This window comes from Eupeodes corollae, chromosome 3, assembly GCF_945859685.1.
Source record: "Eupeodes corollae chromosome 3, idEupCoro1.1, whole genome shotgun sequence".
In the NCBI taxonomy this organism is placed as follows: domain Eukaryota; kingdom Metazoa; phylum Arthropoda; class Insecta; order Diptera; family Syrphidae; genus Eupeodes; species Eupeodes corollae.
Genome location: NC_079149.1, coordinates 46,522,361 through 46,666,539, shown reverse-complemented (window position 1 = coordinate 46,666,539; position 144,179 = coordinate 46,522,361). Strand labels below are relative to the sequence as shown.

At 33.2% G+C, this 144,179-nt stretch overlaps 4 protein-coding genes across 4 annotated transcripts; 2 read left to right on the top strand and 2 right to left on the bottom strand.

Annotated features, from left to right (window-relative positions):
- The first annotated feature begins 23,832 nt into the window (after positions 1-23,832).
- LOC129950901 (pituitary homeobox 3) lies at positions 23,833-43,944 on the top strand. The gene is made up of 3 exons (XM_056062841.1): positions 23,833-24,222; positions 42,738-42,886; positions 42,959-43,944. The coding sequence occupies exons 1-3, from the start codon at positions 23,949-23,951 to the stop codon at positions 43,724-43,726; spliced, it is 1,191 nt and encodes a 396-aa protein (XP_055918816.1). The 5' UTR covers positions 23,833-23,948; the 3' UTR covers positions 43,727-43,944.
- A 1,442-nt stretch (positions 43,945-45,386) lies between these two features.
- Positions 45,387-56,756, bottom strand: LOC129950906 (alpha-1,3-mannosyl-glycoprotein 2-beta-N-acetylglucosaminyltransferase). The gene is made up of 7 exons (XM_056062845.1): positions 55,679-56,756; positions 55,337-55,617; positions 55,132-55,281; positions 49,997-50,101; positions 49,835-49,925; positions 49,597-49,767; positions 45,387-49,536 (listed from the first exon to the last, which is right to left on the bottom strand). Exons 1-7 carry the CDS (start codon positions 56,168-56,170, stop codon positions 49,423-49,425), a joined length of 1,404 nt encoding a protein of 467 aa, XP_055918820.1. The 5' UTR covers positions 56,171-56,756; the 3' UTR covers positions 45,387-49,422.
- A 5,406-nt stretch (positions 56,757-62,162) lies between these two features.
- Positions 62,163-142,599, bottom strand: LOC129952172 (uncharacterized). Its single transcript, XM_056064629.1, has 6 exons — positions 142,017-142,599; positions 65,736-65,959; positions 65,277-65,452; positions 63,405-63,635; positions 63,037-63,323; positions 62,163-62,975 (listed from the first exon to the last, which is right to left on the bottom strand). Exons 1-6 carry the CDS (start codon positions 142,087-142,089, stop codon positions 62,728-62,730), a joined length of 1,239 nt encoding a protein of 412 aa, XP_055920604.1. The 5' UTR covers positions 142,090-142,599; the 3' UTR covers positions 62,163-62,727.
- Positions 100,974-101,683, top strand: LOC129952174 (U-scoloptoxin(05)-Cw1a). Its single transcript, XM_056064632.1, has one exon. The coding sequence runs from the start codon at positions 101,196-101,198 to the stop codon at positions 101,622-101,624; it is 429 nt and encodes a 142-aa protein (XP_055920607.1). The 5' UTR covers positions 100,974-101,195; the 3' UTR covers positions 101,625-101,683.
- Positions 142,600-144,179: the final 1,580 nt, after the last annotated feature.

Sequence of the window (144,179 nt, the reverse complement as noted above, 5' to 3'; positions counted from 1 at the left end):
TGGGAAGATAAGCAAATTTGATTTTATTTTTAATTTAAGCACATAATTTAAAATTTTTAATATCTTGATTTTTTAAAAAGTATTTCATGTAAGTTGTCCCACTGTTTTTTGACGAAGTTGAAGAAAAAGTAGTTGTTGTCAAATAAAGTGTCATAGAGATGATTATGAATCGTGTTCTTGTGACACATGGAACATGCCCAGATGGAGATTGAAATGTCAATTATTGGGCAGTGTTTGAAAGAGCAAAGGAGCATTTATGAATATTAAAATATCCATATGGTCTATGGTAGATACTTTTCATGGTTTTTTTTATTTTATTATAAATAATAGGTGATCATAAATAAAATAGAAAATAAAAATCCTTTAAATGTTCGTTTAATGAGAGAGGTAAATATTTTAAGTAGATTTTGATGATTTTTTTGAATGGATTGAATTATATTTCTTGTTTTCTGTTTTTAAGTAAAATGTTCACATAAGAGTTAATTGGTCTCATAATATTGTCAACATTTTATTTTTCAAATGAGGGGGTTAAATATTTATAACTCATTCATAGTTGGTGTTAATTATAGGGCGGATATACATATGATAAAATGAAATTTTAATATTAAAACTAAAGCTAGCAACTATCCGTTTTTGATAGGTGTTAAGCGAATTTGGAACCACCTTTCATGGCAGTACTGTTTCCTCAATTCGCAGAAAAGGCGCAATATATATTATGCTAAGTCTAGTATCTATCTCACTCTTAAACATTTATTTTAACTATTGAACACCGGAAATAGCCTTATGCATTAATCCACCATTTTTAAAAGAAACAGAATGAAGTAAAGCTTGATAGTTAAACTAAAATATAAGGAAATTGCTTAAAGTAATTAACTAAAAGTTTTTCAATAAACGATTTTGGTCATTTCATCTATTGATATTTGAAAACAATACACTGCCCCAATTATTTCAAATTAAACGATATACGCTTCAAAAACGCGATGAAATTCACTACAAAAGTGTTTGAAATTTATATTATATTATTATATCACATAGTTATAACAAATAGAACACTTTTGAATTGTCCAAATATACCTTCAGCAATTGTGAGACTGGTTTAAAAATATGAACAATTTTGACAAATAAAATGGTGGGAAGAATCGAAACCATTTGTGTCTTTAAAAACAAAAACTGAGAATTTGAGTTGGCGAAAACCCAGTAAACGCAAGAACTGGATTCAGTGTAGTCTTATCTTCACCTTTCCATTGAAATATCATTGATAGGCAGAATTGTCGCATGTCAATTGGTCATGTGCTAAAAGATGAGAAAGCTCTTAGAATCAGAGCTGACGACCTTGAACTTGCATGTGAGATCTATCCAGCAGACTCGGACTCGGACTCAGTTTCATATGCAAAAAAAAACGAGTTCACTCTCTACAGTTGAGTCAGTGAAATGAGAATGATCTCAAAGCTCTTTGTATGCACTTCCACTAGTTAAAACAGTAGTTTCTGTGCGACTGACCGCACTGACCGAGTCAAGAAGGAAAAATGTCTTCTGAAAAGTGAAAGTGTAATTATAAACAATTGTTGTGAATTTTTCCCACCGTAATACCGACCCGACGTGCTGAATATAATTCCGTTTAATTTTAAACAATATTGGATTTTTGAATCCAATATTGTCGAAGATCGAACGCGAATTAAATTCCTTTTTTTAAATTATTTAAAACTAAACAAAATCGAAATTGCACATCGCCGATGTGCCGCGAGAGTTATTATGACACTTTACGAGAAACGTCAGTTGATATGACAAACAGGTGAAGGAATTCACCACAGGTAGCAATAAAAGTATTGCCAGCACGGTAGCTCAGCTTAAGGGGGGGTTTCGATGAGGTGAATATTTTATTAATCAAGGTGATCAATAAAATTGAAATGAAATTGATATCAAAATGATATCGAAATACGAGGTGAACTTCTCTAAGTCGTATTGATTATAGTGGGCGCCAGGAAACTTTTTACTGGAAGTTTACGAAAACTAGTAGCTGAAAAATTTGTCTTCAAAAAAACTCACGAAATAAAAGAAAGGTTTTATTTTCCCGAAAGGAAATTTAAATTATGTTTTATTGCCTGGAAAACCTTAGCCGAAGCCGGGATTAAAAACCAGGATCTTTTATAAGAGAGAAAGATACAAATTGAATTTTTGAGATTGACAAAAGGTCAATTCTCGATAAATGTTTTGCAAAAGAAAATGATGGATATAATAATAAAAACCTATAAAATAAATCACTCGAAGAAAATTATTTCGATAAGAAAAAAAAGTCAAAAAGCGGTAAACGCGTCCCGTAATATCAGGAAATTAATACTTCGACTCGAAGGTCAAAAAGACGAATTTTAAAGAAATAAACACCAGACAAAGCAATATTCTTAGAAACAACAACAACACTATACATAGCTTCTTTTTGACTTCCTCCAACAGCTATCGTAGTCCTTCCTCAACTTTTCTCCAGGGCAGAACAAAACAAAATCTTTAACTCAATAGAAACTTAAAGAAAAACTATCGTAAAAAAAATTACTTTATGTAGGTCTTTAAAAAAAAAAATTCCTTCACACAATTTTTCTTTCGTCAAAAGGCTTTGGGCGCAGTTCAAAAAGTGGCCATCATCATGGCGAGCTTGACCCTTCCGGCTACTTGCCCTCAGGCAATCCCCTCGGACCTTTGTCGTGGTGATCGGTCTGTCTCGGCCAGATATCTTTCATCGCACGCGATCTCTTTAAAGAGGTGATGCGATCACCCAGTAGCTCAATGAGTGAGTTCAGCTCTTCACTTTCGAACCCATTCCAGTCAAGACTTTCTGGAAAAATTGTGTGAAATTCCTAGAATTACCGAGTACCTACACGCGCTAGATTTTGGTTGAGGAAAAACTACTTATGTCGTATTGAAGGAAGTCGGTAGCCAAGCCTATAATTAAAATGAAAGTTATCAAGATATTCTTGGAGTGATTTTTCTATCGGCAATACTTTATGATGGGCTCTCGGCCATACTAAGTTAAAGTTGGTGTGACTTTACTACACACATTGTTGGACGGGTATCGTCTTCATGCCTTGATGATCTTGTTCAACCAATATGTGGGTCAACCGTCGCACAGTTTGTTGGTGTGGAATCCTTTTGCACACTTTGGTGATACCTGTTAAATTTGCTTTCCCAAAATGCTAGGAGAGCAGGTCACTGGCTGATGGTCCAGGTTTCTACTAGGCCCTTCTAGAATTTTTGGGGTTTTACTAGTGAAGTCGCAGTGCTTAAAATCTTAGAAGCATTTAAAACCAAATTTGCCGAGAACATAAGTGAACAAAAAAATGATTAAAAAAGTGTTAAATATGAAGTCCCGCTTAAAAAGCAAAATAGATTTAAAAAAACTGAAAATAAGAAAATAATTCTTAAGTACTGGAAAAAATAATTGCTTATTTTGATAGAGGCTAAAAATTATTTGAAATCCAGGATCTGCTACATAACTCAAAAAAATCCTAATTTTTCTTGATGAGTCAAAGCACCACCGTGTGTTTCCAGGGCACACTTGTTTTAGTAAATCTATACAATTTTCGAAAATATTCACCAATTCGAATTCTTCTATTTTTATAAATACGATTTGTAACAAAATTATTGAGAAACTCGGCCGTTTTGATAGTTGTTTATTAACTGAGCAAGAAAAAATACATCCTCAACAATCGGTAAGATCAATCTCATGCAATCGATCGTTTGCTCATCTTTTTGCATATCAAAACTAGAACTTTCTCACTAAGAGCTTTCGTCGAGAGATCGATCTCAACACTTTGTGTTCGAACTCACAACTACAACTACTTTTACAACTTTTGACCAACTTGGAATTATTTTATTTAAACTCAAAGTTCTTGGTTTTCCACCATTTTTCTTAGATTGGATCCAATCATACTTTGAAAACAGATCCCATGAGGTAAAATTTAGAAATTGTCTTTCAGAACCTTTTGTTGCTCAATTTGGTGTTCCCCAGGGAAGCCATCTTGGCCCTTTTCTGTTCATTCTGTCTATTAACGACGTTTCGTCATGTCTACGCTCAAGTGAAGTTCTCATTTTTGCTGATGACATACAAATTTTTAAGATTATAAAGTCCACCCATGATCGTATTCTTTTACAAGCCGACATTCATAGTTTCACATTTTGGTGTGGGAAAAATAGCCTTGCCCTCAACCCTTTAAAATGCCAGACGATAACTTTTACTAAAAAAACGAATCGTTTGTGTATTTGATTTTTGTATATCCCAGCAAAAACTTTGTCGCGTCTCCACATTTAAGGATTTAGTTGTACATTTGCGTTCCAACTTAGAGTTTACACATCACATTAATTTGATTGTTAATAAGGCAAGTTCTATGCTTGGTTTTATAAAACGCTGGGCAAAGGAGTTCAATGATCCCTATGTTACCCTTTCTTTGTATAATTGCCATGTTCGTCCTCATCTTGAATATGCTTCGCAGGTATGGACTCCCTATTATGAAATTCATAGAAAACGTATTGAATCAATTCAACATAATTTCATTCGGTTTGCAATAAAGGGTTTTCCTTTGGATGATTCTTGTGATCTGCCTCCGTATGAACATCGTATTCTGCTTCTTCAAATGCAATCTCTCTATCAAAGGCGTGTTAATAATGGTTTAATATTTCTTCATCAACTCATTTACGGTGAAATTAATGCACCTTATTTTCTATCTTGTGTACATTTGAATTACCGAGGCGGAACTTATCATCTACGTTCTTTTTATTTTATACATATTGACTTCCATAGAACTAACTATGGGAAAAATGGAGCTTTAAGTCGAATGAGCATTTTATAAAACTTAAACTGTTCATCGATAGATTTAAATTTAAATAAGGTGGAATTAAAATCATTGTTTAGAACCAGTGCTCCACTATCGTAAAAGTATTTATTTTATCTTTTGTTGTTCTGTATTAATTCATGTTAAATGTTAATTTTGTTTTGAATTTTGTGCGTGTGTTAGGCTTTAACTGTATTATTATCTTACTATAACAACTAACACATGCACTTATGATTAGTCTCTACTAACTACTTTCTGAAACTCTGAAGTGTAAAAAAAGAGCTTAAACTCATCTTTTTCCATTTTACCCAACGTGTTTACGAAGTTTAGACTTGAGGCTTAAGCAAAAATATTAATGTGAATGGATTTCACTATCAAGCTATGATTAAAGACATCTTATACATATATATGGATGGAATTAAAATATGTGATCACAATTTTGCTCGAGGATCTAGGGATTCAACACCCTTAACGTGAAGGATAGGGTTTTACCAACGCTCTACATTCGATTCAAAACCTTACGGACTCAAAATTGTGAACTTCTAGAAGACATACAGCTACAAATGATAATATAAGCCATGAACAATTTCAGGACAACGATATGGTGCTTCTTGCTAGTATCGTTTTCAACTTTTGATAGCAAACAGTCATATCAGTAAAATGTACATGTATTAATTTTTAATTTAATTAAATAATTTTTGTTTTCAACTTCCCATAGGAAGTTTTAGTAAATATTCTGATTTATCGATTGATTTTGACATTTATCGAATATTTGTAAATAAAAGATTTTTAAAATAAATAAAGAAAGGACTTTTAAAAAAATTGAGAGGATGGTTTGCTTATTGTTTAAAAAAGTGAACATTTTGGTCGATCCGAAACATCTCTCTGTAACTCTAGAGACTTCATTGTTATGTTGCGTTTTGTAATGCAATGTGATATTAAATACATAAGTATATAATTAACGGATTTTTTATGACTTAAAAAACTGAAAATAAAAATATTAGTCACCTCGAATATAGCATCCAAAATAATTGTAAGCACCAAAGAATAACGTATTTGAAACCTCGTAAAATATTTGGATTAATCGAAGGAACGTTTTTTTTACAAAAAATAAAAACCCTTAAAAACGCATTGAAGGTTGTTAAATGTTCAAACTTATAGAATTTATTGTTTTTACTTTTATTAAAATATCTAGAAAAATCAAACAGTCAGTTTTTTTATCTATACAAAAAATACTAGGGGAGAGTGGGGCACTTTTGAACACTTTTTTCTTTCGCAGCTGCTAGAACCATATATGTATGTTTGATTTATTGATTTGTAAAGCTTACTTACATGAAACAGTGTTCTTGAACTTCTATTTTAAATAATATTTGGTGGATTTATGAACATGTTTTTATTAAATTTTAATTTTAAGCCAAAATACATGCTTAAGTTCAAAAGTGCCCATTCATTGTGGCCGTTTTGAAATTGGAAGGGGCACTTTTGAACAGCAGTATTATTTCGTTTTAGTGATTGAATAACACTTTAAATTTGTACTGTTGTCATTACTTTTATTAGTTAAAGGATAAAAAACTTAAAAAATAAAAATGACATCACATTCAAGGAATAAAAAAGTAACAAAAAAAATAGAGTAGAATAATTTTTCTTCAACCCAACCGGTATTTTGAAAAATCAAATGCAAACGATAAAAATGTGGATGTTTTTGATGTACCTGGGGCATTAATTGGTTCAGGCATAAAATAAAATAAATTGGGTGGCGCAACAGTCCGTTTGAGAACTAGGGCCTTGTGACTGACAACTCTCAATCATTCATGTGTGCGGGTACTGTTGTCAGGGATGGAAGGGACTTACAGTTTGAAACCGAATCCGAACGCGATGAGTGCAATGGGGAGGAAAAGTAACTAGGACTATACAATGATCACGGAAAAAGATAATGGCAGCATTTGTACAATAGCAAAGTAATATTATTTCTGATTTAGTGCATCTTACGGATTTCTGAATACGCTTAAGAACTTTTAATAAAAATTCCTCCAGCCATTCAACCAATCGTTAGAGTATATATTTGGAGATAATTGGAGAATAAGTGAAGGTTTTCACCTCAAAATTATTTCAGTCGATACCAAATTTTGTTGTTTACGTAAAATCAGCAGGTTTTATATAATAAATCCCAGCTTGGAAAAATTGGTTTTCGACTAAAAAGGATTTGAACAAAAACTAATATTGAAATCAAACTTATTGTCATTATGATTGAAAATTTTATTTACAAAATAAAACATATCAAAACTTAAAAAGTGACTAAAGTGTTTTAGCAACAATGAAATATGTATATTGACTTCAAACTTTTTTTATCTTACACAAAATATTGTTATAAATATTTCCTTAAACTCTAAGAAAAATCGACAGAAGGGCACGAATAGTAAGAGTCGCATCCCAGACTCCTTTTCATTTTAATATCTAAATTAAACCTCTTATTAGATAATCCTGTACCTGTATTACAAAAATTATAATTTTCTAGCGTATTCCAGTAGACAAACAAATTACGCCTAGCAGGTTTTCAATTTTTATAAAGTCAATTCACGTTAATTCAACAAAAGAATAGTCCATGTCATTTGGAAAAGAAGACTATGTATAAATGTTTTGAAACAGATAAAAAGTCAAACACATCAGATTGCGTATAGCCTTTCCTTCTTGCATAATACCTTAGTCCAGTAAAGTGTTTGTTTGAACAGACATAATTGACTTATTTTATCATCTTGGGTATCGTATTTCGAGCATATTAATTTGTCAATGACTTCAACCCTACAAGTGACCCGGACACGCACATTTATTTGAGATTCTACTCAAAGCAAACAACAACACAAATCATAGGCACACTGCAGAGTGTGAGAATAGCCATTTATAACCTCAGTTTTTCTAAAGACCAAAAACCAAAATGAAAACAAATTCATCTAAGTGAGGGTAATACCGACAACAGGCGTATCAAAGAAGCCCACGATTACGGAACTTCATGTAATTAAATAGCCCTAGAGGAATGCACTCTCTCGAAATGTAGAAAACCACAAATGGGCGAGTCGGAATACATCTTCTGACATTTCCATTTTTCCTTCGATACGACTTGCGTACCTAAGTGTCCTCTTATAGTCATTTATTTGAGTTTCCATTCTATGAATTGATGCTGGAAGAAGAGAGAAAGAAAGAAGGAATATCAATAGAACCAACTGAAAACCGGAGCTCCCCGGGGAAAGAGTCGAGATCGTTGATCATTTTTCTCATTCGTGGTATATACAAAACCAAACCAAATAAGGGACGACCTAGCGACGACGAGATTTATGAGTGTTTGGTGACAAACACTGAAATGTGATGATTTATAATGAGGACGTATTAATTATTTTGACACTGTTTTGCTCCATTTAAATTGAATTGTTTCGGGGAAGACCGGGCTGGGCTGGGTTGGGTTTGGGACTAGGGACTAGCTGGGTTAGGTTGCAGAGTTGGGCTGAAGCACTGAGCTGGTCGATCTTCATCTTCCCGGTTCAGTGTTCAGCCAGCTATAATTACAATTATTACGACAGAAAGGTGAAAAGATCTCGTTACGTTAAGTGCGTCGTCTTTCGAGTGCCGAGCTGTGCGTCAGTGCTTGGAAAAAACAAGCAAGACTTTCGATAACTGCAAGAGCCTTCTCAATTAAATTCCTCTCAGGAGCGCGATGCGCCGAGCAATTAATTTTAGCAATTATTCAACCTTGTCAAGTTGATGGTAGCAGCGGTACAGGAGCTTCAGCACTGGTGCCGCGATGAAGGGAAATCTGTGGAATTTTCTTTGGTCTGGGTTGAATGGTGGAACGGATGTGGGCTGGGGAGAGGTGGATCGTCTTCTTCAACCAATGCGATACTATTTCTGAGTTTTCTATTTAAATTTCGAACTGCAAAACTCAGGAACGTGTGGCATATAGGATGCACTTGATTTTGAATCTCAAATATGATGATAACACATTTGATCACACAATCGGTTCTTGGAATCAGAAACTAAAAGAGTGAAATGGAAACCGGTGCATGCCGGGAGGAAGTCCCCAGAATCTGTAAGTGATACACTAATTAGGATTATAATCATGTATATTTTGATTTGGCTGATGTTGCACCCCTTTTATAGATACAAACAAAAAAAAGAAAGACGAATACGTTCTTGCAGTTGCATAGTCGAATTAAATGTGATAATTGTGGTGGCAGATTTATAGCCCTGAGTGATGAGCATATGTTTTAATTAATTTCCAGGAAAGTGTACGATTTGATGGTGGAAGAAATACACTTTCTTGCATAAACGAGCATATAAGGATAATATATTCCTTCGTAGACATACTATGTTTGTTTGTAGGAACTTATGGTGCTTAGTTTTTGTTGATGGATGTTTAGTATTCCTATCTAAGACAGAGCGTCTAAGATGCCCTAAATCAGTGAGTGATGAAGCAGTTGTTAACAAGTGTATTTCAATTGCAGCGGTAATTGTGGAACAGTCAATATTTAGCCGTCTTAGGGCTTAAAAAAAGTGATATTCATCAACGCTAATATTCTACTCTCGATGGACTACTCTGCAGACGGTTTATTTGCTTATTTTGTGCATATTAAGATGCAACACCTCGAAAAATACTCCATTTTCAGCCATACATAAAAGTTGTTCCAAGAGATTTAAACACATAGCTCGTTGATTATTGAATTGTTGTTCTTATAAAATGTTTGACACTACTAATTCGATGGTACTTTTCATTAATTGAAAACTCTTTTTCAAAATTGAAGTTAATTCTTCATTTCACTACTCTTTGGTAAGTACTAAATTTTTGTATGCGTATATTATTTTACAATAGCTTTTATTTCAGTAACCATAAACATCAGACCGCTAAGTTCATATAGACTCCCATCCTATACCATCATTTCGTTTCTTTTGGCTTAGTCTTATCCCTCCAAAGTTAAGATATTCCTAATGTTCTTTGTTAAACTTGTCAAAATCCTTGTTAAATATTATTTAATTCTTCATTTCCAAGCTGGTTTATATATTTTTACTTGCGACATATAGGAAGCCGAAAAAAAGTGTGTCCCGTGATTCCGTCCGGTCTGTCCTGTCTGTCTGTCCACGCTCCTACAGTCTAAACCATTGGGGCGTTTGAGTTCAAACTTAGAAGTTAAAGTTTTGAGCAGATTCTCGTTAGGCGTTTTTTTTTTTAATTTTTTTTTTTTGCAAAAAACGAAAATACGAATTTTCTCAAAAACAAACCGATAGATTTTTTTTTAATTTTCTCTAAAGTTTTATTTTTTAACTTCGCTTCTTCAAGTAAGAAAAACGAATTTTTGTATTACTCCGGAAAGGAACAGCTGACTCAGCAACTTTATTTTAATAATTTTTTTTGAATAAGCTCTTATATTGCCTTAACAATATCTGATTACCAAAAAAGCAATTTTTTTTTGTTTGGATTTTTGAAAACATATTGAATTATTTTTTTTCAAAATTCTATATCTCAAAAATGGTTTAATTTTTTTTACGAAATTAAAATGTAGAGCGTATATTAACAATCACTACTAATGAATATAAATATTTTTAAAACAAAATTGAAAAGTTTTATATACATACATATACATAATTATTTAAAAGAAAAACCGCTCAAACGATTTTCGAGAAAAAAATGAAAAATCAATGATTTTTTGATTTATAAAATGGCATTTAAAGTTTTGAAGACAAACTTATTTTTCAGTAAAACTTTAAATCTTAAATTAACCCCTCCCATCTCACTGTGCATGAGCCCGAAAGAGCTCATTATTTTGACAAAATGTTGATTACATTCATGTATTCATACATTCAGTAATGTGATTGGTGCCTTCTACCTATCAATAACATTCCTTCATTATGATCAAAATCATGTCTTTATCTATCTATCTGCATAAAGCTTAAGCTTTAAACATGCATGTTCTGCCTCTTTCTTATCTTCAGATAATTTATTTTCCATCCTGTTTCTTCTTATATGAAATGAAAATAATGCTATCCAAAGGAAAAAGCTTTAAAAGAACAAGTTGAAAAACAAACAATTGTTTTCATTAAGTATGCTTACAAGTATTTTTCATTTCCTTGCTGAGTTGTCCTAGGATAAGTTGTGTCTTGGGATGAAACTAGCTTACCGACAAAAATGGTGTGTATTCGATAAGTTTATTTAAATACACACAAACCATTTCCCTAAATATAATATTTAATAAAAAGTTAAATTTTATCAACAAATTATAAATTAATATTCAATAAAATGCATTTCGAAAATTCTCTTCCTTTTGACACCTTATTTCTTAAAATTAATTCCGTATGAGAGCCGAAAAAGGGAAACATGCTAACGAAATAATATACAATGATGATAATTCGTCCAGACGAAATTTCTATTCAATCACTAAACTGCACTGCATAACAAAAATATTTTTAAGAAGAAATGGAAAATTTTTATTTATAAAAAAATTAATTTAAGTGAAACCGGTCTAACGATTTTCAAACAAAAAAATTGAAAAATGGAGGTTTTTTTGACAAATCAAATGGAATTTATATTTTGGAAGACAAACGTATTTTACAGGTATATTTTTAAATCTTATATAGGTACTTTTTCAAACAGACTCTTTGCATAAAGGAGCAAGTTCGAGCGATCCAGGCAAGCATTTTTTTTTTAGTTTTTGAAAACTTTTCAAAACAAACACTTATAAATTTCAAACTCTTGAAATTTTCACTTTGCATATTACTGAAAAGCTTTTAAAATTCTAAATATAAAAGTTTATTGTTTTTTTAAACAAAAAGAACAAATATTTTGCAAACAAACAATACTTTCACTTTTCAGAAAAAAATTTTTAACTTTGTAAATTTGATTTTGGTGAAACGTATATTGCAAAGTGAAAAGTATTTTATGAAATAGGGACCTTTTTCGATTCGAAAATGAATGTTGAATAGAAACCGTCACTTAGATTTTTCTAAAAATTTTTACCATATATCAAAAACATTGCTTTATGATGCTTACAATTCTTTTGGAAGAACAAATTTTTTTGCAAGAAATGTATTTTTTCAGTTTTTTTGAGTTATGAAAAAAAGTTTGTTGAATTTTTATCGAATGCTAATGTTACAATTTATATTACGAAATTTAATTGGGGTTACTATCGTTATTGGATCGAGAGAAATTTGGGGTCAATCAAACTTTTGTTGTTGTACATTTGTGTCGTACTGCTAATTTTCATAAACTTTTGGTTGATTTTTATATATTTTAAAGAGTTCTATGGCATAGTGTCCGCAGTCATAAACATGAGATGCCCAGTCTACGGAAACGCAAAATAACGGCCATAGACATTGTGCCAAGAAATAACCTCCAATTTCGAAGATAGTGCATAGATGTTATGATCAAATCAAAGTGCAGACGGACCTTATGTATTGTCTGTAAGGTACAATATGTATATATTGTAAATATATGTTTAGTTTAGTGTTTATTTCATCAAACAAAGTTACAATGCTTTAGTGATTACTCGATAATAAAATAATAATAATATACGTACAAAAATCAATAATGAATACAAAACAATAAATAAATAAATAAATATATATTAAACATTTCCACCATTAAGGTTTCTTAAAATAACGAGTAAATTGTTTTTAAATGAAAATCTACCAAGACAAAAGTCGATCATATCGCAAACAGAATTGGATTCTTTTAAGCACCTGGTCAATGGTTCATTAGCAGCATAATTTGTTCTATGGAATGGAATGTTAAATAAATTTTGGTTTCTAAGCATCCTCGCAGGAACATTGAAGTTAATTAAGCTCAAAATTTCCGAACAATCAATATGATTAGTTAAAACATCACGAATAAACATAACTCCAGAAAACTTTCTACGAATATTAAGAGGCAAGATTCCAAATAATTTACACCTTGTTTCATAGGAAGGCATATCAATGCTCCAATGAAGCCTTTTTACTAATACCCTTGTAAAGCGTTTTTGAATTTTCTCAATTCTAAAAGAGTGAACTTCGTACAAAGGGCTCCAAATAGTATTGCAATACTCAAGAGTAGATCTAACAAACGCAAAAAAAAGACATTTCAATGTGTGAGGATCACAGAATTCCTTTGAATTGCGCAAGATAAATCCTAACATAGAATTACCTTTGGCAACTAAAAAGTCTATATGTTTTAAGAAATCAAGTTTTTGATCAAAAATTATCCCTAGATCTTTTTTAAAGGTTACTATAGATAAAAAGATATTATTTATATTATAGGAAAAATTAATTGATGTACGTTTTCGACAAAACGTTATACTTTGACATTTAGCAATATTAAGGTGTAAGGAGTTAATCCAACACCAATTTGATAATTTTTGAAGATCTTCTTGCAGCAATATGCAATCTTGTTCAGATTTTATACACCGAAAGATTTTCAAATCGTCTGCGTACATTAGACATCTAGAATTTAAGAAAACATTGGGAATGTCATTGATAAATAACAAGAAAAAAAGCGGACCGAGATGGCTTCCTTGTGGAACACCCGAGGTAACATTGATAGGCGATGAAAGAAAATTATTAATACGAACAAACTGAATGCGACCCTTTAAATATGTCCGTATCCAGTTCAGCAAATTAGAATGAAAACCAATTTTATTCAACTTCATAAGTAATATATCATGGTTCACCCTATCAAAAGCTTTGGAAAAATCTGTATAAACAACATCGAATTGGAAACCTTTTTCGAGCCCGTTTAAAATGGTGTTTGAAAAAATTGTTAGGTTGGTGCTGGTAGATCTACCAGCGAGAAACCCATGTTGACAGGGAGAGATAACATGTTTTACCATTGAAGTTAATTTTTCATAAACCAATTTTTCAAATATTTTTGGAACGGTAGAGATCTTGCAAATAGGGCGGTAGTTTGAAACATCCTGCCTATTTCCTGATTTATAAATTGGTGTAATGATAGAACGCTTCCACGTACTTAAAAATTCACCACTTTCAAGAGATCGATTAAAAATTATTTGTAAAGGAACAGCAAATACTATTGAACATTTCTGTAAAATAATAGGTGCAATTCCATCTATATCAAGTCTTGTGTCTACTTTGACCGCTGATAAAGCTTTTTCAATTTCCTCAATTGAAAAATGTAAACTTCCAATATTCAGACAACTATCAATACCGTTAAATTGATTATCGAGATTTATATTTGGATTTGGATTACTATCTAAATAAACGGATTGAAAATGTTTACCAAAAAAGTTACAAACTACTTTAAGATCCGAAGATGATATTCCATCGTGACGCATTAGATTAGGAATGCCATTTGATTGTTTTTTCGCATTTATAAATTTCCAAAAACTTTTACTATTAGATTTTAAATCACTTTCAACAGATAAAAGATATTGATTGTAAAGAAATGTATTTAAAGTATCAAAATTCTTTTGCAATAACCGATATTGTTTGTAAAGATCACGGTCATTGTTTGATTTGCGAAAATGCTTATAAACCTTATTTTTTTTATTATTAAGATTTATTAATCTTTTATTAAACCAAACTGGTTTTGAAAAGCTTTTCATTTTAATTTTAGGTGTGTACAATGCAATTGCATCATGCACAATTTTTAAAAAAGAATCGTAGCACTTCTCAAAATTTGCACCAACAAATAATGCATGCCAATCATTTTCATTGAGAAGACTATTGATTGAATCATAATTCGATTTAGCAAAATTATATTTAAATTTAGAACCGAGAGTTTCAGCTGAAAAATACTCATAAAATTCTACATGCAAACTGAATGCGACATGATGAATTGTGTTAGGAAAAAGAGAAACCATACAGTTGTTTATACTAACACACAAATCTGAATCAACGAAAACCAAATCAAGCACATTGTTAAAAGAATTATAAAAATGATTTAGTTGCCTAAGATCAAATTGCGCAAAAGTATCCACAACTTCACAATCATGATTAAATATAACATTAAATGGAACAAGTATTTTATCATCAGGATCAAAAATCCACTTAACATTCGGCAAATTAAAATCACCTACAATAATAACTTTTTGATTTTCTTTTCGGCTTTTTAAAATAAATTTACAATTTTCAATGTGAGCTTTATATAAATCAAATGAGCTACTTGGTGGAATGTAAGAAACAATAAGAAAAAGTTCATTTATACAATTTAATTTAATATTTACTATTAATTGATCGACGTCGAGAGAATTATCAGATGACGGCAACACTACTTCAGTGCAATGAAAAATAGAGCGCACAGCAACAAGAACTCCTCCACCTCTCTCACAACCAAGTAAATCATAATTTCGATCTTTGCGAAAGACAGCATACTGATTATCATTAAACATCTCGGCATCGTGGTGATTGTTATTAAGCCAGGTTTCAGTGAGAGCGATTATGTCGTATTGCGAAGAAGAAGAGAAGAGAAGTATTTGTTGCAGTTTAGTACGAAGTCCACCAGAATTTTGATAATATAATAGAAAATCATTCGAAGAGATTAGATCTGATTTTGATGGTGATGATGGTTGTTTTGATGTTTGTGGGTATGATAAGGCAGAGACAACCTGTTTTTGGGAGAGCGATGCATAGGTTGAGTGCTTTGATGGGGATGGTGGTGAAGAAGATGGTAGTCAATTAGTCGATGGCGGGTGAACTTGTTGCGGAGGTGGGTGTACGACTCGGTGTGTTGCTGATTGTGGTGATGGTGGTGGTGGCGGGGGCGGCGGTGTTGGTGGTGATACTGTTGATGGAAGTGCAGTTGATATTGATATTGTAGGTGGAGGTGCATTTGCATTTATTGTTGTTGGGGTTGGGTTTGGGTTCTCTATTTTTTTATGTGTGATGAATTCTTTTACTTGCACAAAGGAACCCCATACAGACGGGTCAAGAACTAGAGAAAGTTTATGTGTAGGTACACTCAGTTTAAAAGTTATGAATTTAAGAGTCGATAAATTTGCATCTTTTTTAATGAGAGCATAACATTTTAACTCTTCCTTTGGAATATTAGTTTTTTGGGAAATACTGTCAACAATGTCACTAGATTTTGTATTTTTATCGAATCTTGACAAATGAAGCCATTTTATATTTGGGAGAGCACAAAGTGAAGAAGGGTCACTACCAACAATTTTTTTAATTCTTGACACACTTTTGTTGTTTTTTGGTACATTAATGTTGACATATGGAGAAAACTCCTTGATAGGTACAAGAGTAGGTAGAAGGGCACTTGATGGATTTGTTATGGTTGACGATGATGAAGGAGGTAACGACGACGATAGTGATGAAGATGATGATGACGACGATGAAGTTGATGAAGATGATGATGATGGTAATGATGAGGATGTTGATGAAGATGTTGATGAAGATGTTGATGAAGATGTTGATTTATGTAATCGAGCAGCAGCAGCAGCAGAATACGAAAGAGGCAATGTTGGAATTGAGATTGAATCAGTTAATTGAGTATAAGGAACCTCATTGTTTTCAGTTGTTGCACTATGTATATTATATCAAAAATAAAATCTTAATTCTTAATGAAAGTAAATATTGGTTAGAACTGGTCTTATTTCAATTTTAATCCTGAAGAAAGAACTAACCATGATCTAAATGTTTTATGAAAAAAAGACATTTTCATATACCTTCTCATGTCACAAACATATGTTTCTTTTCTATGTACATAATGACTGATTTCAAGAGTGATAACGTCAATGGACATTATGACTGCTTAGAATTGTCATCAGGCCATGGGGGTTTTACCTTAGAAGACAAACATTTATTATTTTAATGTCCGTTTGTCTAAACTAAAGTTTCATAGCCATCTTACTTTTTTGAAAGATAATATAAAACGACAATACTATTTTTGTCATTAACATTATGATCGTTTGTGTAGACCTAGGATCAATGGACCTTATGTCCCAAATTTGTAATTTATCAAATTAGCAATAATGCTATTTCTTTAAAATAGCAATTATGTTATTTCTTTAAAAGAGTCATAGACAGCCTTTACGTTTTGGGCAATATATTTGATGTACCTATTCGCAATGCACCTTCTTAACGTAACTTGGGTTATGACTTTAAAAGTTAGAATGGAAATACTTATAAGGATATAATCTTTAAGTGTCCATTTTGTTCAAACATTTTGATTTGAGGCAACTTTTTAGGGCTTAAATTAAACTCAATTAAAGAACAACCTCCCCGACTATACCGAGTTGTATACACATTTCAACCGTAAATGTATTCTATTTATATTTATAGAAAAATCCATTAATTTAAAATCACCTGCATTTTTCTTCTATACACTAACAAATACCATCGTTAATTGTTCTAAATGATCACCTTTAAACGTTAACGTGCAGTCGTGCTGCACAGAAATTCACTCTGCCAGGAAGTAGACCGCAATTAATGGTTATTCGTTTCAGCATATTATGCTTTAAATAAAAACGAAATAAATCACATTTAAATTTTAGAAGAACAAGAACACAAGAAACGGCTCATCCATATATTCAAAAAGTGCACAGGAAAACACTATGCACCATGCAGTGTATATTCTAAAGGTCCTCAACGTTTCATGTTTTGTTGTATTCCACCACCACACGCTTTTCATTTAGGAACATTTAGCGGCTCTTATACTGCGCCAACAGGCAAGCAAAGTGTGTGACAGTTTCGAAATGCGTTTTTGGTTTTTCTGTTTTTCTAAAGATACACTGCATCATATATGACTTGACATGGTACTACGACTTTTGAGGAGCAATACGAAAATGAAAAGCACTGATACTCACTGCATCCAATGTCATCGTCATCGTAGTCGTTTCTGTCGTTGTCGCTATAGTTCCAAAAAATCCAAGCAAATTTCTGAGAACTCAACGAGAAGGCGTCCCTCATATGGAAGCCCCATAAATTACAACCAATTATCAAATTAGAAAATTACAAAGCGTGTTTAACATGACTCTGTGTCTTTTCTTTTGAACTGAATTGCGTGGAGAAGAAATTAGGCGCATAAATTTAATCGCTCCTGAAATCGTAGAGGGTTGAAGTTAATCTTGGTTGTACATATATCCGAGTAAGTTACTTTAGGCAACATTTATCTATTTGGTTTTGAATTCCTCGTTCCTCTGATTTTAAAAGCAAAACTCTTAAATAAAATATAAATTGGAGTGAAAATGATCGAAAACATTAGTAATGTTATATGTAGCTATATTTCAATACTTACTTATTATGGTGCTGTTGCTGTAAAATAAAACATGGATTCATGTAGAATAAGAAGTGTCATGGGGAAAGAAATGAAATGCTGAATATAAGGTTTAAGAATTTTCTTAAGAAAAAATATGACAATTAAAAAATAGTAACTAATTGTTTTAAACCAAATCGTTTCATTTCTGAAAAAAAGAAATTATATTCAAAAGTCGTTGCGTAAATGTAAGTACAGCAAAGAAATTTCAGAAACTTCAGAAAAAAGTTATGATAGAAAGATGATGACAATTAGTTTAACAAAAAACACATTGGCTTAATGGAGTGACATACCTCTATCCGAAAGTCGATATTTTCAATGTCGCTGAGGCATAATTGAGGTAGAATGTCGTAAATATGCTGAATTATCTCATCCTTTACCTCTTGGCTATTGATGTACATTATTTCTTTTCAATATTTCCAAAGAAAGGAGTTTAACATAGTCAAATCAAAAGATCGTGGCAGCCAATGAACATCGCTACGACCGCGACGGCAAGAGGTAACTGGGTTGGGGTCAAAATGTTGTATGTTTCATGATACTGTAATTAAAAAAATGTATGCCAAAATACCGCATTACATAATTCTACATGAACAAAACTCTGTAGGACAAAATTCTGTATTTCAAAGAATTTTTTTAGGAATAAGTGATAATAACAATTTTGTATTAACCTTACTTTAGCAAAACATTTTAAGAAGATAAATTCTTCGAGTAAACATGCATTTCTGGTGGCTTTAAAATGTTGTTAGTTTTCAAGTTTCATCTATGTATATGTTTTTTTAGATAGTGTTTTTGTATATTTGTATAAATTTAATCACAAAGAACTTGATGTTGAATAATGTTAATCATCTTTTATACGTCATTTTATTAAATTCTGACTTTTGTATCTACAAATTGGTAAAAAAAAAGAACTATCAAAAACACACTTTTTAAAGATACTGTATTTTATGATTAGGAAATCGGAAGAACAGTATTTTTAAATATAGTGTTTTGTTCGTCATTTTGGTTCACAGTGTTTTAAAATACAGAATATAAGACATACAGAATTTTTATCTTACAACATTGTGAAAATAAGTATCTATAGAAAAATCCTATGTTAAACGTCTTGCACTAGCTTTGTTGAAGCCAATTTCAAACAAATACATCCCGATTATGCCGCAAGTACTTATTGCACCAAAAACTTACCATTTGTGGATATTCATCGGCTTGTCCAAAATGTATGTTCGGTTTGTTAATCAATTCACTGAAGTAAAACTGCTTTGATTATTCTTACCCAAAAAAGCATCATTGGTACGAAATACGTTTATATATTTAATAGCTCGTTTTCGTAATTGAATTTCTTAAAGATTGAAACAATGAAATGTCAAAAGAATTACATTTTTTTTGAATTGTTGAAAATTATGCTGGACGGAAAGGGAAATAAAAACACACAAAGCAAAATAAAATGGCCAGAAAGTTAATCACTATTATATTCTGATCTAATTGCTAACACAAATTGTTTAGTTAATTTTTCGATTTCCCAATTATAATGTTTTCTTCAGTTCATTTTGAAAATGCTTTTAGAAATCATTTAAAGATACAAAAACCATAGCAATAGGAAAATAATATCTCCTTAAATATCGAATCATTAATGAATTAATTATTATATACGAGTACACTTAAAATATTAACCTAATTTTCTCAAAACTTGATCTTTGTTCGTAAAAAATAACACATAAATTACAGCTCGAGTAAAAACTGTAAATTAAAAAAGTCCACGAGTCTCAAGAAAATTTCGTATCAAAAAATAACTTATTGTTGTTTTTTACTCTGAAATAGATTTTTTTTAACAATAATGCTCTAAGGTTTTAAAAAAGCGAAAGAAGACCATTTATCGTAAGATAGACATTAAATCTGTGAGTGATTAGATTTGGCCAAAAGAATACAAAATGCTATGGGATGGTGTTAGATTGGAAAACAACGGCAACAATTACCTTCATTATTGTAATAAAACTTTTTTGAAAGCCTGAAACTCATTGTTGTTTTTTTTAAGTTTCTTTTGTCTATAGTGTCAAAAAAATCATTTTAAACCTAATTAAAAACAACAGATGAAACTCAATAGAGCCAAATTTAAAAATACAAATCTTATTCTAGTAGTCCTATTTCTGGACAAAAAGAACCGTTTCCGTAAATCAGGTAGGTTCTTTTTTTGTCTTGGTGTTTATGACATTGGTTAAACATCTCGAGGTTTTAACGCAAGACGTCAAAAATCGACAAACCGTATAAATAGTAGGCTTTTTAGGGTGGTATTGATTTTTCCAGTAATTGGGCTATTATTTTTTGTTAATTTTATTATTTGATACAAGCGTTAATTTATCTTTTCTTTCAAAATGGCAATTTACATAGATATATTTTCGGTTCCTTACTGATGCCAATAACATGTTTGAATACATTGAAAGTTCGTTAAAAAATATACCTGGAAGGAAAAGCTAATAGTAAAAATCTTCACCAATGTTTACATAGGAACTATGGAAGAGATGGAAGTTTTTCTAAACAAGTTATTTGCAGGATCCATTTATTTTACATTAATTGTGTAACAAATTAAATAACAAAATAAATAAATTTAATTCAGTAAAATAAATTCTAGCAATTCTATACAAGTATCATAGTACAATAATCGCTTTATTAATAGTTAAATTATTATTTTTATTTTGATAGAAGTAAATAAATAAAAACAAAATAAATACGTAAATAAATAAACTAGTTAATAAATAACTAGCAACAAGATATTAAATACATAAATAAAAAATACATATATATTAATGAACAAAAAAATAAAAATAAAAGATAACTTCCTATACCGTCTGTCGATTTGTCCTGCTTAAAACTTTACAAAAGGTTTATAACATTATTTTGTTTAGATGAATAATTTGAGGTCAATACATTCATTTATTTACGAGACATAGCGAACATCAATTTTTACCCACTATCTTTCAAATGTCTGTAAATGCACTCAATTTTGTTGAGAGTCCTTTCTGCATCTTTTTGCATTATCATCTGTATAACAACATTTATTTGAAGTCGATATCTCTAGTTCTTGAGATATGGACAACGAAAAAAGCTTCCCGAACAATCGTTTCTCTAAAAAACTTTTTTTTAGCGACCTTCAAACGTCTAAAAAAGTCAAAATTTTCAATTCTTCAAATCGGAGTGATTACAAAAACTTCATATGGGAAGTTAAAAATGTTAAAGCACGAGAGTATATACCTTCGGAAAACAACGGCAACATCTACATTATTGTTATATAATTTATTTAGAGCCAGACACCCACTCTCCATTCTTTTTTAAAGTTACTTTTGTCTAGTCTCAGAAAAAATAATTTTAAATCTGAAAATTAAAACTAACAGACAAATTATTTATACTATTTCTTTTTCAGTCATTAATTGCTGATTAAACTAAAAAAAAACAAATCTACAAATGTATTTCAGTTTTTAAGAAAACTGGAAACAATAATAAACCATTCCATATTTTAGTCTAGTAGTCCTATCTCTGGATAGAAAGGGCAGTTTTCGTAAATCTGGTAGATCCATTATTTTTTCTAGGTGCTTATCGTGATGGTCTTATAAAAAATCCAGGTTTTGAAACCTCGAGGTCTGAACGCAATATGCACAAAAATTGACAAAATTGTCTAAATCATTGATTTTTTAGGTGTTACCGATTTTTACAGTAATGGCCTAGGTTCCTCATCATAAGTTCACTCTACGATTTCAGTCTTATAAATTCTAGGTAGTTATCTTTAAAGAAACTAGAAGCTGTAGATTTTTTTGAAAAACTTTCAAAACGATGATGATTATGGTGTAATGTTTATGTATTAAATAAACAAATTTCATATTTGTTCCCTTTTTATTTCAATTTTAATTTGTGTTATATTGTTGACGGTGTGAAAAAGTTTTCATGTCCATAGCCAACATTTAACGCATAGGGGTGATTCGTTTGATTTTTCATTTTAAGTTTGTGATTTGTTCATACAAAATGTATGTAAGGCTATTTTACTTTCAGAGTTAAATAAATTATGAAATTGAGTTAAACATTTTCAATAGAAGCCTACAAAAAAAGATTAGTTTGTTTTCTTAATTTATTGATTTTATTTATTTTTTTTGTGTCAATAAAAACTACTAGTAGTTAAAAAAATCCTCTAGGTCTACAAAGATTTGTTTTAAATAATTCTGAGCAGTTTGTTGGTCCCTTTTGTGTTTTTTATATACACAAATTTGGGCCTAGATTTTTGTACAACATTTCTATTTATCATATTTATATATAATGACATAAAAAGTGTCCAAAACTATCCCAATGCATTGTCAGCAAAAGCACTGTTATTTATAGAAAAAATTGCAAATATAACATATGTACATAATGTGATTTTAGCGGCAAAAAAATACGATACATTTACAAAGTCGAACAACACTTTAAATTCAAATGTATTTAAACTTTGAGTAAACAAAAATTATAAGAAATATTTTGTTGAGAATGGACTTTGTTACAATTTTGTAACATTAAAACGTCAAACATCAAAACTAAACGACATCTATTAGGACTTCCTTTTTTTATAAAAAAAGCTTAGGATTTTGATTTATTTCATCGACTAATATTTAAGGAAAGTTTTTGTGTTCCATATTTGATAAAAATGTTTTTATATAAAATTTCCCATCAAGACGTTAACCATTATTGAGTTTTTGACCGTTCCCTGAAATGTTTCCTATTTGTTGCATCAGTTGTACAAGTCTCGTTTTTTCCTTATAATTATTACACAATTCGCTCTTGAATACAAAACTATTTGTCTCGAAGTGGATTCAAAAAAAATAGTCGCATAGTCACATCTCAGGGACCAATTTCTTGTTGAACTAAGTTAAAAAACTAGTTTAAAGCAAAACGAATTCAAAAGTTAATGATAGTTACAATTTAAACTTAAAAATGACAAAACAATTTTCCGATACTCCAAAAACTTTGCATCAAGTCAATTTTCTTAGGAAAACAAAAGAGAATAAAAATAGTTTTTATTTCGTCAGAAATTAACACTGAAAAATATTTTATTAAAACATTTTATGACCTGTACAAAAAAAAACAAAAACAATCACTTATTTAATTTTAATTAGTTAAAATAAAATCATGTATGTCTGCACTACCTACATACATATGTACATTTTAAAATATAAAAATAAATTCAAATAAAATTCCACGCGTTTACGAAAGACCACAATTTCAACAATCTTTAACGATAGATACAAATCATTACAAGTCACACATAGCTAATATGCTATTTTTGAAAAACCGACAAAATTAATTACAATTTAATAATAAATTAGGAGCTCAGCTAAATACATTGCATTAATTTATTTGTTATGGTTAATGTTCTCGTTAAAAGCAATGAATTTTTGAGAAATAAAAACAAAACTTACACAAAAAAATACAAAATACAAATTTTGAAAATAAAAAACGAAAAATAAAATAAAATGTCTGCAAATAAGAATGGCACTTTGGAACAACCCACAAATATCAGTGTGTCGTTGTCGTGTGGTGTGAAAATTCCTTAGGCAATTACCACGCCCTCGAAACACATCATAGGCTGTTCAAAAACACCACACATGTTAAAAATAAATAATATTTTCAATCGTTCTTCTCTGGTGTTGTTGTTGGAATCGGAGGAAGATCTTAAAAGATGCGATCTTTGAAAACACCAGCATCTCATTTGATGATTTTTGAAAACCGAATATATTTTCGGTGGGATCAGTTTTTTAAGGAACATTGCGGATGCATGTCGTTGGCGGATCCGAACATATTTTTGAGCATTTCAAAGTGCCGTTTTTTTTGTGTGTTTTTAATTGAAAACTTAAAGTGTTGTTTGGTTTGAATCGAACAAAATGGAAACAAATTCAGTGCGACGTTTTCCAAATAGTTTTTCAATTGAGAATATTTTATCAAAACCCGATAAGCGATTAGATGAAAGTGATCACCTGACTAATTTAAGTGATAATAACAATGATGTGAATAGTAAGATTGTCCGGAACTTTAATATCAATGGGATACCCTCGCCACCAGTTTCGGATAATATTCCGGCCATTTTAAGTCCAGCGTCAAGTTTTACCGAAGAAAATGCTGATGAATGCAGCGAAGCCACTTCGGAGGACAGTAATAGTAAGTTCGCCAAAAATTGAGACCCAGATGTTTCTTTCCATTTGCTTAATATTAACTACATTTTCAAGATACATATATTTCAGAAATTTTTAAAAACTGTTGTTGTGTTAATTTTTGGACAATCTTAATCAGACTAATTTTATTCGAAAACTTCTTTATTTCTTTTATGTTTTTTTAAGAATTTTACGTTTAAGGCTTTTATTAGGTTCATAGGTATGAAGAGCGATGTTATGTACCTTAAAACATAAAATTTAAATTCTATACGTTCTGAATTCTCCACTGAAGAATGTATATCAAACATATAAAACTGCCGCCGCCGCTGTAGTGAAGCGAAAAAGGTTGCTTTTTTGGTTTTAAAACTTTTACCATTTAAAATTTAACATCACTTTTTTAAAGTTGCGATTTTAAACGTTGAAATGTGGAATTTCGACCCAAATAAAAATTTGTTCCAAGTGATAATAAAATATCCTGAGACAATTATGTTTTAAGGGTAGGCAGGATCTTATGTCACTTCATATTTGTTGCATTTTCTCATAATTGAATTTTAAGTTATGACTTAAACTTGGTCAAAATAATATAAATATTGATCGTAAAATTTGTGAAATAGAAAAGATTTGTTTACATGAATCTTATACATGGCCTGCATAAATTGAACTTCAATTATTTGGTTTAGTGTGAAAAGTCTGTAGCAATAATAAATTTTTATTTTGTACAAAAAAGAAAAAGAGAAAGTGACTTTCAAGCCAAATTCAAAAGAAAAAACATACAATTCCCCAATTGTGTTGTAAAAATAAAAAAAAGACATTTTCTTAATCTCAAATTTTGTGCTCAAAGTTTGAATTTTATATTCACACTTTAAATGACTTTAAAATATTCTTTTTAACTTCAAAAATATGAACAGGGTTCACAAATCAGGACTTCAAGTCACAACACAGGAACAATTTTAAACTGCATATTATTGTTTATCAATTTACTAGCTATTCAATATTTGAAACTCTGTAATAATAAAAAAATAAAATAATATCTTGTTTTTCTAAAGAATGCATATTTGAACTCTTCTTATCAGTGACAGTTAATGAATAAAAACAATTCAAACAAACCAAAAATCTGAAGAATTTAACTTTTTATTTAAAATGTCAGAAAAAACGCATATGGATTTAGGAAATTACTAAAAAATAAAATGCCCGTTTTAAATCTTTAAATTTCTCTATGATTTTACTTAAGTTAAAATCACAAAATATCTACTTTAACATTGAGTATTTTGTTAAATTTAAATGACTTTTTAGTTTTTGGAATGTCAAATTAACAAGTCCGTTATAATATTTAGGTTTGTTTGTTTTGTTTATTTTTTTTTGCACAAACTGTCTTTTTTTGGACGTGTTCAGATACACTGTTTCTAATTAAATGAAGGTAGTACTGTACTAACTAGCAAACAATTGCAGTTTTAGAAAAGCTAGAAAATTTCTCATAAGAAAAATGTAATAACCCTTACAATAAGTTGTAAAACTTTTTGCACAAGTTTCATAAAAAAGCTTAAATGTTCCTATTAAAGGTATACACGTAAAAATTTGCAAACAAAATTCTAAAGAAAAACATCAAAAAAGAAATATGAATAAACATTTTCATATCCTTTTGAACAACTATCCATTTCAATGATATGTACGATGTATTTCAAAATAATCTCAATTGACTAGTTTCTAAAAAGGGGGTCAGCAAAACTTTCAAAAATTTTCTGATAATTTTGTAAATGCTTTTGGTTGCTGTTTCTTTTCTTATTTAGAAAATGTGTACAAACAAACTTTTATTTCCGCGGACATTGATCATCATACTATTTTCTTAAGATTTGTATGAAACGTCAGGAAAAATATGTATATAAATATTTCTAATAAACAATGCGATAAGTTTCCGAAAAATATTATAATTGGGCATGCGTAATTGTTTGTGTTAATTTCTTTAAAACGTGAGTATCAATTTCATAATTTCTAAACGATTTATTGTATTTGACGCAAACTGTTATTGTTGTCGATTTTCTATTGTTTCCAATTTTAAGAAAGTTTAATACTTACACAAATACTTATTAGTTTTAGTCGAAAAACAATTTTGCCTTTCTGAAAATTATTAATTACATTTTATTATTTATGCCAATATTTGGAGAAAACATTTTTGCATCAAAATTAGAAGCCAGTTAAAGCTATAATAAGTTTTCATCATTGAAATTTTTTGACAGATCGGATACAGAGATTATCGAAAATTAGTTTCATTGACAAAATTTTCTGATTGAAAATCACCGGACTTTTGTTTTCTGACAAAAATAATTTCCATAGCATTTGATTTATTATGACAAAAAATAATTCCAAATTGGAATTGCATCAGTGGAACGATTTTTTTTGCTCATAATAAATCAGCTGTTCAGGAAATAATTTTCAGTAAATTTTTACCTTGTTTTAGTATTGTTTTTTTTTTAGAGTTTTATTTTTCGTAAAAAACTGTCCATTTGTTTTTTTTCCAAATTTAATCGACTGTTGAAAACAATATTTCTTCTAAGATAAATTAAGTTTGAAGCCTAAATTTCAAGTTTTTGAAAAGATATTTGAATTCATATTCAATTTTTCCAAACTTTGAGTAACATTTTTTTTAGATTTTTATTTTTTATAAAAAAACTGTCAATTCGATTTTTCTTAAAATTTTATCAGTTGTCGAAAAAATTATTCTTCGTTGCACAAAATTGTTTCGGAGATTAAATAATATTTAAGTCGTTAAATTTTGGAGGTGACAAATTTTTTTTTCAGTTTTTTTGATTTATAAAAAAAACCGTTAAATGGATTTCTTTTCAAAAAATACTTCTTTGATATCACGTTACATTTTATTATATAAAATTTAATTCAAGTCTCTAGCGTTTTTTGTTCGTAAGATTTTTAGGGTTAACCAAAATGTTCACCTTTATTTCAAACTGCTATGGTAAAAAAACCACCCACGCAATTTTCTTGAAAGCCCTTTCTGCATCTTTCTGCCTTTTTATCTGTATAACAAAATTTATTTGAAGTCGATATATCTTCTGGCTCTAGAGCTATGGAGGACGAAAAAAACATCGCGAACGTACGGACGTACGAACGTACGTACACACGCACGCACAGACATCTTTCTAAAAATCTTTTATTTCGACTCTAGGGACCTTGAAACGTCGATAAATGTCAAAATTTTCAATTTGACAAATCGGACCCATTACAATAACTTCCTATGGGAAGTTAAAAATAAAATATGTATCTATTCAAAAGTGTGTCCTGATAAACGCCAATGATAATTACAACTGATCCTTAAAATTCTTAAAAAACCCGGTAACGAATATTGCTAATCTGAACTCATACAAGAATGACGAATTTAAAAGTGTATGAAAAAACATAACGAGGTACATTTTGCTGTTTAAAATTTTCCAATATTTTTGATACTTTTCGAGGAATGCAAATAAAAAAAAATCACAAAAATCATTTTTACTTGAACAAAAATATACATATTATGTAGGTATAAAATTTGTCAATTTATATCCACCAAGGGTAATTCGTTCATTGGACTCAAATTTTGATTAACCCTGCCATATATTTCGATGGATATTATCGTTCCAATGAAAACCCCGCTGGCCATCGCAACGGCTTGTTGGCATAAAAAAAAAAAAAAAAAAAAACAATTAATAAAATATATTCCAATAAAAATTAGTCTAGATTCAAAAAATTTTAAATCATATAGTCAAAGCTGTCACCCAGATAAAATAGGAAAGTTTCTCAACAAAAAAAAAAACATACAATTCAGAAAAATGCATAAAATATTAATTTAAATCGATAGTATGGTCCGTATAATTTAATGTTCTAAGATTATTCCATGGAAATTGTGACCTTGACTGCAAATAAAATTGGTCAACCCCTTAGTCCAACATTTCGGCAGGTAGCTCACGAATAAATGCTTTGATGTTGACTTCCAATGCGTCAATTGAAGCGGGCTTGAATGTATAGGTAATACACATGAGCTTTAACATAGCCCCACAAAAAATAGTCTAAAGGCTTTAAACCACACGATCTAGGCGGCCAATCGACCGGTCCCGAAGGTGAAATAAAAAGTTCACCGAACTGGCCTTTAATAAGTCAATTGTTGCGAGTGCTGTCGGGCATGTGGCACCATCTTGTTAAAACCACATGTCATGCAAGTCAAGCTCTTGCATTTTGGGTAAAAAAAAAGGTTGGATATCATCTCAAGGTAGCGCTCACCATTCACAGTTACGTTACAAACTCAATTTTTCGCTAAAAAAGTGGATCTTCAGCCAACTTTCCAAGAACCCATTCACCAAACATTTTACGTTGCAGTAGGTCACTCGGTTTCAATTCTTGCACCAGCTTTATTTTGAAAGACATCACACCTAAATCCTTCCGTAAAATTGTCCACTTTGTTGAGTAACGGCGACAGATCAATAATTGATGGTCATCATTAACACTGGCCGATAAAGCTGCGATATTTTCTTCAGTTCGCACTTTACATAAGCGTGTTGGTAGTTTATCGTCCAACAATGTAAATTTGGTGCGATATTTAGTCACAATAGCCCAAACCTTGACTAGAAACAAAAGTTTGACCAGCTGAAACTTTGTAGTATGGGAATAAAAACAAGATTAAACTAAATTATCTTAGCTATGGAAAAATTCTAGCTTAAAGGTTACGCATAAAAGTATTGAAAGGGAACGTACAAATCATTTTAGTTCCCTTTAGGATTATTTTACCCAAATTTTTTAACTTAACAACATCTTGTTTTAAAAAGAACTGAAATCCAAGTGAACTAAGATATTTAATTAAAATTGAAAAATAAAACGAAAATTTAAATTTTATTAATATTATTTGTTTTATTTTAAAAACAATAAATTTCACAACTTTATTTATTTATTATATAATTTATGACGCGACGCGTTTCGGAAATTGTTCTTCCATCCTCGGGCGTATAATTGACTGACTCTAAGATATCTAAAAAAAATGCATTCAGAGGGGTTCTTGTGTAGCTTTGAAAAGAAGATTATATCCCAAAGATTTCTTAAACTACTCAAAACTTAGCTTCTGCTTAAAAATCGAAGTTTAAATCCATATTTTCAAGATGTTCAACAATTGTCAGGGGTGAAATTGCAAAAGTCGGGGAATTGCATTACCCGAAGCCATTTTGAATAAATAAATAATTCATTGGGTGTCTTCTAAAAAAAAATTTCCTTATAAATGTTCCCCTTTTTTAAAAATTGGGATCATGAACAGTGTTGAAAGTCTTACTTGGAATGGAATTTGCAAGAGAAGTCTTTAATTTTCTTTTTAGCATATAAAATTCAAACTGACAAGAAAAAGTGGAAAAGTAATGAGGTTTTATTCCGAGAGAAATTGTATCGTTGTACATATTTATTCGGATTCTATTTGCAGACAAACTTGGACTAAATAGTGTTAGTTTGAAGGTTCAAATAAGATTGTTCCGGATGGAAGGAATTCAATGTTAAAGAAGAATCTACGCGCTCTAAAACTTATTAATATATTGATCATTACTCGCCTCGAACATATGAACCAATTAGAAAAGTGTATTTCTAAAATTAGACAAACCATTAACCAATAGTTTATCAAATAGGAACTCACTTCTACACTCAAAATTTCCACTAATACTTCTCTACATTTGTACATAATATATTTATAAACATGAATACATATTAGTTTCTAAATCCCAAAATTAAATAACAATATGTGACATTTTAACAAACGAATCGTCCGCTTTTCAAATTGGCCACATTTTTTGGCATTCGAGTCCAACTAATTGTTTCAATTAATTGACAAAGCTGAACAATTCTTATTAATTCGACAGCATTGCTGACAATTAGTCAGGTACGGCAGATTTATTACCACAAAGCAACGACAATGGCGCGGATGCTTGAGAGCTGTCATTTAACGCTACACTACACGCACGAGTTGTTGGGACATTTTAGTTTTCAGTTTTCACGAGCGTTTTGCTAAAGATTTTTGTCTTCTTACTTTTGAAAAAAGAACCTTACGAGTATTTTCTGTGCTGTTCAGTGTTCATACGCTCAAGCGTGTCTTATTTTGCAGAACATTTTGGGTGTCACTTTCGTCTTGGTTGTCGCTTGTCTTAGTCGTCGTCGATAATACATCGACAGACGGCGGCATGTGGCTGCAATTAACATTTCTTAATGCGAGTGCATCTATTTAAAAAACGTTTACGCCCAATTCGTGTCTCATTGAAGAGGCAAATTCCGATGATAAGTTTTCTTTTATTTTGCTACATACTCGAGGAGTAACGTGATGGTGCTTAAAGAATGAAATCGATTGAGACAAATTGCTTTTGATCTAATAATAGAACTTTTCATTTGTATCCTTTGTGTGTTTTTTTTTTTAATTTTTTGAAATAAGACAAATTATTTCCTGCTTAATGTGTCAAATGATAGCAAATTACTTGGTATTGAAAGTTTACAATAATTCACTAATTTTAAGTTAAGCCTTAAAGCTATCAATGCGAAACACTCAGAATGACAACTAAACTTTCGTTTGTCAAACTTCTAAAAATTGTCAGATCTTAAAATAATGTCCAATCAGTCAATTACTACCAATAACTACATGTCTAACAATAGTGTGACATTAGAATTTTAAGGGACAATTTCGCCAAAAATGTAGTTATTAGCCTTCGTCATTGATGTTTGACACCCTCGGATGTCGTTTTTTAAGGCATCTTATAATTTCTTTAATGCCATATAGAATTCTTACTCACAGAAGACAACCATGTGTTATTGATGTAATTTCCTAGTTATAAAGGTTTTTATGATGTTTTAGTATCCTTTCTAAAACTGACTTCAAATTTGACGAATTGTCTTTTTTGTCTAAGCAAGAATAAATTGTAGTTCAATGCGAGTTATGGTTTTCCCGTAATTTATTGTTAGACCCACTTTGGAATTTTTAGCTGGTTTTCGTACTTCTACACATATTTGTCCGTTTATACGGTTGGTTAATTTTAACCAAATATTAGACAATTTTTTGGTAGAAAACCGCCTGACTAACTGATTGCCGAAAACTTTTTATCTTCCATTAATAATTGTCTAATTACACATTTGAAAGACTTTAGAAAATAATTAAATTGTTAGAATCATTGGAGGACAATTTTCTCGACAGATGAAAGAGAATAGGAAAATTTTGTTCAGAAGTGAAAACAACAGGTCACTCAAAAACATTTAAAGAATATAAAATAAAATGAAGCAGGAAATAACTTTTTCTGTACAACTTATTTTTCGTTACTGTGCCAAACGGTGACTTCGGATTTCTTGCGATTTTCGTAGTTTTTAAAATCTTGTAAACATTTAAAGAATATAAAATTAAATGAAGCAGGAAATAACTTTTTTTGTGCAACATATTTGTCGTTACTTTGCCAAACGATGACTTCGAATTTCTTGCGATTTTCGGAGTTTTTAAAATCTTGTAAACTTTTATTGTTTTTTTGCTCATAAATTGTCTGACAATTAAAAATTGGATAATGTTGTTTGTGGACAATCGTTATTATTATTTAAAAATACAAACAATTCGGTGTCTAGACGAATACAAACCATTGCAAGAAGTCGTCCAATTTTTTGATAGAAACTTTGCTCACCATGGACTGAACATTTTGTGTCTGTCACTTTTAACAGATTAAATTGGATGTTTACATGGTTGATAGAAGATTGGTTAACATTTTTCGCTAACATTCTGCCAATATTGGAAGATCTTCCAATTGTCATACATATGCAGTTTAAAACTGACTAGAACAAATCTGCAAACAGTGACACTATGCACGCTCTATGAGTTTAGAATAAAATGACTGAGCTTATTGGGTAAACAAATTAGCATTGCTGACTTAACTTTTTTGAGTTAAAGAACCGAATAAAAATGGATGCAGGCAGGGCGTATTTTGTAAGTCTGTTTTAGAAATAGATCGAAAAGCTCCGTCCAGAGTGCTAAATTGCCTTCGAAAAAACTGAGGAGTAAAATATTTACACCAGGGCCTTGATTTACTAACAATATTTTAGAATTTTCCAAATTGTTGTTCGTATTAATACCTCGTTTAGGCTCCGCGTCAATACAAAAAGTAAGTGTACCTATTAAAAACTATCATTAGTGACTGCTCGCTCGTATAGTATGGTTTACAATATCAATGAAGGATTTATTCTGTGGTCATGCTTAGACACTTATTTTTCTATTAAATCATTATTCTATAATTTTTATTGGAAGTGGGTCGTCCCAATTAAAAGACTTGGTTTGATAGTTAGGGAGAATGGAATGGACAACATAAGGGGCTTCAAAAACGGTGTTAGAACAGTAAGAAATTGTCAAAAAAACGATCCGCGGTAGTCCGGTTTTTATATTTGGAAGTTGATACAATTGAATTTTTGCCAGAATAATTTATCAACAAATTCCAAATCGTGTTAGCTGATTTTTGATACTTGACTTTCAAAATCAAGAAAATACGTCTGTGTAATATGATAGTCGATTTTAAAGTATTATCCAAACAATTTGACATAAAATAAAAACTTCAAGAAGGGGGTTTATTCGTAGACTATACTACATTAACATGTAGTGTTGAAGCGAGCTTGAGGGTGCTGAGCTATTCAGTTTTTTATTGTTTAACACGAATCAAACTATCTCACTTGCACTTCATAAGAAACATCGAAACACTAATTGCATATTAGAAAGTGCTGTCAAACTTAATCATTTTTAGATTTATATAATCTAAACTGAGTTAAACCTTTGGTGGAAACATAGCAAAACTTAACTATCTCTTCTATTGTTTTCTATTACAAAATAAGCCCAGTTAGTCCATTTTCATTAATAATATCAAAAGTAATAATATTTTCCCCCCAATGGAAAACACATGAATCCAAATGCACAACTACTCAACATTTGGGAACGAAATCACATAAGATCCTTTCGAGACTCGTATAAATGTTTAAAACCCGTCCGTAGTGAGATTCTACTTTAACTTTTATCGGTGGTATTTATACTGCAGATATTGTTTCTGTTAATCGTGTAAAATCCTACTACACTATTGATAGATTTTAAAACAAAACAAGGGTAAAGTTAGGCAAGTTTCTAGTATCTGATTGGCCAGCTGCCAAAAAATTTCCTTCCAATTAAAGCAACTATAATAGAAAGTTTACTTAAGTCAAGTCTGTTTCTATTAAAATGACAGGTGATAATAATTTTTATTCAACTAAAAGCTGAACTTTATTATTCTATAATATACATATTTATTTTCCGCACAACTTCATTTAATGCTTTCTGTAAATGAGTTCCTTGTCAATTTAAAAAGAAATACCTAAAATACAAATCCTGATGGGTTTGTAATTTGTTTTGTACTTTTTGTACTATGAACGTAAGATGAATGGGAAAACAAAAAACTCCTGGATAACAAAAGTATTCACTTTTATTCAGATGGATCCAAGACAAATAGGGATTTAGTAGTCCAGTAGCACTCAGAAAAGCTTAATCTAAGCATCTGATTCCGCCTCTCTAATCATTGTAGCGTCTTCCAAGCTGAAATTTTAGCGAGCAAAGAGGTTCTCTCCTGGCTAAGAGAAAACGTGATATCAACTTCTGATATCCGCATCTTCTCCGACAGTCAGGATGCTATTAAATCTCTCGACGGTGTCTTATCCAAATCTCAAACGGCCCTTGATTGTCGATCGTCTCTTATGGAGATGGCGCAGCAATTTAACATTCACATATGTTGGGCGACAGAGACATCACGGGAAATTGTAGAGCCGATGAACTCGCTAAAAATGGAACTGTCATGCCTAGGTATACCGATAGCTACATGTAAACTTATGCTAAAAGAAACAGCTTTTGCAATAGCAAATTCTAGGTGGCACAATTTACACACATGCACAAAACTCATAAGGCCTTGACTGGACCAAAAGCGCTCTAAACACTTGTTATCTCAAAGCAGACTTAATATTAGCTCCCTAATAGGTGTCCTTAAGGAACACTGTCTTATAGGCAGACACGCAATACGACTTGGTGTAAACTCAAATGATTTCTGCAGGAGCTGTATAGAAGAAGAAGAAGAAACAATCTCTCACATTCTCTGCACGTGCCCTGCTCTTTCGCTGAGACGCAAACTTCATCTGGGAGACTACTTGTTTCTTGTGATAATTTTCACAAGCGAAATTAAAATTAAATTAAAGAGACAAGTCCAACTTTATAGGATATTTGATATATATTTAAAGTACTTGCTGCTAATAAAAATACACGTCTGTCTTGTCGTGGCTAGTTCAACGATATCATTTCTTTTTATTTTATTCGACAATCCTTATGTTCAATTTTCGTTAAAATATAAGAGAGACATTCAGCAAAGTTTTAGTGTTGACTATTTAGTTCAATTTAGTATTAATTAAGATTAATTATTTTTTTGATTCATTTTCATTACTTATAGTCTAATACAAATGCATACAATACTTCAAAGATATAAAATTGTGTATAGTAAAATAAATTATAATATAAACATATTATTCGGAGTTCGCAGCTTAAACATCCTGCCCGCCTTGAAGTATCCAAAGGGTATCTTCAATCATCTAGTGGAAGCGGTGCTATCCGATGAATTGACCTTCGAATCACGCCCTTTTTGGTATTGATATCAACAACACGAACCTTCCCATCTGAAGATTGAATCAAATTTGTTATTCGTCCCATTAGCCAGTTTTGTGGAGGTGCATTGTCATCCCCAACGAGAACTAGGCTATTAATTTTGGCATTTTGAGATGAAACAGACCATTTTACTCGTCTTTGTAAGTCTACCAGATATTCCTTCGACCATCGATTCCAAAAATGCTGCTTTATCAACGTCAGCTGTCGCCATCTCTTCAACGCAGACATCTTGTAGTCAGTGACCACTGGTTCGACTATTGCATTTAATGGACCACCAATTAAAAAATGACCAGGAGTAAGGACTTCTTCATCACTCGGGTCATTGGACATCGCATACATTGGACGGGAATTCAATATAGCTTCTATATCAGCCACAACAGTTGACAGTTCTTCAAAGGTAAGGGAAGTTTCCCCGACGGTGCGAACGAGATGTTTTTTGGCTGACTTTACGGCGGCCTCCCATAGCCCACCAAAATGTGGAGTCTTTGGAGGTATATGATGGAACTGAATTCGCTCTGCGGCACACCATTGACTTATTCTTTGTTCCGTTTTCTGGTCAAGAAAACTTCGCCTGAACTCTTCTAACTGGTTACGGGCCCCAACAAAATTCGTTCCATTATCGCAATACAGATCCTTGCATAAACCTCGCCTTGCTACAAATCGTTTAAGTGCTGCAATAAACCCTTCAGTAGTTAAATCTGAGACAACCTCCAGATGGACCGCCTTCACAACGAAACAGACGAAGACGGCTACATAAGATTTTGAAGTTCTTTGCCCTCGCAGCTTGTAAGTCGTTTGGAACGGACCGCAAAAGTCTACACCACTCTTTAAAAATGCTCTTGCAGGCTGCACTCTGTCGGTAGGCAGATTGCCCATAATTTGACCCAACATCTTTGGTCTATATTTAAAACAAGTCCAACAGCTACTAACGACTTTCTTTGCAAGTGTGCGTACATCTAGCACCCAGAACCTCTGCCGCACTATTCCAACTAGAGCTTGGGGACCTGCATGGTAATTTTTATTATGTAAAAAAGTTAAAAGGTTTTTGACAAAAGGATTAGATTTAGGAAGAAGGATGGGATATTTTACAGAATAAGGTATGTCCGCATTCTGCAGACGCCCACCCACTCTAAGGAGTTTAAATGAGTCACCGTCGAGGAAAGGATTGAGATTTTTGACGGGACTCGTAGGGCTAATTATGTCTTCTTTTTTTAATTTATAAATTTCCTCATGGAAGTTCTTTTGTTGAATATTCCAAAGAATTCTGAGCAACGCATTGTCAATCTCATCAGCTCTGATAGGTGAATTATAACGAAGTTCATATTCTTCAAAAACTGTTTTTTCTTCTTTTTGTTCTTTCTCTTCTTTCTTAATTATCATCTTTTTGCGAACTACGATGATCCAGCGAAGTATAAGCGCAAATATTTGACATGTTTTGTCAATGCTTTGAAAACGCAAGTACATATTCTCAAAGTGATCATCTATAATTTTCGCCAAAAGAACTACATTACATTTTCGCATTCCAGGAGTATCTTTTCTTATCATTGACAAATCTTTTTGTTTAGGCCACATATCTTGTGACAATTTAAGGAATTTTGGACCCGAAAACCACATGCTGCCCCTCAACTCACTTGCATAGGCACCCCGAGATACAATGTCTGCAGGATTTTGTTTTGTGTTTACATGCTTCCAAGTAGCTTGGGGCAAATTTGTTTGTATTTTTGATACTCTATTCGCAATAAATACTTCCCAACTCGAAGGATGTGCTGACAACCAACAAAGCACTATTTCGGAATCGGTCCATAAGTAAATATCGTCAACTATATGCGAGAAATTTGGAAGAATCTTTAAAATAATAGAAGCAAGCAATTCCGCTGCACATAATTCTAATCTTGGCAAACTTTGAGTTTTTATAGGCGCTACTCTGGATTTTGCCGTTATCAAGTTGCAAGAAACTACCCCATTTTCGTCAACAGACCTTAAATAAACACAACAGCCATATGCACGTAAAGATGCATCCGAGAATCCATGAATTTGTGTGTTTCTTGACCTCAAGCTTAACACATATCTCGGAACTTTGACCAATTCCAACTCTTTCAAGTGATTTCGAAAAGCTTCCCATTCAGTAAAAATTCGTGCTTGAACTGATTCATCCCAATCAGTCTTTTTTACCCACAAGCTTTGCAACAGAATTTTACCTTTCACAACAACTGGGTTAACTAACCCCAATGGGTCAAATAGAGTAGACAATTCAGATAGAATAATGCGCTTTGTTATTTTCTGGTTTAACTTAATTTCTGGAATCACATACTGGAGCTCGTCTGAAGATGGATTCCATTTGATTCCTAAAGTTTTAATAATGTCTGCATCATTTATTCTAAGTGGTTTCTCTCGTTCTACTTCTGGTACGACATCCAACAAAGTTTTTTCATTCGACCACCACTTACGAAGCTCAAAGCCTGCACTAAGTAAAAGGGTTCTAACTTCTTCATATATACCAAAAATTTCTTCTGGCGAATCTCCCCCACTGATTAGGTCGTCCATATAAAAATCCTCATTTAGAACTTTTGAACCTAATGGAAACATACTTGCACCTTCTTCTGACAATGTCTTTAAACAGCGGATAGCTAAATAAGGCGCCGAAGTTGTTCCATAGGTCACTGTATTTAACTGGTACACCTTTAACGGATCCGTTTGATTAGATCTCCAAAGAATACATTGGTATTTACGATCATTTGGATTCACTACTATTTGGCGGTACATTTTGGAGATGTCAGCTGTAAGTGCGTATTTGTAACAGCGAAAACGTAATATAATTGAGTAAAGATCATCTTGCATTATCGGACCTTTCATTAAAATATCGTTTAAGGATTTACCGGATGAAGTTTTAGCACTACAATCAAAAACTACTCTAAGTTTTGTAGTTGTTGATTCCGGTCTGAGCACGTACTGATGGGGGCAAAAGTACTTCATATTTTTAGTCTCAGCATCACTAACTTCCGACATATGTCCTAGATCCTCATACTCTTTCAAAAAATCTACGTATTGTTCTTTTACAACGATATTCTTCATAAGCCTCCTTTCCAACGACATAAATCTCTTTTTTGCTATTTCAAAGGATTCTCCTAATGCCGATGGATCTTCTTTAAACGGAAAACTCACAACATATCTGCCTTCCCCATTTTTCTCTACTGTATTTTTGAAATGTTCTTCACATTTTTCTTCTTCAGGGTTAAGCAGTTTAGAAGTTATGGGATAGTTTTCTATTTCAAACAACTTTTCAACACGTTCGTGGAGATATTCGTCTTTCGACAACTGCTCCCCTCCTACAAGGCAAACTGTCCTGGCTGATGCATCTGATGAATCATATGATCCCGAAACGACCCATCCAAAAAGGGTCTTTTGAAGAGTAAGCTTCTCTTCCAATTTGATCTGACCAATCGATAAAAGGTCAAAGAAATGGTCTGCGCCTATCAGCATATCAACTTTAGCAGTTTCGTTGAAGTTTGGATCTGCTAGTACAATATTTTTTGGTATTTTCCAACTTTCTACCTCAAATGATTTGCTAGGCTGATGATTAGTAATGTTTTTGATTACAAGAAGCTCTAATTCAGTCTCAAACTCAGAAATCCTGGATCTACAAACCGATTTTGTGGTGTATCGGACATTTGTGACCCCGTTCCCTATTCCACTTATTTGTATATCTGCCTTGGATTTTGATAGTCTAAGTCTTTGCACCATACTTTCAGTTATGAAATTTAATTGCGAGGCCGAGTCTAACAAAACACGCGCAGGTTGAAAATTACCATAACTATCTTTAATTAAGACAACAGCTGTGGCTAGAATAGTTTGATTAGATGACCTGCCAACTAATGAAGCCGAGCTAGACTGGCCCTGGCCTGAGCTATCGTTCGCATTATTGACCGAAAATCTGTGGAGTAGCTTATTATGAGGTAACGAGCAAATGCTGCACTTTGGCTTAGTACAATGTCGCACAGAATGATCCTTTCCCAGACAATTTATACAAAGGATACGCTTTTTAACTTCCAGGAACCTCCTTCCCACTGGCAAGCTATCAAATTCTGGACAAGAATCAATAAAGTGTTGCAAGGACTTACAATATTCACATTGTATGCGCTCCGCGGCTAACGTTGTAGCTTTAAATTTCCTAAACTGCTTTTTTCCACTATTTTGCGAACTTGAATGATCGAATTTCGCCTGACTCTTAGCAGAAGTGCTTGGCTTTGGAATCCTAGCTTCTTTTGCTTCTAAGCTTTTACAACGACGATCTAAAACTTTATTAAATTCATCCCACGTTGGGAGCTTATTATAGTCCATTTCATCCTGCCATTTCGATTGAGTTTCTTCATCCACTCTATCCATAGCTAACGAGATCAAAATCGAGGAAGCTATGTCTTTGTAATTTCCTATTGCAAGCATTGCAGTGAAATGTGTATTAAAACTATCCTCCAAATGACGTAAAGATGAAGCAGATATTTTAGAAAGTTTTGGAAATTCTAACAAACTATTTATGTGCTCTTGAAATAAAAGAGTCTTATTATCAAAGCGGGCCTTTAATCTATCTAGTGCTTTCTGATAATTTGAGCTAACGACATTAAAGTCTCTTACAGCATCCAATGCTGAACCAGAAAGATATCTGAGCAAGTAATTAAACTTTTGCAAAGTGTCAAGGCTTTCGTCTTTGTGAACTAAATTCGTAAATAATCCCATAAAATTAGGATATTCTGAGAATTTACCGGAAAACGTAGGTAGTTTTATTGGTTCTAACTTTGAGCGAGGGCGGGGGTGCTCTGGAAAATATGTTGCATTTAAATGCTCAGCAGCAGTTGTGTTGCCCCTCATGTCCGATAACAATGTCATTATTTTTGTTTTCGCGCAAACATAAATTTCTTCTACCTCTTCACGAAAAGCCTCATTAGTCTTTTCTTCGTCAGGGTTATTAAATCTTTCAATGGACGATTGAACATTCAATATCTGTTTAAAATATGACTCAAGAATCCCTAAACGACATTCTAGTTCGGGTTCTGAAAGCGTACTTCCCTTCTGTATTATAAGGTTCTTCGTTCGACTCAGATTTCCCTTTGATGACGCACGTAATCCTTTCAAGTCAGCCAAAGTCTTCCCTACGCTCTGTTCACTTTGTGATGCCTCATCTTTACTTTGCTTATCGTCAGGCATCGTAGCTATCTAATGCCAACAATTTTCGTTAAATCGAGGATAATCTTTAGCAACAACAAATCTGCACACAACAATTTCCAAATTCGCCAGCAGCAACAACAGCAACTCCAACCGAAGACTTCATAAAAGACCCAACACCACAATAAACTATCTATTAGCAATGGATAATTGCACCAGCAGCAGCAACTCCGACAGTAAGTCCAACAGTAGATTCAAAAAAACCCAAATGCAAGAAATAAGCTATGCAAAATAAATTAGCCTCTCTGAAGATGAAATCAATTTTCTTATCAACGACAACTTATTGTATCCAATTAAGCCTATGCCAAGTTTACTTTTTAAGGAAAATATTCGGTAAATAACTAGCAACAACTATACTTCTAGTTTGTTTACGTTTCCTATCAACATAATTGATAAATGTTGACTTATTAACTCTTCTAGCAACAATGTTTAAATGATTTTTAATTCACCACACTAGATCTTCTAGCAGCAAGTATTTACAAATTTGTTTACCAACAATTTACTTCGCAACAAATTTCTATCAGTAACAACTTTGTATCAGCAACAACGAATAAGTTTCTCAACAAGTTTAATAAGAAATCATATATATAGAATCAAGCTTACTTGTGGTTTCAATCAACTCAATGTTTCAAACGATCCTCGATACAATCCACACTGCAACACCGGGTTAGAGTTCTTTCAGCGTTTGAGTGACGATTTCACACTGCAGACTTGATCAAAGCTATAATCTAATTGCCTGGTTTGATGAAATGTTGGATAACTTTTCTAGGTATGAGTGATAGCTTTTTCTCCATGCGGTTGCAACCTTGCTAAATTTGTATGTCACTGCTCCAAGAAAACGATGACCAAAAAGCTTGATGTACATACATATAGATCGGTGACTCAGAGACTTATATTTCTTCTTCTTTATTCGAATTTATGTACTGCAAATATGAGTAAAGAAATTAAGAACTTTTAGAGTTTACCACGATCGTTTTCCTTCCAACTTTTGTAGGGCAAATTCTGATTAATTGCCAGAATCCACTTATTGCAATTTTTAAACTTTAATTTTATAAATTTACAATAAAATTTAGATTGATTTATATTGGAAATACTATATATTCCCTGGTTTCGGCACCAATTTCGCTTGTGAAAATTATCACAAGAAACACTACTCTTTTGATAATCCCAGTGAACTAGCTAAAAAGGATATCAAATATCTTCTTCGATTTATTAAAAGCTCAAAATGGTTTGACTAGTAAGAAGAATGGGCCTTTACTTTTGGCCTAAGAGTGTGGATTCTAAATCCGCAGCCTAACCTAACCTAATTATGAACTTAAAGTAGAGGTTTGCAAAGTAAAGTTCTGAATATGAAATTCATGACACTCGAAAAACTAAATAGTTTTCTTGGTCAAAATGTACGTTAAAAGAAAGAAGTTGACTGCAAATGGACTCCATTATGTCCCGAACCTGCCCATTTTTCTTGACTAGCTTTCCAGTAAACTTACCAATAAAGTTGCATTAATTAAAAGACAAATTTTGGCATCAATCAGATGCTAGAAACTTGAGTTACTTTCGAGTCCATTTGATTAGTAAAGGCATAATAAAAAAATTAATTAAATTAATCGTTTTTTCTTGGATATTACCCTTACATGGAAAATAATTTCACTTTTAATTTATGTGGGGACAAAATTCATCCTTAAATTGTTTGAAATAATTTTAAATCATTTAAACAACATAAAATAAATGTTTTTAAAAAATCTAATAATGTAGTTTTAAGTAAGAGAATTTTTTAAAAATCAAAAATAATTATCAAAGTTCAAGTAATTTATCACTTTTCGCGTTTAATAATAAATAAAAGCTAAGTTGTTTATTCCAAAAAAAGGTTAAGCTTTTTCTATTTTGGGTTGGTAAAAGTTCATTAACAAAAAGTTAAGTTATTTCTCAATTAAAGTTAGCAGTTAGTTCCCACCGCCAGCCTTTTTTAAAATGCAGACTATTTCAAATTTGCCTTTTCTAGTTTTAATTATAAATTTATAATTATAAATTTACAGTTAATTGATAATTATGAATGGTCCAATTTTGAAAATAACAAGAAAATGTACACTTTATCAACTATAAAGTTGCTTGTTATAGTTGTCCCATAATGCATTTAGTTTTTAAAAAAGTTTGAATTTGAATATTCATCAACTTCCAACTGATAATATTTTGTTGATGGGACTATATCCAACGCAGGAGGCAAAAAACAGCCAAAACATGATTTGATTGAAGGATGGTTAGACATAATAGTTCAGCATCTTCTTAGACATGTTAAATATTCTCTATTCTACAATATTTCTTCTATTCTTGTCTCGTAAACCAATATACTTATTGTTTGAGGTTTGCAGCCTTTACGCCTAAAATTGCAATATCATTTGAAGCTTTTTAATGACGATTTGTATAAGTTTTAGAAGTAGCTATGTACAAAACTTTAACCAAAAGTGAAAAATAAGTGTGTAAATTTTAACCTCACCATTTTGGGTTTTATATCAGATTTATGGAAACATTGAACTTTAGAGTAATATGAAGTTTGTTTTTTTAGTCAAAAACACACATTTTATAAAACCCTAACTAATAATATTTTTTTTCATTTCCAGATCTAAATGATGACCGTAAAAAGCGTCCTCGAACTGCCTTTTCTGCCTCACAAATAAAAGCCCTCGAAACTGAATTTGAACGAGGAAAATACTTATCGGTGGCTAAAAGAACTGCATTAGCTAAACAGCTTCATTTAACAGAAACTCAGGTAAGATCTTCATTTTAACCTATTACAATTTAGTAACGTTTCTTAAAATGTGATTGTTTTCTTCTCTTTTAGATAAAAATATGGTTTCAAAACCGTCGCACCAAATGGAAACGAAAGTATACTGCTGATGTTGAAACTCTAGCTTCACACTATTACGCTCAACTTGGCATTGGAGGTCTTGCACGGCCGATGGTTGTTGGCGATCGCCTTTGGCTCTTCAGCCAAACTCCCACCGGTCCAGCTCCAATACAATCGATTATGCTCAATGGTGGTCCAACAGCCATGGGAATGCCACCTACTCAAAATCCTGCCCTGCGTCCATTTCCACCATCTTCACAGCCAATACCACCGCCTCCGAATAGTGTCATGGAGAGTGCCAGAAATGCAATCTTATCCCGCGGTCAACCCTTGAACTTTGGTCTGCCATTTTCCTTAAATAAAACAATTCCACCCCAATTTCCGTCGGGAGGCTCGGCATACAATATGTCCCCACGAATATCACCCATGGGTAATCCAAAGGCTCAGTCTTTCAATGATGTCTCGAAGTTTGATTTCCAAAGTAAAAGCCCATCAACTTACCGCAACTCATCGGCGGAAACAGACACTTATCTGCAGCTCAAGTACAACTCCATACACAATTGCGAAGAGAGTGATATGTCAAATGGCTTGGCCGAATTAGAGCGAGTCTTTGGCGACTCGAATGGAAGTTTCCTAGAACACAAGTCATCGTCGAACTTTGGACCTGGATCGAGTAAAAAGGACACCGATTGTCGCGCCAGTCCACCCGACTCTGAATGTAGCGACATCGATTGCGAACAAATCGACGAAGATGAATCCTAAAATTTTATAAAATTATTATTTAAACAATATAAAGAACAACATAATTTATTTTATTCACTGTTTGTTTATTAAAATTGCAATTCAAATTGATTTTATTTTGTATAGTTTTTCATTTTATTATTATTATTTTTTTTACATATCACAGCCAGGTAGGCTAGAAAAAAAAACTTGTTTTTTTTTTAATATTAATTAAATATACATAAATATAAACATTTGAATGGAATCTTTTCTTTTTGTTCTTAACTATTTTTTTATTGAGTTTCTTGTTGTCGTTTCTTTTTTGTTTATTATTATTTTTAAGAAGAGCCTTAGTGTAGCTGCTTTTGTCTTTAAATTATTAAATATATGTATTTATATTTTTCTAGTCAAAATTAAAAGTATTCAAAAATAACGGTTTTTCATTTCGTTAAAAATTAAATAAAATTAGTATACAAACATTTTAATATAATGCATTTTGTTCGAGTGGATTTATTTAGCTTCTTTTTAAATATTTTCATTTTGGATGTTCTGTGGCATTATTTCTATTTTTAAAGATTAAAATTAATTTCAAATTTGAATTAACTGTTTTTTCTCAATTCTAATGATAAATTCATGCATTTCTGTTTTTTTTTGTTGAGATTCAACTCTAACTGGGTCTTATTTTTCTTTATAAACGAAATCTAACAAATGGTTTTTTTTTTTTTAAGATATGACAAAATTATTTCTAGGGTCTAAATTCAGAAAAATAGTAAACTTGACTTTCAATATAGTACAAATTGACATAATCGCTTTGATCTGATTTCGGAAGAATAAGACTTAATAAGTCGGATGTTAATGTTTAAAGCACACGCTTATTTTTTAATATCTACTTTCGGCTTTATAACTCATCGTATTGGCACCTCAATTTTGACATACATACTTCTAACCTTGTTATGTAATTAATTTTAAGGTTGGTGCTTGAATGCTCAAGTCAACTTCAAAAACACACAAATCCAAAAATATGTACAGTGTAACACAACGCGGAAGCTTTTTTTTATTCTTCAGAGTTTAGAGGATTCGGAATGTTTTACTTTTTTGAACACTTTGAACGTGAATCATTTAAATTTGTTTTTGAGATTTGCGACACTAGAAAACATCTATTTTTAGGGATTTGAATATTCTGAAGGAAGTTTCTTTGGAGATTTGCAATAGGGCAAAAGCTAAAGTTCACTACAAAAATGCTGTAGTGAAACTAAAAAACTTTTGGTTCTGAACCCGTAAAACTTCTTCTCGATTGGCGATAGTGAAACTGTTATACAAATTTGAGCTGTTGAAACACGTTAGTAATGTGAAATATCGAAACTGTATACGTCAAAAAACATCTTAAAATATCGCTAAGGAGAACAAAATTACATTGTATTTTGAATAAGGACATGAATCTCAAGGCTTTTAAAGTTCAGTTAAAATAAGAAATCCAATCGGTCCATTTATCAACAACGTCGTATCTTTTCTGATAAGGTCCTTTAAATCCACATCAAAATGATTCGGATTTTCATCGAAAATCATCTTCAGATTTAAAATTACTCACAAATTATTGGGTCAATTTTAAAACAATAGTCCATAAAAAATATACACTTGGAATTATATAAGTGCAACCGTCTCATTTCGTTGCTTGCACCATATTGATTTTAATTGTACTGAAAATAGTTCTTCTCGTTCTTTAATTTACCGTTACCTTACTCAATGAACTTCACTATAAGAAAAACAACATCACACAATTATTGGGTCAAGTATTCATTCGTGTATTTGACAGCATCAAGTGAGGATAACAAATTGAGAGGAAAAAAAAAAAATTGTACAGTTGTTCAGGTCCGTTATATTAGTCGATTCAATTGATTTCTTTGCATTTTCTAACACGCATTTTCTGCAGTATTGGGCGAAAAGGGAAAAATACTTTTTTCGACAAGAGTCAACTTATTATTATATATCATGATGCCAAAGAGAAGACGCAAAGAGAAATCGCTGATTTGTTGAAAATTCCAGAGAGCACTGTTGGAAATATCATCCGGAGGTCAAAAATTAAAATAGAATAGATTTTAAGCCCCATCCTGGAGAATCTTAAATGAACATAACCAAAGCTGGATTCTGCAAGACCTCAGGAGAAACCCCCATATTAGCGCCCCAAAAATAGCTACTGAAGTGGATAATTATTGCGGAAAAACTGGTGATCCAGAAACCATACGCCGCGATCTTAGAGAAAATGGTAAAGTGGCTAGAAAAAAACATTCATAAATGAATACATTAGAAAAAAAAACATTAAAAACAAGCCATTGGATTTCTTGAAAACAGTCATAATTGCCGATGAGAGCAATTACAATGTATTCGGATCGGACGGCCGAGTTAAAGTATGGCGCAAGGTTAATACCGACCGTAAAACATATGCCGCATGCTGGGATTTGTAATTTGGTATTTAATGAGGGGATAATGGATCGAATGGTGTATATAGACCTTCTAAAGCAAGATTTACGCTGAAAAAATGGATATTCCAAGAACTTTTCAGTTCTATCAAGATAATGACCCAAAACATAAATCCCGCGTCGTACACGAACGGTTGCTATATAATTGTCCTAAAGTCATCCAAATACCACCTCAGAACCCCGACTTAAACCCCATAGAAAATGTATGGGAAATTGATCGTGGAGCCAGGAAGCATTTGACCTTTGTGAGTAACTGTATGGCACATTTTCACTTTAAAGACTGTCTTTATTAGCAAAATTATGGAATTTTCGGTTTGGAAAATCCAAGAATGTTCTTTGAAATTTACTGGACTTGGCTTATTAAAACATGACGCTTGTGCAATGGATTCAGTTATAACCGTTTTACACTTTTTTCTATGAAACCATGTAAAATATTTTTAAGCTTTCAAAGTCATGCTATAGATGCGAATTGGTTTTGCAAAACTTCATGAAAAAGATTTGTCCAATAAAAAAAGCAAAAAAAAACACCCTCGGCATGAGTTTGTTTATATATCTTCCTTTTGGTATCCGCGTTGTAAGTTATGAACCGAAAAAATGTCACGAAATCCGAATGTGTTAACTTTTTTACCAACATTTTTAAGCATACAATTTGCCAAAATGTTTGTCTGAACCATTTTTACATACACTCAACCTTTATAGATTATAGATTAAGAGGACAAACAAAGTTCAACTTTCAACACTTTTTTTTTAAATTAAATTTTAAGTAAACAAATTAAGTTTATTAAAAAAATAATTTTCTTTGAAATGGCGAAGCTTTAAGTTGTCCTATTTTCCACAAAAAAAGGATAGGATCTCATCAGCATATTCAAAAACAAGAATGAACGTCAGAAATGGAATAGAGTACTCAAAAATGAATAAATAAATATTCAATATCCATTGATTCCCTTTTCCTGCAACAAAACATTAACTTTGTTTTAAGTATTTCATTTGGAGCTAGTGATACCGTAATTGGCTCCTCACTTATGCACCCAGACCCATTAACAAAATAGACATGGAAATAATCACGAAAAAGGGTTTTTTGCAAATTTCGGAGAACTGTAAAAGACGAGGCATTAGATTTTATGAAACTTTTTCCATAATGTTTAGAACATAAGAAAAGTAACAATTTTTTAGTTTATTTCCCATTAATTTCATTCCGAGATGAAACTCTTATTTAAATGGACATGATGCTGCAAACTCAGCAATTTGCACTTAAAAATGAAAACCTCTTATAAGAAAATCCTATATTTTGATACTGACAGTCTGTCAAGTAAGAGCGTGGTCGTGTTAATTTATGAAAAAAATTATTTTATAGAACTTTTATATTTATTTATACATTGTATACATTACAATGATGTAATTTGGTCAATAATGTGTCCAGTCACCCCCGGCGTCGATTATTGCCTGGCATCTCCGCAGCATTCTTTCTACTAATTTGACGGCTTATTCTAGTAATTTCGTAAGACAACTGCTTTAAAGTGTAGGTGCGTCTTCTACGAAGCTTTTGTTTAATATATGCCCACTCATTTTCGATAGGGTTTGTATCGGGCGACTGCGACGGCCAATCCAATGTTACGATGCCATATTGAATCTTCCACTGAGTAAAGAGTTTGCTGCGGTGTTTATGATCGTTGTCCTCCTGCAGAATCCAATCTTCATTTTTTGTGATGAACCACCGTTTGGCAGATAGCAGTAAAGCTTTTTGTATCATATTCTCAGCATTTAGGTTGTCAGTAAAGAGGTACAAAGTGCCGAATCCCTTGCACCTTTTTTCCATGTTTTACAGTCCACTGAAAAATCCTATTGGTGGAAATTGACGAGGTTCACGTGAGGACAGAACATTCAACATTAAAAATAACATTTTCAATATCTCTATTAATATTCTCATGCGCGCAAGCGAGTCTCTTTGTCACATGTTTTTCAGTCAACAGAGGCTTCTTTATTGTGTTGCGCCATTTCAGACCAATGACAAGTGAACCTATGTTGACAATTTATCAAGGACAAAGCTTCCCTCTATCGGCTCGCGAAGGAATAAGAGCGAAATCTTTTATTAAATGTCGGTAAAGTCGACCACGATCTTACTTGACAGACTGTAAATCATGAAAAAGGTCTCTTTAAATGCAATTTGGAGTGAATAAGTGTGAATTAAAAAAATACACAAAATTGATGATTTTCAATTTTTTAAAAATTTCAGAGTTCATAGTCTGATTTACAATCAAATGTGACAAAGCACTTGCTTTTGCAAATGGGACAATTCTACGGGAAAAGTTACATCCAATCATAGAATCTATAAGTTTATTCTTCCGAAGCATGGAAACCATTGATTTGTTTTCTGTTTTAGATATAAGATCATGAGATGTTAAAAGAAAGAGGCATGCACAATACTTAAATTTAGATGATCTAAAAGAAAGGAAAGACCTAGGCAAAATCGGACTTTTCTTTTTTCGTCTACATTTCTAGAGTTAAATTTAATGCTCAGAAACCTAAGGTCTTCTATTACATATTTTCCACTATATGTACGAGTATATTCAAAATAATTATACTTAAAACTAAAATAGATTTAACAAAAATTTAATACACATTATTTTATAATAAGCTCAAGATTCTTTCAATAGGTAAATGTTTTTAGGAGATCAGTTTCAAAACTTTAAATAAGAAACATGATTTATGTAAAAAAGGAAGTCAATTTTATTGCAATGCACACAAAATGTGATTTACAAACAATGCCAGACAGACAAACAAACAAAAACCAACAGTGTTTAAAAAATATACTATGTGATTTTGTTTAAAACAAAATATAATTATTTTCAATAGAAAAAAAAAAACAAATTGTCTATTTATGTATATATAATATTCGGTAGGTAGGAAATGTTTTAGTTGTGTTAAAATATTATTTAAAAATCAAATTAATATAATTAAAAAAAACAAAGAATTGCTACCTCTTTTCTTATGTAGGATAACAACACCATCATTGTTGACAGTACTGGTCATATCAATTATACTTTGTGTTAAGTATAAATGTTAGATTCTTAGATTTGAGATTTTAATTTGCGGACAGTATTAAACAAGAAAATAATAAATCTAAACTTAAACAAATAATCAACAAAAATAAGAGAAAAATAGGGAAAGAAAATAAAGAATACAATTAAAGAACAAAAAAAATAAACGTTGAAATAAAATCAATTAACACACTTAATTTTTAAAGGACTACTTAGGAGATTGTTAGCTCCACGATAAATCATAACCTTTCCAATTGAGATTCGGGGCGAGATAGACTCGTCTTTTGTTATAGTAAAATGAAACTATACCATGGTATGCGGTACGTGGCACTCCACTCTGTTTATACCAAAAAAATAGATTAGTCAAAAAATAATTGGGAGTCTTAATTTTACTTACCTTAAAATCATCCATGAGACCCAACAATTTTGTTGTTCTCTTATATTGCTCTTTGGTACTATATTGTATTCGAACTGGCCCATCAAGGCTTATTAAATTTCTACGCAATTCCTCATAAGTAACCATTGGACAATTGTAAACATTTTTAATAAATGTTTTGTCATAGTTGTCCTTAAATATACAATTTTATACAAAAGTTAGTAACAATGAAAACAGTAAAAGAAATATGAATATATACCTTTTGTAGGTAGGTTAAATTCATTTTAGTAAATTCGACAAAATCTTCACTTAGTTTTATATGCTTCAAGTATTTATCAAAAAATAGTCCACTAAAGTTTAGAATACATGAAAATAGATTGAGAATGACATAAATTCGTGGGTAAAAAAATAGAGAACTTACTTTGATACACCAACTTTGCCAAAAGTTCTTGTTCGAGAAATTTCTGGTCGAATGCAGACTCGATTTTTCCTTTGCTCTGGATGTCGGATCCAATCGTCCCAAAATCTATGAAAAAAAAAACATAGAATATAATTCTTAGTAATCTTCATTTTTGATAAGTTCATGTCACTTCTTAATCTCAAATAAGAGCAAACCGCTTTACTTTTTACTATGCATACAAAATTTTGAGCTAATGGGAGGTTGATTGAGACATAAATGGGCTATTTCCAAAATTGATTAAATATTAAAGAGACCGATTGTTTGGAGATATACAAAATTTTCTTTGCTTTCAAAAAAATTTCATTGAGAAAGAACTCAATCAAATAAATTTTCAGCCTTTGCCTTCATAAGTACTGACAAAAGAGGAATGGACATTTTGGTTTACCTGACATATGAAATATATATATCGGTGGAAAGCTAAGGCCCTAGTATATAATTTTGTATGGCATCAAAAATTGGAACAGAGCAATAATAAACTGCAAGAGTTTACCATTAAAATGATGCCAAAATAAATTCAATTTAAAACCAATAATTCATAATAGTAAATAAAATCATAGTTGACGAAAAACTTCCTAAACAGTATTCAAGTTCCACTTTTCTTTATTCGATTTAGCGAATTTAATGAATGCGTATAATTATTCTACAAGTGTCCTCAATTGAGATATATAGGGTGGGGCGTGGTTACTTCCTTATCTGAAACTCTCACAACTGAGCGGTAGAGCTTTGTTTTGTTTTGGCTTGTTCGAAAGCACGTTATCTAAGGTTTTCGTTATGACTAATTTCGTGTCAACAAGGCAGTGGTTTTTTACTTTTCTTTTTCAGCCGTTCGATCATCGCAATTCAGCGTGCTTTCAGAAGCCATTTCAATATCGGAACTGCAGGTCGTGTTCCTGATCGGAAATCGATTTGTTTGGAGGTATACACGTTCAGGGATATCGGTAGCGTGTAGAAGAAACATAATGGACCTCAGGACGACAGAAAACATGGAAAGGTTAAGGGCGGCGATTTTGAAATCCCCTAAACGATCCGCACACAAAAATTCTGCTGCTTTCGGTATTTCTAGTCGCATAGTGGGACGAATTCTTGATGAGGAACTTAATTTTCACCCATACAAATTGGCAGTGGTGCAACAACTTAATCCACACGATTATGTTGAATGTGAAGCCTTCCTCGAAAAATTGCCCCAGGACGCCCTCGTTTTTTTTAGTGACGAGGCACATTTCGATATTTTAGTATGTGTGGAAAGACAAAACATGCGATATTGGAGCCCCACTAACCCGAGAGAACTTCATAAGCAGCCTCTGCATATAGAACGTGTGACTATATGTCAGCATGATTGTGGTTTTTTTTCTGTCCAAACTTGAAGAAATTAATATAGGGGTAGTGTGGTTTCAACAGTATGGCGCCACAGCTCACACGGCAAGAAGATCAATGAACACTTGCGTGAACACTTTCCCAAACGGCTCATCTATCTTAGAGGCGATCTTCATTGACCAGATTAAGCCCCATGGAATTTTTTCTTGTGGAGCTACCTTAAATCGTTGGTATACACTGATCTCAAATATTTGTGAGAATGAAAACCACTCTTAATTTAAATCAACCTTTTGAACAAGCCGGTTTTAGATCAGGTTTTTCAACAATAGATCATCTACAAACCGTTAATCAAATAATAGAAAAATGCAAAGAGTATAACATCACAATATACTTTGCTTCATCGATTTTGCAAAAGCGTTTGACACAGTAGAGCAGAGATTTATTTGGAAGGCGCTTCTCAATCAAGGTGTAGACGAAAAAATAGTTCGAATCCTAAAGAAAATGTATGACAGGAGCACATCCCTCTTAAAATTAATTCCATTTAACGTAGTCAAAACTTATCACTTAAATGGGGTATTTAAAAAACTTTTGTAGACAGCGAGAGAGACCATGCTTGCGCTGACGAGGACTCAGGAAATTTGGGGTACGAAATTGGATCAACGGTGGCGTCTACAGTTCCAGTAAGGTTGAAATACTTAGTGAACACCTTTTAGGGCTTCTTCGACTTACTCGGAGCCCAGGCCTGTAAGGAGCGGTTTATCCGGCTCCCCTTCTTTGGAGTTATACTAAGGATCTGGCCCTCCAGGTTTGGGGTTGTGTCGTTGGGTTTACTTCCTGGCCACGTAAAAAATACCTTTATTTGTGAAGCACTAGCAAGCCTCGGATACGGACGGATTCACTGTTGACAACCCACGCAAACGAAATAAGGACAACGAACTTTGGATCTGTACCTGGAATGTTAGGTCCCTTAACAGATAACGTGCAGCCGAACAATAAGCGGAAGCCCTAAACTGCTGCAAGGCAGATATTACAGCCATCCAAGAAGTGCGATGGGATGGACCGGGGAAACGCAAACTAAAAGACTGCGATATCTACTACGGCGACTGCTACCGATAACAAAGACAACGTCTATTTGGGTGTGGATTTGTTGTTGGAACTAGACTCAGACAAAAAGTCTTGAGTTTCAACAGTGTCAAGGCTAAATTCGCCAACATAAGCCTAATATGCGCGCAAGCCCCAACAGAGGAGAAAGATGAAGACACCAAAGACATATTCTTCGAGCTCTTGGACAAGACTTATGAGCAGTGCCCTGGCTATGACATTAAAAAGAGATTTTAATGCCAAGCTAGAAAGAGAAGACATCTTTGGTGGCACAATCGGGAGATACAGCCTGCACGAAACTTCCTCCGACAACGGATTCAGGCTGGTCGATTTTGCTGCGGGCGAGACGTTCTAGTAGCTAGCATGCAGTTCACACATCTCAATATCCACAAGATACATGGAAATCTCTTGATCAATCAACTGTCAACCAGATTGACCACATTGCGATCGATGCACGACACTTCTCCAGTCCGAACACTCCGAGCGGCCAACATTGACTCGGACCACTACCTCGTTGTAGCCAAGGTAAGGCTACGGATATCCCGGTCCAAGCCAAAACAAGGAAGGACTGTGAGAAAATTCGACGTTAGACGGCTACAATCGCAAGAAAAGGCGTCCTATTTTACCTGCATTAAGCATTGAAAACCAGTGGCAACATTGCCTTGCAGCCATCAGAGATCCCGTCTCTGAAGTGCTAGGTTTCACACGGCCACAACAGCGAAACCCCTGGTTCGACGAAGAATGCCGCAGCTGCTCGCGAGCTCTACGAACAGAAGAGGAGAGATAAACACCGGGTTCTTATATGAAAAAAAGAGAGCATGGGAAGCGCGCGATCGAGGAGATAGAGGGATGTCACAACAGGAATGAGGTTCGTAAATTTTACCAAAAGGTATACAAAACTTCTTAAGGGTACAAGCCACGAACCGAAGCCTGTAAGGATGATCAGGGGAACATCGTAAAAGAACAGCAGTCTAAGTTGAGAATATGGAAAGACCACTTCTCTAAATTATATAACGGCGACGAACCGAATTCCGCTGAAGGGAGATAGAACCACTCAACCTAGGCGACGCAGATCAACAATTCCGCCTACCCGACCTTGACTAAGTGAAGATAGCTATATCTAAACTGAAGTCAAACAAAGCTGCCGAACTATTTGAAGCAGCAGGTGATGATTTGGTAGGGAGCATGCACCAACACATCTGCAAAATATGGTCGGAAGAAAACATGTCCGATGAGTGGTATCTCACCATGGTGTGCCCGCTACATAAGAAAGGAGACCCTATAAATTGCGCCAACTACAGAGGCATCAGTCTCCTTAACATTGCATATAAGATCCTCTCTGCCGTATTATGTGAACGTCTGAAGCCGTTCGTCAATAACCTGATTGGTCCTTATCAGTGTGGCTTCAGACCAGGAAAGTCCACTATCGACCAAATATTCACACTACGGCAGATTTTGGAAAAAATCCAGGAGCTTCAAATCGATACCCACCGTCTCTTTATCGATTTTAAAGCCCCATATGACAGCATCTATAGGGAAGAGCTCTACCGAGCAATATCTAGTTTTCGCATCTCTGTCAAACTTATCCATTTGTGCAGAATGACGATGGAGAATGCACGCTGCTCTATCAAGGTCGGAAAAGATCTCACCGATGCCTTTGATGTCAAAAAAGGTTTTAGACAAGGCATTGTCAAGCGACTTCTTCAATATCGTTCTGGAAAGAATTGTGCAAAACTCAAACGTCAACACTATAGGCACAATTTTCCAAAGGTGTATCCAATTACTCAGATACGCAGATGACATTGACATAATTGGAAGATCAAAGTGTGATGTCAGTGGAGCGTTTTTGAGCATTAAGACGGAAGCGAAGAAGATGGGTTTAGTGGTCAATGAGGGCAAGACAAAGTATATGCTGTCATCACAGGACATCAGGACATAAAAAAAACATTGAACAACGACGTCTTGGACAGAACGTCACTATGGACAACTATAACTTCGAGGTAGTTAAGAACTTTGTCTACCTAGGCATCGCTATAAACATAGACAACGACACCAACGCTGAAATGAAACGAAGAATAACTCTTGCAAATCACTGCTTCTTTGGAGTTAGAAGGCAATTGAGTAGTAATGTCATCTTTTGAGCATCTATAAGACACTAATCATTCGGTTCTCATTTATGGCGCTGAGTCCTAAACCCTTTCAAAGAAAGATGACAGCGTCTTAGGAGGCTTCGAGAGAAAAATTCTGGTGATTTTTGGTCCCGAAGCATAGATGGAGAATGAAGGAAAGATATAACAGAATTAAAGTCAACGGCTTAGATAGCTAGGTCATGTAAAGCAAATGGACAACAACGCTCCAGCCCGGAAGGTCTTCGATTTCAATCCCGAGGGATGGCGCACTGGAGGAAGACCGCGACTCAGATGGGTGGAGACCTCAACCAACTTGGCGTTCGAAACTGGATACAGCTAGCTAGGGACCGAGCTGGCTGGAGACGCATGTTGGTTGAGGCCCAGGTCCGACCCGGACTGTAGCGCTGCCTTAAGTAAGTAAGTAAGACTTCTCAGGTGTAAACACTAGATTGACAATGTTTGGGTTTGTTTTACAAAAATCTGTAAGCGCAAAATCAACTTCTCACACTCCTACAGAGTTTGTACAAACAATCCACTTCAAACCTAACTTACGATTTTGGCCATTTAACTGATAGTTCACTCCAAAGTTCCTTCGTCAACATCCATCCCAGACCGGGAAAGAAGTCCGTTCGATATAGTAAATCCGGCTTTTCCGTGTCAATCAAGCCAACTTTGCCATTGTCATTCCACGCCGATATACACCTAAAATAATTTGCTATTTGGTAAATGGCCTTGAATATGAATCAAACCAACTCACCATAAACTGGGATCATTTTTGAGAAGCATATAAGTACCAAAAAAGTACTCATAAAAGTCTGGTGAAACATTGAGGTCATCTTCAACGATTATCACATAATCGTAACCTTTTTGAAAAGTCGTATTCAGTGCCCAGCCATAGTGCCGGGCGATTTTGTAATAGCCTTTGAATTTCTTCTCCTTAGGTGGGACATAGATATCACTCTGGTCGGGCTGCTCGATGAGTGTCAGTTGGTCTTGATAGGAGAGTATGACTTTCTTTGTCATCTCATCGCCACAGTCCTAAAATCAAGAGAGAATGTTTTTAGATTCCGCTTTGTTGGATTTACAAACGTTAACTCACCTGAGAGACAATGATTGGAAATTGTTCGACATTTGGCCGAAAATGTATCAGGTTGTCGAGGCAATTACTTATCGACACCCGATTGCATGCGAAGACCAGCACTGGAATGATGGGCTTCCCATCAGCAGTCCTAACTGCCACGGTCGATGGACCCTTCTCTGCCGATGACTCCAGTGGAATCTCTTTGACCCCAACAATCCCGATTGGACTGTTTCCAGCCGAGTCTTCGAGCTGCGGCGCAACTATTGGGGCATTCTGGCCGATTTCACTTTCGGCATCTAATTTGCTCCTCAGAATCCCGACTAGATTTTGGAAGAGCTTGTCGCTGGCTTCGTATTGTTCTTTTGCGCCTCTTTCGAGGAGATCGATCTTCTTGCTCAACGTTAGTCGATTGAAGGAGAATTCTGGATTTTGGCGGAGGAGGAAGTAGTAGGTAATGAAAGTCCACGTTGTGATCACACCCGCAACGGCGAGGACCTTTCGAGATCGCATTTTGTTTGGAAATTTATTTAGGTTTTTGGAGATTCGTATAGTTCGTTTTTGTTATATGTTTTTTGTTATTTTAGTCTTGTCGTGGTTTTTGTAAATTTGGAATTTTATTGGTTCCAGAGAGAGTCTCATAGATAGAGCATCGAGCTACCGTATAAATAATTGAATAAATGCCATAATTTTTGTAGAGGAGTATTTTAGAGGGTGGAATTTTCTCGAGGAGGAAAACTGCAAAGTTCCAAGAAGGGAGACTACTTCCGCGCGCTGCTTGGTGGAAGATGTGTTATTTATTTCTCTTTAGTATTTTGTTGGTTTTTGTTTTCTAATTTTCTTCTACACGCCAACCGAGAGTTGGCGATGAAAATTGTCCATGATATCGAAGTCGTAGCTGCTGTTACCGGTTCCTATTTATGTTGTTTGCTTATCACACATTCGTCTTGAGATTAGTTCGTTTTTTATGTTTAATTAGTGAGATTTTTGTTGGTGGAATTGATAAGAAGAAGCAACAAAAATACAGAAATACCACGTATAGTTTTCGTTTAAAAATTACTGCGAAAATTTATAAATGAGAGAAGTGTCAGAAATTAGTTTAAGCAGATGACATTTAAATGTCAAAGTTAAGCAAAAAGAAAATACAGGGAGGTACAAGGGCACAATAGGTTAGGAAGTGTTCGGAAAATGTGGGTTGAGTTTACAGTAGCGACGATTTTAAAGTGAACAATTTAAATCTTTTATTTGATCAGAGAAAAGAACCACTACCTACTATATAAATTATGAAAATAAATGCTGTTATATTAATGGTATTCATGTACAATAATGGAAAACCAGATAATTATATCTCATCAGAAATAAACTCACAATTAAGATTTTAGTAGAATAGCTACATTTCTGATAAATTTAAACAGGAAAGTGATATGTCAAACCTGATGAACTAAAAACACTTGTTTTTTGTGTTGAATTTGACATTTTAAACCTTAGATCAGGATTTATATGTATCTTAATCTGCATATCCATAATGCAGAAACGTATAGGAATGCAGATGTATGTCAAAACCCAAAAAAAGGAAAGAATGCACCAGTGGTAAATCTTTTTTGTTTCCTATAAAATAATATCTTTGAATATAAAACCTATAGTACTATCATCGTGAGTTTTGACGGGGCGGCACTACCATCGCGACCTTATGGTTAGGTCGGAGGCAAGAAACAAAGCTCCATAATATTATAGATTTTATATACAAAGGTACTTTAACTTTTTAACAAAACGGTGCACAGTGCGTCGATCAATGGAAAAAAATCAAAAAATTAGTCTAACTAAACAAGATTATAATACACGCAAAAGTCATGGTAAAGTCACTAATAAGTAAACTGTAACTTTTTTGTAAGATAATATTTTCCCCCCTCGCTGCCTGCCCACCCCAAACATGAGCTTAGCTGATTATTCAAATTGAGAACGTTTTCACTGGTTCTTAAAGCCTTGGCCTGCAGAGTAAAATAATTATCTAAATAAACCGGTTTTCAGTCAGATCTTATCCACTAAGGTAAGTACAACTTATTTGTTTTTTTTTTACTGTTACTTTTCGATAGATTTTTTACAGTTTTACTAAGTCTAACATGCCCCTCTTTCACGAGCTACTATTCAACCTTCAGTAGTGATTTTAAAACGAGTGTTGCTGGTTGTCGTGAATTTTTTTTTTGTAAGTGAAGCTAACAGTGTGGGCTTTCCGACGGTGTAAAAATTATCTGCGCCAACTTGTGGCTTTTTTTTAAACGCCATTTACTCCCCTGTTTATTTAAAGGATGTTTACCAATAGGGAGCTTTTTCAGCAATGGTCAACCCATTCTTCAAACAGATTTTCATGCTGTTCAAGAGTTTATTAAAAAAATCGTAACTGAGGATGCAAGAAATGAAGCCAATTTAAGAAGACATGTTTTTTTTGTTCAAACATAAAAAAAAGGTGGCAAAAGTGCAGTAGGAAGCTTGATCGTTTTCTAGAATGGAACAGGGACTGGCTCAATCTGGTGCACTCTTTTCCGAGCATTTCTCACATGAAATTTTATAACCAAAATCTAAAAAATAAACGTGGAAGGCCGATAAAACCCTTTGACGAGTGATACAAAAAAAACTAAGAAGCAGAGAGTGGAAGAGTTGGTGAAGATAAGATCTTTTGATAAACTAAGGTTTGCATCAACACAAGCAGCCACAAATTCATCGTCTTCAAGGCTCATAGTGGAAGAAAATAAGGTTTTTTCATCCGAAGAAGCTTTGACACTGTACATTGACCTGGATTTAAATGAACGAAGCTACCAAGTTTTGAGAAACGCTGTAAACACTCTACACAAAGATTGTTTTCCAAGCATCTACGCTCTACGCCGAATAAAACAAGGTATGTTGCCAAAATCAATTGTGAATGAAACATCTGGTGAGGTGGATTTTGAAGATGTTATGGCTATAACCGTTGAAAGCATATCAAAATCTTTTATTATCAGAAAAGACGCAACAGCCAGATTGGTCTGCAAGTGGGGCTTTGACGGAAGTGGTACCCACAGTGTCTATAAAATTAGATTTGACAATGCAGACAATTCGGACGAATATTTATTCTTTGTCGCATTTGCTCCCTTAAAATTATTTGACATCGATTCGGGAGAATCTCTTTGGATAAATGATCGACCTGGATCTATTTTATATTGTAGGCCCCTTAAGTTTTTGCTTCGTAAAGAGTGTCCTAAACTGGTGAAAGAAGAGGAGGCTAACATGCAAGCTAAAATAAACCAACTTGGTGAAACTACTGTGTGTGTAGCTGGGCATGGCTTCAGAGTTTCATTCGAATTTCACTTAACCATGGTTGATGGAAGTGTGTGTAATGTGTTGTCGGAAACCAACTCTTCTTCAAAATGCTGCATCTGTGGTGCATTACCCAGCGAAATGAACACAGTCAAGTGTTACGAGAAAAGTCCTAAGGAAGACAACTATCGGTTTGGCTTATCCACTCTTCATCTTTCGATAAGAACATTTGAATGTATGTTACACATTGCATATAGATTAAATTTAAAAAAATGGCGAGTTCAAGGAGAAGAAAATAAAACCGTGTTCAAAGAGGAAAACAAACGAATCCAGTCAGAATTTAAGGCAAAAATTGGTTTAAATGTGGACCGTCCTAGGCAAGGTTTTGGTTCATCTAATGATGGCAATACTGCCAGAACTTTTTTTTTCTGACCCTAAACAAAGTTCTGAAATAACAAAAATAAATCATACATTGATTGAAAGATTTTTAATAATCTTACGTGTTATTTCATCGGGTGCTGAAATCGACCTTGAAAAATTCGATTTGTTACTCTGTGAAACTAAGAACCTTTACTTAGAATTGTATAGTTGGTATTACATGCCCTGTACACTACACAAGCTTTTCTTTCATGGGATTGAAATTATGAAAAGTTTTCAAATACCAATTGGACAAATGTCTGAGGAAGCACTGGGGGGTTACACAAGACTTTTCGTCGCACTAGGCTCTGTCATGCAAGAAAGTCCTCGAGGTCGAACAACATACAAGATTTTATAAATTATATGTTGTTAATATCTGATCCCCTCGTTTCATTACAAAGAAAAATCGTGCGCAAACAAAGACATTTTGATGCAAATGTAAAAAACTTCCTTATTTTTAGTGTAGAAAAAGTGGAACAAATTGTAAAATATTTAACATAGTAACAAAATAAAGCAAATAAAGAAGACATATAAAGTTTATGATACCTTTGTAATATTATGGCAACAATTACGAGGAAGAAGATGCTATAATGAAGATGAACATGTTCATCTGCACTATAATCTTGAATTCTGAATTTATCTCAACTATTTTTTTAGGACGCAAATGTCAGAAATACATTTTATAAAAACTAAGGTGTAGAAATGTTTATTTTTTGTTACTGACATGAACACATGTACGCTACAATACTTAATGATGAATGACAATGCAAAATTTGTACAGACCTAAACTTTAGTTCTAAGTACAAAGATGGATTAATAATTTTGAATACGGCATAAATACCCTGTTTGTGAGCTCGACTTGAACAAGAATTTGATTTTCAACTCAGAGTTTCAAACAACTGAGATTTGTACAGGGCTTTAAAATAAGATATTTCATTCTAATATTGAAAAGCAAGTACTTTTTAAATGAATTCGGTACATATGTAATTCATTGAATGTATGTCATTACAAATTATAAACGATATCAACCCAATGGTCGCCAGGCAAAAATTGCTGCACAATAACTTTTTCATAACATCTTTCATTTCGAACATTCTAGGAATAACTTTTTAAGGAGTTGATGTAACTTATCTTTTAAATTACCACAATGAAAACAAAAATTCTGAAGGTGTTAAATCAAAAGATTTTTTTGGTTGTAAGCCTTGTAGCACCGCCTTTAGCCTTCTATGTGTTTTTTAATATCGTCCAATTCCGGTCATACAAATATAATTGTCAAAGCTCGGTAGGTGCAAACCATTAACTGTAACAGCTGAATCAGTCACATTTTTGAATATGTTTCTAATGTGAAAATGGACATGACTAAAGACGATTTTTTAAGCCTATCAAGGACCCAATCATTTAAGATACGGAGTTGGTGGTGATCGACCGGCTTAAGTAAACTAAACTTAAGAGGGATATGCCATGTTGTTTATAGTATTACCTACACAAATTATGGAAATAATGGGAATGGTTGTCGCCCCTATTGCCGACGAATATCCGGTTCAGAGATATGGCAACCGCTGTCACGTGGCGTCCTTAAAAGAGGGACTAATAGGTTGAAAACAAGCATTAGCCGCTTATCAGACATTTTACGAGGAAGAAAAGGGCCTATTTACGATCTTTTTGATTCGTTGTAAATTGTCAGTTTGGAATTAAAAAAACCGACACCGTTTTTTAATTTTGATGTTTTGCATGTCATATCAGCAGTTGGGAAAATTTTAACACTTTTCGAATTTAAAGAAAATATACCTTATTATGACCATAAATTTAAAAACATTTCATTATTCTTATAAAACTGAAAATCGCCTAGTTTTGCATGCGTGTCACTGGTATAGCTTTTTAAAGCATCTTGCACATGAGCTAAGAACTACGAACTGCGAACTGTGGATGTTCGCATATTTTCACCATTCTTTCACATGAGCTTTATCGCAGACAGCGACGAATTGAATTACCCTCTTCTCCATATTTTCCTCAACCATGATCTTTCACACAAAAACAAAACAATAGTGGTATAATGTTGAGGTTATGTTGCTCGCGAACAATTTATTCGTTGCAGTGTGGATAGTATGTGGAACGCGAATAGAGTTTGACAGTTCATAGAAACCACACTGCAATTCGCTACTACTAAACTGTTTTTACAAAATGTTCCTGTTTAAAGAACAAAATGCAAATTTTACTATCCTAACAATAGTGTCAATTGGTTTCCTATAATTTAAATGTGTTTTTGTTTGAAACTGCCTTTTTGAAATGTGTTGAATCCCGTTTGTTTCCTTTCGTTCATTCGTTGTTTGCTCTCATGTGCAAGGCCCTTAAAAGTCTTAAGATCTACGACTTATGCAAAATACTCAATACTATTTCCAAAGAGCAACAAGGATCCAACACAATGGGCAATGGCGTAGCTTCTACTCGTCAAATGTCAAAAATTAAAGCATTAAAAGTGACAACTGCCTAAAATTGCGAAAATCTTTATACATACAACCTATAGTAGTCGCATTGAGAGGAACAAAACCAATGACATCTGGGCAGTGACTTATTCTGTGCCAATGTTCTAACTTTCATGTGTAGATCCACTGAAATTGGTAGATCCAAATAGATAAAGTTGAATTAAATATTGAAAAGGATATCAAATGGACAATTATAGTTTCCATATCTTAATTTTTACACTTACTATAATTTATAATTTGCTTTGAAGATCTTGCGACGTTGAGTGTATTGTCTTTTTTAAACAAATTATTTAAAAAAAAAAAAACATAACCGATTCGCCTTTTTTATTATTATTATTTTTTTATTTGCATTTTCTTATTAACTTACAAGTTAAACTTAGAAGACTAGTAGTTCTTATAATGTTAACGTTATCATTAATGATTTTATTAATCTTAAGCATAATTTTAGACAATTTTAATAGAGAAATAAGAGGAATTTCCATTTTTTTCTCTAAATTTTATATAATTCAGAAAAAAGAAAGAAAAAGAGTTAAGTACAGAAAACCGATCGTGTTTTCTTTTCATAGATTTAAAAAATGTTCTGCCATAATGCGCTCGCACTCTTGCACATTAAACAATCTAAAGCAATATTATTATTTTTCTTTTATGGTTACCGTTATATGTATATCGATAGTTAATTTACAATATTATTATTATTATAATTATTTACCTTCGTTTGTGAATTATTAATTAAAGCATTATTTAAAATTAGACAAAAATAAAAATATTATATAAATGGCAGTCGAAAGTAAATTTATAATTCATATTTTGTTTTTACACCACAATTACACGCCCTAAATATCTTTCGGATTGTTTTTGTTTTTTGAAGAACTCATATATTTACATCAGTTTAGATAAGATAAGGAATATCGATATGAGGATCATTGAATTCGCCGTTTTCATCAAACTATCACTGCCACTCTTCACTGCTTGGCTGAGTTCTTTTTCATCGACAACAAAAGCTGGAATTGCTTGCACTTGTTCCATGCTCTTGATGGGTTCCATGAAGCTACCGCGACTGTTACGGGCTAGTCTTTGGTTGGCTAGTTTAAGTTCCCGTAACTTCTCTTCCAATTGTAGGATTTCATCTGGAATTTTTAATTTGATTGTAAAGCTTGCTATAAAGTATTTTTTAATAGATATTCTTACATTTGTCAACGCCTTCAGCATCATTGACTTTGATGAATGTCGCCAGAGCAATTTCGTAGATTTTATTTGGATCAGTTTGAGAGCGGCTGATCTCACGCCTTCTTCGGCCAAATCCAATTTGCCCGTTACTGCATGGAGTTCCCGAACATTTGTCCAAGCAAACATTGACGGTGGCACGGAATTGGACATAGGTTGATTCGGGGAATTTAAAAGCTCGGAACTTTGCACTCAAAAAATCACCATCGACAGTGTTAAAATTGTCAAAAAGATAGGGATCCACTGAGCAACTGTCATGAGAAATCAGAAAAAAATATAATTTTATAGCAGGTTTTAAATTATAGTGTTGTACAATTTTTGACAGAACTTACCCATTGAAAATGATTGTTTCTTCTTGATTTTTTGTGTCAGTTACTTGCATGTACGTTACTCCAAGACCATAAACTGGAGCTGAGGATTTATCGAGATAGATCTCCATTGTTAAGGGTGTACCGGGGCTGACATTAAGTTCTCCGGTCACAATTTCTCCACCTTGACGGACTCCAACACTTAAATGGGGCTCTGGGGCTTTGGTTGTAAGTGATGTTGTGATTTCGATGTCTCTAAAAAATTTCAAAAACAAAAATCGTATTAAGAATACTTTCCTAAGTCTATTTTATTAACAATTAGTCAAGTTCTATAAAGGACCAGTTATAACTTTCATAAGTTGTCATCACTGAAAGCAATCATTCAAATTGTTTGGAAATGGTGGTTAAAGTGGTCCTTAAAAATGTATGTATAGCATTGTCAAAAAATTAAATCAAGTATTTGAGGTTAGAGTTGATAAAATTCAGCTTCGATGTGGAAAATGACAAGAATAAGAATGAATTGTATACAAATGCCAAGTCTGTTAAATTTTTGTTGGAGATGATATGAACGAGCCTTAAAAAAATTGACGTATAATTCCTACTTGGCTGTTTAAAGGACTGCAAAGGAATGGGAATTTCATTGATCTAAGAGGCCAAATTATAGGAAAAAGTAAGATAGTAAAACAACGACAAAATAATTCGCCTAAGATTTGATCAAAAGTCACTCCTGAAAACCTCTTGTATTTTTTTTTTTTTTTTTTTTGTTACAGATAAAGCAAGGACAGGTTTCGGACCAGTTTATTTATCGCACAATTATTTTGGTTGCGGAAAATATTGGGCCTTTTGCTCTTCTAGCGCAGAAAACAGTCCTGAACAGATTACGAGCAAATCGAGCATACTCTGAACATATCCCAAGCACAAAGTGTCAAAGTGTGTCCTAAGCACTCTAAATTATTTTAAAAACGCAGCAGAACACTTAGCTGTCACTGTTTATCATTTGTCAATTTATTTGTCATTTTTCTGTACAGAAACAAAGGATGAGATTAAGAACTTGAATTAAAACTTAACAAAAACTAATTATTATAATTGTAGAAAGTGAGGATGAAGATTCTGATGCTTGTTTTTAAAACACAGCAGAACACTTAGCTGTCACTGATTGACATTTGTCAATTTATTTGTCATTCGCATGCTCTTTTATTACTTCTTAACAAACGTGAAAATACAGAATTATGGGATCAAATTGTGAACATTTTTTCCTCTACTCTTTTATTCCATTTTACTCGTTAAATGTATCCTTCATTATTAAACATTCTAAAACATAGTTTCCGGTTATAAAAAAATATTAATAAAATTTTTGAGTAGCTCATTCTACAACCATCAAGGATTTTATTAGCGATCATAAATATTGGCTTTAGAACTTGATAAATATGTTTATGAATTTCAGTACCTTAAAAGTGTTCGATTATTGCTTTAAGAAGTATTCCAGAATCAGTTTCTATAAGATAAAGCCATAAACTATTTATGCTTCTGTTAATACTTGACAAGAAGAAGCTATAAAATCTGTTGATTGGGCAATATGTAAATGTTCTAAATTGATTCACAGGTGCACCTATAGTTAAATCTTGGGGTTCCAGAGTCCACTAGCTCAACACTAATCTAAGTCTTGTTTTGTTAATTAACACAAAAATTAATGTTCTTTCAAGTCAACAAAGTAACAAAAATACCAAATACCAATTATGCATTTTTCCCAAACAAATTGTATTTCCCTTCTTCAACCAAAAATAAACAAAATTCAAAATGGGAAAAACTGGAAAATATTATCTGATGGACTATAATACACCAAGAACAAAAAGAAAACGAAGAAAACTTGCTGCAGTGATGCAGTGCAAAACTTACTCAGGTTCTTGAAAACCAGCTGGTAACACGTCTCGCCGAACGATTCCATGATGTTGCTGATTAGTTTCATTCATCATAACATTATAAACCGGCCCAGTTGTGATGCACTTCACACTAACGATCTCCTTGCTTTTCGCATCTTCGATGATGATTTTGTGGTAATAGACTTTTTTACCCTTAAATATAAAAATAAAACAAAAACAAAATATAAACATATAGAAAATTAGTTGAAACATAAAACAAGATTCTTCAGATGGTTAAATAAAGAAGTTCGATTATATAGCGAATGTGAGAGAAAGAGATGCAATGATGATGGGTTATTTTCTTATTCTAATGATAAAACTGGCTTAAACTAAATTGAGGAGAAACCCCATCATCATCATCATCATCCAGCTCCAGCTCCAGCATGCATCTGGCGAGGCATTCGGCTAGTCCCTAGCGCATACCAGGTCCACTTACCGTTAATTTGTTAAGCATCCTCGTAACTCCGCACTCATAGAAGTCCTTCAGCGAAAGTCGGAACTCAGCAAGACTGCCATTAATACTTGGTTGACATCTAACATCGGGATATCCCTTGAGGCCTTCCAAATAGATTTGTGGTTTGGTTTTATTGTCATCTATGCTATCTGGGATGCCAATTTCCACACGCATTAAATCTTCAGTGCAGTGGACCTTGTGTGAACCTATAAAGAGAAGAAATAGAAATACACGCACTGGTTAGACCGGATTTTAATGTAATAAATATATGAAATGTATACGAATAGGTCGTATGGACTTCCTCAAGGTTTTAAATCATGTTTAAAAATATGTTAACTACGAAGTACAAATACAGAACTTTTGTGTGCTAAAAAAGGATGTATCATTTTCTAACTGTGAAAAAATGCTGTGTAGATGTCAACTGGTCGCTGGAACAAGGTGTTTGTTGTTTACGCGTTCGATTTCCGCAAAACAGTTTCCTAAATATGTACATATTCAATTTTGTTTGTCTGTATGTTTTTTTTAAAGCATGGAGTCACTCATTTGGTGGCTTTAAGTTGGTAGCACTTTCATTTGAGACTTGTCAAACTCAGCTGTCATTTGAAGTGTCATAATAATAGTTAAATGTTTAACATTTTAACATTGATAATGAATAGCTTAGCTTATATAAATTTACTTTGATGGTTATGATTACCACAATTGACCCACTAAGCAAGTAATCGGTACAATTTTGGAGTAATTTTAAGAGAATGAAGACGTTACGGACTTTGTTAGGCTTGTGAATCATCGTTTCAAACACGCAGTCAAATATTATCTATTGCTGATCCAAATGTTTTGCAAATAATCCCCAGAGTTTCGATGCATTAAGAAACAACCGATATACCGAAATGTGCAAAAAAGTGGTTAAAAAATGCCTCAAAAGAAAAGCTGTGAATGTTCCTTAAGCTGTCATTTTAGTGCTAGTGTTCTTTTGACATTAGCAGTGTTTTTTGGTGTTCCATATATAGTACAGTGAATTTCGCTTGCAAAATAAGCCCACTTAACCCATTTTCATTAACAAAACTAAATAATATCAACAGTAACAGATTGATTTTTTCCCCAATGGAAAACTCATGATTCCAAATGCACAACTACTCAACGAACACAGCCATCGAGATACAAATTAAATATCGATCGTACCAACATTTGAGAACGAAATCACATAAGATCCATTCGAGACTCGTATAAATGTCAAAAACCCATCCGTAGTAAGATTCTACTTCAAATTTTATCGGTAGTATTCATACTGCGGATATTGTTTTTGTTATTCGCGTAAAATCCTACTATACTATTAATAGATCTTCCAACAAAACACGAGTATCTTCTGTCAAAGTCAAAAAATTGTTATGACATAAAAATATAAATATTTAATTTACGTTTACATTCGGAACTGAAAAATAAGCAACCTTTTATCAGCTTTTACAATACCAGGTATTTCCTAAGAAGAAAAGTTCTTCTCCCGGTTATTTTGGTCAAAGTGTTAGGCTCGAAGTGTTTGTTATATTGTTATTGATTGATACGTCTTGTTTGGTCGCTGATGATAAGTGAAAGGTCAAGTTGAAAGCTCTTAACGAAGGTTCACTTTGCCAAAACCTAGATTAAAAGCCTGTTCCGATGTCTACACTTTTCTGCATGCACCCAATACTTAGTTGTCCTGTTGTTGATATAGACAAAAATGGAGTATGTTTTGCCTTTGTTAGTCTAAGTGCTTGAAAGGGATCTTATGGTAAAACACCCACCTCATCCCGTGGTTCAACTTTGCAACCAACGGACGAAGATGTTGACGATGCTATGCCACGCGACCCACCACGGGACGTCGCGTCGTCGTCGGCGGCGGCGGTGGTGGCGGTGGCAGTGGTGGTGGGGTCTTGTAGAGTCTATCTAGTATGCAGGTAATTATGCAAGTAGAACACTCGAGGCAAAGTTGCTCCTCTAGCCTAGTGCACTTGGTCTTATACAACGTTTTCTTCGTAGTAGTCGTCGTTGTTGGTCGACTATAAGTTGTAAACTGCTTTGAAGAACAAAGCACCAAAATGCCTCACTGGACATAAAACAAGCTTGGCACACATTTTTACCTTTCGCAAGGCACATTATCATACAGTTGGGCTTGAGGAATATATCAACCTTTTCTGTATGGCCAAAGGCTTTACTTAGTATGGACATATATTCACATATATACGTATGGGACGTATGCAATGGCTTGACGCATAATTTACTGCGAAGGAGATATAAACGACAGATCTTGATTTAAGTACGTGCGCCTTGGCCGCTCTGCCAGCAGCCTAGCCGCACAGTTCGCATCAATACCTACACTTAAATACACATGTACATATGTATATATTTTGCTGCTGTTTTATGAATAAGGTAAAAGCTACAGATGCCCGGGCACGCAAATATATTTTTATAGCTTCTAAGTCCATCAAAATTTCTGAGAGTAGGTATAGTCGGAAGGGTAATTAATAAATAATTTATTTGGCAAATGGGAGTTTCATTTGGGAGGGGCTTTAGGATATGAGTAAATATACAGATAATTATATTTTGTGTGTGAGTATATTTTTGTAATTAAAAAACAATCAACTTATACGATTTGACTATATATGAACTATCCATCTCACTCTCTCTCATTATAATTTCGATGAAGGATGAGGAAAATCACGAAAAGTCATAAAAGTAAAGGAAGTTTTATGATGGAGAGCTCCTGTCTTGTTTTGACTGGAGGTTAGTTTTCAGACATTGGCAAGTAATTTCAATGATTTTATGATGTTGTTGTGATTTTCTATGAGAAAATATTAACATAAGTCTTTTTAAAGCAATTTCTTCAAAAACACACCAATGAAAACGGATGTCTAATTAGTCTTCCCCCACAAATACTTGGAGATGGCACAGATTCTCCTACAATCTGTGAACTTAGGAAATTAGAAAATTTTAACGAAACTATAAGAAAAATAACGCAATGGTCATTTGTTTGCGTTCAAAAAGAAAAAGCCTACAAGATATTTGGAGGTTGTGGTTCATACTTATATATATTTGACCTTGGTGAAATTAAGTATTTTTGATGGTTTTTGATATTTTTGAGAACGCAGTTTTATTTTGAATTTGACAAGCTTAAATCAACGTTTTTTTTTTTAAACCTATTTTTATTGCTCTATTGATTTCAGGAATAACAAATTCCATCCTCAATTCTCTCAAATACGAAGTTCGTGAAGGTCGTACAAATTCAGTTGATGTAAGTTAAACAATTTTATGACAGTGGTGGTGGCCAAGGCAGTCAATTGTATGGATATTTCAATATCCATCAAGAGTTTCTTATACTCAGATCGCTTAACGGACATGTGGCCGCCATAACACAGAAATAGTATATAAAATATGGAATAGAATGGAAAAGACGTGGAATAATTATCCATCATGAAAATACAAATCTGGGCTCATTTGGTTTTCCAATAAGGGCTTGGCAAGTGAGATCGTTGTTACGTGCGATTTCAATATACATAATTATTCGTGGCTGCGCTATTCTGGTCGAGATTTTTGCTGATATAAAGCCACCTGACTCAGTTAGTTGACGAGCCAACTCGGATTTCTGACGTTGCAGGTCAGTCCGCTAATACTCTAGACTTATTTCTTACCTTTGATCCTATTAAATATGCGGTTACTGCATCACCTCTAGGCACATCAGACCATTGTGTCATATCTGCTAATTTCTCATGCCAAAAAACCCAAATTAAAGAGGAACCCCTACGAGAACTGTATGGCAATATGAGAAAGCCATCTGTAACAGTCTCAACGACTTCTTAAGGAACTTGAACTACTCACTATGTTTCCTTGATATTGACGTGGATTCCAGCAATCAAAAGGATTAAGAAATGTTATCCCGAATAGGGAATCTATCAAACCTAAAGAAAACTCATGGTTTGATTCGAGCTGCAAAGAAGTTATTAGGATCAAAGATGTAAGTTTCCGGATTTATAAAGCCAACCTTACTGAGGAAAACCGGAATAAGTTCAAACAAGCTAAAAATTACAGCAAAAAATACTAAAAAGTCCCGAAGGTAGTAAATATTTCTGGCCATTTGTAAAACATGTGCGCAAAACTACATAATCGTCAGTTCTTACGCTCGTTTCGAATGGCACTCCTTTTGTAAGCTCGATTGATAAAGCCAATTTGCTTGCAGCACAGTTTGTTGTTAATTCGATGATGCCAATGAGTGACATGAATCTTCCTGTACTTGAAAGCGTAAACTATTCCATGGGACGAATCTTCTTTCGCACTCGTACAGTCGCTAGAGTACTAAAAGATCATTCACAAATCCATTCACAAATCCACTGACTCGGATAGTATCCCCGCTATTGTTCTGAACAGGTGTTCTTCAACGCTGACAAAACCACTGCGTAAGTTTTTCCATCTGTCCATTTCTACTGGTCTCTTTCCGAGTGCACTTACGTCCCTTCTTTTCAAGGCCACGGAAACGCTGATTAATTATCAGCTTAAAAAATATCTTGAAGAACGGAAGCTTCTTAATGACCGTCAGTATGGCTTTCGTTGCAATAGGTCCACTGGTGATCTCATGGTTTATCTCACCGAACAGTAGAATAAATATTTCCATCGTTTTGAAGAAAGTAGTATTATTACACTTGATATTTCAAAGACATTTGATAGAGTTTGGCATCAAGCTATCTTACCGAAAATGCGTCCTTTTGGCATTGATGAATCTCTTCTTTGTTGGGTTAGAAGTTATCTTTCGGACCGATCAATTCAAGTAGATTAGAACGGGTTCAAATCTGATATCCACAATATAAACGCTGGTGTGCCAGAGGGCTCCGTTTTGTCTCCAACTCTTTTCCTCATATTCATAAATTATCTTTTGTCTGAAACTTCTTACCCACTACATTGTTTCGCTGATGACAGTATTCTCTGATTTTCATATTCTTTTTTATATTCTTATACTTGTTATTTGGTATGGACTACCAACGGTAGCGTATGATAAGCTTATTAAATTCCTTGACAGCATTGTTCAATGGGGACTCAAACACCGTGTAGAATTGAATGCTTTAAAAACTCAATGCTGTCTACTGTCACAGAAGCGAAACCCTCCCCCAATGCCACTATCCATGGGTGGTACTTGCATCAAGGAGATTGAACAATTATCTTTAATAGGCATATGTGCATTACAAACCACTTGTTAAGGAGTGATCATGTATTTGACATAGCCAAAAATTCTGCTAAGTGTTTAGGTTTTCTCCGACGATGCAAGAAGTTTTTTACCCCTTCTGATCTAGCTATATTTTACAAACCTTTTATTCGTCCAAAACTTGAACTGGGGCTATAAAAACGTACTTGAATCTTCTGAATAGAATTGAAAAAAGAGCTCTAAAAATGATTGGATATCGTTCTCTTACAGAGCCATTTGCTTCTCTTGAACACCGCCACAAGGTGATCATTGTTTTATCGTTACGTTCATAAGCATTGCCTGTCATTGTTTTATCGTTACTTTTATAAACAATGCTTTATTGAAATAGCCAGTTGCATTCCCCTCTTAAACAATTCAATCGAAATACCCGTACTGCTTGGAATGCCCATCAGTTTACTCTAGAGCCCAATTTCGAACGTACTGTTAAGTACAGAGATTCTTTCTTTAGCCACACTACACGAATGTGGAATGCTTTACCAGGCTCAATATTTCTCACTCATTACAATGTGCATACATTTAAAACAAATGTCCACCGGTTTCTCCTTTCTAATCCAATCATATTTTACTAATTGCAACCACTATGTTTAATCATTATAAGGGTATTCATAACCCCTTCAGTGCGCGCATACAATAAACAAAAAAACCTTAAATGAACGCTTACCCAAAATGGTTTGAAATAAATATTTATCTTTATTACATTAAGTATTTTTTGATAAATTTAAAAAAATAAATAAATATTATTGAAATGTATTCAATGAAAATGATTTGTTCTTTGCAAAATCATAACATAATTTATCGTTAAGAGATATGTTAGCCCTATAAAACCGTTTTTGGTTTTCTATTTTAAAATGGCATATATTTAAAAAGTAATATCATAGAAAAATATTAGATCAGGATTAGAAGGACATCGTAATCCTTAAAATAAAGTATTGTTTTGTGTGTGCAGCAGAATAAATTAGTTTGTAATTTGGTGACCAGTGTAATTGAGTTTCAGACGGTCAAACAATATTTAAATTAATTTTCTAGAACATTCATATCATCATGTTTGTGTGCACAAATAAATTGAACAACGAAAATTTTAAGTATTTTAATGATTATACCATTTTAATGTTTTCTATTCAAAGCATTTTAAATACAAAACTATTTACTTTCATGAAGGCCAAAATATAACGAAGCAATAAAACTGAAACAAATTGAAGACTTTTTGTATTTTTACCAATGATTTAATGAGAACTATTTCCTCAAAAGTCTTTTGTTGGTGCTACAGTTCTTTGGATTTATTTAAATTACAATACTCCGAATAAAGACAGAACAAACTAGTTATTGTTTTTCATATATTATCGCTCATTAAAAGAAGTTCTCTCACACTATAACTGGCTAAAACAAAATTAATTAAACACAGCAACACAAAAATTATAATTAAACGAAAACATCATCAAGGCAAGACAAGCAGACAGACATACGGACAGACAGACCAAGTAAAAGTGTTAAGCAATAAAAAGATTCTAATTGTTCGCATAGCTATCTCATTACAACATCGGCATTAAATTTCTACCACACAAGTAACATACCATATTAAGAATATGTTTAACCAAAGCCCACAAAGATACTTAAAGTCTAGTCTTGTGTGTTAATGTCAACATCTAGAAAAGTTATCCATGCCCTTAATGGTCAACTTATATACAATGACTATTCGACCACTTTCCCATCAGACAATTGTCGCATGAAAAAATCCAAAGAAAAAGACATGTGGTGGCAGAGTAGCTAGCGGGGTGTGCGGTGGTACATTGTCATCCATTATTATCATTATCTGTGGTTAAAGTCGCGCATGGTTTAAAAATAAATCAAGGACAAGCGTAATTGTTTTGAAAATTAAGGTATAAAAGGAGTTGTTTATTTGCGTCGCCGTCGTAGCTTCGGTCGGTTGGCAGCGACAAACGTCGCTGTTGTCTTCGATGTGGAGGCGCTCGTCGTTTGTTTTATCTCCAACCTATAATCCTTCCGTTCAAAACCCACAAAGATATAACTAAATATTTGTGAGCTTGAACACCGCGATTACTGATTATCAACAGACCGACAAAAAAAAGGGTTCGCCGCTCAGCTCTTTCGTTTTAGATTATTTTCTCTTATGCTTTTATTTTGGAATCCTCTGATGATGCTCTGGCTAGAAAATAAAGTGACCACTACAAAATACAACGACAGCGGCGGGTCGGCGGTATATTTATCTGATCATTGTCTCAATTCCTGGAGAGGGAATTTATAAAATGCTTGGTTGTGAAGTGAAGCAAATGACAGAGAGCAACAAACAAAAAATCACACACATAAATACAACATTGTGGTACAATCAAAGCAAGTAAAAGGAAAATAAAAGTGTTTAGTTTTTTAATGGTGCGTTCAAGTATAAATCTTGATAAGAAGAAACAACGACAAGAAGTGAAGAGATTGATTGAATCGTCATAGCGCGTCGTCAAGTGTGTAAGGTACCGGTAGGCACTTTACGGAATGACTTTATGGTTAAATAAAAAGATACAAATCAGGAGTTTTATATATGTACGAGTGTATTTTAATTTTAAAAATTACACAATAAAAACTTTACTCTCTGTATATATTTTAATAAAGTTTGGTGAAATTAATGAGCTTTTGCAGAATTAATGAAAAGTAACAAAAATGCAAATTTTGTAGAACAATTTTCAGCGAAAATTCTTTCAAAGGTGTTTTCTCCAGCATGACAAAATAAAAAACAAGCAAAACCTTTTGTTTAATTAAAAGAAATATGTAAATTTGCAGGTAGGTACACAAAGAAAGCTATATACGCAAAATAATTTTGTTTAATTAAAATTTACATATTCTTAGTCCCTACAGGTTAGTAGCTTCAAGAAATCACGGTGTGTGTTTTGTGCATGTACCTCACTTTGTAATAAATTCCTTAAACGATTTATGTAGGTACGTACGTTTATAGGCATATTTTGCCTCATACACAATGATCTCAACCAGGGTTAATGGCAATGATGTGTAAGCGCAGAATTGACAAGTTTCCTTTATGTGATTCATTAGATACCAACCGCCAGAAGGTCGTCTATGCTCATAAATTATGTAGCAATGGACGTAGGTTTTTTTTTGCTCTTTGAATAGGTATTCATAATATTGCAATTATATTATGCATATAGGACCGACATATACTGAAGAAGGACTTATACAGGAATACAACAACGAAGACGACGACGTGAGACGCTGCTTGTTTCCTTAGTGAATATTGTAATAAATCGTTTGTTGGAAATCCAATGCAAATGAAATCTGACAGGAAATACTTAGCAAATAATGAATTGCATTTACCGTGGTGGCGATAAGGAAGATATATGAATTTAAAGTTGACACAAAACAGAGAGATATCTGATTTATATTCAAGAAATTAATATATGTAATAATTCGTGACAACATATGTATCTATATATTATTAGAATAAGCAGTTTATCAAACTAAATTCCTTTGAAGTTCAAGAGAGGCAATTTAGGGGTTTTTCAACTAGGGTTTTCACTTTTAATACAGCTTTATTCAAGCTGTTGTCACCATTGAAGCTTCTATCTTTTAACATTGCACGTTTCAACAACTCATTTAAATTTTTAAAAATCATTATGAAAATGGAGGCAATATTGAAATTAAAGTAAACATTTGAGATGATGGTAAAAATTAGTTATGTGTAAATGAGAATTTTTCTAGTTTAGTAGTAGTTTTGATGAAGGGCCAACATCAAAGTTAGTCGAAAAACAATCGATGCTGATTAAAGCGTTATTGTTTTACGCAACGGTGTTTGTGTGTGAGTGCAACGAGGGAAGCCAATAAATGTAGCGACGACGCGAGCCAGGCGACCAAATATATTCAGCCTGTCTACTGGTTCTAAAAGAGTCAACAAAATGACTTCACCACCAAAAATCAGAGCCAGGTGACCTGAGAAGTTCAGCCTGTCTACTGGTTTGAAGTAAGAAAGTCAGGATCTCTAGTTCCAAAAAAATATATATCAGAGCCAAGCGACCAAATGAGTTCAGCTTGTCTACTGTCTAATAGAGCCAAAACTTAGGACGAAAGAAAAAGGCAATCCAACTAGCGTTGCATGTTTAATTGTCAATATTCCAACAAACGCTTTATATAAATTAAAGACTTAATTCTCTTAGAGTTCATTGAGGTGGAGAACTCAAGCCTGTTAATCACCAGCAACAATTGGTTACCAAGATATGTTGACTTATTATCTTTAAACTTTTTTCTTTGGAGCAAAGTGAAAGCTGTGGTCCATACTAATACTCCACAATCGAATTAGGACCTTGATGGAATTCGCGAAGTTATCGGGGCCATAGAGCCAATCTCAATGGCTCAAAATGTCATGCGTTTGTGTTTTTAAAGTGCAACTGAAAGCGTACGACCATCCAATGCATTTCCGTTTTGCAGTTTGGTACTTAGAGCAACAAGTTTGGTTTTATTAGAAAAATCATCTTTCGTTTGTTGGATTTGGACTGGTTTTCATGCATTAGCCCGGGACAAGACGGATATTATGAGCTTCATTGGTCACAATGACTGTTGTAATCTTCTTTTAAGAGTTGTAAAGAAAGAGATCATTAGTAGTAAAGCTAATTTCTAAGTTAAATAATGGCCTCAAGCTTTAAGAGGCTCATCTTAAACTGACCCTGTATTGTGAAGCTTGAGTGGAAGCTTCAATCTGGTATACCACGTGAAGTGCCGGTTTTCGGTCGTCCGAAATCCTCGGACTACAGGCTTAATTATATTATGATCTTAGTAATGTACGGCACCTTAGTGGGAGTATCGTGATGGTTGTGGTTACCCACAACATGTGAATATATGACTTCCAAGGCTTCTGTTTTACCATCTATCAGCGTTAGATGCAAAAGGTGTTATACAGATCTCACTCCTAAACAAAAAATGACGTGCCGTAATGGGTCCTCACAATATTACTGGGGTAGTACAAGCTGCTCTAGGCGGAATTAAGTCTATTAACAGGTACTCACGTTTAATCTATTTTCAATCTAACAGATTAGTTTAGATAGTAAGTTCACTATCGGAATCATTAGATAATATTTTCTTAGAAAATTAAAGCCATGTTATACTTAATTTGTACTGAAATTAAAGACATGGATATAGACTGTTTCTAATTTTTGTATCGGATTTGACCCTTTCAACGCGCCGAGGCAACCACTTGACCAAACTAACATGAATTTTTGTTCCTTTTCATAAAACAACAAAATATGGAAGCAAACTTAATTTATTTAAATATTTTTGAAATTGGATCTATAAAAAAAACTCGTTTTTAAAAATAAAGTTATTTTTATAGGGTGAAACGGGGTACAAGTACTTTAATCGTTTCATCTAAGAGAGAAACAAAAAGGCTTAGAAAGATATTTTGTTAAGTATTGCATCTTCTGAAAACACTTCTATTACAAAATACTTTCTCTAACATTAAGTTAAGATTCAAAACTAAACTAAACTCTCACACTTTTTTCAATATAAGTTCTGTCTGATGGAGGAAATAAAATTTAAAATTGCTTAAACATCGCACCCATATCACATCGCACAAAAGAGACCAACACTTAATCCTTCATCGGTCATAAATCAAAATCTAGATTCTCTGATTGTTTGCGAACTCACGATTGGCAATAATTTACCAGCGTGATACATATTATGTAATCGCGTTGAAATTGGATTCGTGAAACTGATGACGACGACGTCGGCGATGGTGATGGCGATGGCGTTCGAAAAAGGAATTAAATAAAATCTCTATGCAGACACAACTGAAGTCAAACTCGAAAATGCTATACAATCATCGTGTAAGTTGAAGAATAAGTGTCCAAAGATACTGCTTGCGGGTTCCCACACATATACCTGCAAACAGAAACATAAGATTTAAAATGACTTGTTGCTGTGCTCAAAAAAAAAGTCGAAATGAACATTTGAATTGTGGATTCCAATGGTCTTCTCTGCAGTTCTATGATGTTCTGGTGTGTGCGGTGTTTTCCCAGAAATGCACCAATAAAAAGCGTAACATTACACTATACAGCACCCAAACAACAGTCTTGTATCTTTATTGTTTTTTTTTCACAACATCATGCCAACATCAGGTACAGCAGGTATTTTTTCCATAGAACTTTTCACAAGTTCGGATTTGGATTTGGATTTGTACTCGGATTCGGATTGCAAAAACAATAGAATGAAAACTATCTTAGCTGAGAGAGGCCACATCCCGAGCTATAGGAGCACTGCAGCCAGACAGCAAATTATGTAAATGCACATGCGCGTCCGCAGTCCGCACAGATTATGAAGGAGAGGCAAATTTTCTAGATTTTCCTGTTGCTTTGGCTGATTGTTGAAGTCCGATCCAGCTTAGGAAAGAAGTTACTTTGGTTACACTCGTAAGTAGAGTTAGGTATTTAAGTGGAAAGAGGTTTTTCTTTCTTGTTGTTGTTCTTTTGTTGGTCTTTTATATAGTAAAAGAGGTTTTCATTGGCAATCTTGGTGGATGATACGATGTCTTAGCAAATGATGTTGCTGTGAATTGATCTTGGTCTCTTCGATCTTCGGTCCATTGAAGATCAAACAGTTGAACGATGTCCGCTTTTATATCTACCTTTTCACGTTTCAACAATCGAAGCAAAGCGACAAGACGCACGGACTACAACAACTATAAAACAAAAACAACAACAACAACGATGATCGCGACGTTCGTCGTCGCTCGTCCAAGGTACGTTAGTATAGATAAATAATAATTGGAGGTATGACCGACCAGCATATGCTGCAGCTCTAGCCTCTAGGGCACATCAAATTACCAATTAAGAGAGTCTAGACTCACTGTACTAGTTTATTAATATTCTAAGTAGCTATAGATAAAATAATTGTACATTGTGAATGTGTTTATTAGTCAATAAAAAAGACTTCAAAGACGCATTAAAAAGGGCTGGATATTGGGTCCTTCTTCTTGCACATGAATTTAAGACCACTTAGACTCCAGCAGACTTGGAAGATATTCATGGACCTCTGATGTGATGGGTCTTTTGGATTAGATTGCATTCAATTAAAAGAACAAGATAGCAGCAGGGTAATTATTGTAAATTATGGAATTTATCAACCAGAGGATCAATGTGATTATAAGGAAAAATTATATGATGATACTTAAGATGAAGATATTAAAACGTGGTCTTTAGACTATGTTGTATAATAATAATTATACAAGATAGTAGATGGAAGAGAAAACATACGCATGTATTTTAGTTTTTTTTTGATAGCATTTTTAAAAGAACTTTAATTTATTTTGAACTAATTTAAAATAATTGAATCGTAAATTAGTTTTATTAGTTTTCAAGTTACAAAAAACTGGAAACTCTATAAATAAAATTCCAAATTTTATAGATGTATGAATGTCCTAATTTAGTTTTCTTATATCAAAGGTTTAGAAAGCCATTAGCAATAAATACGACGGCTGAGATAGCCTACCTGAGTTATGACCTGGTACTTTACGCGTACCATCTCATCAACAAAAGGAGGGCAGAAGACTTGGCAAATAGATCAATACGCCTAATCTAAAAAAAAAACTATGTTCTGCACGTACTAGTGTGGCTTCAGACCAGGCAGATCAACGATAGGCCAAATCTTCGCATTGAGGAACATTTTGGAAAACCAACGAATTTCAAGCCAAGACACGCAATTTGTTTAATCGAGTTCAAACCAGCATATATGATAGCATAAGTCACCAAGAGCTTCTTTTGGCGATATAAAATACGAGATGCAACGTGCATTACACATAACAGCATATCCGAACATTTTTTGATTTGCACAAAGTTCAGGCAAGGAGATGCGCTATCATGTCATTTTTCAACCCAGTCTATGTGCAAATAGTGCACAAGAGTGCTATTAACCTGAAAAGCATTATCTTTAACAGGTCGTCCCAGCTGCTCCGTAAGCGATCAGTCTTTCAACCAAAAATGAACAGTCCAAACTCGTTGGTCTTGAAGTGAATAAGGATAAAACAATTAACAAACAAAGCCTCATCTTTATATCGCCTAGGAGAAAACCACGCTGTTGGTCGAAGTAGACAAGGAGTTCACCTGTAGCGCAAAACATCAACTTCGCGAACGACACCTTCGAAAATCTAATGAACAACGAACAGCTGCTACATTGGTTTGGCAAATGGGTTCAAAACTATTTTCTTGAAAAACTTTACATAAAACTCTTATTTTACTAGTTCTAATCTACGGCGGCCGGCGCGGTTCCAAATGCTGTGCGATATGTAAAAAATGGAATCGATACTGGGCTTTTTATTTAAAGAAGAAATTCGGCGGATATTTGGTTCAAATGACGGGTAAAGATTCGCTCTAGCCCAGAAATTGTTCAAATCATAGGTTTGGGGAAGATCAAACCTCTTCTAAAGGACCAGCGGTTACTGATGCGAGAGTGCTTATGGTTTAGACGACTAGATGGAACTTGCAGCAGACCGCAAACGATCGAAGAACTTAGGTTATCAGACAAAGACCTTCCATAGATCGGGATCCTAGGTGCTTAGGATTTCTCTGACGATGCAATACATTTTTCACCCCCTCTCATCTGGCTGTAATTTACAATGCCTTTATTTGTCCAAAATTTACATATTTGAGTTTTTTAGTTAGGAGTAAAAAACGAGCTTTGAAAATGAAATGCGATGGAATTATAACCGAAACAATTACATCAATCGAACATTTCCGCAATGTTTCATGCCTTTCGTTTTTGTACCGTTATTTGTACACATAGTTTTCTTACGAATTAGCCAGTTACATTCCATCCTTCAAAAAATTCCAACGTAATACTCGCACTTCCAGGAATACTTATCAAGTTAACCTTGATCTCAATGACGGAACTACGAGTATACTGTCAAATATAGAGATTCCTTTTTTAAACCACACATCGAGAATGTGGAATGCTTTACCCAACACTGTTTTCGATTCCTTAGCCAATAGATACAAGAATTTTGAGAAAGAAATGAAGGAAATAAACTAATATAATGTATAAATATTTTAATTTCATAATTTAAAACATTCTATTTAACATTTAACTTACTTATTGAAAAGAGTATCATCAAAGTTTTCTAGAGGAAATTATGACAATTCGTTAATGTGTTACTATTTTCTATCGACATTACTCTCCAGAACATCAATTTTTCAGTATTTGAAGCTAGAGTTATTCAAAACACGATTTGGTTTTAGTCAAAAATATTGATAGTGAAACTGGAGTCTTGCAGAAATGTTTTCTTTTTTATTGGAACTATTTTCAATTTTTGAAGACCAATAAGTTTTCTTTTGAGCTTTTTCTATAATATTTATATTTGTATGTAAATAAATGTTTTCTTTTAAACATGATAACGTTTCAGGTCAAAATTAGCTGTATTGCTCAAATTTGAAACTATCAAATATAAACTCAATAAGAAAAGCTTCTTCAATTTACAACTCAGGTTTTCTAGAATCAAAGGCAATTTACACTCCAACAACTAACAAAATGCAGAATAAAACCAAAAACGCTCGCAATCAATATTTACCACATCATAATCGCACGATTCTTAACCCAATCTATCATTTTTGTAAGAGTTTATCCCCGCTGAGTTGTCGGATCAGCGCGGTGCGAATTTTATATTGCGTGATTCTCGCGATCTTCCACCAGTAATCATCATCGTCCGTCCACATGGACGATGTTGTTGTTCGCACTGATTCAATGATGCTCATGATTTCCGAAACGAAAGAGGTTCAATTTACTTTAGCCATTTGTTAGGTCTAATGATACTAATAATGTAATCTCACCATAAACCATCGATAAAGCAACTTTTCACACACTGACCTATATTTCAAGTTTCCGTATAGAGATTCTTTTCGTTCCGCCATCAATGGTCGCCATGCGATGCCAGTCAGCGATCTGATCAACACTATACTCATCACGAAAAATACTCACGTAACTTCAATACAAAGTCTTGCACTTTAAAACGAGATATTACCAGACTCCATATGAATCCCGAAGACTCCACCAAAATTCCAAAGAGCGACCATCAATCAAAAACAAAGAAGATTCTTCTAACATATTACCCGTATACTCGTACACAACTTGAAAGTGCTTGAAGAAGAGTCTACAAAGTGTTTTAGGTGTGTTTTTTGGCGAAGGAGTACATTATTTCAATGTGTCTACACAAGCATTCATATGTCTCGTCTTCCACTCAAGACTCTTCTCTGAAACTTGTCGAAGAGGCGAGTGTGGGACAAGTGATAAATGTTTGCCAATAATGATAGCTACAAACTGTCTACACCGTGTATACTTTTTCTTCCCGCACAATTCTCACAACTGCATCATCAGCTTAGCCTGATGTCTGCGTGTCAACATATCCCATAATACCAAAGCTTCCTCGTCGTTGCGTCGTCGTCGTCGTCCGTTCGTTAGAAGATTCAGCCTTTGAAGTCAAAGTCGAAGTTCAACCTCTCTCTCAATGGCTATAGAAAGATGCGAAAATTCTCCATGATTTATAATTATCCCGGCTTTTTGATGATAATTCCAATCGACACCAAATAAAAGTTGTTTATTTGTTTTATTCTTCTTTTCTTTCTCCCTCTCTTACTATTTTTCAATACTTTTTTTTTAAATAATTTTCAATCATGAGGATACAATATGAACATGAACAATGTCGGCAATGTTCGACGGCTCGCCAATGCAGTGGGGAGGGATGTGTTCGTCGATCATTGATGACCAAACAGCTGAGTAGCTAATCCCGGCATATAGCTCCTCTAATGTTAATAACCAACACAGGTTGAAGGATGATTTGCTATCTGCAGAAGTCATCGCTAATAATGATGAAGAAACTTTCATTGCATTTATGTGCGCTGTGATGCGCAGAATGCTGCAGTGTGCTGTGTGCAGATGGTTTAAGTGGTTGGCTTCAATAGTTCAACTTAACGGTGTCATGCGTTGAGAAATCATATAGTGGGTACATAAGATACATTATTGGAGGTTTCAAGGGGTCATTATTATTTCTTTATTGGAAAATTTGAGCAAGGCTCATGACAAATGCAGAATCCGGAACAATTCAAAAAATCCTTTATTTATTCCCAGGATCTAACAAAAACAAATGAATCCAAAGTAAAATCATCAAATTTGTTGATTTACCTCGGTTTTAATTAAGGGACTTGATGTACAATAATGCTTCAGTAAATCCATCAATGTTTCAGTAATTGTACGAGAAATCAACAGTTGGTGAAGTGATTTAAACTTGGGTTAACCCTCAGTTAACTTACCGTTCGAAATAGGTGAATTAAAATTATAAAATTCAAGCAAAAAGGGACTGGCATTCGACCCACACTGATAAGTTCCTACCCGTGATATTGAAGTCAATATCTTTCTTTGTTTTCATAATACTTTTGTTGTTTTTATAAGTTTTCTCGTTTTGTAAGATTATTTTTACCTAAAACATTAACGAAAGTTAGCAACAATAGTTTGCATATGATAAAAAAGTTTAATTTTTAAATCTGTTTTGTTCTCGAAATTTTAAGTCGAAATCGATTGGATTTTTCAAAGAACATTATCTTACGTTAATAAAAAACTTGTGCAAAGAATAATATAATTTGTACATCAATACCTTCACCTATTCTCGAAGTATTCGAATCGAACACCAGTTTTTAAGAATTTAACGCAGCAACAAATTTAATAAGAAAATTAGTTTGATGCCAATATCCTTTACTCAAAATGATTAAAGATAATTGTTGACTACTCCGAATAATATGTTTAGCAAGGTTTCCTGTTCCAGGTTTGTTAGGAATAATTTTCTACTAATTTTCAATAAAAAACGTTGAAAATCCTTTGATTTTTGGACTTCTACTTTAAATTCGTCCGATCTTTTTTCTTAACTATGCAAAAATCAGAATCATCGAAATCAGTTGAGAAAATCTTGATTTCTTACAAAACTTACCCACGGATATTGAAGTTTTCTTTCAGCAAAAGAATATATTATGAAATTCCTCCTGGCTAGTAAAATTTTTAAGAAAAAACATTTTTCCACAAATATTGAACCTCGATTATTCAACTGACCCTTCAATGCGAATTGAAAAACAAAACCACAAATATCATCAATTTATAAGACGCTGAATTATTTCCATTGATATCATATTCAGCCCGTTTTCAGAATTCTATGAGTATAGTCTGCTAAGGGAATTAAATTTTATTGTCAACATTTGTATGCAATTCATCAGCAACTTAATAATGCTAAATTACATTCACTGTTCAATCTCAGACCGATAGGGTATCCGAATACATTTTTGTTAGTGTTTTACGTGTAAAATAATAGTTGATCAAAAACAGCTGAGATATCAAAAAAGGAATCCAAAGGTTTCCAAGAATTTCTGGGATAGCTACATATGTAAGTATCTGACGGAACAGCTGATTCAACACATGGTTGAATTTCAAGAAACTTGAAAATTGATTTCAGCTTTTTGTATTTGTTGGTAAACAAAAAGATACAAAATGTTAGTTAAAGTTGTATTTGAGGATATTCTGTACATAATAGACTATGAAGAAGCTATTTGCCTCCGAATTTTAGAAGGTTATTATGATTGAGGTTGGGAACATAAATCCATTCTGCTCTTCTTGGAGCAGTGCAGAAGGAGAAAGGACCAGCTCTGAGACCCAAAAAAAATGTTTCTCTGCTTTTTGTGAACAGCTGAAAGTTGTTTTTATTTTTTGACAGCTCTCTCAACACAGCTATTCAACTCGTTCAACAAGGTATCTAAAAATCCACCTAACTAAGATACCCTATAAAACACGAGATTGAGCGCATCCAATTTGAAATGATAGATCAATGACGTTTGTCATTTTACAAAGAATGTCAAAGTTTTTAAGGAGAGTTTACATGGGTCACATGTACTGTACAACCATAAGAAGGTATCTAAACTAGAACTTGATATTTGCATTTTTTAACAGGCTATAAACCACAAAGTAAAGTGTGATTAGAAATTTTTATTTTGTAGGAGAACTAAATAATTTTACTCAAAAAATTAGAGCAAATCGTTTGAGAGTTTGTTGGCCAACTATTATTTCTTTTACGACGACGATGTCAATTCCGTAAAGCGTGTCGGTGATGGTGCCATGGCATAGCTGCCATCAGTGGCTTCTCTTCCATCGATGACATTAGTATTGCATATGGCTTAAAAGATAATTCCATAATAATTTGTTCACATACTCGTACCATCTTATGAAACAAGTTTAACAACTGGAACAGATTTCTTAAGGAATGTCATCATTTTATATTACACTTTACTATCTTATACGATAAGTTGCTGCCTTAAATGAGCCATTAAATTATCGCTTTATAAAGACTCAACCATATTTATACGGGGCAAGTGAAGATAACCTATATAGGAATTTTATTATGGAGCATTTTATTTATGATTTTGCAAATTGTCTTTTGCATTTAAAAAAGTATATCTGAGTAAACGTTCATATACGTACATGAATATGCAAAAAACGTGACTTAATTAAAGTCACCAAATAGGTTTGAAATTATTCTTCGATACACTAATTTATTTAAGATTTATTTGGACGCTTACATTTTCAGGTCTTTAAAATGTTAATGGCAAAAATTTAGCACAAGCTTCTTAATCAATTAGAATAGAAACAGTTTATTTTCTGGAGCAATCATCTTTAAATACTGTTAAAATTAAACAAACCGTGACACACGTCGAGTTCTGACCTTAGAAAATTGGTAATTTGTAACATTCAATGTGGACTTATTGGACCTATTGTAAAATATTAAAAATATATATGAATTAATACAATATTTATAAGAAAGTAACAACGCAAAAACAAAACTCCATTTAAAAACTTCCTAATTTTTATGAACTACCATAAATAAGATCAATACGTTCGAAATTTCAAAAGAAATTAAGTTATATCATTCACAACAAAAACTTATGAAAAATGGATATAATAAAATTTGATTTTTAGAGGACCTCATGAAGGTATCAAAGGTTTGGTAGTAATTCTATAGGGTTTTCAAATAAGTGGCTTTATTTTGACCAACGCACTAATTGGCAACTGATAGATCCATAGATTTTCTTTTCTTTAACAACATTATTTAGTTAAGAATACGGACATGACAAAATTTATCGGATGTGATATTTCATAAAAACAAAATATAATAAAATAAAAAGATTAAAATAACTTTATTATTTGCTTATTTGAAATTTTGATGATTAACAACACAAAATATTGTAATTTTGCGTGATTTAAAACATAAAAGGTTACAATTTAAGATGATTGAAAGATAAAATTTTGTATTTTGAAAGTTAACTAGGTGTATATATTTGATTGAATTATTAATAAATTAAAATATTCCAATAGAAAGCGAGAGGCCTGAGGTCTTTTACAATTGTATTAATTTGCAAAATAAAAATATAAAGGCTATCAATTTTAAATTATCAAATAATATCCGAAAATTCAGAAGCTATATAGAATTGAAAGAAACTGAACACAATTAACCTATCCCAAGAGCCATTAAATATTTATATAGAAGAGACTATTGAACGCCTGAAAACTTTACTGGAATTATAATCTTCTTAGACAATTGATGGTTGAGGCTTTTATAGAACAGTCTTAATGCCGATGATGCTCTAGTTTAGTAAGAAACTCGAAATTAATTTTTAACTTTGTATGTTTTCGGTAAAAATCCAGTGAATTATTAAAGTATTCCAGTGAAATATTAGATTTATCCATTTGTTGTTAAAAGTTGTCTTCAACTACTTCGAGCTATCTCTATTTAGGTACCTATTCAACCCAAGATATATACAAATCCACATATCCAGCCTACCCAATTCGAGATTAAACGCAGCCCATGTCATCTGCATTTGACATTTCCTTTTAAAAGATGTCATCTTGACAAATAAAAACTACAAAATTACTTAAACTTCAAATTATATAATTTTACTACAAAAAAAAAATATTTTGGAGCAAAACTTATGCACTTTTGGATAGTTGTGAATCAACCATTTTCGTCGGCAACAGTAGATTGGTGACACAATTAAGGCTGTTGGAATAACTTAGTGATGTTAAGTATGGAAATCCTGTGCTTCGCTCAAAAACAACTTGAAACATTGTTACTTAAGCGAGTAGTGTTTAACGATTTCTTGGAGATCTTTAATATTAGGTATTCAACAAACGAAGATCTAAAGGCTTTTTAAAGTTCAATTAATGCGATTTTCCAATTCTATCGATCACCAGAAACGTCATCCTATCTTCCACTTCAGAGGCTACCTTAAAATTAGATTAAAATCCAAAAATAATTGTTAAAAAGCCTTTACAGTCCTTATCGTGCCACTGTTTGGTACGGTTTTCAGGCTGGTTATGTGAGTGGACTTTTCTTTTTCGAAAATGAGGCTTAATCTAAAGCCTTATCCGAAGTGGACATTTGCCTTATATCGTTTTCAATGCCATTGGCGCATGATTTTTGAAAGAATAGAGTGAAGCGTCTTATTCCTAAATAATGTATAAAATGTTTGTTTGCGGAAGTGACAGACTACATAATTCTGTTAGTGGCAAAAAACTAATTTAATTAAAATTCACTGTTTCTTATTAATTTTGTGCACGCAAAATCAAATGAAAACTTATCAAATTTAAGATCTTTAACCCCACTTTCCTCCCACCGATTAATATACAAAACCTTGTACATATTTATTATAAATATTCTACACTACCTTATCTTTATTCTATTAAAAAAATGCAATCGCAGTATAAATTTATTCTCATCTCAAATAAATCAAATTTCAAACCATTAGAACGCATAAGTATACGTGTATAGAAACAGTAGGTAAGTTAATTATTATTATTATTCTATAATTTCATGTGAAAATAAAATAGAACACCTATAGACAAGGTCCAAGTCAAGACACACCTCTATCAACATCATCTTATAAATATTAAATTACACGCTTACGGTGGCAAGCGATTGTTTAAAATTGTTATTCTTTTTTTTATGTTTTATATAAAATTCCATAGAAAATTGAAACTATTAGTAAAGAAAGAAAGATGCTCTCTCTCTTTGGTATTGCGTGTGTTATAATTTTGCGCGCGCACAAAAGCAAAATCATGAACACCCTACCTTACCTACTCCGTCGTGTCCGTTGATAGGCATTACCTACCTGTATCTATACTCAAAGGAAGCGACACCGCACCAAACTGTTCATTTATGCAAAAAGATCTTAATAAACTTGCCTCTTTTTAAGATATAATGTCGGTCGGTACGCATGCGCACTGAGCTCTAAGCATCAACTTGATGTGTAACTGACACACGTCAATGGAAAGTGGTGCACCTTTTTCTTCCGTGTGGCTCTGGCTATTAAATAACAAAATATTCACGTCTGCACTACTTGCACCAGCACCATCACCATCACCAAACTCTATCCAAAGCCCTGAGCCATGCCATGGAGAAGCTTATACAGATTATATAAGCAAAAGTCAAGCCAAGCCGAGCGACCAAAGTATAAAATAAAAGCCTAGTCATTGAGGCTACATAGGCACATTTCGCATGCGTGCCCAGACACTGTTTTGCTGGGTCTCACTTCTCGGTCCGTTCGATTTAAGACGAGCAGTCTTTTGTGACGTAACTTTACTCCAATCAAGTTACTACCATCATCCGTAAGTATAAAAGAGTATATCATGTTTTGTACTTATATCTTTTTTTTTTTGTTCCATATCAAAATCAAAACATTCTCAAGCCTCACAAACTTTTGTGTGTTCCTGGCTGCCAACAAAAGCAAGAACCAACCACAATGGAAACACATTCTCCGTGGCAATCTTATTCTACTTAGTATTCATGCAACACGACAAGGCAGACGTGTCCTCCTGCTTTATGTAATTCAACGCATTAATAATATAGTAATACAGCAGAATGCGAACGCAACCTTAACCAGTAGTTGTTGCCATTGCCACATTTGAAGTTAATCGAGTAAATTTTTGTTCAAAGAACAACTGATTCTTTTCCCACCACGCATAATTATTTGGCCAGGAGCTTAATATGGCTAAAAAGATAATATCTAAGAATTTGCTCAATTCCCTCAATTTAAAGCGGAATACTCTTCGGGAAAAATATTTGGACTCATTTTAGGGAATATGTCGATAATATGGGTTCCTAAGTTTAGAAAACAGTGAAGTGATCAATAGACCCGAAAATATGAAAATTCGAAACCAACTTTTTATAAACAGAAAAGCTTCGGGCGGTTTTTCTACTCTCATCATTCAAGTCAACAAATGGCGGTATATTTCAGGATATATCAAATTACCGAATATTTTTACTGCCACTTACTGCACCTTAAGAATTCAATTCTACCCATTTCTGTGACTGTAAAACGGAGCCTTAACAAATTGTAATAATTAAAATACCAATCATTAGATAATTTACCCTATAAGGCAAATGAAAAATAAATCGATCAGAACTTGAAGAAGACATTTGAAGCAGAAATTAAAATCTGCATAATTTTGCAGGACTTCGCGCCGGCTTATAGCCGACAGTCTTCTTAACGGTTTTGATGCTTTAATACTTTCAGAGTGTTACCCCTGAAGCGGGTTACACCATATACGGCCTAGCCATTCATTTATGAAACCATCGAAGAGCGTTAAAATTGCTCATAGACCTTACGTGCTAGAGACACATTTGCCATTGATGCTGTCGGTATGGCAGCACCAGCAACAGCAGCAAAAGACGTCGTCGGCGGCGGCGTAGTGTTGGCTCTGCGCTCAGCTGACTTGGCATCACATCATTTCGCAGAGCAGGTATCACTTTTGAAATTACGCAAACGTAATTCTCCAAAGCTGATGCTGGACCTGGAACCTATGCAGAAGAACCAGGGGATTATATACCGAACTAACACGATATACAATCGCACCGAACTAACGGTCTAACAGCAGTTAATTTTACTTGATAGTAAAAGTTTAAAAATAATAGTGGAAGAAACGGGTGTGCGAGGGGCAAGTTAAATGCAAAAATAGATGCAGATATTAATTATGGCGGGTTGTGCGGTTGCGAAGACGTCGCGTCGTCGTCGCTTCGTCGGCCGGTCGGTCGGACGTGATGCGGTTTTGGTGAATATCTATCCATCTCATGCCAGGAGTTTTGTTTACTTTCGTGATCTTGACAATTTCGTTTGATGATTGTTTTTAATTGCAATCTGATGATGATGTATTCGTTTATACTCGTAAATGGAGTGGAGAGTGGACGATGATGTTGCATATCTCGTCATGCGATTTATGTAGAAAACCAGCCAGACTCTTGATTTCGCACCACCGAACACGATTGACGTGAGATGTCTAAAGTAAACCAACATCATCATTTCAGTGCCCTGCTTGTCTCCCCTCTCTTTTCCCTCGTCTCTCCTATATCTCATGAGGTGTCTTCCGATAAATATAATTAAGTTTAAACCTAACGGGAAGAGTGTTACAGAAGTTTGAATAATTGTAATTAAAAACGTATTACGCGAGTACCCTATATAATATATGTTTAAAGACACGTTAGGGAAATTGCAAAAGCAAGGCCTTGAGTCTTAGAACTGGAATGCCAATGCAATATTCTGCATCCGATAACAACGATATATGTATAGGTATAGGAATTCCTTAAGGTACGGAAGTTAAACCAACCAAGTGTTGCTTTTGCTTGTTTTCTATTTAAACCAACAGAACATAATACAAACGTCTGCAGGGGGTCTAGGTATAAGTATCTTTTGATGCTGAGAACTTGAATTTAAATTAAAGATACACGAACTTACATACATTTGATTGGAAGGGAAGGGAAAAATAGTTCTGATATATGTGGTTAGCGGTATATTAATCTTTTTAAAATTGTGTGCTATTATTCATCTGTTTGTAAAAAGCACCTATCTACATTTTCTCAGGAACTGTTTTCTGTTTGGATGCGTAATTGGTATTACCTGACATGAATCAAGCCTTAAAAAAAACGTTAACAAATTGTTTGAGTAAAGGCCTCCTAATGTGAATATAACAAGAAAATGATTTATTTAATAAATATGCTTTACTCAGCTTGACAAACTGGACTTTTGAAGGTTTCAATTTTGCAAAGTGGCTACCTATCAAAAATATCTGATATCCTTGTCTATGTGATTTAAACGAGACTTAGAATGACAATGACAGAAACCGTAAAAAGATCAGTAATATTTGATAGTTTTAGGTTTGTATCACTGACATTTAGCACCTGTCAAATCAGCTGTCATTTAAAGTGTCATAAGATTATTTTAGTGTTTTCCATTAAAGGCTGATCGGTTGTAAAATTTAACACAACAATTCCTTGGAAGGACGACCATAAACCCCATAAAAGGCGCAACGTGTTGCTCAACGCTGTTACCTGCCCTGATGATGATTTGTCTTTAGTAACTGATTGAAAGAAGATATTTTGACAGAAAGTAAAAGAAACAATATGACCACCACGACCTGTCAAAATCAACCGTTCCATTTTAGAAAACCGTTTGCATACAATCTTTACAAAAGGGTAAAGTAAGCTTCACAAACAACTAACAAGTATGGCTTTATTGCGTGGTTAGTATAGTGACATTTATTCGACTTGGAACCGTTCTTCAATCTCTAGGCGCATTAAAAACAACTTTTCTTAAGTTATAACCGAGAATAACATGCTTCGATTCTTCATGGGCGGCGGTTTTTCACAGTGATTGTCGAAGTCCAAACTTTATAGTGAAAATGTGTCGATGTGTGTATTTTTTTAAGCTTAACTTTCGAAGCTGGGAATTTATGGCAACTATTCAAGCTTAAAAAACTTTAAAAATGACATTTCGGCTTTAAATGTATAGACAAACACACCTTTTTGACGTTTTTAAACGTCGAACTGTCATTCGTGTCACAAAAGCATACAATGCTTGAACAAAGAATAGATTGATAGTATATTTCTTTAAAAATCTTTTATATAAACGAAGCTATTGTGCTATTTACCTTATCTACATTTTTCTATAGAAGCTAGACGCATTCGGTTTCAATTACATAAACATCAATTCTGATATCAAACAAAATTGCCTCGATACATTGTAAGAAATCCTCAATTTAAATTTAAAATCTAACAATCAAATGATTGTTGATTTCCATCCCATTACAATTTTACATGGATAAATTCATTTCCATTACTTAGGGCTATGCCCTCTAACGTGGTTTTAAATTGTTACTTTTTGACCTTTCTCCCATAAGCAAGCCAATGGACGAAGAAGCATCATGTATCGTGGTACGTCCCGCCGCGTCGTTGGTATTGCTTTACTACGCAACAAACTCTACCAACTTTTAGCATCGAAACATAGTAATTTATTCACAACAACCAATTACCAAACCTAAGTACCTTAGAACTTTTATGATTCCGTACACGCTACAATGTTCCACTTTTGCTTCCCACTCAACCTGAACATACACATTAATCGTAATTGGCAACACTTGACATGCTAAATATTAAAATGCATCAGTGTGTTTCTTAAGTGTATATACATACGTATATTTTTTTACGAGAGTGTATAGGTTTATGTCAACCACAATTGGGCATTGACAGGTAAGGTAACCTAACCTGCTCTTATGGCCGTTTCAGGTAAAAATCGTAGACAGGTATTATAAACCCACTGTGAAGGTTAATATGAGTCATCATCAATTCAATCAAATATGTTCGCGGTGCATTGCAACTTCTCCGAATAAAAAATTAACATTGCTTCATCAAAGCATTTAGATCTGAAAGAAAAGAGAGATGCTTTGAAAATGATCGGCAGGCAATATCACTTTAAATACAGCGTTGCCATTCGAATGAAATTTAACTTATTTATTCGAACATTAGAAACCCTAAAATTTGGATGTTAATTGGTGTATTTCATATTCAAAAGGCAACACCATAGAACTTTTGTTTTCTACTTTCAAATTGGTCTTCAAGCATTAAATAGTTAGTCCAGGATTTCTTAATGCACTTCAGTAGTTTGAGTATTTCGTCATAATCACCTAAAGTACATTACTTAAGTAACAAAGAACTTAATTTCGAGTACTAACGACAAGTATTATCGAGCAGTTAATTACAAGTTCCATGACATTTCTAGGATACAGGAATTTTTTAGGAGCCAGTACAACTTCTTCATAATTGTACTTGTAAATTTCGAGTACTAGTACTTGTTCATCTTAGTTCCTTTCTAATTCCTTTTGTTAGGTTAGGTTATAGTGTCTGTCCAAGATGGAAACGGACACACTTAGGCCAGTTTAATGACCCATTGTGATACCACATGAATCTTGAGGCTTCCTCCTAAGCTAAATGGAACCAGCTTGAGTCCTTACGAAACGTAAGAGGCTACTTTCCTATCAATTCTTTAAATAAATTTATTTTACAAACAAAAACTTGAATTAAAAGAATTTGAGAGACACAAGTACAGGATGAGTCAAAGGTTTCTTTTTAATTTCTTTTCTGATTTTCGTTTCTTTTTTAAGCTGCTGCAAACAATGGAAATTCGCTAAACTGAACTACAGTGATCTTTCTTGAACTGATATACCTCGAAATGAACGAACTGTAGCGAATGTGGACCTGGACAGTTCAGAAACATCGACACGAAAGTAAAGGCCAATATTAGTGCTGAAACGCATGCACTGAGTCTAGGTGACACAAAGAAAAAAGCCTAACAAAATTTCCATATATCATGTTTAGCTATCCTAGAATAAATTATTATTGAAACAAGTTTCCAAGTACTTAAAAAGAATCAGTACTTTCTAATGATAAAAAGCGCAATAAATTTGATAAATTGAGTTGTAAAAGATATTAGTAAACCAGCTGCAATATATATAAATGAAAGTTCTAGACAGAAAGCACTATTCGAGTACTTAAGTACGCATACGTCGGTACTCGTATCAAAGTTATAGATGTAATCTTGCTTTTTTCAGCATTAGTACGGGAGTAGTTTGAAATTTCTACAATCTTTAAATACTCGAGTTCATTAGTTACATGTAATTTTTTTAAATATTTTGTTATGGTAACACTATACTTAAAACATACTTCTGCGCTAATGTTTGCTTTTTAGCTTAACACTCATACAATAACAAACATTTTTATATTACTTGTAGATTTTGATTGTATAAACGTATTTTGTTACCTCTTGAGTACGAGGTGATGGCTGACGCTATACCTAACCTATAAAAAATAAAACAACCATCATATCCGTATACAAGATAGCTACAATGGCTAAAACAGGTTGGACATTTTAATAAATTTTGTGTTCTATGGCAGATTCGTACCTTTAGACTCGAACCATACACATTTTAGGAGGCTTTGGGATATCGTGGGTGTCTCTGTCTACTTTGGAAGCAGTTTGTTAGGAAATTTGTTTTCACAGCGATGATATCAAATAAATTAGTCGACAGAGGCTATAGAGGTAGAGTAAGAGATACTTGGAATTTGAATGGAAATAAATCCCAGAGACTCGTCATCGTCATGATCTTGATGGGCTTGGGCTAGGTTTGGGGCTCCACTGCCGAGCGCGCCAGTTCAACTCCAAATGGCATATATGCATATGAATGAGAATGTTGGACTTTTTTTTGGCTTGGCATTGGCACTTCATGAAGATTTACATCAGCAATTAGAGTAAGATAAATTCAGTGAAATGGGAATATAAAGAAAATAAACTACTCTTGTCATGTGGAGTCAAATAGTTCATCAGAAGTTTAAGTGAAAGATTTTTAGACGAATGTGATTTGATGTGAAATTGGCTGGAGAAAGTTAGGATCAGGTCACACCCACTCCCACATGATGGACGTCGCAATTATTGGACTGGGACTCACTTAAGTTGATTATTTGTTTGCTGTCAAAAGATGATTGTTCCCATCGTTAAGTTGAACACACCACAATAATGTAGGTTAAGTTTCTGTTAATATTTTAAGTAAACAAATGATTGGGTAAACATTAAAAGGGATTTGTTAACGACTGATCACGTAGTAAACAAAACCATTACAAAAGATCTAAAATGCTTAGACAGATGGTACTTAAGACGGATTTAGGTCAAAGATTTAAATAACTTAAGTACAAAATTAAAAAAATAACTGCTCGTAAAATCATATTTTGTCTCAATTTGAGAAACTTTGCACAAATTTTCAAATTAACTTTTTAATTTTTGTCGTAGTATTTTATTATGGTTTTTGCAGTTCTTCCAAAATTGTGTTTTAATTATGTAAACAAACAACAAAAGCTCTGAGTAAGCATGGCAACACTTGTGTGTTCATAAATGTGTAAACATTTTGCGTTAGAGTTTTATTACATTTCTGAAATTGCACAAAAATGGCACTGTAGCAAATGTGAGTATTTTGAGACCTACAGGGTCCGGCAAAAAAACCTCCCATATTTTTAGACGTTTAGTTTAGTTTATTTTCATCAAACAGAGTTCAACTCTTACAGACTACTTTAAAAATTTAATATAATAATTAATTTAAATATAAGTATATGTACAAAAATAATAATAAATAAAACTGGTAGCAATAGATAAATCTTAATTAAAAAACAGATTGCGATAACAAAGCAGATATAACATATTTTTTAAAAACAACTCTGGAAATATTAGAAAAAATATCTATAACCCTAATTCGTTTTCCTTATGCAACGACCAAATGGTTAGTTTCTGCTATAATTTCTATGAAAAGTCTCTCGCAAATGAAAATTAGAGCGGAGAGTCCTTGATGAAAAGTAAAAAAGTATTCGTTCTAATAAAAAAAGAACATTTTATACGATTGCTTATTAAATCTTTTACAAATATCATTGAAAATATTTTCTCCTTACTTCAAGCGTTTGAAGGTCAATAAGCAGGCATCTAGATGAAAAAGATGGTACTTCTATATTTAAATTTAATTTATAGAAAGCATACCTAGTAAAAAAATTTGTGTAGTTTTTCTATTCTAGAAGGAAGCGTTATAAAATAGGGGTTCCAAACTATGCTGCAATAATCCAATACCGATCTAAGAGTGCAATATATAATGATTTGAGGGTGTAGGGGTCGGAAAAATCCCTAGAGATTCTTCTGATAAACCCTAGCATCCCATTAGCTTTACTCACTATGCAATCGATGTGCTTATTAAACAAAAGTTTTTCATTCAATATAATCAAATATGATAGGTATTTTTTTATGTCATGTAAGGCTCTGACATTTGACAACATTCAGGAACAACTTGTTAGATTCACACAATTCAGTCAGATACCGACAGTCTATAGAAGATTTAATGAGCCGGAAAATCTTTACATCATCGGCATACATGAGATACTTCGAGTATTTAAAATTTACCGGAATGTCATTTATAAAAAGGATAAATAACAAAGGGCCAATATGACTTCCTTGCGGAACAAATGAAATTACATCAATACTTTTGGATTTAAACTTTCCCAATTTTACAAATTGAACCAGATTTTTAAATAGAAAGAAATCCATTTTATGAAATTAGAATGAAAACCAAGTTTTGAAAGCTTAAAAATTAGTATACTATGATTAACTTTATCAAAAGCTTTTGCAAAATCTGTAAAAATTGATATCAGTCTGTAAATCATTTTCGAACCCGCAAAGTACAGATTCGCATAGCATTGAAAGGTTTGTAGCTGTAGATCTTCCAAAAACAAAACCATGCTGGTAGTCGGATATTAAATCCTTAACAAAAAAATATAATTTTTTACAAACAAGCATTTCAAAAATTTTTGGGACATTTATATTTAATGCTATTTATAAATAAAATGGTAATGTTTAAAACTAAGTAGTTATTTTATTTAATGAAAATGGCATAGTATTTAATTTAAAAAATTCAATAAAATTCTGTTAAATCGTTTATTTATTTGTCATTGCCTTTTAAAATATGGGAGATCTTTTTGCCGGATCCTGTATTATTTGAATTTGGATTCCATCTACATCATCTTGTGTTCTTAAGCATGAAAAACAATCCATTGCGTTTAGTTTGATTATCTGTTGAATCTGGATATTTAATATACTTATTTCCTAGTTTAAAAAAACAATTTCGCTGTTTAAATAAATAATTTGAAAGTTGATCATTTTGCAATATTGAAAAGGGTAATCATTTATTTACAATCTTCTGAATAATTAGCTAGAGCCTCACAAATGTTTTCAGCCATCCGCAATTTGAGTTTTTCAAAAATAACTTAAGTTCGTTTAAACAAAATATTTGAAGTTCTGCGTAATTTCTGTAAAAAAACTGTTATGAATACAAAGGGGATTACTTGCAATCTAAGTCTCGTTATCCAAAAATAGTTATGAAAAGTACAGTCCCGAAATTCTTTTAAAGGTTTTATTGATCAAATATATTTTCCTTAGTCCATGATTTGTTAATTTTCGCTTCCACGAAGTCACAACAATAAGTTTTTGTTTCGATTTTTAAAAACATTATTTTTTTAATTCGATATCTTATAAACGGGTCAACATTTTCTTACGAAAATTAAATGTAAGATGTATGCTAATATGTTCTAAACAACTTAATACTAAAAATATTTTTTAACAAACATTTTTAATATACCGAATTGGTTTAAATGATTGCTGTTTTTGAAAAACTTAATAATTTTGTTTTAGCTAAACTGAAAGCCCGAATCAGATTTTGTTTATATATATTTTTTTTTTAATAAATTTATTTATCTATTAAATTAGCTACACCATTAAAACGAATATTTTTTTTCTTCCCTCTGGCATTATTCTTTTTCTTTTTTTAATTGCTATTTTCTTTATGTAACCAAATTTTTGTACTTTCTCTCACAAAATGTTTAGTTTATAAAAATATACCGGCAGACGGCCCATGAGCCATGCTTGTAATCTTTAGTTTTAAGTTTGTAAATTTTTGAAATGAAAATAATAAAGATGATAATAATAATAATAATAATAATATACCGAATTGGTTTAAAAAAAACTGCTCTAACTTTTTTCAAAAACAAAATAATTGAAAATTAAGAGGATTTATGTATATATTTTTTTAGCTCGGGTAGTTTTTGGCTCTCCGTGGCTGCCATTTTTGTTGGTGGCATCTGTCAAATCTTTTGCTTATTATTCAGTTGTGTATGTCAAATCATTATCGCAAGTTACACGATTGAACAGTACGTTCAAAAGATAAAACTTTATTGTCAAAATGAGGTGGCCCTTCAGAGTCGACTCTTTAACGTTTGGAGGCCAAATTTGAAACGACCGGTTAAGTCGTTAAAACATCCGTTCGTTAAAGGAGAACATCGCCGCGGTCCGTGCACAAGAAAAGAACTTGGCCTTTCATAGAGTTCAACTTGGCGAATACTGCGTCGGGACTTGGGCATACACCCGTACAAGATCCAACTGACCCTGGAGCTCGAAGTTCGTGACCATAGACAACGCCGCCGTTTGTTCGCTGACTGCGCTTCGAATCGTTTGGAAGAGGATCCCAATGTTGGATGAATGGCTGTGTTAACAAGCAAAATTGCCGTATATGAGACGACACTAACATACACGAGGCTCACTAGGTTCTACTGCATCCTCAAATGTTACCGTTTGGTGTGGACTTTAAGCCGGTTGTTTGAAAACGACTTAAGTGAGGCTTTCACTGTCAACATCGAGATCTACATAATGATGATAGCAAATTTTGTATGGCCCAAATTGAACCATATGGACCTAGACGACATGTGGTTCCAGCAGGATGGCACTACGTGCCACACAACAAACGCCCCGAGATCAACATACAACATCTACCCGCTCTTATTAAAGAACCCACTTATTTATTTTACATTACCTTAATAAAAAATATTTGGCTCGGATTATATGGAATCTCGATTAATTCAGGAAAATATGTCAAGACAAGGTGTAATGGTCATCTTCTGATGAGCCCAACCATTAATTCGGAGCGAAGCGCATATATGAACACTTTTATGCTGGTTTATATTTATTTTCATGATTTTAAATCATATTTGTTAAAATTACCTTAATGTTTTCATGTTATACATTTTCCTTAGTTTTTATATAAATATAAGAATAAAGGATTATGTGCACGGAAGCGAGGTTTTTTAACCGGGTGGAACCGTATTTTTTGTCCAGTAAAATTAAATAAGAAATTGACTTGCTTCCAAAAAATCTAAGAAAGATAAGCTTTGTCAGGGAGCTTGATGTAGACTCCCTTAACACTCTCTTAAACCCAAAATTTCAACAAGAGTAAAAAATATTAGAGAGTTGGTATTGGTGAAGTGCAGTTTAATATAAAGAGCTCGAAAAAAAGTTTTTGGTAACATTATAGATCATAATATAATTCTACACAATAAAGACTTAAATACAACTGTTATATTTGGTGAAACACTTTCGAAAAGAAGATCCAGAAAATGAATTCATGAAATTGTATGATTGTAATCGACACACAGTGGTTAAGGCTGTTAAGAGCTTTAGAAGTTCTCAAAAACCCTTATAGTCGGTCTTTAGTTTAAGCAACCGAAATGATTCTCTTCATAACCTTATAATATGAAGACTTAAGTGAAAATTGTTAGCTTTAAAGTGGTAATTTACATATTTCTAACCTACTTAATCACAACTAAATATGAACGAGGTTTTTAAGGATTAGTGAAAACACAACATATCCCTTAATATTATGATTTTTTAGATACATCTTCAATCAGTTCAGTTATTTACCATTAGTTATGAGATAATTTATGATTTTTATTTGACTCTACCTGTAGTTTTAAAAAACTTAATTATTTTTTTTAAATTTTCAATAGTTTTTGGAATAACTTGATGTTATAACCTTAAGACAAAAAACTCGTAATAAGATCAAAAATTAGCATTCATACCATTTTTCGTTTTTCTGTTAAGAACCATAGGAATTCAATGCATGCTATCACAATGAAACTTCGACCTCACGTTTCATTTGACAATCGTAATTAAATAACGTAATGTTACGTAATGTGACTCCAAATGGAAGCTCTATTTCAAATTTGCTGAATATTTGATTTGTCTGACAGCTTAATAGCTGTAAAAAAGTCACCAAACGAAAAACATTTGCTTTTGGAGGGATTTCCATTGGTTATTACAGGCTGTGTAAGATACTTCCGATATAAATTTAGTTTTTCGATTTCAAAACTCATATTATTTTTTATTTTGAGAAAAACAGCTGCTAATGACAGAAGTGCCATTTTAGAAATGTCATATTGGAAACAGGGTTACCAACCGGAAAAAAATTTGTGTCCAAATATAAAAATAAAAATGACCACTTATGACGAATATAATTAATTCAATTCAATGTATGACATTCATTTGTTAATTACGTACAAATAAACTTACAAAATCCCTAACAAATCAAATAAATTAGATTCGTCCATTATATTACTTCTTTTTTGGGATGACTCTTAACCAAGTTAGAAAAAATCAATTAAAGATTTTGGAGTTAAAAAAAAAAATCAATTTAAGATTGGATACATTTCTTAAATTATTATTACTAAGGTACATAATTCTATATACATAAATAAAAATGTAAAGCGTTTGTTTTTACAAAAAAAATTATTAAAAGTAGCAAAGTATTTTGAGAATTTTTACGGCTTATGTAATAAGTAGACAATTTTCTTTGTTCCCTAAGTCCAAATCAAATCAAGAGTTTATATTTTCAATAAAGTTTGTATGTACACAAAGTTGCTTAAATGAGTTTAACCGTTTTTTCTGTTTAGCCAAGTTAGTATGTTAAAAGAACGTTTCGTTACTCAAATTGTTGAATTTCTTTATTCGTTTCCGAAAAATATGACCAAGTGGAATAAAAAATGACCATTTGACCAAGTGAAAAAATATTGAACAAATTTGGTCACAGATGACCAGTAAAGCAACCGTGACTGGAAGTGTCATTCAAAGCAACCTCGAAGCAGGCCCAACGTAACGCAGACGAAGCCGAAGCCGAAGCAGAAACGTGTTTGTGTTTCAGCCATAACAAAACGTAATAAATTCATTTCAAAGTCGGATTCGAACTTTAACTGAATTCAAAAATCTTAAAAATGATATTATTTGATTGCCTTGTTGACCGATGAAATAAAAATAATTTTTTTTAGCTCAAAACTGTACAATTCAATCAAAAGCATATAATTCACGGATCGTAGGTCTAGTGCGTTTCATTGTCTCTAAGATCGTCTCTAAATATCAAATATAAAAATATCAGTTTTGTGAGCAGTTTCAACTTTGACATGCGACCAGATAAATCTTCTGTGAAAATTTTCATTTATCTAATTTCTGTTTATTTAAAAGGTCCACATTTTTGCCACAAAAAAAAAAGAATCAATTTTATTTAGGTCACTTACCTGTTACCGGTGAATTAAAAACCTCGGGATAAAATTATTGACGCTAATTGAAGAAGACATAATTACCTACAACGAAAAAGAAAGAGAAGAAAATGTATTAACTTTATTATAATAAAATTCTTTAACATTAATTTTTGCAGAACAAAAAACTCAATAGCTAGATTACTTAAACTGAAAGAATTGAACTTGTAGTTTTATTTCGAGCACAATGAATAACTAGAGCAAATTGTTCCATGCAAGCAGAAGAACAATAGTAAAACTGAAGACCTGGATACAAGCGTTACAATTAAGCCGGCTACTCAATCATGCGATTGAAATAAAATGAAGCAACATTTATAACCCAGATAACATCAACAAGTTAAGCTATAATTAAAATATTTTCAACTTAATTAGGAATTGCTAAGAAACGTGATTTTATTCAATTTGATTTTAACTTGAAGATAGAAAGGATAGGGCTTGACTGATAAACTCATCACAATTTAACAATGTCAAGAAATTTACTTTTATTTCTAGATCGATACAAAGAACTCTTAAATGATCTTGTCTAATTGAACAGAAGTGGCATCACTGTTTATTTTAAATACTAAAACCAACACAACCAACCGATTGAGTGGGAATTGAAAAATACAGATGCAAATTCTCACTCAACGGCTTTCATCGCGATCGGTGCTGCTTAAGCTCAGTTTGAGACACACTAGCTTAGTGTTAACGTCAGTGCGGATAGTTGTGTTATTTGTTTGTTTTTGTTTTATAAACAAATAAAAGAAAATTTAATTAAACTCCATTAGAGAAACAAAAATTGTTAAATTCTGTGTTTTTATGATCAAATTCTAAATAAATATTTTAAAATATCATTAAATTTGACAAAGTTTTATTAAAAAACCGAAAAACAAAAATGTTAAAATTATTTATTTTTCTGGTTGTTCTTTGTGTTAGTTTTCACACAACCGTTAGCATTGAATGCTACGTATGTAACACTTCAGATACCGTCAGTCCATTTCAGTGCGGAGAATGGTTCGAACGGTATGACGATCCCGATATCCAACCACATGATTGTTCAACCGTGCATGGAGCACGATATTGCGTCAAACATATTGGCCGCTTTGAGGGCGGTATTGGAGCTAAGCGTTTCTGTTCGTCTAAAGACTTGGGCAACTATTGTAACTATGTCCAAAATAAAGGTGACGGCATGGAATACAGGTCGTGTATTTTTACCTGTGACACTGACGGATGTAATGCAGCGTCTAGTTTGAGTGTAAATACAACAATTGGTTTAATGTTAATTGTAGTCAGTTTAATTTTGTATGTTAATAAATTAATTTAAAAGTTTATAGACACTTTTTTATTTTTTTAAATAAAATTGATTTGTGTTTTTTATTTTTACATGGATTTTTTTTTAATCAGATGAAAATTAGTTCAAATTCGGTCAAGCAACTGAACAAACTGACAACAACAAGACTCAAGAGTATGAGTAATACAATGATCAACATCAAATGTGACAGATCAGTGTTTCTGTTTACATTTTTCTAGGCCCGGTTTTAGATTAAAACCGGAAAAATAGTTGATTCTTTTCCGAGTCTTAAATAAGTCGACTGCAGCGAGTAGAACTCTTTGGATGGTGTTAAGCTTGTTTGTAGGTTAAAGCGATTGTATCTATCATTCATAGAAAGAGATAAAGATGCACAATTAAAATTGAAATATTATTTTAATTATTGTGCTTATTCATTCAAAGCGATAACTTAGCAGGTATACACACAAAGATTAATATTTTATTATGACTGTGTGCTTACAGCTTTGGGTTAAAGATTTATTGAGTAGAAATAAATAAAACAATAAATATAAATCAGTACGTGTTTATGGCCAGCTGTCACTTTTGAAGCTGTCATATTTTGACATTTGTCTTGATAAAACAAAATTACTTTTGGTTAGACGCGACGACGCAACGAGAAGAACCTTTTAGGCCGGCATAAGTGAAACTGGTGGAAAAATCTGAATTGTTGGGATAAGAAAATAAGGAAAAGAACATTGAAACAACTAAGAATATTGATGCTTTAGCCCGTAGCGTGGAAGAGAAATCCAGGTTTATCGATCTTAATAATTGGGCGTTGTCTGCAAACGGCATTTAACTTAATTTTGCTTACTTAAGTTAGGTTAGGTTGGTGTGGCTGCCTGGGATGACGTTGGACACATTTGGGCCATTATTATACCACACAAATCTAATTCGGATTTCAATAAAATTAATTTGAGTACCTTAAGAAAAATAAAACTTTCGTGATGTTAATGTGTCTGAGATCGTAATAGAAGAATGCGCCTTAATAGGAACAAGATAGGTAGGTACAGAGGAGGCGAAGAATCAATTCTTTCTCGTCCATACAGCTTTTACAAAAGTTATTTGAGAATACACATATTAGACGTTGTCTGGTTATGACGCCAATTGTTGAGCTTATAGGTTCTCTGCTTAGGGATATAAAGCACCTTGCACCTAAGGTAGGCCAGATATTTTTCGTCTCCTGAAAGGTGATGATGTTATTCCCAGGGGCGTCTTTAGACTTTAGGGGGCCCTGGGCCTAATTCTTTAGGTTAAAAAAATCATTTTAAAACGATTTTTTTTTTAATATTTTTACCTTTAAAAAAAACTAAAAAAACATGAAACAGATATATATTTATGATTTTATAATTTTTTTTAAGTTACCTTTAAAAGTTGAACATTTTTCTTTATAGTTGTTCTTTTTAGATGTATGTATATGCAAGTTTAAGTATTCAATAAAATATTATTGAAGGCATACTTTTCTAACGGATTATGCAGGACCATCAAAATATGTTGCACGCCAACTTCGTACTATTTTTCGTTGCATTAAGTCTTTATAATTAGTATCCAGATTCTGAATTTTGGCACGCTTTAAATTTAACAAATTTCTCCCTTGGTAGCAACGTCAGTCGTTTTTTTTTGAAGGCTCTTGCTGGTTTTATGAATTCTTTCTAATATTGTTCTCCAAATTTCTGTTAAAATGAGGGAGTTTTGACATTTTCTAAGACAGACTTAGCTTTTCGCTGTTTGTGTCTGGAGCTTGCTCTGGATCTCTAGAGATATATGTCAAGGTTTCAGTAATTTTATTATAATCATAATGGAGCGCGTTAACTAATCAGCTTGTGCAGATTATCTTTTTTCAGAAAGGCTTTTAAGAACTCTATGTGAACTTAAACATTCATTCAATTTATTCCAGCGATGGGTAGAAGCAGAAAAAAAATTGCATATTTTTTGAACCTCTTGAAAAAAAACTTGTTGCGTCTTGCACACAACCATCCGCATTAAGACCTACATACTAAGTTAAGAGAATGCGCTGCACAAGGTACAGAGGTAGCAAATTTGCATTTCTCCTTTAATCTTGCTTGCAAACCGGAATATTTTTCCGATATATTAGACGCATTTTCATAGCTTTGTCCTCTAAAAACCTCAATTTAACATTCACCTATGTTGGATGCCGGGCCACAGAGACATCACGGGAAATTTTGGAGCCGACGAACTCGCTAAAAATGGAACTAAAATGCCTATTTCACCTGACCTTAATGTGTGGATTCTAAATCCGCAGCAACGTTAACCTAACATAACCTAACCTCTACAAACCTCTTTTGATATATCATGGTTTTCCAGAAATGTCAAAAGGTCGGGTGTACTGTCAACACTTAGGGAAAAATATTTTGCCGATCTAACTAAACGTAAAATTTTCACTAGGACTTGTTTTCCCATTATATCAATGAGTTGTTGCAAATATTTACGGATAAATAGGAGTTCCCGCATTTTTTTTAAATGATCAGCGAGGAATGAATCAAATTCACCTTAAAGTTCCAGGCATCCGAAATAATTTCCATTGTTAGGCAACCCAATGGTTTCGTTAGGGAAAATCCGAGGTACGTATTAAGTATTTTTTTTTTCTTTTTGAAACCTTAACCAAGCAAATGCAGATAAGAACTGTGAAGATGAGTAGAGCGAGAGACAAGTCCTTGTTCCTTGCATTGAACAGAGAGGAAGAAAGAGAAAAGGAAACAAATTTGTTCTATCCGTCTCATTATGGCACAACTTATCATTTGAGTTGGTGGATTTGGGGGCCCTGGCCCACCGGCCCCATGCCTAAAGACGCCACCGGTTATTCCACGTGATATTTGTTTTCTTTATTCTTCTTTATATTTACTTATGTCTTAAGGCTTTTAAGTTTCAGAAAACATTTGACTTCGTTTGTAAGGTAGACTTGTAAATCCATTGATTGTAAAGAAGTCTTTTCATTTCACTGGTTGATGCGGTTTTTAGCATTGCCGAGCTTTGATTAATTATTTTGTATGGCTGGCATTCCAGCATATTGATGGAGATGACACTTTATTTACGCGCCACTTTCCTGACCGCGTTATTTCTTCAATAAATGACGCCATCCATTACGGAGATCTTGCGATCTAGCACCTACAGACTTATTTCTTTACCTCCACGTCAAATATAGGGTTATGATTCACAATGGATTCAAGACTTTAAAAATGGAATTCGTGAAGTGATCATTTTTAAATGTAAATGGCAAATTCTATAATGAAAGACAAATCCTTTGACTTCTTTGGAAAGGCATTATACTTTTTTATGTCAAAATAAAACCTCTTATTGGAAAACTAACGTGCTTCCATATTCGACACAAGAAATTGCTTTACTTTAACAGACTATAGAATTGCTTGATTATTACTATCCTTAAAATGGCCTGATTTTATTTAATGGGACCAATCTTTTATAGCACCAGTGCAGTAGCCTGAGTCCTAAAAGATCTCAACACGCAAAAGTCCGCTCGCGAGGTGCCATCTATTTCGCTATTATTGTGGAGAAGTGTTCTTCAACGCTATCAAAATAGCTTAAGCTTTCTCACATATCCTACTCCTTAGGTCTCATTCCGAAATGATGGAAAATGATCTTTTTCCAGCCTTCATCCAAAAATAAAAAAAATCGTCATCCCCTTCGAATTATCAACCGATTACACTTACGTGTCTTCTTTACAAAGTCATGTAAACGCTGATTAATTATCAGCCCACGAAATATATTGAAGTAGCAGCTATAGGTCCACTGGTGATCTAATGGTTTATCACGCCGAACAGTGGAACAAATCTTTACATCGTTTTGGAGAAAATAAGATCATTGCACTTGATATTTCAAAAGCGTTTGATAGAACTTCGTGCCTTCGGTTTTGACGAATGCCGTCTTCGTTGGTTTAGAAATAACCTTAAGATCCGTACTAGTACTATTGGATGGTTCAAGCTGGTGTACCCCAGGGCTCTGTTCTGTCTCCATATGTCTCATTCTTGCCAGTGGTATTCCTGACCTTAAGCATTTTAATCGTAATAAAAGCGTCCCCAGGAACGATCATCAGTCTGCCACCGATCGTTACTTTAACTATACTGTCAAGTTAATTTAGAGATTCATTCTTAAGCCGTACCACGCGAATGTGGACTGATTTAACACCATTTGTTTTTCTCATTCATAGCAATATTCAAGAATTCAAAAGCAATGTGCACCGACACTTCCTTAAAAAACTCTCTCTCTCCCTTCGTTAATGCTCAAAATGTGTTTAACCACAATAAGGGTATTACAAATCTTTTTAGTTATCCTTTTATTATAAAAAGTTCAATTAATGTATCAAAATACTTGAAAAGTGGTCAAAACTCACATTCTATTAGGAAAACAAAAATATTTTCTCAAGAAATCTTTCTATTTACCTCCAGGAATTGAAAACAAACCTCAATGTTTAAAGACCTGTTTTAGGTCAAACCTTGTAGTCTCTTTATTGCATACAATCTTGATATAGCCATTTTTCCATGCACAAGAATCATTAATTAAACCAAACACCATTAATTGACGTTGAAAACACTTGTTTCAATATTATACCTATCTACACTAAATATTCTTTCTTTTTTCATACAATGTTGTCTTCCGTCCATCAAAATAGACATTTCTAATGATCTGTCGTAGCGTGTGTCGTATTGAATCGTTCTAAAATTTTCTAGCACAATACTTCCTAAATGGACACCACCAGAACTTGCAGCTTGGCTTCATAAGTCACCATAAATGCATATGGAGGCCATTAAAAATGAAAAATGAAGAATAAATCAATAGAAACTATAAAGTGAATGACGTGCTTATCCTTTATATTCGTAGTATATGTATATGGTTTCCCGGATAGGTTCTCATTAATGAAGATGCCTATTTATGAGGCCGCAACTTCTGTACACGGTAATTTCACTTTTTTCCTCTTATATTTTAACTTCAAGCTTCTTCAAGACGTTCCTTCTCGTATAAGTGACAAGTTTTTGTCTTCTTTTTTTTAAGTCAAGTTGTTTGACGAACTCACATTTTAAATACCACCAAGATTGGAGACAGAGGCCGACATCAGAGAAGAGACAAAGCCAAAGTTAGATAAATATAGACAAGTACCTATATCACATCAGTTAATGGGGGTCTTTTATACTATATCCAATTGAGTAAACATCATCTTCTTCTTTCAAGAATGGGATGTCTTGTGTCTAACTAAGTGATGGAGGCTTACACCACCGGAGGAAAGAATAGAAAGAAAATGAAGCCCAAACAAACAAGTCATTAAGCAACACATCATGTCAAATAATAATATGAAGGGGGAAAATAAAAGAGACGAAACGAAACGAAAACCAAGTGTAGCACGTCAACACTTTCACGAGCCATCCTCCCATTACATACCTAGCTATACTAAATACTAGCTGTAGCTAATGTAGCTGCCACCTCTGTCTTTATACAAAGATGCTATAACGCTTACGCTGAGTGCCAAAGAAAACACAAAACAAGTTGCTCATCCTTTACAAAGGTTCGCTTATAGCCAGCATCAAGCATCAACCATCAGAAGCACCTCTTACTAGACGGACTGGTTTTAATTACACATTTAATTGCAATCTCGAATTGTGATCTCAAGACCTATAGCAACATATAGCATGGGGCACTAGCATCAGATTTAGCAGATTCTTTACTAAGATACGCCGCACACTACACAAGCAACAGATAACGCGAAATATTGTCGCGATCTATGCGTAGATTCTGTTCGGTGTTTGGACGTGTGAAGTGTGTGGAGAGTGTTGTGCTGCTGTCTAATTTTTCTATGTTTCTTCGTATTTGAGAGGTTTTATTGCGTATCTAAAAGTTCAGAATAATTGCATCATCATAGCATAAATAACATTCAGCAGTTAGGCTAGGCAAGGCAATAAGGCAGTTAGTTGCGCACAGCCTCTGTCACTGACATTGGAGACAGTCATAAGACATTTGGTAAGGTTTAACGCTGAACGCTAATGGTCTTTTGCTTTGCTCCCTCGTGCCATTTGAATTCTTTCGCATAAGTCTGGCCAAGAGCAATACATAAAACTGAGGTCCATCTAGATAGTATCAATCAACAGCTGCGTTGCGTACAGAGCTGAGGCAGCATCAGGCAAATCACCAGGACCAATTAGCTGACACTAAACATTTTAAGTGAAAAATCCTAATACACAAATGCATATGCACGGATTTATGCAGATGCACGACTGACGCATGCTGAAACTGCCGAAGTCTAAACGACCAGTTGCCAGGAGTTAACTCCTTATGTCCAATGCCCGATGCTGCAGCCGAAGATACTCAATCTTGGTTCTAGCCCAAGTCCATGATCTGCCGGACATTCTCGAAGCAAATGGATGGATCAGTCAAAATGTGCGGTAATTAGCTTCCGGGTATCGCATTCTCAATTAGCAACGCACTGACTAAAAAAGGGTTTTTCTCTTTTTTCTCGTAACAGACTCTCAAGACATACTCATGAATCACCAAGAAGATGGAGCTCTGAGGGGGAGCTGGTGGAGAACAGAATTGTATGATGGTCCATCATAGAACATCACATCAAGAAGTGATTTCTTTTTTCTATACAAAAACATGTGAGCGTTCAGGTGATAAACGATCGAAATGACGTTGTGGGTGGAACAATAAATCATCGTTCTTTTTGACAGAAGCTATGTCTTATCTTTGAGCTGTGTGGTGGCGTGTAGAGCAGCGGCGGGCGTGGTGGTGTGCCCCATCATAGAATCTCTTTTATAATTCGTTTTGATTGATGAAGCTTATCAGACCTTATCTCACTTAGTTCATAGTTCAGATTATTGACTTTATATTCAACTCATATTATTTTGTTTTGTTCGTGTTTGATGGGAATTGGAATTGGAATAAGTTAACACCTCGCGCCAACACGCGCGACTATGATTTGCCAATTCAGCATAACAGCATATTCTCATAAGTTCCCACGATTGGTGGGTATCATATTCTGGACAACGGTGCATTGAGGTGAATGCACCGACACTACGAGTATCAAGGTCGCTGACGCAGCAATCATCGATGCACGCCGTTAGGTGTTATTTTAGGGAATTAGTTTTAAGTTAATCAGTTCAATTGTGAGCCCGGACCTGATTAGTCGTTAAATAAATATATTGTCAAATTTAATAACCGTTTATTTATTCCGTAAGTCGAACCGTTGGGCCAGCCCCTCAGGTGTTGGCGTTCGCTTTTTTTTCATATACGAATCCGCGATTCGTTAATTGGCGCCCGAGCAGGGACCGCGTTGCAAAACTGTATCCTTTTCGCCTGTAGATCCTAGTTCATTACCAATACGCTCTATTTGAGTGAACGTCACTGTTAACATGGGAACACAGTTGACCATTTTGGATAATAACTAAACTTTTCGCATAAACATGGGAACATGCGAATATCTGTTAAGGCTAAAGGATACGACGGTGATGGTGATCGTTCCATTAGTAGGCTGCTTGCGGCTAAACGGGATTCAAACGACACCTCCCACGCAACACGGTTCCTTGGAAACCCTATTCCGTCGGTTAAGGGGAGTACTAAATCTAAACCCTTTTTTTTCAGGAAAAAATATTTCAACAAAAAATATATATCTTTTAAAAGACTAAAGACTAAAGCGAGGAAGTTATGATAATTGTGTGAGTGGGAAAAAAGAGCCCATAATTTATCTATATTCTATAGAAAAAGTGATCCTTGAAGCATTAAGCTATTCAAAGAAAAGATATATATATATTATTCCTAATTTGAAAAGAATAATCATATTTAATTTATTAATTGTTATTAATTGTGCAAGTGTGAGTGTGTGCAGTTATTTGATATAAAAGAAAAAAGAAGTTTAATAAGGTGAAAAATAATCTTTCATAATCTGTGCCTAGTGTCTGTTAAGGTAAGCCTACATTTTACATTTTTTTTATTCTTATTTTATTTTTTGAGAGAGATTTTTAAAATAAAAACATAAACTATGGATCAAGTCGCCCAACAAATTGTTGAATTGACTGGGGCAGTCGGTAGCTTGATTTCCCAATTGAAAAGCTTTGAGAGGAGAATCGAAGCTGTCGAAGGAAAAACAAATTCGTCAGCCTCCTCAGCTGCACCTTCTTCGGCTGTTAGCCATTTTGAGCTTAGTCCTCCTCAAACAGAGGCTGATCTCAGGGAAATAAGTAAGCTACCTGACTGCGTTAAAGAACTTCAGGTCTTTAATGGAAATCCTACTCAATATGTATCATGGATACATACTGTAGAGGGAATCCTTAAAGACTATGAAATAGTTAAATCAAAACCGCTTTACCGTGCGATTTTACAACACATTCGGGGTAAAATCAGAGGTCCGGCTGACGCCGCTCTAGTTAGTTACAATATCTTTGATGGTGACTGGAGTGAGAAGTCCTGGCATTCCCCGACTTTAATAAGCCGTTCATTCTCACGACGGACGCTTCAAATATAGCAATTGGTGCAGTTTTGTCGCAAGGTGAAACAGGCAAGGAAAGACCCATTGCCTTCATTTCAAGGTCTTTGAGTGGTAGTGAAGAAAATTACGCCACGAACGAGAAGGAAATGTTGGCGATAGTCTGGGCCTTAGACAACCTCAGGTCTTATCTTTACGGAGCGAAAAAAATCCGAATATTCACCGACCATCAACCGCTGACTTACGCCCTAGGTAACCGCAACTACAATGCGAAATTGAAGCGTTGGAAGTCGAGGATTGAAGAATACAATTGCGAACTGATTTACACGCCCGGTAAATCTAATGTCGTAGCAGATGCACTATCGAGACTTAATATTGTAAACGACCACTCGACTGTCTCAGCTAAAGCTGAAACAGAATGTGAAGTGAATGCGTTACAGAACACATCTTCAACAGACACAGCTTCCGAACAAAATTTCGCTGATGGTAGATCCGATACTGATACAGCTTTCGAACAGGTTTCCTCCTTAGGATCACAAGATGTCGAATCGGCTTCAACTGTGTCGGCCAGTGGAACAATGCACAGTGCAGAGCAGGATTCAACGGATCTGATTCCTCATGTGGAAGCTCCATTGAATGTTTTCCGAAACCAGATTATTATCAGGGTTTCAGATAATAAACTTGATTCGATGGAGGAACCACATCCCGGTTACATAAGACACTACTTCTCAACTCCGTATCTAGATAACGTTGCCCTAACAGCTGTCCTTAAAGCCAAACTTAGGCCCAATATAGTTAATGGCATTAAAATTCCTGAACTTTGTATGGAACTTCTGCAAAAGGTATATTTGGAAACGTTTTCCAGCTATAAGATTAGGCTGACACAAAGAATTGTTGAAGATGTCACAGACGAGAATCGAGTGTGGGAACTCATTAGTAAGGAACACAAGCGAGCTCATAGAAATGCTCGAGAGAACAAGGAACAACTCCTTGAAAGATATTACTTCCCGAAAATGAATAGCTTAATAACACGCTATGTAAAGTCCTGTGACATTTGCCTTACAAACAAGTATGATCGACATCCGGCGACCCCTATGTTTCAGCCTACTCCTATTCCCTCTTATCCTTGTGAGATATTGCACATGGATATTATGGAAATCCAGGGTGAAAAGTTTATATCATGTATCGACAAGTTTTCAAAGTTTGCTAAATTATTCCACATTAGGAACAAGTCCTCTCTATATCTAAGGGACAAAGTGATGAAAGTACTTCACTATTTTACAGTCCCCAGGATATTAGTTACAGACAATGAAAAAAGTTTTCTCAGCCCCATAATAATTAACTTTATCAAAATGCTCGACATAAAGATGTACCAAACACCCGTTAATCGTAGCGAGGTTAACGGCCAAGTTGAAAGATTTCATTCAACAGTTCTCGAAATTTTTCGATGTTTGAGAGCCGAGTATAAAGAACTTAAGCTAAGGGAGCTGATACACATATCGGTCGATCGATATAACAATACAATTCACTCGGTCACTGGCAGAAAACCATCTGACATGTTTTTTAACAGAAGTTCCAGAGTAAATTATCAAAAGATGTCAAATTATCGGATAAAAGTAAATCAGGAACTTAGGGAAAAGATAGAAAAAAATCAAAAGGCCAAAAACCAATGGCATAATAAAAAGAAATCTATCCCGAAGAAATACAAAAAAGGTGACGTAGTCTACACATCCTTCAAGAGGATTCAGGGCAAACATAAGCCGCTGTATCGGAAGGAGGTGGTAGCAAAAGATAACAAGGTAACCATTATAACAGACACAGGTAGAAAAATTCACAAATCCCAATTAAAGAATATTTAACTACAGAACACACACCCGCACAAAGAAAGCACACATCGAAAAAAAAAAAAAAAAAAAAAAAAAAAAAAAAAAAAAAAAAAAAAAAAAAATGTACCCTTGCAATGTAATGTAAAAAGACATAAAATGATAAAATGTAATGAAATAAATACATAAAATGTATAAAATAGTACATTTAATAAAATGACATAGGTAACGAAACCTTAATGTCAAAGCCAAAGCATAGAATAATGAAATGAATAAAATGCAGAAAAATTGTATATTTATTAAATGTATGGCAAAAATCATCATACTAATGAAATACATGCATACATAAAATTGCATAAAAATTGCAAAAAATTATTTATATATAAAAATTTAATTTTTTATAATATATATGTATAAAAAAAAAAAAAAAAAAAAAAAAAAAAAAAAAAAAAAAAAAAAAAAAGGTCAATGGCACCATGCCTAAACAAAAACCAAACTATATTATCTATATTATTACATAATTAATAACCATTTCTTTTTCAGAATATTAATTTTAATTTTTCCATTTTTTCTAGATATTTTAATAACGATATTACATTATTAATATTTTTAAACTTTTCATGACCTATTTTTTTCCTTATTAAGTTTATATTTAACTGATTTATTTATATTTAACCAATGTAACAAATTTAAAACACAATATAGCTTATTATTCCTAACGGCCGTGCAAGGCTTCACTATCTTCGAGTACCAGTCCCCAATGGTAACAATAAAGGAAGGACCAGGGTGGATTATCGATGGACACTTCAAATTGGTGCATTTGATCCGGTTAGATGAATTTGAAGATCTGCTCAACAAAATGACTTTAGCTGTCCAAGCTGTAATCAAGCAACCTGAAAAGAAAATCGTGGCACGCCATCACCTTACCCAGCTTCACGAACGAATCGATATGCTCAAAGGAAAAATGCATAGAAGGCAAAGGTCGATTAATTGGATTGGTTCTGCGTGGAAATGGTTGGCCGGTAACCCTGACGCAGCAGATTGGGATGAAGTGCTCAAAAACGAGAACAACATAATCGAGAATAATAATCATCAATACAAAATAAACGAGAGGATCCTTAGGATAACAAAGGATATCACCCAAAGGATCAACCAGGTCATTAACAGCACCGTAATCCAAACGTCATCGTCTAATAGGGCTATCCACGAGCAAAACGTTATGGACGAATTATTAGTGGTGAAAGAAGATGTAAACGAAATTGTTCGCGCCTGCCAGATGGCGAGAAGCGGAATCGTAAATACAAATCTCTTGGACCATGAAGAGATCAACAGGCTTATCAGCGAAGTTGAAACTTTACCATATGCTAACGTTGTGGAGGCTTTGCAATTTGGTAAACCATCAGTCTATACCAACGATTCCATCCTACTGTACGTACTATCTATGCCTAAAGTCAGCAGGACTGAGTACAACTTGTTATTGACCAGAGCGTCAATCCTGGGAGGAAAGCAAGTCGACCTACCGTATTCTAAGATTCTAGCAAACCATGAAGATACCTATGGCATAATATCCAACTGCCTTAGTATGGGCAACATGACGACTTGTGATGAAAGCTCTTTAGAAAAATTGGAAGAAGAGGGATGCGTAGTTCGGTTGCTTAAAGGAGGGCACGCTAATTGTGCAATTCGTACCAATACAGCCAGTATTACGGAACTGATCAAGGAAGACACGATATTTGTCACAAACTTCCAAGGAAAATTATATAGCAAGAACATATCAAAGGATCTCTCCGGTACATATTTGATCCAGCTCTACAATGAATCAATTCGACTAAATAACAGAACATTTGTTAGCCTGACGGCAACATCGCTTCAAGCGCTTCCACCAGTTTTAACCAACACATCCTTGAAAGTGAACAAAGTGGACATCGAATACCTTCATGACATGAGCATCAAGAACATCAAGATCCTGAATGGCCTATCATATCGGCTAAACACCTATACTGCTACGGATGTGACGATCCTCCTGATATTGGCAATAGTTGTATGGATGATATGGCGCAAGCTGCACAGGAAGATTGACTTACCAAAGATCCAAATCCTACCACCACCGGTGCTACCTACCCCTAACATCTCATCTTAAAATACTGATCTACGGGACGTAGATTTTCAAAGGGGGAGGAGTTAACACCTCGCGCCAACACGCGCGACTATGATTTGCCAATTCAGCATAACAGCATATTCTCATAAGTTCCCACGATTGGTGGGTATCATATTCTGGACAACGGTGCATTGAGGTGAATGCACCGACACTACGAGTATCAAGGTCGCTGACGCAGCAATCATCGATGCACGCCGTTAGGTGTTATTTTAGGGAATTAGTTTTAAGTTAATCAGTTCAATTGTGAGCCCGGACCTGATTAGTCGTTAAATAAATATATTGTCAAATTTAATAACCGTTTATTTATTCCGTAAGTCGAACCGTTGGGCCAGCCCCTCAGGGGTTGGCGTTCGCTTTTTTTTCATATACGAATCCGCGATTCGTTAATTGAATAATATACAAACAATACACATTTTATGATGATGAATTTTCGTAAACAAACTTGAAATGAAGATACCGAAATTATAGGAAAGAAAACACTTGAGAAGAATGTATGGCCATATTCAATTTTGAAAATAGTGAGAGTTTTCAATATTAATTTAAATGTGGAAAAGTTAAGTTTTTGGAAGCATAGCTTTAGTGAAAAATTCATGTTTTGTTGTAAATTTGTGAAGTAGTGGACTGTGACCTTTATAGAAGCTTCCCCGGAAACTTATGGCTGAATCACAAACACGCTTCAGATTCGGATTTATCTGTCGTTTACGAGTTCAGCCATAGGAATTCAATGCATGCTATCACAATGGAGCTGCGATATCACGTTTCGTTTGACAATCGTAAGGAAAAGAACGTAATGTGACTCCAAACGGAAGCTCAACAGCTGTAAAAATCTGTCAACAAACAAAATATTTGCTATTTGGAGGGATGAAATAATAGAAATTTCATTCAAAGCAACCTCGAAGCACCCCCACCGTAACGCAGACGAAGCTGAAGCGTGTTTATGATTCAGCCATTACTTGTCTTTAGAAAACGTTGGAAATTCTATTTTGAAATGTTACTACATTTTTGAGTGAGCCAAGGTTTTGAACGATTTTGTTGAGTTTTATTTTTACAAACAACGACTATAATGCATCAATGTTTTTTCTAATGTCTTAAGTGAGATTAAAAAAGAACTCTCTGATTTAAAATCATTAATAAATATTAATTCCACTCCACGTAAAACGGCTAAAAAAAGTGTTATTAGTTCAGTAATTGAGAATGATTTATTCTCTTCTGTAATCACAAATGCTGCTGTAAATCATCATAAGACTGAAATTCTATCTTCAATAGTCCATCACACGAAATCATCCTCATCTCCATCGATATCACCAATACCACTATCACTCAATAATCTCTCTCAAGTTATATCAAATAATCCAGTCAGTAATATTGATACTAATACTTTAACAAATTCCGAATGGAAAACTGTTAAGAATTAAACCAAAAAAAATGTTCTAAACCTACAAATATTATTAGTTCTGACACTACATCGTCCCTTTCTGCTTTACGAGACATGAAATGGTTACACCTATCGAAATTCCATATAAAAACTACGACTGATGACATCATTAATCATATTTCGCGAAAAACTAATATTACACTTGGTCAATTTAAATGCTACATGCTAAAAAAAACAAATGCAAACTGTCCATCATTCCAAAACTTTTTAAAAAACTTGTGTGCTATAAGTTTTCATTTCTTCTTAAGGAAGTAATATCGCCTTTCCAGCATGGCTTTGTGTCGGGCAGGTCGACAACTACTAACCTTTCTATTTTCATAATTGCCAATTGAGACAGTGTATCAGGATAACGTCATCTATATACTGACTTTGCAAAGGCATTTGAAAGAGTCAGCCATTCGACTCTACTAACCAAACAAACGAGAATTGGTTTTCATTCCAATATTTTGCAATGGTTGAAATCTTATCTTAAAGGACGCATTCAATTTGTTTCCATTAGTAATGTTCTATCTACCCCTGTAATTGTGTCATAAGAAGTCCCTCAAGGTAGTCACCTGAGACCCTTACTTTTTCTTTTTTTTATTAATGACATGTCAGATATTTTCATAATTCTATTAGACTATTATTTGCTGACGATCTTAAGTTTTATAGATGCATAAAACAAACTGATAATTGCTTGTAAGATGACCTTAACATGCTTATTGAATGGTGCAAGAAAAATGAATTATCTTAAAACGTTTCAAAATGTCAATGTTTTCCATTCGGTCGCTCTTACTATCCTACTTTCTTCGAATACAAAATTGGCAGTAATGTTCTTGAAGGAGTCAAAGAAAAGAAAGATCTTGGTGTTATTTTTGACCTCACACTCAATTTTATCAAACATGTTGAATTTATTGCTGCCAAAGCTAGTCCCATGCTTGGTTTTATTAAACGAAATTCAACAGACTTTTCAGACCCTTATACTATTAAATCTCTTTTTTGTGCGTACATATGATCTATTTAAGAATATTGTTGTGTGGTTTGGAACCCATACTAAAGAATTCATTCACTAAGAATTTGAAGAGTCCAAAAGAATTTCACTAGGTTTGTTGTATGGAAACTTGGATGGAATATTAAAATTCTTTCATAGGCTACGAGATGCAAACTTATTGGTTTAGAGTCACTTGAAAATCGACTTGTCAACTTAGAGATTATGATCTATTCCACATAAGTTAGCATTGGGTTAATTACGCAGGTAAGGAACCTATTACGCGCTGTGTTAGGGAAATCAATTTTGTCTCTAATGCAATAGGCTTTGACATCCATTTTAATAGTCACCTTAAAAAATAAACTTTTGTTCCACTTCCTAAATATTAATTGAAATTTATTTATTTTTTTGCTTTGTTTAAATATTAATTTAGTTTTAATTTTAAGTAGACTGTAAGATGATTAATGTAATCTCTGTTTGATGAATAAACTATACTTATTTGAAAACATCTCTTAACGTAAATATCTAAACAGAAAACACTATTTTGATATATGCCACAAATGATATAGAGGTTAACCTTATTATCAAGGCACTCGGGGAGAACTAGTCCCCCGGAATCAATGGGATCAGAGCGGTAAACATAAAGAAGAAAACAAGACTGAAAACCCATAAAACTGCTCAGTTGACCGATTTTAATACTCCCACTATTTTAAAAGTTGTTTGAAGAATTTTTGTCAATAGATTACAAAGTTTAACTAAAAAATGTTAACTTACTAACCGAAGTCATTACGGGTTTCCAAAAAAATACAAGACAACTGCTTGGTGAATTTTCTGACTGTGTGAATCAGAGTATAAATATGGGACGCAATGTAGTTGTGTTGTTTATGAATTTTAGCAAAGCTTTTGATACATTCAACCATTAAAAACTGTTGAAACCATTGAAAAGAATAAAGATTCGAGGTATAATGGCTAAAAGGCTAAATGATATCAACATTTCTTCACAACCGACATTTTTGCATAAAAGATAAAAGATGTTAAAAGTGAAGCAAAGCATGTTGAATACGAAGTTCCACAAGGATCTAATTTAGGGCCACTTATGTTTATTCTTTATGCCAATGAAATTCTTTGAATTTTCATGCCAAGTATTCTATTTGCTTTTACTGATAACACTGCAATTGTGATTCACGAAATGTCTTTGGAATAATAACGCAAAAGGAGCTCGAGATTGCTTTTCGATGGTGCCATATGAACATACATACTGGTAATACGAGCTTCTAAGACTATCAAAAAAACCGACAAACAAATATGTTTTAGAAATGATTTCTGCCCAACCACGGCAAATAAAGCATCGAAGTTGTTTATCTTTACAAATTTTCGTGGTTGTTGGTGATTGCCATTTTCTTTGAGACGAACATAAAGAAAAGTTTCGAAATTCTAGGACAAGCAAATTGTCAAAATAGCGACAGTTCTGCATCAAATGTATTTAAAGCCCACAACACTTTAACATGTATGGAAAGAGAAAGCTTATGTACGTTATCCCAACTATCATCAATTCAATTCCTTAAGAATTGTACGGTCGCGGGTTAAATTTTTGGCTTTTTATAGCCAGCCAAAAGCACAAAACTCACTCGAAAGAAAAAAAAAAATACTTAGCTTATTTTGTTCAAAAAAATCAATCCTGCCTCTTCCTTATCCTTTCTTCTCAAAAATTTCTTCCTCACAAATTTTGTTTGGTTTATCAGATTTTTATATCTCAAATTTTTCTTCCTCAAAAATGGTTCACTACTTTTACTTTTTTTTCACGACCTCACTCTCCTTCCCTTCTCTAAAAACGTCCCATATTCATGGCGAACTTCTCTCATCCAAGAAGCCACGACAAGTATGCCATACTGCTGTTACCTTTTGTTGTGATCTGGTTTTTTCTTTCGGTCTAACTGCGATCGATACCAGACTTTTTAGCTGGGGTGCATGCCAATTACGAAAACCAGCCAAACATTTGTGGTCTCTTTCACCTTAGTGATTTGAACGAGTTCAAAAACCTTGGCTTAATGGACGAGTTCAGTTTTTATCTGTCGAATCCAATTGGTCTAAAAAAAAGTAAACGAAAAATTATTAAGAGTTCACGAATAAAATCCCCAGCCCAAACTGGCCCAGTTAAATAACTTGAGGAAAGCGTTCTTGTAATTAGGAACCTTGGCATTTCTCAACCGAGATTGAGAGGCAGGTCCGATAGTTCGAAATTTAGATACTCTAAACCCTTACACTTCCATGCAGACAATCTTAGGGGAAGGGAAAACAAATCGCAAGATGACTTTTCTTAGTATTTCGACACTATAGGTGGTCATTAAGCCATACTAATTTTAAGGTGGTGTGTAAATTAGAGGAAGGATGCCAACTATATGTTAAAATGGGTAAACTCTTCATGTTTTTCTTCTTGTGTGGGCCACCTGTCGCACACTCAATAAGGCAGACTTTGTTGCCAAACAGTTATGCATTTTGTGACCGCCAGTCACAAATTTTTAAAGTAAATTAAAATGTGGACATTTTGTCACACAACTCCGCATTACCACTGAAAGACCTATTTTGTTTGCTTTTCCAAAATACAATAAGACCACGACACTGACTGACGAAGACCAGGATTCAACTAAACTCTTAAAATATTTTGAAGGCGCAACGACGAAAGAAAGGTTAAAAAGGAAAAAGTATATGAGATAGGCTAGTAAAACTTACTGTGGTAAATTTTACCGCAACATTGCATAAACCAAAGGTTGTCAAATCCATTGAGGTCAGTTAACATGGCTCAGTAATACCAACCATTAAACGTAACGTGTTCCAAGCCTAATTTTCGAAAAAAAAAATAGTCCTATAAGGCCACCAATCCACAATCTGCATTAAGCTTGTTGCTTTTCAATGTCTTTGTGTTTGCCAAGCCTCAGATGCACCAATTTAGTTTGTTAATGTAGCCCTTACGGCTGAGATGAAACTACATGAACCTTTTGTAAAAAAAGTTTTTTTTTTTCAAATCAATTAAGTCGTTAACGAGACAAAATGGAAATGAAAAAAAGTCCCGTGGACGATAATTTGACGGCAACTTATTTCTATTCATATTCATACGTAGAAATTCTGTGAACTTCTGATTTCAAGTACTACCATACGAAACGATGCACAATACGAAATGGTACACCTAGGCGTATACGCACTTTTTATTGTAATGTATTTTTCTTCCATTCAAGTTCTTAGCTACATAGATTTTCGCCTATGCGTATACACAACATTTTCTTAAATTTGGAATCATCTTGATCTGCTTGTTCAAAAAAAATATTCCTAAATGACCCTCAGGGTAAGTGTAATGGCTACAGACACACCATCGCAGATCTTCTCACAGTATTATTTTTCATAAATTTTCCAAGAAAATTTTCCAGATTTATGAGTAGTCTTACATTTTTCTATAGACCAAACTGCGACAACGACAATGATATTACCATAGCACCGTTAAAATTTTATAGATAAATTAATCAAAATTTGCTCGGCTTCCTTGACAATAAATTCTTAACTATGACGGGATACTGTTGGATATATTACATAAATGTTATGTACATAGGTATGCAAGACAACGAAGGCGATAAGTGTACCTATAACTAATCTATAACTTCCATATCCTCAAACATGTTGTGTAGGTATGAGTATATGTATATAAAGTTCCTCAAAACTGATTCTTCATTTCAGATTAAATTGAAAGCAAACCGTTTCCAATTAATCGTTTACCACACACTATCCGCATGTTAAGACTCTAGTGCGTGGTGTGTTAGAGGCGAATAATTATTTTATGTCACAATATAGTTTAAGAATTTGAGTTGAAAATCGACTTTTTCTTAAGATCTGCTTTTATTCGGCGTTCAAGTAACTTTTTTAGCTGAAGAAATTACATTTTATCAAGGTTTTCGTTTTATTTGTTTTATAAAATTCAAAGTTAAACTGCAACACTACCCGCCAGTCTATGAATCTATGTTCCTCTACGCATTGCAAAGAAAATAAGAAACAAAAACAAAAACAACCTTCCACATAATGCTGTCTAACGCAAAACCAGTGACAACGTTCCCAACAAGTGCGTTGTATTGCATTGCATACCCGACGGATACGCAGTTTATAACTGCACACCGTGAAAACAGGATCAAAACCGTATGAAATTAATAAACATGCCTCGAGAATTAGTCGGAAGAATACTATTTTGCATATTATTGTAGCATCTATAGCTATATTACAAAGCGTGAGTACTGTACATTAAAGTTGCATCTTATGCCGCATCTGTTACAGATGCGTATACTCTCGTAGCCTTTGCATTTGTATCCTGCTCCCCTCATCATCATTTAGTGATACTGGACTTGAATCGCGCGCATCATCAGAGACACTTCAGCTAATTTATACTTTATAGAAAAAATATGGCATTCCACAAGACCGACCAACGCGACGCGACGTTAGAGTCTCGAGTAGGTAACGCTAACGATCATCATATTCACTGTTCACTGAAATGAGAAGCTGTGTATTCAATTGGATTGGACGTCCAATTGCAAGAAAGAATATGGAAAAGAGGTTGGGCGCAGCAAGACGAAGTTTTATAGGATGGAAATCTCATTCAGGATTAGGTCTTAGAAAAAGATTTGCAAATCTGGGATATGATCTGGAGCGCTACGATGCTGGCGCTGGAGGACCTATAATAGAATATATCAGTGTGACGTCTGCTAGCGAGATGTAGAGGGGTGTGGTGTGGTATGGAGTGGAGTGGGGGCTTTTCTTTGACACAATAACCTACAATATGTATTTAATGTATAACAAGTATAAGGGGCTGGACATTATATTATATATGAGACATGGAATCCATGTCATGGATGAATACATTTAAATTAACGATGAAGCTATTGAATTTCTAATTTTATTAATGGTGATTAGATTATAATCTTATGAGATATGTGTTCGCGTTCATGTTCAGTTCATATACCATGAATATACCGGATCAGTTCGGTGGACATATTTAACGGTTTTAAGTTGTCTTTTTATATAGTTTTCAATACATTCTGGGAATACTTGAATACAAATTTTTTGTTTTTTGAGACATTTTCAGGTATCAAAACACAAGAACGAAAATACAGTTACAGTTAACATGAAATTCCTACGCACTTTGCAATCACAACTAAAAACCGCTATAGCTGTATGCTTTACTTACGTAATTATTTAATAAAAACGGTATCAATTTAATTAGTGAGTGTGATATAGCTCTCGTCATGCCAAATGTATATGATGATAATTTTCAAGGAATTTTCGCCGTTTATGGGTAATAATTTTATGTAGTCAGTTTTTTAGGGATCTTTTTGTTAACCTTATAGAATATTGAAACTCAGTACGATTTACTGACATCAGCTAAACAAAAGTTGCAGTTGGGCCATTAAAGGTTCATCTTTTTACTTTACGATTGTTACGATTGTCTCATCCACCATAAAGCTGCATCTGAGACTGCGAATTGATAAGTTACTATGTCTTTATAAATAAAGATATCGTGGAATATACAGTTCCATAAAAGTGTCTATTTCAATTACAGGTTAATATGACATCGATAGCTATTTCCCGCTCCAAAAAATAGTACATTTTTTGACAAAAAGTTTTGGTAGCAATGAAGAAGTCCTTCTATAAACTCAAGGTTGTGCAAAAAGTTCATGAAACTCAGGCTAGCAGATAACACTCATGGCCTTTTTCTGTAGCAGATAATGTGCGATTTAATTCACAAACCTTGATTCATCAAGGATCTCAATCAACAACGGATCCAGACTTTGAATGAGGACAGGGGACACACACTTAACATCAGAACGAGTTTTAGGGTACCGCTTAAAAATGTTCTTTAATGTTTTGTAAAGGAGGCGCTGACAAAATTACAATTAAATAATGTGTATGCATCTTAACCTCATATTTAAATATTCCAATTTTAATTTTTAATGGAGCGTGCAATGTTATACATACACCCTTTTGTATATGTTTTGAGTTATAATTTTTCACGTAACAAGCTTAACACATAACAAGTGTTATAACAATATTATATACAATTGATTTTGTTCGCCAATAAACAAAAGCTTATTGCTTTTTGGTTTAACAAATAAGATAATACTTACAATTCCCCATTGCGTAACATGTCCTCCAAGGAAATGTGTAGAAGGAGACTGTAACAGTTGAAATGTAGCTTTTTTTCCAAAAATAATATAATATTTTAACATTTCTCTAAATTGGGAAAACGTTTAATGAAATAAGATGCAAAAAGTCAGACAATGAGAAAGTTTGCCAGACTAATTTGAACAGATAGTAAAATAATAAAAATAAAACAAAATTTAATAAGAAGAATTGTCTGGCTTGTTTTTGGCGTATGTATGCGTTTTACTTTCATGCCAGAAGTCTTGGATTCGATCCCTGCCAGTACCATCTAAAGTTTTTTTTGCACGGGTACTGCCTCTTCCGAGATATTGACATATTCTCCAAGAGTAATACTTGTCATGAAAAGTGTTTTCTCAAATTAGCCGTTCGGATTCAGCTCAAAACTGTAGGTCCTCTCTAACCCTGACAACAGTACTCACAAACAGGAATTGTTGAAAGTTGTAAGTCACTTGGCCCTACTTCTCAACGGACTGTTGCGCTACCCAATTCGTTTATTTAAGATGTAGCTAATGTAAGAGAACACAAATTTTCAAAAACTACTTTTAACGAACGTTCTTGAAATTCATGTTTAAATCGCGAATCTAGCTTATTCAAAGATAATTTATTAAATTTTTTAAAGAGTTTTTCGCAAAATTTTAAATGATTTAGTAAAATTTTTAAGCCATTTACTTAACTTGAAAGATGATTTTCCTAATTCTAAACGATTTAATATCTTACTATCTCTAAGCCATTTTCTAAATTTAAAATAACGGCTTCTTTAATTTTCCTGAATTCACATCAATAATTCTTATAAGAGAAGTGGATTGAATCAATAGTTGGGAATTCCAGGATTGAATTCCTGAATATTGCAATTACTGGGAAAATCAGAGTTGTTGGTCTCGAGGGTATACTGATAAGTATTTTTAGAAGCTTGAACTGTTTAAGGGTAAAAAAGGGCTAGACAAGAAACCTAACGTCGGTGTTCAATCGAAGTAAATTAACTAATATTGATATTATCCGCAATCAATTTAAATGATTTTCGTTGAAAAATGCCTAAAGGGCTTAAATAAGTTACAAGAGCACCAGCCTAGAGATGGGGGTAATACTATTGTAGATAAGAGCCAGACTAGAAGGGGGGACAAATTTCATGCATCGTCTTAAGGAACCCAAACACCTTGCAGAATTTTGCTTTCGAAGCATTACATTACACGCGGTTTCTTATTCCCTATTATACAAAGCTATTTAAGTCAGATTTTAATGAGCTTATAGTATTTTGTCGTTGCAGTACCTTATCTGAAGAAGTGTAGTGTGAGTCTGAAAACAATTATGAAAAGTTTAGTGTGTTATCGTCAGCGAAACAATCTTTATGATTAAAAGTTGCAGACTGAAATCATTAATAAAAATGAGAAAAAATGTTGGAGATAGAACAGATCCCTGTGGTACACCAATATTTATTTTGTGGTTTTTAGACTTGAACTCATCTAATACTTCTTGTATTGACCGATTCAAAAGGTAATTGATAATCGAATAACGGAGGCATTCACGAAAACCGAAAGCAAGCATTTTCGATACTAAAGTCTGATGCCAAACTCTATCAAATGCCTTTGAAATATCAAGTGCAATAATCTTACTTTCTCCAAAACGATGCAAACTTTGCTCCACTGTTCGGTGAGATGAAAAATGAGACCTATTGCTGCGAAAGCCGTACTGACGGTCATTAAGAAGCTTTGATCGAGATATTTCTTGAGCTGATAATTAATCAGCGTTTCTAAGACCTTAAAAAGATGAGACGTATGTGCAATCAGCCCGTAATTAGGGAGTGAGGAAGATACGACTTTTTTGGGAATTGGCTGGAAAAATGCTATTTTCCATCAGCTCGCAACGAGATCTTAAGAGTAGGACAGATGAAAAAGCTTGAGCAGCGGTTTTACCAGCGTTGAAGAACATCTTAGCGGGGATACAATCCGGACCAACAAATTTATGAGCGCTAAGATCTCTTAAAACTCATTCCACAGTAAGAGTGCCAAAAAAGATTGGTCCCATAGAATCAATAACTCGCTCAAATACAGGCGGAGTAAAAACACTTACTGGCAGCGTTGAATTGGCAGTGAACTGAGTAGGAAAGAGATTAGCTTTTTCTAAAGAGCTAACATATGAAGTGTCATTGACAACGAGCGTAGGAACTGAGGAAGAAGAAGAATTCCTCATTTTTTACATATGACCAAACATTTATACTGCCCATGGGACATTGCAAAACGAATAATTTTGAACTCAAGTGAATTTTTATGAAAGTGAAAACAAATACTCAACCCCCCCTCCAAATTCCATCATTGATTTCAATACCTCTAACTAGCTTGACAAATATACTATACAAAGATCTTGGACAACGATGTTTTTTTTACTAATAAAATCAAAATACATGACAGACAAAATTTAATTTTTTTACATTTTATCGTATTCACTATAAAAACTTCTATTTTTAGATCTTGACTTTTCTAACACATGTTCTAATATTTCGTTTAATATATCGAAGTTTTATTTTCTGTAATTACTAAGTTGTATATATATTTTGTTTTACAAAACAACTGATTTAAGAACAAATTTACTTCTCTAAACTTTATTAATAAAAAAAGGGAAAAAACAACTTAAATGTTAACTTACTGTACTAATTTTATTTAAACTATGTTAATCTATTCAAATATTCTATAAAAACTGTAGTGTTTTAATTATAATGCTAGTGAAAGGTGTCACCGCATAAAAAAAAAGTTTATTAATAAACTATTTAAAATAATTAAATCTTCTTTGTGATCCTAATTAAATAGGACAGAAATATTGTAATTGCTTTAAAAATAATCTCAAAATAGAATAATCCAATGAAAAAAAAAACAGAAAACCAATAACCTTCGACAGAGGATATCCTTAAGTAGTTTCTAGCACCAAAGTGGATGCAAAAAAAGAAGACTTGCGATATGAAATTGATAGTACAAAACATATTGAAGCGTGAGGTCTTCCAATGGCTCCACAAAGGACATAACAAGTGCGATATGAACAATTTATTTTTATGTTGATAATTCAATATGGTCACGTCCACGTATTGAACATTTTAAGCAAGCCCACCCAAGGCCACACCATTCATCTACGGCACCATCAAGACTTATCCAGCATAACATCATAAAGATTATAATAATGTAGAATAAATAAAGATTCTTATTTAATTTTCATATCGGAACACACCTTGTTGTTCACGGCGGCGGCAGCGCAGCGCGGCAGTGTGGCGGACGGCCGTGACGGCGAAGTGACGCGACGGTTGGTCACCATCGTCACTCTTTGTCGGCACCGCTAATATTTTTATTTTTTTTTTCAATTTGCTCTTTTGAGAAAGACACTTTTTTTTTATAATTTGTCTTCAATATCTAGATTCCTGTTCTGAAAGGCTTGGGTACTTTCTTATAATATACAAAAATACGTGTAGGTAGCTTACCGTGTGTTTTTGCCAACTTAAAAAACAAAATTGAATCTCTATAAAAGGCGGACCTGCAAAATACATACATACATACACATAGATACATATGTATCTATAAGGTTCAATACAACATAATATCAATACCTTTTTTTTTATTGTTTATATATATTCAAGTTGTTGATGGTTTTTCGAATTAAAAAGGTGTCATTGACATTTTTATGTTAATGCCTCGGGTGCCTTGCCCAGAATTGGTATAGAGGCAGGTATAACACATATGAACGTATAAGAAAGACGCGATGATCAACGAAATGTTAAATAATAAAATTCATAAGGTGATATGACATTGAGTACACACAGAACAATTTTATTTTATTTTATAGAAACAATAAAATAGGGTGCGTTTGAAAAACGATCGACTGAGAAAAACATATAGAGGTGCAGTTTAATTAAAAATATTGCAAGGGAATACATGCAATATTGTATAAGTTACAAATTGTGTAGACGTAGAGTGATAACTTAACGAAACATTTTTATGAAAGACATTTTTTGTTAACCTGAACGTTTTGAACATTTCATCTTGTAAAAAGAATATTTTGTTTGACAGATGTGAAACAGAGGACTTATGGTTGTAATATGCCAAATATGTGAGAAATATTAACTTTTTTGATGAATGGATGCTTTATAAAAGCACGATCAGAAGCGGTGACGGTGGGTAAAATTCTTTCTTAATACTTTTGACAATTCACTTGATGGTACTTTTGAGAAAGCACTTTTCATGACATGAATTACTCTTGGAAAATTTTCCAATTTCTCGCAGGAGGCAGTGAAAAAAACTTTAGATGGCACAGGCAGGGATCAAACCCAAGACCTCTGGCATGACAGTTCAACGCACTAACTATCATGCCATTTGTCTTAAAATTTTGAATATCAAAATGAGAGGGACAAAATTTGTTAAAACATTCCACATTCTTGATGTGTGGCCGGAAATGATTTTCTATAATTGGCAGTGCGTCCAAGTATTATTTATAGTAAATTTTTTGAGGGGTAGGAACCGCAGAGGACTTATGCTTGTAATATGCCAAATATGTGAGTTATATTAACTTTTTTGATGAATGCATGCTTTACAATTAGATTAAAGCACGATCAGAAGCGGTGGGTAAAATTCTTTCTTAATACTTTTGACAATTTACTTGATGGAACTTTTAAACGAAAAAAGTCTGTCAAAATATTGAAATCAAATAAATGCAATCAGGTTAATCACAGGCCCCATTAGAGAATGACAAAAAGACTACAACAGCTTGACTTGTAATTAAATTATTATTAGCACTGAGTTCATACAAGGAATTGAAATTTTGTAACAAATATTTTTGTTTTGTTGAGCTTTTTTGTTGCCTTTCGTAGTACCAATTTTGTCAAACAGGGTCTTTATGATATAGTTAAATATAATAAATCTTTTGTATCTCATGCACATTTGCATAGATATGCAGACCAATGATTAAAGTTTTGTTTTTGGTTAAGAACTAAAAATATAAAGCAAAGAAAACATTTTTTCTTTCCAAAAAAAATATTATGCGAACAAGGACAGACCAACAAACTGTTCTTCTAAATATAACAACCAAATATCAAACTCTTTTTTTACTTTTTTGAAGTTTCCAGATGTTTAAAATTTCGACCCTCCTTTGCAAAGAGGTGGATCGTCATGCACATTTCTACAGTAAACATATATAAGTTTTTTCGTTATTTTTGTACAATTTTATTTTTAATTGAACGATGATGATACGGCTGCATTTTAATTAGGTAAACAATATCATACACGTTACATTTTGACAGCTGTCAATAACACTGCAGTATTACTTTCAGAATATTAATATTCCGATATTATTGAACATTTCTTTCAAATGAGTTGTGCTCAAGGCTAGGCTATCAAATATGTCATCACTGCTTGTCATTTGTGTTTACTTTTAGTTTGCGGTGACGATATTGCGTAATTTCTTTTTGACAGGTTGATGTGACAAGTAATCAGCAATACCTTTTGGATCTATTTTATGTATCAACCATATAAGAAGAGTTTCAGATGTTATTTTCTCTCCTTTATGATTTCATTTTATTTTATAAAGTTTTTATTTTGGTGTCACCGTTAGCGTAAAATTTTACAATAGCTTGCCTATTTGTGTTTTTAGTACTAAATAATATGTTGTGCGTGAGCGACCTATCCAGATAAGCTGCCCCCACCATCATCACCTCAACACAATACCCGAAGACAAACTTCAGTAGTAGGAAAACATAAAGTAAGACATCCTGTTTGGGAAAAATCAAAGAACCATTGCAACATCCAGGTTGGCGTGCGTGGTGTTGAATTCAGTTTATGCACAATGCACATAAAAATGTATTGTAAATTAACATACCTTAGGTTATACTGCACACAAAGTGCGCAGATTTACATTTCAAAAGTCTATTTATTTTTATGCATTAAAAATTGAAGGTCGGGTGTGAAAAGAAGTTACTAAAAATGAAACTGAAAAACATGCTAATGATTCTCGTCACGTTGAGCTTGGAAGTAGGTACATTTTGTACCTAAAGTTGTATTTGGTTTCATCAACGCCTCATCGTTTATGTCTTTAGCATAGGGTGTGAGTTGTTTGAAGAGATATAGTTGAGAAAACCATAAAATGAAAATAACTTCTGAGGAAATTGTTGTTGAACCATAAGATATTAGACCTACTGCTATGGTGCTAACACTTAACTTATGCAAAAATAGCAAGAAAACAAGGTTTAGTGTCCTGCTGATTGGGTAGCTTTGACTTTTAAATGTGTCACCTTTTGACATTTGAAGAAACAATCTATGAATTAGACTAATTAGAACCAAATACAAAATTGTTAACAATATTGTCTTTACGAAAAGCTTCCCAAAGAAGTAATAGAGATCTTGTAAGTCACAATTCCTTTAGAAAAAAATAAAGATCCAAGAGACTGAAAAGAGACAGGATCAACAAGATCCACACGATCTACAAGATTGGCAACACCGACAAGAGCGACAAGACCAACAACACCGAAATAACCGACAAGATCGATAAGGCCGACAAGCTTTTCGGAAAGATTTCCTGAGGATATTCAAGAAGTCATTCCCTTAATCTGATGTGGTTTTTATTTATAAAAGTTTTATATGAATGTTCGGTACGCCAGAGAAAAATTCTGTTCTCTGGACTGGTCCCCAGTAACTTATTTAATGATTTTCGTCTCATTACGGATTATGCTCCGGCAAAATAGTAAGTTGCATTCCTCCCGTTAAACAATTATACCACGCCTCCAAGAATGCACATTAGCACATCCTCCAGCCCTTATTCGATCATAACGGTAAAATACAGAGATTCGTTTTTTCCATACTTACCGAATGTGGAATGTTTTATCAAATTCAAACATTTTTTAATCCTCTTTGTTTTAGGCCAACGCGTGCGCGATCATTAAACAATAAAATACCATATCAAAATTTTAACGATACAAGCTAAATGAGTTTTGAACTCGTAAAAAATCTTAAAATACAAGTTTTTACAAGCTGTATACCCTCATCAAATAAAAAAGAGTTAAAAGCTTTACTTAATTGTATAGAAATGTAGAACATGAACTCATTTCAACTGCAACAATATACCTCACATTGTGTTGAGCTAGTTAAACATTTCATATACTCAACCATTAGGTCTCATTAATTTTAAAAACCTCTTTAATGCCAACAATAATAATATCGAATAACCTGATGTAGCTATTAAAAGGGCGAATCATATACAGCCTAAGCCTAAGATTATCACTGGGGGTAACAAGTTTTCGATTATTATCTTACTTTAAACTATCTAACTTTACACTCAATCTAAATATGGAAACAACGAAACCCGTTCGTAAAGGAAAATCAATTTGAGAACATATTTGCAGACGAACAACGACGCGGACGCGACGCGACGAGACGTTAGCCATCGATGTTGGACGTGGACGATGGCCGACGAGGACGACTCTGCCAAAGGTTTGACCGGTCCTGCACAATACGCCCTTAAGGTTTTTATACCTACTATCGACAGACCGACCGACCGGTGAGGAGATAGAGACTATACGGCTGGGATTGGCGCGGCGCGCGGCCAAAGTAAAAATACCTAACTTATAACCTATACGTTCGTTATACTCGACTCGCAGTCGTACGAGTTGAATCAACTTTTTATACTTTGGCAGCAAACCAGAACCTTAAACCATCCGATTGCCGTTTGTTCTGTTGCAATATAATGTACCTAAATAAAACACGACGACGACCGCGACGTATAGACTTCTTTTATTAACTTTTTATACACAAAGTTATAATACTGACTGGCTACTAGGTACATACATATATAAGACGAGAGTCGAGACGTGTGGAGAAGATTAAAGGGATTCAACATACAAAACTACAATCCTCGAGCACACTGTAATTATTTACCTTATGTGGCCCGATCGTTTTTATTTGCTTTATTTTGTTTTACATTTTGTTCTTTTGAGTGATATTAACCTACCGCGCGGTATCATCTCCTTTCAATTCGCGACGCGACGGACGTCCATCGGGCCCCGCAGACTGTGTCGTTGTTGTCGGTACAGCAGCGGCAGCAGCGACGAAACATTTTTATTTGGAATTTCAGAAACGCTGCTGTAGGGATAGAAGGATAGGTTTAACCATCACAAAGTCCCAATCCCAACCTGCCACCATAGGTCGACCGTCGCGTCGAGTCGACTATTGTCAATGTTGCATTAGCGTTTTGGATTTTTTTGTTTTTAGAATGTCTCAGTTCATCTATAATGAACATCTTAAATATTTGTGAAAATGGGCGTAATCAGCCTACATGAGAATAAGATTTTTGTATCCTGATTTCCACATCCGAAAAAACTGGTCGTAAAGAGGCGATTGTAATTTTGCTTTTCTTTTTTGCTTTGAAACCTGTTTAAGGACTTTTTGGAATTTTGTTTCAAACAAAGATGAATTCTGAACTCCAAAATTTAACCATCATTGGGTTAATGACTGCGGAATCAAATCGGACTACATTGGCTATGTTGCAATTTGCCAAATTTGCTTGCGACTTGCATTTTTATAATCACCTGTATTGCTAAATGAATATGTTGATATTTAGAGGTTTATGCACTTATTTGAAATCTTAGCAATCATTCCGTATTATATTGCAGTTCCAATTGATTGAAATCAAAAGAATATAATCAAATGATTACCCGTGTTTTATTGGAAAAGCTATCAATAGTATAGCAGGATCTTACACGAATAACAAAACCAATATCCCCAGTATGAATACTAACGATAAAAGTTTAAGTAGAAACTTACTATGGATGAGTTTTTGACATTTATACAAGTCTCGAATGGATCTTATGTGATTTCGTTCTCAAATGTTGGTATGATTGATATTGCATTTGTATCTCGATGGCTGTGTTCGTTTGTTCTGCATTTCGAATCAGGTGGGTTCCATTGGCGAAAAAAATCAATCTATTACTGTTGATATTATTTAGTTTTGTTAATGAAAATGGGAAACTGGGCTTATTTGGCAAGGGAAAACAATAGAAAAGATTATTAAGTTTTGAAATGTTTCCACCAAGCGTTTATCTCAGTTTAGATTAAATACATCTTTTTGGCGTTTCCACCACACAAGAAGTTTTAAAAAGGATTAAGTTTGACAGCACTTTCTAAAATGCATATAATGTTTGGTTGTTTCTTATATGAAGTACAAGTGAGATAGTTTAAATCGTGTTTAACAATAAAGAACTGAATAGTTCAGCAACATATAAGAATACGCTTCCTACTCCATGTCCAATTTGTTTTAATTTGATTAAAACAAAACTATATTTTTCGTCGGTGGACCGGAATCAAGTCAAATCAAGTTCATTTCAACTCGATTCAGGTATATACATAATTGAGGCGAATATCAAGCTCGCTTCAACACCACATTTTAATTGAGTAGTCTATGAACAAAGCCCTTTCTTGAAGTTTTTTGTTTTGTCAATTGTTTGGTTAAAACTTTGAAATTTTCTGAAAATTATCCATTTTAGTTTTTTTTTTGTTGAAGTTAATTTCCTCTATTTGTGTTTTTTTTTATTATTATTCTGACAGATCTACTTTCGGTTAAACCAATTTTTAAACACACAAATCTGTCTATTGGCGATGGGTTTTCTTGGGAATTTGTTACTATGCTATTTATAGAATGCCAAAAACTTTAAAAAATCCGTCTGTATGGCATGGAAGGAATTACCTTAATAGTTTTTTTATTTTATTTATCTAACTGCTTTAATTTTGATATATTTGTAAAGTGTCCAAAGTATACTTAAAACTTAATAGTTTTGTTTTGAATCTTATTTGAGTTGTTCACATAATTTAAATGTCAATTACCTGACATTACTTTATTTGTTAATAGGATACGTTTTATTTGAATGTCATTCAAGAAAAACAAAAAAAAAACACATAAAAGAAATAAACTAAAAGCATAACAAAATTTCTCAAAAAATGTTTAATGCAAAATTAACGGTTCAGCAGAGTAACGATCGTTCATGAAGAATTTTAAAATTTTTAACAAAAAAAGAGGAGAAACGAAACACAAAGAAATTACCTATCTGACACGCATATTAAATTATTTGATTATTTGATTTTTTATACATAATTTAACAAACTTTGTATGTATATTCCAAGTTGGAAAGTTTCATTTTTTCCCTCAGAAAATAATAAACACAAGTCTCGAAAGCAGTTTTGTTTAAAGCAAGTGTTTAATAATAATTATTATTATTGAAGAGAACACGCACATTTATCATTTAATATTTGAACAAAAAAAATATAAGAAAATATTAAATGAAATCCCATAAAAGTATTTTGTTGGTTTAATGTTTAATCACCGAAGGGTTACCTAACTTAAGTTTTTTAAGGAACAAAAAAAAAAAAATCGAAATTAAGGAGAAAACAAAATTGTTGAGTCACATGCAATAAACAACAAAAATAATAATTAGTTTTCACCATAGAAATCACATCGACTTTAAAAGATGATATAAGCCAAAACAGATATTTAATTGTTTTCATTATGAACAGTTACAAATATATTTTTAACTTTAAAGGTGAACTGATATAATGTCTCCAAATTTATGATAACTCTAGTAGAGGTTTATAAATTTGTTTGCAATTTTTATGAATCAATTAGACTTTTACGGAAACTATGTCACGTTAAATTTTGGTATAAGCGTAGTAGTTTTGCAACAATACTCAATGTTTACGTAATTTTGGCGTAGAGGCATTTCTTTCTAAAAATGCCAATAAGTAATAATTTTGCTACTTTTTTATACGAAATAATGCTTACAAGAAAATCAAAATCTTACTTTGTAAATTTCAGTTTTTAAAAATTACTGAATCGCAAACAACATCTGATGAAAGTGGCAAAATTTGGAACTTTGTAACATATTTTTTTTTTCAAAAATGATAGGACTCATTTTGAAGATTGTTATGAGCATTACAACAAGGAATATAATCATTAAACACACAAAAACAAAGGTATAGGAAATTCCAAGAAAGTTCTTTCTTTCAACCCCTTATTTTGATTAAAAAAAGTTATACATGGACTTCTATAAAAGCGCTTTACAGTACAGACTCAGCTTGTGTGTCATTTTTTAAAAATTTTGATTGCCGGCAGTTTTTAAATCAACACATTTTCTTACAACATACCTTGTTATTTTTTTTTGACAGAGAGTATTTTTCTAAAAAATAACCCTTAAAATATAATTTTATTACATTTTTTTTAGCTAAATGTACTTTTTATAAAAAAATTGTTCGAATTGTCGAAATAAAATCGAAGTTCAAATAGTGTGTTCTACAAAATCTCTACTTTTTAGGAAGTGGTTAGGACATAACCATGAAGATCTCCACGAAAGTTTACTTTTGTTAAAATTTTGAATGAATAAAATCTTCAAAATTATCGATTGTGATAAAAGAAGTATTGCCAGTTGAGTATACATAAGTGAAAACTGTACTTTTGAAAAATATATTTGATCAAAATTCTATGCCATTCGATAAGTATTTCAAATGAATGCAAATTTAGAACACTGTTTTTTGAAATGCTGTATAAACAAAACATTGGTGAATCCCAACATTTTTTACAGAAAGATAGTGTGTTCTTCAAAAGCGCATTTTTGCATTCTTTTGTTCTGTTTTTTAACATTAAAAAATGGCGGAACCTTAAAGTTTATATATGTACATATGTTTTAGCACAGAAAGAGTATTTTTGGAATGTATTTAATAAGTAGTATTGGCAAAGGTTGTTGCTCAGCTTTTTTTTCAATTTGAAAAATGTCCCTTACCATGAAACAAAATACAATTTTTTACCAAAAAATATGTTTTAATATTATTTATTGAAATTTGAAATTTCTCGAAGTTTCAAAGTTCCCTAGATATATTCTAATCAGTGATTTTAAAAGAAAATCTTGTGTGACCGTTCTTTCGGGATGCATTTTTCCGTCGACTATTTTTCAAGAACCGGTAGGGATATCGACTTCAAATAAATTAAGTCTTACAAATAATATCATCAAAAGATGGAGAGAAGCCATTTAAGAAAAAGGTGAATGATTGGTTGATTTCAAATATCTCTAGAACCAAACATTCTGGTGGATACTAAATTGGTATAAATTCGAGAACAACAACGGTTTTCTTATAAAACAAAAAAACTGGACAACGTATATTTTTTACCTCGAGTATTGTGCAACATAAAATGATATTGCCACCACAATAATTGTATGTATCGAAGAATAACGTTTTTCATATCTGGTAAAATTTTTACAAAAATCGAAGCACAACAAATTAAAACTTAAAATAAATACTACTTTTCAGTTTATTTGGTAAAAATTGATTTTCGACTCCAAATTATTGCCATCAAATGAAGCAATATAAAACTCAATATTTTATATGCATACATTTTTTTAACACCTAGTTATATTTTTAGAAAGAATTTTTTTATGAAAAATAAAATTTTTACGAAATTGGTAAAATCAGATTTTCGACTAGAATATCTCGAGAATAAATGAAGGGGTTTACTTACAAAAATTTTCATTTCCTTATTAAAAAATTTCATCAGCACTTTTTTTTAATAAATAAAAACCTTCAAAGAAAGCTGCTAAAACTCTCTCATCAATAAAAACTGATATTGAAATCAAAATCATTTTTAAATGTACAAAATTTATTAGTGTAAAGTTTTATTTAATTTTTTAGAAAATTAATATAAAAAATTTGGTATCAAAAAAGAAATGAAAACAATCTGTGCTGAAGTTGCTTTAAGGCAAAGAAAAGCAATTACGCCTTTGCTCCATTTTTTACTAATTTTCGTCAGAAAAATTTAGTCGAAATTTATGATTTTTTAATAGAAATTTCAGAAAGTGTAGAATTTGATGAAAATACAAGTTTCAAAGCAACTTAACTAGGTAAACGCATATACGAAATTAAATTTGTTTTGTTAACGATTATTCAAAATGAGTTTTTAAGAAATAAAAGCGTACTTTCAAAAATGATTCTGTCAAAATTCATGGACTTTTTAACATGCTTAGAATATTTATATAAACTACGGCAGTGTTTTCAGGCAAACCGTTCTGAGGAATCTTTAGTTTGAGCATTACACAAGAACGCTGTATCAATATCTGAATGAAAACTTCAGTTTTCTCTATAATATTTTATAGAATATGAACCTTAAGAATTGCGAGAAGCTTGAAGCAATTTCAAAAATAAGAATTGAAGACGAAGTTCAAAAGGGTTTAACAGCTAGGGATCTCTTAATTGAAATTAATATATTAAATCAAATGTTACCGATCTCAAACAGATAAAAGTTTTAAATTATTTATATTCCAACCAATTGCTTGAATTATACCAAAATTTGACAACTGCGTTAAAAATTCTCATAACGTTTTCCGTAAGTGTTGCTACAGGTTGACTGTAGAGCGATTAACAGCTTTGGCAACAATATCGCTGAAAAATATATACTGAATCGTATTGAAGGCGAAAAAATCGCTATACAAGATTTGAAAAAATGAAATCGCGAAGAGCAGCATTTTAATACCAATATTTTGCAAAATAATTTTATAAAAATCTTTCAAATGCATTAAATAATACTTTTAAATATTAAAATATTAATTTGTACGATTTTCGTTTTTCTTTTTAAGTTTGGAGTGTCAAAATTAAATTTGCTTGGGCGACAACAATCCCAGCTTTGAGACTGCATGCAATAACAAATAAAAACTGGATTTAAACTGAAGTTTCTTGACAAAAAAGATACCGACTTCAACCTTCATACAGAAAAGATGTTATTAATATTTATTTAAACTTACTTTTATAAATATTGACAGACGGGAATGGATGGAAAGTTAACAGGGTAAATTTTAAATTATGGCAACCCTGTTAAACTTTTTCTATATATTGATTTCCCTAGTCACCAGAACTCCTTTCGGTCAACCCATATGCGTATCCATTAAGTGACATTATCAATCTCCATCCCCATAAGCTAAGTGAATCCATTGAATTTTTGCTTGTCTGTTAATTCTTTTTTCCCGGTCGATTGCAAAACAAAAGCTAAAAGGTTCCAAAAATATTTATAAATATGTACAAAATTTGCTTGTGCCAATTCAAGTGTAAATATTTTCTTATCGATTAAAAAAATATTCAATATTCTATTTTTTTTTTTCAATAGAATAAGAACCTCTCAAGACTTCATGGTCAACGTGTATGCATAAAGTCACGTCGATCATCGTTTCGTCGATCACCGGCATCGTCATCCACAATACTTGATAATTATAAATAATTAAATAAACATTTTTTTTTTCTTTGCTTATAATGTTAAAATGATTAATTAACTTGATAGTTTTCATATTCGCATTTATATTAGCATAAAGAGAACCTATATATGTCTTGAGTTGTTTTTTATCATCACAAGTCAACCATGAAGTCAAATAAAATTTCTTATGCAAATTCAAATTATTGCATTTTTGATTGTTTACAAAAGCTAATGGGCATATTCTTCTAATTATAGAATTTGTGTTAATTGACGTTACTACATAATTTTGTGTCTTTATATTCATTCGGGAGTCAATTTTATTATTAAATAAATATAATAATTTGTCTTTATTCAAAAGATAATATAAGATTTTTTTTGTAAGGAAAATCAGAGTTTTAATTCCAGATGATAGATGTTTTTGAAAGAACTTCAATGCCTGAAGTATTCTTTACTGTTTATTTTGATATTTAAAATTAAATTATTTTTAGGATTTGCTAAATTTGAATATAAATTGTTTATGGATTTAATGGTCAATGAACTACAGACTTAAGACGTAATAATTATAACACGCACATTTGGAAGCCTTTAGCAAGATAAATATTTGCATGAGATTAAAATCAATCTGTCTTTCAAACTACTGTTAGATTCTGAATTTTAGTATTCAGAAAACAAACGCTTTTAATACTTTTGTATTTAAGTTTTTTTGATTAGATCGATCAATTCAATTTTATCATTATTAATAATTTGTTTTCAAATTTCAGTGGATGTTGTTATTGCATTTATTTAAGAAAACTTAGATGTTATTTTTATGCCTACAAATTTGTGGGACTTAAGAAAGATATCCAATTTTAATATTGAACGGTCTTCTTGAGAGATCTACAATATTAATAAGAAACCAAAAGGCTAGTATAAAGCTCACACTGATAAATGAACTTTAGTAATTTTAAAAACAACTTCATATTTTGAATTCTTTTGTTTCAATACAAAATTAATTTTGAAATTTATTTATTTTTTGACAAGAATCTGTAAGTTTTATTTTCATAAAAACGTAATTACGTGTTTTTAACAAAATAGTTTATAAAGAAAAATTCACTCGGCTTTGCTTTTTTTTTAATTTCTACACATTTCTGACAAATCTTTCTGAAGGTTCTTATTACCTTTAAAAAAAGATTCTATGTAAATTGGAACAACTAAACTTTCTCATGTACTCAAAGTAATCAACTTGAGAAATAATTTTTAAGACATTTTAGTTAGTTTTTTTTTAAATGCTTATAACATCACCATATTTGTGTAAAATACGATTTTATTATAATCAATATATGTATTTAATGCGTTGAAGTCAAAATACTGTATGATCAAAACTCTGTACCTTAAAATGTTGTATTTTAAATTTCTGCAAAAAAGAAAAACTGTTATAAAAATTTTAAATAGAGCGCCTTTTCTTTTTTCGTGCTCCTTTCTCAAGGACCTTTAAAGATATCGATTTGAAATAAATTTTGTGTTACAGATACGAGTATTATAAATAAGATGTACTGAAAGGGTTTTTAAAAAAAATCGTTTAAGTTTTTTTTAGTATACCAATTTAAAAAAAGGAACATTTGGGTGACCCCAATTATTTCTAAAACCAATAACGCTAGCAACTTCAATTTAATTGTGCGCGGATTAAAGGGGTTATGAATACCCTTATAATGATTAGTCGCAGTGCGAGCAATTACGATAGAAAAAAAGGATTAGAAAGGAGAGACCGATGCACATTGTTTTTGCCTGGTAAAGCACTCCATATTCGTGTTGTGCGGCCAAAGAAAGAATCGATGTACTGAACAGTCCGAAATTGGGCCCTAGGGTAAAAGATATGCATTCCTAGAAGTAAGGGTATTATGGTTGAATTGTTTAAAGGGAGGAATGCAACTGGCTAGTTCACTAGAGCATTGTATATAAAAATAACGATAGAAGAATGACAGGTATGAGAACTTGCAGCAGTATTTAAGAGAAGCAATATCATTTTCAGAATTCTTTTTTCAATTCTATCAAAAAGACTCAAGTTCGTTATTGGGTCACACAGCTGAAATATAATAATTATACTCGAGTTTTAAACGAATAAAAGCTTAATAAATTATAGCCAGATCTTGCATCGTCAGAGAAAACCTAGACACTTAGCAGCATTTGTGGCAGTTCCGTATATGTGACCACTTCACGACAAGTGGTTTGTGATGCACATACCCAAAATTAAAAGCTCTTCAGTCTCTTCCATGCAAGTACCACCAATAGATAGTGGCATTGGGGGAGGGTTACGCTTTTCAGACAGTAGACAATATTGAGTTTTCGAATACTACATTCTACATGGTTTCTTATCCCCCATTGTGCAATGCTGTAAGGATCAGGTTAATGAACATATCATACGATGCCGTTGGTAGTCCACATCCGAAGAACAAGGATGAGAATCTAAAAACGAATATGAGAAGCTGAAGTTACTTTCATCCGCAAAATAATTAAGTGTGTTAGAAGCTTTACACAAAAGATCATGTATAAAAATAAGGACGAGCGTCGGAGACAAAACGGAGCCATGCGGCACACCATCATTTATTTTTTTGTGTGGATATCATATTTGAACCCGTCCAATACTACTTGAATTGAAAGTTCCGAAAGATCATTCCTAACCCAACAAAGAAGAGATCATCAATTCTAAAAGCAACCATTCTCGATAAGAGAGCTTGGTGCCAAGCTCTATCAAATGCCTTTGAAATATCAAGTACAATGATCTTTCTTTCTTCAAAACGATGTTAAAATTCGTTCCACTTTTTGGTGAGATAAAACATAGGATTACTTGTGGATCTATTGCTACGAAAGCCATAGCCATATCTTAAGAATCATTCGTTCTTCAAGATATTTCTTAAGTTGAACATTAATCAATCCATGACCTTGGAAAGAAGAGACGTAAGTGGAATTTGAATATTTGGCAAACAAAAAATGATATTACATCTAAAAAAACTTTTCAAAAAAAAACTTTTCACAGTCCAAAAAGAGCATTTTTAATATCTAGTACGGTCTTGAGTCTTGTTTACAAAAACTAAAAACCTAAAAAAACACTACTAAAAGTTTATAAAAACTGATTTTCGATTCAAATATCTTGGCAACAATCAAAGACATTGCCTTTCAACTAATGTTATGTTATGAAAAATATTTTAAATTTTAAGAAAAGTTCAACAGTGACTTTATAAAAAAAAATTTCAAATAATACTACGTAAGATTTGTAAAAGCAAATGTTCAATTAATTAAAAAAAAAGAATGGTCTCAAATTTGGTTTTCGAATAAAAATGTCGAAAACGGAACCAGAAAATATTAGTGCTAATTTTTTGAAAAATTCAATTTACAACTTTTCTTACATATGTAAAAACATATATAAAAAATAATAATTTAAGTGGCCCAACAGTCTATGAAGAACCATTGCCTAGTGACTTACAACTCTCAACCATTCCTGTGTGAGAGAAATGTTGTCAGGGATGGAAGGGACCTACAGTTTGTTCGCGTAAAACGTCGTGGTTTGATAAATACAAATTATGAAGTATATCGATATAAATATGCAAACTCAAAACAAAAATTCGCAATCTTTACTTCAAGTATTTTTTTAAAGTTCATTAAAAATGTTCGAAAAATAAATACAATGCACAAAATTAAGTGCTTAACAATTTGATTTCAAGTTCCGCAACTGACTATACTATTACTTTATGACATCAGCTTTGACACAAATGGCCATCAATCAGATTTGCATGAATAATTTACTGAAGGTTTTTTCGGTAAATGATTGATAGAAAAAACATAAAATAATAATTAATTAATTTAAATATTCTCACACAATTGTTTTGATAATGTTTAAAAATAACTGAAACAATGTTTGACCTTCTATACCAGCTGGTCATAATTATTATTTTATGACATTTGCAAAAATAAGTTAAAACCCGAATAACCTGTTCAATAAAATTTAATAATCTTCTTTAAAAAGTAATTCATTTGTTAAGAACAAAGAAATCAATCTACCTTGAATGTTGTTAAAAATAAAAGTGATCCTTTTTGAAAATGAAGCCAAATGATTCAAAACCTTCAACAGGTATCATATACATTTCTACAATTTCACTGAATCAAGACAAAATCTAAATAAACCGACTTAATGCAAATGAAAGACAATACCTACAAAAAATAAAAGAAAAACAAATGTGAAGGTCAATGCAGAGCCTTCGTCTAGTTGTCATCTTCGTTATCGTCGTCGTCGTTGTGGTGTATTTTATACACAAAAATGGTAAATGTATTCATCAACGACAGTCCGTATATGCACAATCCGCACCGCCAATAACCACTGGTAAGCCATATGGTTTAAAAGAAGACATAACCAATGGCTGAGTCACACAATAACTCTACCGACCGTTCGTGATGTCATCTCTAAAAAGGGTACTTCAATCCTCCTGTATGTTAAGATAATAAAACTCAAAATTCAAGATTTACCTGAATCTACCAGATACACAATCTTCATTATAACTGATCAAAAACACGTTTAATTTCATTCCAACCAGCAGCATCACCGATATGACATCTATCTACTATATCATCTTATCTTTTGAAGAAAGAACAAAAGACAAATCACCAAGACTTCTGCAATTCTATAGATCAGAAGTCGAGATGTCTACAAGACAACTAATCTACGCACAAAGAAAACTAACAATGAAATAAAATACGTTAAAGTTTGCAAAAAGAAAATAGTAAAAGATATTTTAAAAAAAGTAACAAACAAACAACTCAACCTTGAGTAAGATGAAATATAAGCAACTTAGCGAAGGTGTTAATACTAAGTACTGCTATTTCTATTACAAGAACCGTTTCGCTTTTATCTCTCACAATAAATATACAACTCGATTGTCTGAAACGCTTATGTCATCATCATTTTGCAAAGAGGAAAATTATTATTATTCTCCATTTATAAATATGGATCTGCACACAATCCTACGTTCGAAGTCGTAGTCGTCCGGCCTACATATTCATATAGGAAGCCCACTCGATCTCAAGCCTGATACCTGTACGTTACATACCTCTACCTTACCTACCTACGATAGTATTGTTGTTTTATAGCTTAACACTTACCTTTGGCTCGAACGAATCCGATTAATGTTATTCCAATTACAAGGAGAATAGTTACAGCTGAGATTTTCTGCATTTTTAACAATTGATTTTTCTTTCTCCTTCTTCGTTTTCTTCTTAATCAAGATTTATTTACAGAAATTTTAAAACCAAATAAGTAACAAAATAAAATTTATCACATTAATTTGCAGAAAATTTTGCACAGTTTTTTTTCACAAATTTAAGCAAAAATAAAAAAGAGCGATGAATTTAAAAGAATATCAATTAATATATTTTTTATAGAATCACTTATGAGAAACTCAATTTCTATTTTGCAATAAACTGCACATTTATAATAAATCTCAAAAGTAGTTGTAATGCTGTGTGTACCTAGATGTAGATGTTTTATAATTTTTTGCGAGAAAAGCGCACTAAATCCCGACCAGTATTATGCAGTTGTTGTTGTTGTTGATGTTAAGACCTTAAAGCAACTAGAAGGCTTTATACAAACGACAGACAACAAACAATAAATTCGAAACGAAAATCTGATCCGCGATGGAAGCCCAAAGTGAGTTGTCTTTAAGACAGCTCTACGAAAACTAAACGAACCGAACTGAGGCGATGCAACCAGGTGGAGTAAATACTCGTAGTATGCTTTTTTAACGTAGAACTACACTATACTCGTACAAAGTGATCCAACAACCACTTAATATCCAGCTTTACTTTAGCTATACAGCACTGTGGCTAAGGTACGGAGCTCGACGATTTATTGAGACGATCTACAGTGGGATAGAAGTGTTTTTGAAACAAGGTTAAAATCGAACTAAGTGTGAAATAAAATTCAACTGATATTTGTTATAAAACATCAAACTCTACGAAACTTTGCAAACCAAAAAAAATATGTTGGTACTTGGTACTAATTTCTGCGCCTTACTTTCGAAATAATAACATGTTCATCTTTTCTTTTGTTACTCTTCAGTGATAATCGACCCTATCGTGGGAACCGTCGAAGAGGAGTTTTCTCCCCAACGCGTCCGATAATATTTTGAAATAAATTATTTAAGTGGTTTAAGGTGGTTTCTAAGTAAAATGTATCAGGAAATTCGTTGGAGCTCTGGCTTATGACATTATTTAGGACTCCTACACTGCAAAGCGCAGATATCCTTTTAAATGCATGCCATAGAAAAGTTCGTAATGGAATTAAACGTTCTACAGGATTATTGAAAAGAAAATGTCATTGTTTTTATGTGGAAGACTGTCGCGCTATCCACCTTTTAAAGCTGCTTAAATCGTAAACACTCTAAACAACCTATATGTTTACCTTTTGATTCAAATTATGAAATTTTCGAACATAAAGATTTCCACAATATGGAAGAGTAACTGGAATATGTGAAATTGAGACAAAATTTTTTTGAAATCAGTCAGCTACAATTTGAAATGAAATAGTTCAGCTCAACTTTAATGCATAAACGTTGATTAAAAATGTATTTATTAAAAAAACAATGACATCACGGTTTTTGTCTTTGGTTTTTAAAGTTAATTCAAAAAGAATAATCACTTCCTTTCTTGGTGTTTCACTTAAAACTGATGAAAACAAATCACTTGCATCCATGGAGTTATTTTGGGTTTTTAAAAAGTGAAAGTAAAGTTAGTTAATAAAAATTAAAAACATGATTCCATCAAATTGTTGGCTTGTACAATTTCAAATTCCAATTTTTTTTTTAACTTCAGTTTTTGCAAAGCTATTTGCCTTATTTCGATGTTTTGAGCTTCAATTTCTTATAGTTTTTCTTTTTCAGTTCTTAAAACGTCGTCATGTGAGGGATGAATTGTTTTTAAGGTTTTGGGTTTGCCCTTTTAAAATATTCTTGATTCCTAACTTGTTTCGTCAGCAATTGAATCAAGAACATAGGTCTTTGGCGTCTGGTTCTATTGACTCCATTTTGATGATGCATACTTGATATTTCATTTTCCTTTGTTTTGTTCTTTTATTCAGCTACAGCAGTATTTGATATGGACGATTTCTCCAGTGGCACTTGGTGTGATCTATTTCCCGATGTAAGAAATTCTTCTCCAATGTAACTTGCAGAGCTGCCAATAATCTGAAAAGTTATTGGAAGCTCTGAAACACTTTTGTTTGTTTCTGATAAAAGGCTTATAGGCACTCCGTACTTTTAAAAAAGTCAT

Bases quoted from the DNA above. Each gene is read 5' to 3' on its own strand.
- LOC129950901 (XM_056062841.1), top strand. From the start codon at position 23,949: ATGGAAACAAATTCAGTGCGACGTTTTCCAAATAGTTTTTCAATTGAG. The intron at 24,223-42,737 runs GTAAGTTCGCCA...TTTCATTTCCAG, and splicing joins CACTTCGGAGGACAGTAATA to ATCTAAATGATGACCGTAAA. The intron at 42,887-42,958 runs GTAAGATCTTCA...CTTCTCTTTTAG, and splicing joins TTCATTTAACAGAAACTCAG to ATAAAAATATGGTTTCAAAA.
- LOC129950906 (XM_056062845.1), bottom strand. From the start codon at position 56,170: ATGCGATCTCGAAAGGTCCTCGCCGTTGCGGGTGTGATCACAACGTGG. The intron at 55,282-55,336 runs GTGAGTTGGTTT...AAATTATTTTAG, and splicing joins AAAAATGATCCCAGTTTATG to GTGTATATCGGCGTGGAATG. The intron at 49,926-49,996 runs GTAAGTTCTCTA...TCTAAACTTTAG, and splicing joins GGCAAAGTTGGTGTATCAAA to TGGACTATTTTTTGATAAAT.
- LOC129952174 (XM_056064632.1), top strand. From the start codon at position 101,196: ATGTTAAAATTATTTATTTTTCTGGTTGTTCTTTGTGTTAGTTTTCAC.
- LOC129952172 (XM_056064629.1), bottom strand. From the start codon at position 142,089: ATGCAGAAAATCTCAGCTGTAACTATTCTCCTTGTAATTGGAATAACA. The intron at 63,324-63,404 runs GTAAGTTCTGTC...TTCTCATGACAG, and splicing joins GAAACAATCATTTTCAATGG to TTGCTCAGTGGATCCCTATC. The intron at 62,976-63,036 runs GTAAGAATATCT...TAAAAATTCCAG, and splicing joins TGCTGAAGGCGTTGACAAAT to ATGAAATCCTACAATTGGAA.